The sequence below is a fragment of the Schistocerca cancellata genome, chromosome 3 (genome assembly GCF_023864275.1).
Source record: "Schistocerca cancellata isolate TAMUIC-IGC-003103 chromosome 3, iqSchCanc2.1, whole genome shotgun sequence".
In the NCBI taxonomy this organism is placed as follows: domain Eukaryota; kingdom Metazoa; phylum Arthropoda; class Insecta; order Orthoptera; family Acrididae; genus Schistocerca; species Schistocerca cancellata.
Genome location: NC_064628.1, coordinates 483,133,083 through 483,277,261, shown reverse-complemented (window position 1 = coordinate 483,277,261; position 144,179 = coordinate 483,133,083). Strand labels below are relative to the sequence as shown.

The 144,179-nt window shown below is 42.9% G+C and overlaps 1 protein-coding gene across 1 annotated transcript; it reads right to left on the bottom strand.

Moving 5' to 3' along the window:
• Window positions 1–69,287: 69,287 nt before the first annotated feature.
• LOC126176375 (uncharacterized) lies at window positions 69,288–143,267 on the bottom strand. Its single transcript, XM_049923532.1, has 2 exons — window positions 143,067–143,267; window positions 69,288–69,701 (listed from the first exon to the last, which is right to left on the bottom strand). Exons 1-2 carry the CDS (start codon window positions 143,265–143,267, stop codon window positions 69,288–69,290), a joined length of 615 nt encoding a protein of 204 aa, XP_049779489.1.
• Window positions 143,268–144,179: the final 912 nt, after the last annotated feature.

Below are 144,179 nucleotides of genomic sequence, written 5' to 3'. Positions count from 1 at the left end.
TTTCCTGGACGGTGAGCATCAATTAGAGACTAACGTATTGTCAGATCTGCTCCAGGAAAGTAAAGAAGACGATTCCTGTTCTCTGACGGCACATGTGCGGCAAACAAGCGCTACTAATTTATTCCAAAACGCTGCGCACAAAAATGTGATTTTTTGGGGCTTATCCCTCGGTGATAGAAAGGTAAGGTCCAGAGTTGTTTGTTTTTTTTTGTGGTTTTTAGGCCGCAGAACTTCTATGGTCATTAGCGCCCAGAGGTCCAGAGTTGTGGATAGCCCTTTGGCTAGGGACCGAACAGAAGGATCGTCTTACCTTTACTATCCTACAGTACAGGGTCAATGCATGAATATTACACACTTCCTCCAACTAAGGCAAATCGATTTGTTCTTTTTGCATTAGATGTGGTCTAGAGTGCTCCTGGAGGGGATTAATGAAGCATTATTTAGTTCATGGACGGATCACGAGAACACCTGAAAAACAAAGTTTTTGGGTACAAAACCGAGCAGCGGATACCAGGATAGCTAAGTACAGCAAATGGCTGTAATTTTTACGATATGTTCCTAATATCCATACCTCGAACAGCTACAAAAAGTTTCTTGGTATCTCTATCCGTTTCGTAGCTACAGAGGTTCAAAGTTACGCTATTTGTACGCGTAAATACGCACGTACAATTAGGTGTGAGGAGAAATCTCAATAATAAATAACCGCAACAAATTGCTCAAATTCTAACGATATATTTTAGGCATTTATCTAGACGTGCCCGTCTTACCGTTTTAAAAAAATCTTCTTACATTATAGAGCAACACCCCAAAAACGTGGCTTTTGGATACCAAAACCGAGCCGCAGATTCCAAGACGGCAATGCACAGCAAATGGGTATCATTCTTACGGAGCATTTCTAAGATCCAGATTTCAAATAACCTTGAAAATATTCTTGATATCTTTATCCATTTCCGAAATATAGAAGTTCAAGCTTACCCTCCTTGTACACGTAAAGTAGGCACGTAAAATAAGGTTCGAGGCGAAAACGTAGTTTATAAAGTGACGCAGCACGGAGAAATAAGCTGTAAAGTGTCTCCGTAATGTTCAGAAGTTTTTTCTAAACGTCGTGTTGTAATGATGAAGCACAAGAAAAACTTTTGTGCATGTAAAATTCGATCTGAGGTGCAAAATTTGTTTTGCATTAGTTCAGTTTCATAGAAGTAAACTGTCAAAATTTTACTGGCCCAAAATGTCCTTTTCATATGAGTGACATACCCTGCTGTAGCAGGAAAAAGAAGGGAACTAGCGGAAAAATGCTCCGATTGCCGTACAAAAAAGGGGAATATATTCCTGTTTAAAAGATTCTAACTGAAAAGTGGGGAATCAGACACCTCATTCTACCTTACGCAGCTCTTTTACAAATTTTCCAAATATCTTAGCATGCGAACGTATTTGTGCTTTTTTTATGCTGAGAGAGAGGAGACAGGGGTAATGGGAAAGATACGGAAAAGTAATAAATGCTGGAGGATAACAGAAGTGCTTGTGATGTAGAAGAAGAGAAGCATACAATGGCAATGTGAGAGAAAGAGAGTGGCAATGATACATATTTTGTAGTGACAGAACAGAAAGAGAGTGAAGAAGACGGTGTCAGTGGTAGAGGAATAAAGACAAAGAGAAAGTGGAAGTGGTTGAGAGGTAGTGATAATGAGAGACAGCGTCTATGACCGTGACAAAGAGAAGAGAGACGTAGTCACAGTGAGAAGACAGCAGCAACGGGAAGGAATGAATGAGACAGTAGCAATAAGAGAGAGCAAGAGGAGACAGTATTTTTAGGACAGAACAAAGGAGAACGTGTTAAGTAGGCTGTTTAGGTTTTCATGTTGGTAACGACACGTAGCGCTCTGCATGAAAACCACTGACTGTGCTGTGTGCAGTCTGTGGCTGGTTGGCGTTGTTGGAATATTCGCTATTGTAGTGTTGGGCAGTTGGATGTGAACAGCGCGTAGATTTGCGCAGTTGGACGTGAGCCGCCAGCAATGGTGGATGTGGAGAGAGAGATGGCAGAATTTTGAGAGCGGATGATCTGGACGTGTGTCCATCAGAAAGAGTAAATTTGTAATATTGGATATCATGAAATTATATATATATATATATATATATATATATATATATATATGTGTGTGTGTGTGTGTGTGTGTGTGTGTGTGTAATATATATATATATATATATATATATATATATATATATATATATATATATATATATATATATAAAAAGAATGGCCCTGACTGACAATAACCTATACCTTTCATGAATTACTTACGTCACAAAAATCTTCGTTACTCGAACTACTGCAATACAGCGAGCGCCAATACTGCCAGCTAAATAAAGGATTGTAACTACTGAAGGCACTAACTACTGATAGGCATAGTTAGCAAATTCAGTAGTTAGAATCTTTTATTTAGCTGGCAGTATTGGCGCTCGCTGTATTGCAGTAGTTCGAGTAACGAAGATTTTTGTGAGGTAAGTAATTCATGAAAGGTATAGGTTATTGTCAGTCAGGGCCATTCTTTTCTATGGATTATTGTAAGTCAGATTGCGTTGCGCTAAAAATATTATGTGTTAGTTTAGTGTTGATCAGAATTAGCAAAGAGCGAAATGTCTGAGTACGTTCAGTTCTGCTCAGCTGTTTGAAAATCAAATAACGTAAGGGGTTTACCAGCACAGTCATTCATAAATTATTCTAAGGGGAGGTTTCAAATGTTGCTGTGAGACAGGGAACAGTGATAGAGAGACACATAGATATAGCGACGATGAGTTGTGCTGCGTGAGTGAGTAAGAATGGGCAAGTGGGACTGGATGGGCATGAGCGACTTAGAGCGATGGTCTGCTGGGTGTGAACGAGTTACAGTTAGGGGAGATTGTGCGATTGGGAGGTGAGATGCATGTTAAAAAGAGTGAGTACATGTCCGCAACCCAAAATTTTTTGGGAAAATTTTTAAAGGTGCCGAGGAAAGTCGAACAGGAGACCTGGTATCCCACGTTTCAGTCAGAATCATTTAATGAAAATAAGCATATTCGCCTTTTCATAGCTCCAACTGGGGCATTTTTTCGCTGGTAAACGTTACCTGACAAAAACTGGAGCATGCAGAAGGGGCAGATAAAAAGAAATGAAACTTCACGGACTCAGAGAGTACGTGATGTCATTTCAGTGATTACAAAATCGGGTCAAATTTACAAAGAATCACAACTCATCAGTATGACGTTGCACGCCCTCTGGTCTCAAGGCATGCCCTAATTGCGTTGGGCAAAGTGACGTATCGTAACAGACCTTTGACATCCTTGACACTCGCGCTGAGACGGAGTTGACGTCCGAGCTGTTCCTATATATTTTCTATCGGGGATAAATATGGGGATCTTGCTGGCCACGGGAGTATCTCAACGACACGTAGACAATTATAGACATGCATTCCATGTGTGGATCACCTGTTAAAAAAAGACACAACGGTTGTGTCTCAAGACTGGTAAAAAATGGGCACGCAGGACGTCCATAACGTACCGTTGTGCAATCAGAGCTCCCTCAATCGCTACCAACAGTGCCCCAACGTCATATCCGGTGGCTCCCCACATCGTGACGCCAGGGTTAACACCCCGTGCCTCCCTCCGGCTTGCCACCAAACTCGCCTGTGCTGGCAATCCGGGGTAGTGCAGAACAGCGATTCATAAATGAACACAGAGCGACACCATTCATCAGCTCTCCACGATTCCCGGTCATAACATCACGACAAGAGCAGCCATCTTCGTTGCGGTGTAAACGGCAGTACACGCATGAGACGGTAATTCCCGAATACGACTGCTGCTAGTCTCCGACCAACAGTGCGGGATGAAAAATTATATCGAGGGGAGCCCATTACTTATTCTCGAGGCGCAGATGTGAGAGGATTACGTTTCTCTTACTGCACAATACGGCGATTCTGCCTTGTGGTCGACAGATTTGGTCGTTCGGAAATTTGACGACGGATACGCCTGCTCCCAAGTTCCCACGCAGTTCAACATCGGGCTACTGCCACTTCCAAATGCCCCACAAACCAGGATATTCCACGATTCGACAAGCCGCCGTACAAATGGACAACCACAATGGGGTCTCTTTGAAAATCTGTCAGGTGGCTGATATCGCTGTCCTTCACAGAGATCACACGACGTATGACACTCTTCATGCCTCAAAAATACTCTTCGAGACCTGGTAACAACTCTAAACACAAACAACACTAACGTGCTCTTGTGCTCTTTTTGCGTGTCACAGAGTACTGAAAATCTAATCATTTTCGCTCTCGGCGATGGTGTGTTCGCATACGAAGTTACTTTGTCATCCGACCTTGTCTTCTCTTTATTTGATTTCTTTCGTCAGGCAGTGGACGTAAACGATCTGACGAATAGGAAGGAGAGCAGTCTGCGACTCTTTGCTGGTGACACTGTAGTCTACGGGGTAATATTGTCTTTAAACGACTGTAGCAGAATACAGGATGACTTGGACATAATTTCTTTTTGGTATCATGAATGGTAGCTTTCTCTAAACGCAGAAATTTTTAAGTTAATACGGATGAGTAGGAAAAACAATCCTATAATGTTCGAATACAGCACTAGTGGTGTGCTATGTGTGACAGTCACTCCGAGTAAATATCGAGGCGTAACGTTACAAAGCGACCTGAAGTGGAACGAGCACTAACGTCGGCGAAAGAGAAGACAAATGGTGACTTCACTTTATAAGGAAAAAAAGCTGGGAAATTTTTGCTCATTTATACTATGAGGTGACCAAAGTCATGGGATACCTCCTAATATCATGTCGTATTACACAACGTGACGTGAATGGACTCAACTAGTAGTTGAAAGTCTCCGGCAGAGATATTTAGCCAATCTGCCTCTACGAGGGGGTACCCAAAAACAGAGAACTATTTTTTAAAAGCTATATATTTTCAAATTGTTTGCAAAACAGCCTTATTCCCTTAAAAATACTCTCTATTACAACTAATACATTTGCCCTACCGCTGCTTCCACTGTTCGAAACATTTTTGTAATCATCTTTAAAAACGGCTGACAGCTCCTCCCTCGTTTCTTTCTTGATTTCTTCATTATTGTCAAATCGGTGTCGTTTCATGCCCCTTTTCATGCGTAGAAATAAGAAAAAGTGGCATGGCGCCAGGTCAGGCGAGAAAGCTGCGTGGGGCAGTGGAACCGCGCTATTTTTAGCCAAAAACTGTCTAACAGAGATGGCTGTGTGTGCAGGTGCGTTGTCGTGGTGGAAGAACCAATCTCCTGTCTGACACAAATACCAATTGTCTGTCGACGGGCTGTGAGCACTAGGTCTCCAATTTTTTTTAATAACTTCGTTAATTCTGGCAGTTGATGGACGTCCAAAACGAGATTCGTCATCAATCGACATGTCGTCATTTTTAAATCGAGCAAATCAGTCGTATATATCACATCTTCCCATGGCGTCATTTTGGTAAGCTGATTTCAACATTAAAATAGTTTCAATCGCATTTTTACAGAGTAGAAAACAAAACTTCATAGTTGCACAGTCTTCACTTAAATTTGACACGGTAAAAAACGAAACAAGAACAAAACAGCACTGATAAAAACAATCACTGCAGATGAACAGTACAACCAGAACGACAACAGAGGCGGCACTGAACTGGCAGTGATATTCCGGTTTTTTGGTTACCCCTTGTATAGTCGCCCAGAACTGCGAAAGTGTTGCCGGTGCAGGTTTTTTGCACGAACTGACCTCTCTATTATGTCCTATAAATATTCGGTGAGGTTCATGTCGGACTTGTCCAGAACGCTCTTAAAAGCAGTCGCGAACAATTTTGGTCCCGTAACATGGCACACTGTGATACATACAAATTCTATTGTTGTTTGGGAATGTGAAGTCCATGAATGGCTGCACATGATCTCCAGGTAGCCGAACACAGCCATTTCCAGTCAACGATCGGTTCAGTTGGACCACAGGTTCCAGTCCATTCCATGTAAACACAGCCCACGCCATTATGGAGCCACCACCAGCTTGCACAGTGCCTTATTGACAGCTGGGGTCCATTGCTTCGTGGGGTCTGCGCCATGTTCGAACCCTAACACAATCTGTTACCAACTGAAATCGGCCACGGTTTTCCAGTCGTCTAGGGTCCAACAGATATGGTCACGAGCCTAGGAGAGAGGTGCTAAAGGCAATGTCGTGCTATTACCAGATGCACTTGCATAATCTGCTGCCATAGCCCATTAACGCCCATTTCGCCGCATAGTCCGAAAGGATACATTCGTCGTAATTCACAATTTTATTTCTACTGTTATTTCAGGCAGTGTTGCTTGTCTGTTAGCACTGACAACTCTACGCAAACGTCGCTACTCTCGGTCGTTAAATGAATGCCGTCGGCCACTGCGTTGTTTATGATGAGAGGTAATGCCTCAGATTTGGTATTCTTGGCTCTGTGAATCTCGGAAAATAGAATTCCCTAACGATATCCGAAATAGAATGTTCCATGCTTATAACTGCAACTACCATTTCGCGTTCAAAGTCTGTTAATTCCCGTCCAGCGGCCATAATCGCTTCGAAAACCTATTTACTTGACAGCTCCACCAACGCACTGCCCTTTCATACCTTATGTACACGATACTACCGCTATCTGTACACGTATGTAGCACTATCCCATGACATTTGTCACCTCAGTGTAAAGGAAACCGCGTATAGAACACTAGTGCGATCAATTCGTGAGTACTTCTCGAGTATGTGGGATCCCCACCACTTCAGATTAAAAGAAGAAATCAAAGCAGTATATAGGGACATTATGTTAGATTTGTTACTGGTAGGTTCGATCAGCGTACTAGTATTACGGAAATGCTTCGCGAAATCAACACAGAATACTTGAGGGAAGATGTCTTTGCGGTAAGCAATACTGAGAAAATTGTAGAAGCAGCATTTGCGAGACACTGCAGAAGATGGAACTATCACAACGTACATTTTGCGTAAGGACCGCGAAGACTAAATAAGAGGAATAAGGATTCCTACGGAAGCATACGGACAGTCGTCTCTTCCCCCGTCCGTTTACGGATGAAACATGAAATAGAATGAGTGGTAACGGTAGGGTGAACCTAGCGCAAAGTACCGTATGATGGCTTGGGCAGTGTGTATGCAGATGCAGATGTTCTCCATCAACCCTTGAGACTTGATCTCTACTAACGATCCTTTTTAGCTTGCGCTCGTTGACCGCTTCTGTTGGAACTAACTTCCGGATTCCTAGGTGGTGGTGCCCGCTGAGGAACGGGTATTTAAGATTTAGTATAGGCAGTACAGTGGAGAGTCGCTGGTATGATGAAGTGCTAGTGCGGTGTGTTATAGAGGGTCGTACAAAAGTCACTGGACAGTTGGTTAAAAGGAAACAAAAGTAACAGCAATATATAGTACAAGTTTTAACCCGTTAAGTTGTTATTACCAAATGGTGATAATTACGCCTTGAGTAGTTGGTATACAACGCAGTGACAAACAAAACAAACACAACAATGAAACTACTGAATTGTTGAAAGCGTAATCTGTGAGACGTGTTTACGGCTGTAGTTTTGCGAATTGTCACAATGTTAATGAATGAAGAAAGAATTTTTACATTAAAAATTTTTATAAAATTGGTGAGACTGCAGTTGTTAATGGCGAGGAAGACACTTTAGATCAAAACCACCGCCTAAAAATACGGTTTACGGCATACGAGATAGATTTGAAGAACATGGATTTGTTTCCGATGCACCATGATCTGGCCGCCCAACAACAGTTACAACTGAGAAAAATGAATTCCAGTATGCTTAGCTGTGACCCAAAGTCCTCGAAAATCAAGAGGACTGTTAGCAACTGAGCGGGATTTATCACGAAGGACAGTGCAAATAATGTTACAAAAACAGAAATTTAAAGTTTACGTTCCACGTTTACGACATGGGTTACCTGAAGATAATCTACACTCCTGGAAATGGAAAAAAGAACACATTGACACCGGTGTGTCAGACCCACCATACTTGCTCCGGACACTGCGAGAGGGCTGTACAAGCAATGATCACACGCACGGCACAGCACACACCAGGAACCGCGGTGTTGGCCGTCGAATGGCGCTAGCTGCGCAGCATTTGTGCACCGCCGCCGTCAGTGTCAGCCAGTTTGCCGTGGCATACGGAGCTCCATCGCAGTCTTTAACACTAGTAGCATGCCGCGACAGCGTGGACGTGAACCGTATGTGCAGTTGACGGACTTTGAGCGAGGGCGTATAGTGGGCATGCGGGAGGCCGAGTGGACGTACCGCCGAATTGCTCAACACGTGGGGCGTGAGGTCTCCACAGTACATCGATGTTGTCGCCAGTGGTCGGCGGAAGGTGCACGTGCCCGTCGACCTGGGACCGGACCGCAGCGACGCACGGATGCACGCCAAGACCGTAGGAACCTACGCAGTGCCGTAGGGGACCGCACCGCCACTTCCCAGCAAATTAGGGACACTGTTGCTCCTGGGGTATCGGCGAGGACCATTCGCAACCGTCTCCATGAAGCTGGGCTACGGTCCCGCACACCGTTAGGCCGTCTTCCGCTCACGCCCCAACATCGTGCAGCCCGCCTCCAGTGGTGTCGCGACAGGCGTGAATGGAGGGACGAATGGAGACGTGTCGTCTTCAGCGATGAGAGTCGCTTCTGCCTTGGTGCCAATGATGGTCGTATGCGTGTTTGGCGCCGTGCAGGTGAGCGCCACAATCAGGACTGCATACGACCGAGGCACACAGGGCCAACACCCGGCATCGTGGTGTGGGGAGCGATCTCCTACACTGGCCGTACACCACTGGTGATCGTCGAGGGGACACTGAATAGTGCACGGTACATCCAAACCGTCATCGAACCCATCGTTCTACCATTCCTAGACCGGCACGGGAACTTGCTGTTCCAACAGGACAATGCACGTCCGCATGTATCCCGTGCCACCCAACGTGCTCTAGAAGGTGTAAGTCAACTACCCCGGCCAGCAAGATCTCCGGATCTGTCCCCCATTGAGCATGTTTGGGACTGGATGAAGCGTCGTCTCACGCGGTCTGCACGTCCAGCACGAACGCTGGTCCAACTGAGGCGTCAGGTGGAAATGGCATGGCAAGCCGTTCCACAGGACTACATCCAGCATCTCTACGATCGTCTCCATGGGAGAATAGCAGCCTGCATTGCTGCGAAAGGTGGATATACACTGTACTAGTGCCGACATTGTGCATGCTCTGTTGCCTGTGTCTATGTGCCTGTGGTTCTGTCAGTGTGATCATGTGATGTATCTGACCCCAGGAATGTGTCAATAAAGTTTCCCCTTCCTGGGACAATGAATTCACGGTGTTCTTATTTCAATTTCCAGGAGTGTATATCGACGTCTTGACCAACAGAAATATGACTGTAATCTATTCAATAAAATTGTGTGGTCTGACGAGGCCTATTTTAAGTTAAACGTACTCGTTAACAGACATATCTGCACTTACTGCTATAGTGACAATCAAAATCTTTTGTTAGAACAACCGTTAAATCGACCTGGTGTGAGTGTTTGGCCGACAGCATTATCATTTGGAGTTATCATATTTTTTTGGAGGAACAGTGACAGGAGATAACTATTTGGATTTGCCTCAGAATCACGAGGTGCTAGGGCTTATGATGTGTGCCGAAAGCTTTCAAGAAATTTTCTTTCAACACGATGATGTCCCACCACATTATGCCACGGCCGTCTGTGATTATTTAAACGAAACTTTCCAAAGAAAAGTGAATGACCAAAGTGCAGATATTGACATGCCTTCACTTTTACCAGATATCACGTCCATGTATTTCCTACGGAGTGTAGTGAAGGACTCTGTTTATTCTCAGAAGGCTCAGACCATTGCTGAACTCAAAGACTACAAACACGACGAATTTCATGATTTGGACGGTGATATCACACTATACCATACAGTATGTAACAGTGTTCCAAAAAGTCTTAATGAAGACTGAAAATAATTTGAACATAGGAAATAATCCTAAGTATTGTTTGTACTTGTAATGAAACATAAATTCAGTCTTTTGTTTAAATCAGTACCTAGTGTCCAGTGACTTTTGTGCCACCCTGTAGGGTTTATTATTATTATTATTATTATTATTATTATTATTTTCGATTATTCCCATTTAAGAGAGCGTTTGAACTTGAATTCCTATAAGATGATTGTTTATGTTTTTTCTGAGCCCAAATTTTCTTCATGTGTTCACTGTGTTGTTTCTTTCGCTCCGCTGTCCATTTGCATCCTGGTCTCTTCTGTGTTGTGGTGTCAAATTTACGTTTTTTGATGATGTTCCTGAATTCAGTTCTATTTTCTGCATCGTTTACTGTTACGTGTGCTTGTCTGAGGTCCTCATCAACTTATTTTGTCCATTTTGTTTTTCCCCTGCCTGAGTTGATGACTTTAAGAATTCGCTTTGAAATTCTGTTTTCATTCATCCTGTGGATTCGTCCGTAGAACTGTATTCTTCTTTTCTTTATTGTATCCGTAATCTTGTCTGTGTATTTATTTAATTCTGATGTTGGTCTCTTCTTCCAGATTCCTTGATATTGTATCGGGCCAAAAATTTTCCTGAGGATTTTCCTTTCTTGTTTCTCTATTTCTTTGATTTAGTTTGCCCACCTATTTGTGTTGTTTCAGATGCATACAGTGCCTCCGGAAGCACGACAGTGTTGTAGTGCCTCAATTTTGCGTTAATGGATATGGACTTTTTGTTATAATAGTTCCACGTGAGTTTATATGATATCTCTAGTTTTTTATTCTTTCCTCATTGGCCTTTAGGTTGATCCCTGATGACTGGATAGTTTCTCCCAGGTACTTAAAATGTGGTACTTGTACGATTTTCCCATGGGTTGTCACAATAGGCAATTTGTCTAGTGGCATTCTTTTTATGTACTGGGTTTTCTCATATGAGATCTGCAGGCCAGTTCTTTGTGCAATTTCGTGTAACTTCTCTATGGCGTTAGTGGCTTCTTTTCTATTATTTGTGAAGATTTCAAGGTCATTATTATTATTATTATTATTATTATTATTATTATTATTATTATTATTATTGGTATTCTACCTCGTATTTTGGTTTACGCTCCTGTTTTATTTGTTGCAGGAATATTCTTTTTAGTTATTTGTCGTGTACGTTGCAGTTACTATAAGATTCTGTGTTTCAGCCCTAGTTGGTTTTGTAACTGTGTTGTATAATGTTTAATGTACACTACTGAGTCATTGCTGGTAAATTAGGTAAATGTATCGAACTCAGCAATTACGGCTCCTATTAGCAAATGATTTGTCCATGCTCAGAAGGTGTGGTAAAACTGTTACATGAGTGTTCGTGGTCTTTACACTGCTGTAATATGTCAGACTTAACCAAATTTAATAAACATACTTTAGAGTAACAGAAAAATTATGATAATTTTTGTGATATGCTAATTAAACTATGAAGTCATCAAATTGTCTATTGTGTTAAAATTCCAAGCCAGGTCATACATTTTAAGTTTAAGTTATCAAATATTTTCAGAGCTGCTTAAAGTCTCACCTTCATTACTCATCATGTGTCTTCTCTCGTGTGTCAGTAAAGTTGTCTTTGGATATAAGACTGCATTTTTAACAGTATTGCGCATGCTGTATTTAATGTCTTGTGTGGTTGAGTACTAACTTGATGAGTGGGCCGTGATTAAAAATTATTATTTGTAAAAGATCGTTAACCAAAAGATAGTAAATTTTTAAACAATTGTTAGAACAATAATTTGGAACAGTGCTATTTTCGGTCACACCAAATCTGTTGTTTTCTGTTAACGAAAATTTGCAGTTGTGTACTGTAGTGAACCGAAAATTTTGAGAATTTTTCGTGATATCACATACCATGCAAATTCACAATGAGATCGGCCACCTTGGGCGCCAAAAATGCAGTGGATCTAGGAAAATTATACTCTCTGACGTAAAATATTATGTAGTAGTAGTAGCTTTATTCATCCGTAAATGTCTTTTTACAAGGATATAGGACATTTCAAAGTGTTTAAAAGTTAAGACCAATTTAAAATAAGCTAATTCGTATACAGATGCATTTACAAACTTCTGGTTAGAGACAATCATTAGATTTATTCCTGGTATACAATAATTTTTTTCAAATAATTTATTAAATAATGTAATGCCACACTGTTCATTCATATCTCACTATCATCAGTCCCCTACAACTTAGAACTACTTAAACCTCACTAACCTAAGGACATCACACACATCCATGCCCGAGGCAGGATTCGAACCTGCGACCATAGAAGCGGCGTGGTTCCGGACTGAAGCGCCTAGAACCGCTCGGCCACAGCAGACGGCGCATGGGATGCAAAAACGCTAGGACAGAGAAGTATGTAGCCTACTTTTATTGGAAGAGCCGTAATATAGTTTCCGTCTGACAAACACTCTTGCATGTTGTATGTATTCGTAACTTAGTAACAAATACTCCAAGTGATTCAAAATCTCGTTTCATTACTGTGGAATCCAGCCTAATCGACAAATGTTCAATTCTGCCTAGTCGTCGAATATACGGTGTCTAGGAAACCTCCCTCCCTCGAGATGACTGGGTGTTTGTGTTGTCCTCATCAGTTCATCATCATTCGTGGAAGTGGCAAGATAGGACTGATCAAAGGTTGGGAATTTGTACGGGTGCTGATAACCGCGCAGTTGAGCGCCCAGCAAAGGAAGCATCATTATCATCATCGTCATCATCATCGTCATCATCCTCATCTAGGAAACCTGCGTTACAAACAATTCAAGTAAATCATGCTAATGAGCCGGCTGGAGTGGTCGAGCGGTTCTAGGCGCTACAGTCTGTAACCGCGCGACCGCTACGGTCGCAGGTTCGAATCCTGCCTCGGGCATGGATGTGTGTGATGACCTTAGGTTAGTTAGGTTTAAGTAGTTCTAAGTTCTAGGGGTCTTAAGACCTCAGCAGTTGAGTCCCATACTACTCAGAGTCATTTGAACCATTTTGAACCATGCTAATGAGTTTTATTACGAAATGAACAATGACGAAACTTTGGCAATAACACAGAAGTGTCGCAATCAGAGGGCGACATGCAAATAAGAAATCTCTTCAGGACATACAATTCCTAAGTCGCTGATCTTGAAGTGCCTAATCTTAATGCTGCTGTAGAAGTGGGCCGAGACCAGTTGGGAGTGGCGCTATGTTCTCCTCACATAGAGGGCGCTGCTGTCGCGTTGTCGTCCTGGAGTGGGCGCTGAGAGTGGGGAGGGGGGAAGGAGGGGGGAAGTGTCGGTCAGTGTGCTATTGACTGACGCCTTCTTCACAGCCCTCTCTGCTCTCTCGTTTAGGACTGGCGTGCTGGCGCTCGACTTTTCGCAGTAACAATTACTGCCTGAAACGTTTCATTTCTCGCATTTTCTCTTCCCAGCACACAATTCGTGCCTGATTCGGTAGTTTTCTTATTTCTCCAATTCATTACCCTCAGCAAACGAGTAGTATGTTTCGTTAGTCGCCTGTCTTCATTCCCTCACGTTTTTGATTTCTTGGCAGTTTTCGTATTTCTCCAATATCTTATTCACATTGGGCACCGAATACATTTTGTCACTCGCTGTGTTTCATTTCCCGTATACGATTCGTGTCCTACTCGAGAGGCGTCGTCAGTATTCATAATACTGAAGTTCCTTTGTTTCTCACGCTACGAATAAATGGCGGTTTTAACAGGACTATGGTAAGTGGCGCGAAGGCAGTTACTGCGGCTAGGCAGGCCGCCGTACAGCAGAGTTGCCGTGTCTGACTACAGTGGCCTACAAGGGGTGAACAAAAAACATGGAAACAGAGTGAGAAGTTGTATGCTTGAACATAAAAGCAGGTGCTAACCAACCTAGGTTGCGCTGCTGTACTTGACCACGAATGATATCTGCGCAGTGTCCTCAATATGTTGCAAGTGACAGTCGTGGTCGCCGGCCTCTGTGGCTGAGCGGTTCTAGGTGCTTCAGTCCGGAACCGTGCTGGCGCTACGGTGGTGGATTCGAATCCTCCCTCGGGCGTGGATGTGTGTGATGTCCTTAGGTTAATTAGGTTTAAATAGTTCTAAGGGACTGGTGACCTCACATGTTAAGTCCCATAGTTCTTAGAGCCATTTGAACCATTTGAACTGTCTTGGTCAGAGCAGCACGTGAATTCGAACGTCTGAAAACTGCTGGTACTCGTATGTTGGGCGCTTCCGTAACCAAGGTAGCCGAAGAGGCACCGTATCGTAGGTTTACACAGCATACAAGGAGACCGGAAGAACATTATCCGCTAATTCACAGCGCATACGAAAGTGTGTGTTGAGTTATCGTGACGAATGGGCATTCAAGAGGACTGTGACGAAAAATAAGAGGGTAGCAGTTGCAATAGCTCCATAAGCTGGAACTGCAGGGCGAACCGGATTTCTAAAACCACTCTTTGGTGTTGCAAAAGTCTGTAAAAGGGAAAAAAAGTTGAAGTTATTAAACATAGACAATGGAACAATGGAGCAATGGAAAAAATTCATTTGGTAGGACGAATTGTTTTCCAATGTTTCCAATGTCTGCCGAGTTTACGTCACTAGAGTGAAACACGATTTGGAGGATTCCATGCGCCTCTTCGTTACTCTGCAAGTTCGCGCGACTGCCAAGGGTTACGTGACTATTTTGGCTGATCATCTCTATGCCGTGATACGATGCTTGTTCCTCCACAGTGAAGCTGTATTCCAAAATGACAGGTCCCCTGTTGAGACAGTTAGCATTTACCAGGACTGATTTTGGGAGCACGAGGATGAACTGTCGCATCTCTTCTGACCTCGATATCATCAGATCTCGTCTACTTTGTAGAGAAAGCTGAGTGGTAGCTATCCGCCTCAATCATCGTTACTTTATCTTGCCACCCTTTTGCAAGAAGAATGACAGAAGAATTCCTTGAAAACCGTACCATACCTGTATTTATCTATTCCGAGCCGGCTGGAAGTTTTTTGGATGACAACAACTTCCCTAATAATATTAGACGCAGTAATGTATAGTGTTGTTGTTAATTAAAATATTTGTCTATCCCATGTATGAGAGGCAATGGCGTGTCTATTCACTTTGGAATTATTTTGATATGACAACGAGTTGAACTCCTATAACTTCAAGTGTTGCCCCATTAATGCCAGTGTTGCCATGATGACTTCATCAATATGTAGAAAAGAAACATGTGATCAGGAGAGACAACCCACAATAAAAGAGAATTCAAGGGTACGGTTACGCATACAACACCCTAGGTTAGCAAAAAAGTATTTAACTGTGATTATCACGTCATAATGAATCACAGGTGAGAGTAATGAGTAACGAATATTTCACAACGGGTGTATATTCAATTTCTTCCACGTATTCTGAACCACGAACACTGCAAAGATGATTCTGTACCGAACAACCGACCTCTAGAAGTATCACCGTTTTTGACAAACTCAGAACGGATGTATGAGGTGAAAACACTTTGATGACATCTAACACCATACAATCAGAGGCGTGAGCGCCGCTTTTTCGGCTGGGAACTGGCGACTTAAACGCACAAAACGAATTCTGCTTGGGGATTCGGGCTACGTATTTATGAGCGCAGAGGCGTTGTCATGGTTGAGTAATGTATTAAGTAGAACAGATGTCACTTCTTGGTAATTATTCACAGACTTCGTGTTACAGATGTGTTCTGAGTTTCATTACTGCATTTTTCAGTTTAGCATATTGGTATTTGCAGTGTTTCCAGATTTTTTAGCATGCATTTGTCTATGTTCAGACTTAAGGTTGGTTTCTCCGTGAGATGGTCAGTTCTCTAAGCATCGCACAGAACCGGGTTCACATTAGTACATCCGATTATTAGGTCCGTTGAATTCATCACACCTCCGTCTACTGTTTCAACACTTTCTAATGCGTTTGAGATTACTTTGTTTAAAACTTTCTTTTGTGGTTACCTATTACACCACGTGTTTCATGCTCGGAGCATTCTGTGTTTCATTGTGCTCATGATTACGCTTTAGATGGTATTATGTCTTTTGAATCAAAATTTACGCGGTTTATTCATGATTACCTGTCACAGTTTCAAGGTTCTGAAATCTTTACGATAGACTGCATCGAGCTGTCTCGCGTAATCTTGCTGAGTTTCTGCCTGCAGCAGAGATGCAAATCTTACTGATGCACGATCATCAAACTCGTTTCTTAAACCTGGAGTTAGTGATACACTTCGGCTTCTTCTTTACATGTTTTTCAGGCCAGAACGTAATTCTTGTGCTGGAGATACAGAGAGATACGGCGGTTCATCACTTTATATACGACGTGATTACTTTGTGCCTTTAAATTTCAGATGTTTAAATAGAAAAGTTCAGATTAACAGATAGAGCTAAGGATGTTCATTGCACATAATTTGGCTACAGTCTTTGTTTCACACACCTTTAGAAACCAGGCTATGATCAGAGAATGAATGCATATGTTCATGCCGGCCAGAGTGGCCGAGCTGTTCTAGGCGCTACAGTCTGGAACCACGCGCCCGCCTACCTCGGGTTTGGATGTGTGTGATGTCCTTAGGTTAGTTAGGTTTAAGTAGTTCTAAGTTCTAGGGGACTGATGACCTCAGTAGTTAAGTCCAATAGTGCTCAAAGCCATATGTTCATTTAAGCCCGCTATTATTACTTTGGACAAAGTACGCTACACTTGTTCTTCTCTTGTTCAGTTCATTTAAAACATTTATAGTCAGATAGCGTTACAATATTATTTCTTGGGTCTAAACTCCATGTAGAAGAAAGAATTTTATTCGGAGGATGTTTCAGGGTAAATATTTCCATGTAATCCAAACGTACCAGAAAGACGGGTAGCTTACAATACCTCGAAATACCGAATACATACGGTACATAAATTATTCATTTCTTTAGCAGTCCTACACCTTACGCATCCTTCTCGTAGGACTCAGATGATAGACTTCGGATTTAATCTGGGAGAGAAGTAGGCAATTTTAATGTTGGGCACTTTATATCAATATTACTCCTACTGTAAAAATTAGACACATGAGACTTTCGTCTAAGTTCATGCTCGAAGTAACTACTTGGGATCGAGGTCCATTGTAATTCCTCGACTACATACGACAGATGAGACCTTCGTAAACTTAAAAATCGGAAACAACCCCGGCTAACCAGTTTCACACAGACACTTATATCCCTAGTGAATTCGCACAGGTGTTTTAGGAAGACATTTTTCAGTAACAAATTAACAACTGCGTTCCATTGCTACCTCCGGCGTAGTACTATCCGATGGCTTAAGGTACTTCTAAAATAACGATGTTGTCACAAAATTAAATAATTCACTGCCTAATTTGTAAAGCAACAATAGTGTAGGTTTGTAGTTTCAATTGGAATATGTACTCAGAAATCGGAAGCACCTGTATGTACTAAATAAACCATTTTCAACAACCTCTCAAGAAAAACCAAGATTCACAATGACAAATTCCAGTTGTGTCTCACAAGCAGACTACGATAATTTTTTTGATTTCTATTAGCTATTTACATTTTCAGTAATTCATATTAGGGTGACTTTCATACTCTTGTGTTAAAACTCCATGGTGTATCAATGCACACAGACAAATATTGAAATAGGAGTCAACCAAACTTTCCAGATGGACCTCCCAGTCAATTATCTCTGTGAAATACACTCCAAGATGGCTTAAGACTAAATCATGTAAGCTGCACGAAAGTGGCTGTTGCACTTTTAAACGATTGCCTTTGATTTTTAAATGTCCTGAGTTAATAATAAGTTTTGTTTGGTTGTTGGTTTATGGAACCCTCGTTCGTATATAACATAGCAATTTCTGTATTTCTAAAACATTTTTAAAAAAATTCATGAAATCTTTTCATTCTCTTGATCGTATAAAAATTCATTATTTTGACCTTGATTATTAGTTTCGGTTGTTAAACAACCACTTTCGGATCATTCACGGTAAAGACTCTGCCGACGTGCACCGTAGGCTAGAGCGCCATCGTCTGATAGGGCGCGTTGGTTATAGTGCTAAACTTTAGCTGCTTAAGTCACTGAAGATGGAAAACTATCTACCGTACGGGAACCCAAATTCAGAGGAATGATTTTCAAACTGTGCGCTGCAGGATTTGCGTTGGTAATAGTGTCGTGGCTTGCCGTTAGACGCCTGTAATGGTACGGCGATGTGGGGTTGAAACATAAGCATCACTGTGCTTTACAGCTGCTGACAGTCAACGTGGGTATGGACGAGGTGAGCAGGGCTTTACTCGTACAGCTGTTTCATCAAAACAACAGCAATAGTACTGCTGATCTTCGCGAGTATCGACGCATTAAAGGAATACGGAGAGGTATTGTTTCTGCAGCAGAGTTAAAGATCATGATTTGGAACTTCGAATAAACTAGCAATTTGGGAAATGCTCCTAGAAGAGGCCGAAAGGGGCCTTTGATGAGAATGCTTTCAGCAATGTGGGATTTTCAAGCAGTGTACGGACTTAGTCACGACAGCTGAACGTTCCATGGTGAGCCGTGCGAAAAACTGCTGCGAACAATTGTGAAATGGTATCCCTAGCGCGGTTCCAGGTTTTGTGGACGCAGATGGTCGTCACATTGATTAAAATTCATAATCTGGAATGTAAACGTGGTACGAAATTAACAAATGGTACCCTCTCATGTGGAAATTAAAATGTGGTCCTTTCAGTGGGTTATTCGTTATTTCTCTTCCGTATGTCCTTACAAGTGTTACCAAAAACTTTCATGGTCCTACGATCACTCGTTTTTTCAGCACATGGCAGATTTCCTCGATATGTTATTGGCTGTACTGACGGTGTTACAGAGTGCATTTCTGAATCATGCGTATTAAGTAGTGTAGGTGAGTAAAAAATTTATTTACTATATTTGCCATTTCACATTTTTAATAACTACGAGTTACAGTTCGTAATGACGGTGTGTAAACATTTCTTAATAAGCTTGGTTCAGAATTGCTCTATGTAACTTCATTGGTATAATCAAATTCGTATTGAAACCTGACTCATTAGTGAGCATGTACCGAGATATACTATCGATGATGATGATGATGATGTTTGGTTTGTGGGGCGCTCAACTGCGTGGTTATCAGCGCCCGTACAATTACCCAATCTTTGCTCAGTCCAATTTCGCCACTTTCCTGGATGATGATGAAATGATGAGGACAACACAAACACCCAGTCATCTCGAGGCAGGTGAAAATCCCTGACCCCGCCGGGAATCGAACCCGGGACCCCGTGCTCGGGAGAGATATACTATCTGACGATGGCGTTCTACCCTATAGTGTACGTAGAAAGAGATATCTGAAAATGGTTGTTTAGCAACCGTAGCTAGTAATCAGTCATAAAGTAATGCATTTTTTGCGATCAAGACAATTAAAAGATTTTATGATTTTTTTTAAAATCCCGTTAATGCCTAAGATCGCTTATCTCCATCACATAGTGATGTGAGAGAAGTCTTACTAATTGTTGTATTGTTCTGAACATTGAAGGAAAAGTATAAAAACGAAAACTTCTCATCAAGAAACGACTGAAATAACTATTGAAACAATGAAAATTCCTGTGAAAAATTTCTACATAAATTATTTGAAAACTCTCGAGGATAAGTAGGAAAAATTCAGTAGTGAAATCAGAGGAAGACATATAACCGAAGAAATACGCATCCTGGAAGTGATCCTTGCGATGCTTTTATACGATACTTTTACTCTAATTATCTGATTACTGCCCCTTTTAAATTTATGTTTGAATTTATGTATGCTTGATTCCTTCCAAGTGCTCACGATTCCCAATAAATTACAGACGTAGCTATCGTGGTAAATGGACAACTACCCTTCCTCAGAAGTCTTGGGCAGAATACCTTTGAAAATGCATGACGACTTAAAAAGCGTGTTTTCGCTGAGAGCTAAATCCTTTCAAGTCATCTGAACTGAGGATGTTTAAATTTGTGGAAATTTTGATTAAAACAGTGAAATGGAATAAAGAAAAATTGCGAAAGGTATAACACGTATTTTTTAAACAACTACAAGAAACTCTAATTTCATGACTTGATAATGTCACATACATCAGATTGAATCATTACGATATTGAAATTGAAATAAGAGGCTACATTTGCAATTTATATATGAAAGTAAAACTAAACATACATTATCGACTATTAATAAGTATTTATTTATTCGGAAACATTTACGAGTCGAATAAACCTCTATTCATTGTCTCATAGATTATAAAACGAAGAAGATGCTTTTTACCAGTGAAAGACATTTTCCAAACACTTTTTGTGCTTGCCGTTATCTAGACGAGAGCTTTTCGAAATGCAAGAGACACAAATCGCTAGGTTTTCTTTCCTCCTTTACATACTTTCTAAACATCTACCACATCGAACACAGTTTTTAAAGAGAGGCTATTGGATTATGCGAGAACAAAGATGGCAAGTGACAGCATCATACGGCTACTGAAAAGTAGTTGTGCTGAAGCAGGAATCATGTTGATTAATACAGAGAAGTTCATGTGCATTTGATGTGAGCACAAATAAAAGTCAATCTCAATCTTAGATAAATGTGTACAGGAATACACGATAACTGTATCGCAAATGCTCGATTTATGGATTTCCGATGCATATTTAGCTGAATTTGGTGATACAATGGAACCAAAATTGTTGTTTTAGTGCATTATTCACTATCAATCACGTCGCAGTTAACAAGCGTTGACAAGCACCAGATAACATAAAATACGATGCATAACACCCGTTGCCCGTACTCAGATAACTGAACACAGGGAAGTCATAGTACTTCGCCGAGGTAGAACTGGGTTGTCGCTCTGTAATACGTTTTGTTCTACATAATTGAACCGTAGGTTCGCCCCATTACACATATCACTGATACAACAGGGTAGTCGGGAAGTGGTTTGTACAGCACACATTTCATAGTCTTCATATTTCTACTGCAGGGGTGTGAGGGACGCCATACCGCCTTCAAGTGTCAGCTAGAAAGTGCACGAACGATTGGCTACATGTGCGTTTCTAATTACACATCGGCAAATAACCAGAGTATAAATATCCACTGGTGAAGACGTGCCGTTGTGACAGCAAGTAGAAAGTGGAAGCGCCACTTCGTAACCCACTGAGGTCGCGAATCGAATTCCGCAAGGGAAATTGGCCTTTGTTTCTCATTAAAGTGGCACTTTCTCACCGGCTAACAGCAGCGTCAAGCATTATGAAACACGGCGCACATGGGTAGTTCGTTCCGGGTAGGGACACAGCGAGCGTGGCTGTTGCACGCACTGACCTCCGTGGCCTTTCACACTTTATTCTGTTTTTCGGGACCTTTCTCAACACATTCGCAAAGGAAAGTCGGGTCAGTACAACTCATACAGCCAGTGCCTGCGATTTATCCGATATCTACGCAGAAGAGACTGCGCTAGCACTACACGTGATTACAGAACAAGTCCCGCCAAGAATAAAATACTACACACTAAAAGCAAAACTCCTCTTGAAAGGGGAGAAACATAAATCACAATGACCGGACGGGAAATTAAACCCTCAGTCCTTTCGAATACAAACTTAGCGCCTTAAACATTGTGCTTCCTCATTCGATACTGCTGACGTGACAGCCTTATACTTCTTTTCACATAACTAATAATGCCATTTCAACTACAGATCCTGTAAATGACAAGTTGTACTAAGTTTTAGCAGAGAGGTTCATGCCCGTCTTTAAGCGCTTCGAACAAGAAAACGCCTCATTACGTTTGCTAGAACCTCGACATACCCTTCACAGAGCAATTTACGTTGCAACATCAATAGCGTACAAATAAGACTAGCATGTTGCCGTTTGACATAGCGCCCGTAATTACATCACATTCCTCTTCTTCTTCGTCATATTCACTTGAAGGTTTAGACAATACTCCTGTACGACTAGACATGTTTCAGACAGTCTTTCTCGGCCTTCTAACCTCTCTTTCTCCTGTCGGGTTGTACTTGTTTAAAATGACTAGAATTCTTCTTCGATACGATTAAGATGTTGAATCCATGTCTTTCTATATCCTTCTATTTTGTCGTTCAAATTAAGTACTGATTCTTCTCTTTGAGCAACTTCTGACATATTGTAAAAGTCTCATCCAGCCGGTTATGTGCTACTTTTGTCTTTTTTTTTTTTCAATCAGTAATTGACTGCCACTGAGCAAAACAGGCACAACCATTACTTTGTAAGAAATTAATTTAGGTCTTTCCCTGTTTATTTAGAGTTCCACATAAATGCTGAAATTTAATTATCTTATCCTGTACAGTATTATCGGTAATGAATGTTAATATCACGCCCTAAATATCTAAAACTGGAGACTTGTTCCAGAGCCTTGTCTTCAACAACAATTTTTGATCAGACTGGAGGTTTTCTATAAGGAGCAGTAAGTCTTAGCGGTGGATATTTTCTGAATGTAGCACTGTCTTCCAAGTTCATATACTCTAAATACTGAATGTTGTAAGTTTGTTTCCTTATTCTCTATTAAGACATACATTATTTGCACATGGCATGGCGTTCCGATTACAGCTTCTTTTCATTTATGTATCTTATATGTACTTCATTCTTTCGTTTCCTTTGGGATCCTCATTATAGATGTTAAACAATGTCGAAGACCGGCTACATCTCTGCCTGATGCTTGATTTATTATTATCTCTTCAGTTTTTCAGGTAAGTTTATCATTGTTTTGGAACCTATATACGTATAAGTTTTTCATTGTCTGTACGAGATCTATGGGATATCCTCTTTCTCCCATTATTGTCCATAGCCTGTCCGTCAAAATCATTCTCGAAGTCAAAAAAGGCATAATTCATGTCGTTTTTCTAAAATTGTTTTACTGCTGAAAATATTATTCAGGGAGAGTCCATTCCTCATCAAACTATTTTCTTCTCAGAGGAGTACATCTGTCATTGTTCTCAAGCGATTAGTTAATGTTTTTCAGTGCATTTTATAAACTCCATTAAAAAAGTTTATACCTCTTAAATTGTCGCATATATTTCTTAATCATTAAAAAAAAAATAGAAATTTCTGCTGAGGTCTTCCGGTCAGCAGGGATTTTGTAACTTAACCAAAATTCACTGAATAAATGTAACATCAAATTCTCAATTACAAGGTTGCTATTTATTCCACATCAGCCGAAATCTTTAGGATTTCTGAGGTCCTTAAAACATGTCGGAGATCATCTTATTTTATAGAGTCAATTGTCTTACTGTAATGGTGAATCACGTCTTCCCTGCCTGCTGCAACAGTTGTATTATACCATAGACTTTTTATCATGAATTATCCATTATACTTCATTGATTACGTGTAGCATTGCCTTTTTCTGACAGATTTATATTAACCAAAAATCGAATTACAGAGGTCTCTAAAAATTAGTCGACTTAGATCCCGTCAGACACTAAATCACAACTACACAACGCGCGCCCTGATTTGATGCTTTCACGTAACGAAAGTTCCATTGCGACTCAGTACCGTGTCAGAGGAAAAAGACAATATGACATTTTAGGCTGGGCGAGCTCGATTCGCAATTTCAGTTGAGTGATCGGAGAGGGTTTTCTTGCTCCGAGCACAATGGCCTCTTTCTTGTGGTGTGTGAGAGCTGGGCCTTAAGCGAATGTATTTAGCGTATGTGACTGTGTTGGATGTGCGTATAGAGTGGTGTCACGTTTGTGTCGTATGATGATGAGAGAAGGGAGGGGGTGAAGCCAGGTAACGGCACGTAGCCTACTTCTCTCGTAGCACCATGGGGACAGCCGAGCTTCTTGAAACCATCAGCAGTGCCACATATCCTCACACTGAGGAGAATTTTTAATTTGATCCAGGACATAGGCTCAAAATCTGAAGGAGAACTCTCCTCCGATTTCCAGCCAAATACTACCGATGGAGATTTTTACTCCACTAGGGTTCGACCCGACTCACTACGTGTCGAGCTTCAGCGCATTGAAAAACCAAAGAAACTGGTCACCTGCCTAATCTCGTGTAGGGCCCCCGCGAATACGCAGAATTGCCGCAACAAGACGTGGCATGGACTCGACTAATGTCTGAAGTAGTGCTGGAGGGAGTTGGCACCATGAGTCCTGCAGGGCTGTCCACAAATCCGTAAGAGTACAAGTGGGCGGAGATCTCTTACGAACAGCACGTTGCAAGGCATCCCATATACGCTCAATAATGTTGATATCTGGGGAGTCTGGTGGCCAGCGCAAATGTTTAAACGCAGAAGAGTGTTCCTGGAGCCACCCTATAGCAATTCTGATCGTGTGGGATGTCGCATTGCCCTGCTGGAATTTGTCCAACTCCGTCGGAATGCATGATGGACATGAATGGATGCATATGATCAGACAGGATGCTTGCGTAAGTGTCACCTGTCAGAGTCATCTCTAGACGTATCGGGGGTCTCACGTCACTCCAACTGCACACGCCCCGCACCATTACAGAGCCCTGCAGACTTGCAGAGGCCGTCGATTCATTACGTTACGATTCTCCATACCCGCAACATGTTTCCAGTCATCAACAGTCCTATTTCGGTGTTGACAGGCCCAGGTGAGGCATAAATCTTTTGTCGTGCAGTCATCAAGGTATACGAGTGGGCCATCAGCTCCTAAACCCGTATCGATGATGTTTTGTTGAGTGGTTCGCACGCTCACACTTGTTGATGGCCCAGCATTAAAATCTGCAGCAATTTGCGGAAGGTCGCACTTCTGTGACGTTTAACGATTCTGTTCAGTCGTCGTTGGTTCCGTTCTTGCAGCATCTTTTTCCGTCCACAGCGATGTCAGAAATTTTATGTTTTACCAGATTCCTGATATTCACGGTACACTCGTGAAATGGTCGTAAGGGAAAATCCCCACTTCGTCGCTACCTCGGAAATGCTGTGTCCCACAGCTCGTGCGCCAGCTATAACAGGACATTCAAATTCACTTTAACGTTGATACCCTGCCATTGTAGCGGCAGTAACAGATCTAATAGCTGCGCCAGACTATTGCCTTATATAGCCGTTGCCGACCGCTGCGCCGTATTGTATCTGCTTGCATTATCTCTGTATTTGAATACACATACCTACACAAGTTTCTTTGGTGCTTCAGTTCGAGCACACAATTGAAAATACACTCCATATTTTGAATTTCCGCTGCGCCTGCGGCAACATAGTCATCTGATGACGTCACATGTTCAACCTATGGCATTTGGGGTATTTCCTGACAATTGCGACCCCAGGTGTCTGACATTAAATTGCTTAGGTTAGTTAGGTTTAAGTAGTTCTAAGTTCTACGGGACTGATGACCTCAGATTTAAGTTCCATAGTGCTCAGAGCCATCTGAACCATTTTTGATCGAAAGCCAGGCACGTAGATACAAAGCCACAGCGACGTGAATATTTAACTTGCGTTGGTATGGTAAGATACGACAGACCTATAGCCTCAAAAAGTCATCTGCTGACATCACATGTTCAACGTCTGTCATCCACTTTTGCGTCATTTCCCAACATTTGCAGCCCCAAGTGTATTATGTTAAATTACATATGTCACCGTTATCTATGTCTCTTCGTGTGTTTTTAAACATTGATGGGAATCACCCTAAAAATCAAAAAATGGTTCAAATGGCTCTGAGCACTATGGGACTTAACATCTATGGTCATCAGTCCCCTAGAACTTAGAACTACTTAAACCTAACTAACCTAAGGACATCACACAACACCCAGTCATCACGAGGCAGAGAAAATCCCTGACCCCGCCGGGAATCCAACCCGGGAACTCGGGTGCGGGAAGCGAGAACGCTACCGCACGACCACGAGCTGCGGACACCCTAAAAATCACAAATATTCGTTTTGTTTAACAAATATAATTATAACAATATATGTTTACAGAAACATGTCCTTTCCTTCAGGCTCACGTACAGCTCTTATTGTCACGATTGCATCGATATGCAAAAGCGCAAGTTCAAAACTAGAGTGCCGTGACACAACTTATCATTCAGTGTTTGGATCCCCTTGTCGCAGTGCTACCTATACTTGCATTTTCCATGAAATGAAAGATAAGTAAAAAAAAAATTACAAAAACGAATGGTGAGAGGTGGGCCGGAAAAAAAATTACAAAAACGAATGGTGAGAGGTGGGCCGGCATCAAATCAATGCCCGGCAGCATGCGGCCCTTGGGCCGCTGTCTCTGTATTCATGATCAAATTGTTGCGAAATTCGATCGAAGATAGCTTGCATGTACTGCTAAGGAATCATATTCCCTTTCAGTTTGGAAGCGAACCTGCCAACTAACGGCACTGGTAGCTGGAATGCCGTGGTAGTTTGACATCAAACCATGTTCCAGATATATTTGATAAGCAATGTGTGAAGTGAACATGGAAACCAGGAGATGTATTCATTTCGGCGGGGAAAATGTGCACTAGTAACTTCCGATACGCCATATCCTGCTAAAATTACTCTTTGTAGATTAGGTATTGTAGAGCTATCAAATGAGTGTTATGTTTCATCAAGTGTTCTATATAAACTGAAACGCCAAAGAAACTGGTATAGGCATGCGTATTCAAATGCAGGGATATATAAACAGGAAGAACACGGCACTGCGGTCGGCAACACCTATATAAGACAACAAGTGTCTGGCGCAGTTGTTAGATAGGTTACTGCTGCTATAATGGCAGGTTATCAAGGTTTAAGTCAGTTTGAACGTGGTGTTATAGTCGGCGCATGACCAATGGGACACAGCATCTTCGAGGTAGTGATGAAGTGGGGATTTTCCCATACGACAGTTTCACGAGTGTACCGTGAATATCAGGAATCCGGTAAAACATAAAATCTCTGACATCGCTGCGGCCGGAAAAAGATCCTGCAAGAACGGGACCAACAAAGACTGAAGAGAATCGTTCGACGTGTCAGAAGTGCAACACTTCCGCAGATTTTTGCAGATTTCAACGCTGTGCCATCAACAAGTGTCAGCGTGCGAACCACTCAACGAAACATCATCGATACAGGCTTTCGGAACCGAAGACCCCCTAGTGTACTCTTGATGACTGCACGACACAAATCTTTACGCCTCGATTCGGCCCGTCAACACCGACAATGGACTGTTTATGACTGGAAACATGTTGCCTGGTCGGACGAGTCTCGTTCCAAATTGTGACCGAGCGGATGGACTTGTATAGGTATGGGGACAACCTCATGAATCCATGGAGACAACCTCATGAATCCTTGATGACTGCACGACAAAAGATTTATGCTTCACCTAGACCTGTCAACACCGACATAGGACTGTTGATAACTGGAAACATGTTGCGGGTATGGTGACAACGTAATGAATCGATGGACTCTGCATGTCAGCAGGGGACTGTTCAAGATGGTGGAGGCCCTGTAATGGTGTGGGGCGTGTGCAGTTGCAGTGATATAGGACCCTTGATACGTCTAGATACGACTCCGACAGGTGACACGTATGTAATCATCCTGTCTGATCATGTCCATTGTGCATTCCGACGGACTTGTGTAATTCCAGCAGGACAATGAGACACCCCAAACGTCCAGATGTGCTAGAGAGTGGCTCCAGGAACATTCTTCTGTTTAAACACTTCCGCTGGTCACCAAACCTCCCAGTCATGAACATTATTGAGGATATCTGGGATGCCCTCCAACGTGCTGTTCAGAAGAGATCTCCACCCCCCGTACTCTTACGGGTTTATGGACAGCCCTGCAGGATTCGTGGTGTCAGTTCCCTCCAGGACTACTTCAGATGTTAGTCGAGTCCATGCCACGTATTGTTGTGGCACTTCTGCGAGCTCGCGGGGGTCCTACACGATATTACGCCGGTGTACCAGTTTCTTTGGCGCTTCAGTGTAGTTCCTAACGTTTTGCATAAGATTAAGAACGGGCGAACTAGCTGGCCATTCGGGGAGTGATAGGGTGTCTCACTGTTCGTAAAACCATGAACGTATACCTACAGCCCCGTGATCAAAGCTGATATCGTCTTGATAGTAGATAGGAGTGTCCACAGCTTATGGATCATAAAGAACTTGATGAAAGGACAACAGTTAGTCATCAAGAATGTTGAAATAAATATCCTGGTTCACGTTCACTGTAAATTTAATGAGTACTCCCAAATCAAGGTACGACAAATACATCAGAAACCACAGAGACAAAGCCGGGGGCACCCTTCACACACTGTGGATTAAACTCCTCATTACGTATTTTGCCTCATTTTAAGAGAGGGTAAATCGTGACTCGTCGGACCACAGAGCTCTGAGGCAATCAGGTACTGTCCACTTTCTGGACAGGCTGTGTGTTATGTACCACTATGAATACTGGACTTAAGCGAGGTGTCCGACCAATGTGTGCTATTTCCTTCTTAATGGTCGGTAGGGAGGATGAAATTAGTCTCCTGTCCCTTTCGGTTTGGATCGTTCTATAACAGCTGTTCTAACCCCTTGTTACCTGACTGTATGTGCCACAACTTTCTTTGGAAGCTCATTGGACAATCATCGTTGATACACTAAAAATTCGACCAATTTCATTTCCGGTATTACCGTTGGGAGGTCATAACATAATTATGCCACTTCTCCACGTCTAACCATCTTACTGCGTTGATCGCATATAATCGACTTTATATATACACAGAACACCAAATGTGTCGAAGTCATTACCTTAAAATACTTAATGGTTACTATACACACAAAGGAATTCTCACTTACACATGGATGCAACTCACAAGAAGTTTGAAATGCGTCGTTGGTCACGTAAGAACTAAACAGATCCCATGCATGCAGATTAATGATGCTAGACCGTATAGAGTTGTTACATCTGGTTCAAACCACTACTTCATTAAACGTGAAACAGCATTTCCTTACAAGCATCCAGAGTAGCAAAGTATACGAACAGAGAAAGAAACAGCAGAAATTACATGTAAGTCATACAACATAGGCAGGCTGGTAGCTGATAGCGTAGAAAAATATGTAGTTGAAGTATACCAAAACATAGTAAGTAGTATTCAAATGGCGCCAGAGGGAGCTCCTGGCACAAACGGTTGAAGTAAGAATCTATAGTGAAATAGTGAATACAGGTACCAGTCAGTCAAAGAAAGGTATACTATGAAAAATGGTTAGCTAGTAAAACAGAGGAAGGTAAAGGAAACTACTTGGAATTTGAGAGAGTGGCAAGGCAAGCAATTTCGTCTGCTAAAGTACGAATATGGGATGGATAGTGCACTAAGATTAAAACTCATTTAAGAGGAGCAAGATGTTCGAGGCAATGGAAATTTGTTAAGAGTCAAGGCAAAGGAGAAAGAACACACCAGTATACAGTTACTACCAACAAAACAATTGGTGGGCCATTGCGAGGAATTACTGAGAGAAAACAGGGGTGAGTCTAAAACTATTTCACAGACAGATGTATTAATCGAAGACGAAAAGACAAGTACTGACTTTTCCACATCTGGGACAGTTTTACATAAATTGAATCGCTAGTTTGAAGAAGGGAATCCAAACTTCCTTTCGTGGGAAAATACAGAAATTTTTTCCTGTTTTTACTTTTAATTTTGTTTTAACCAAACTTTTATATGAGATTCTTTACAGTGACCCCCTATCTCAGTAACTTGAACTGGCTGGTCCTGAAGGACACATCACAATATTAAACACCGAGGATTTGTTCCCTTCTTCAAACTGATTGTGAATTAGACATTAAAACTTCTTATTGCAAGAGCAGCAATAGTTATATGTGCAGAAAAAAAATCATAGTAGAACATAATAACGAAACGTCTATACTACTCAAAGGTTTTGAAAGTATTATCTATGAAATTTACTCTGAAAATCATTACTTTCGATCATTTTCGTCATTCTTCGCAGTAGCTGTTGTCAGTCTCATCAACATCTCATAAAATGGTCTGTACTCCTATGGGATGTATGTAATTATCTTGCTTGCGTACATCCTTGATCTTCTTATCTAGTGTTGGAACTTTTCCATTGTACGCCATTTTTGTTGGAATGTGGGGCGTTGTTGTTCTTTTGCAGCAAGAAAATGTTCTTAACCGCACCATCAGTGAACTCGCGTGCGGTTAAATACCTTTAGATAAGAAGTATTCAAAATGTCTGTACTTGGAAGTCGAATATGAGAACACTTACAGGGACTTCGTTGTTGCTTAATATGAATAAGTATTATTAATTTATCTTTAACGATGAATATCTTAACTGAGACGTCAGACATTAAACAGAAAGCAATATTCTGATGCACTGCAAACATGAGGTTTTACCCAACTGAACAGCAAATAGGAACACCAGCTGTTAGAGCGACCACAGCATTGTGGAGAAACGAAGTCGGAACTGCGATTAACGAATGTTTCCTAGTCTGATTAAGCTGGCGGTTCAGAAACTCACAATCAGCACGTTTAGTAAAAAAGAAAACAAAAATCAATTTTTTTGACTTTTTTCCCGTCTTCAAACTACCGATTCAACTAGAAAATGACCGAGCTATAGGTCGAGAAGGAATATGTGCAGTATTCATCAAGTGTGGAACGAGGAAGTTCTGAGCTCTTGTATAGATAAATTCTTCAACGGCGCTGCTGTACCAGATCAGTGGAAGGATGCCTCGGTGTCGCCCACTTACAAAAGAGGAAGTAAACTGGATTGTGGAAATTGTGCAGGCTTTTCAGTAATGTTATTGTGATGTACATACCATTTCACCACCACGACTTACATGGGCGGGTACAGGTTCACACTAACGCCTGGTAACAGTACGACACCATCTGCAGAACTAACAGTGTGCTTTTTTAAGCGGATTATAAATAATTCGTCCGGTGACCTTAAATGAGGCTTTGTAGTATTATCGTACGACTTATCACTCAGAACTCTGTTCTGAGGAACAGACATATAAGAAGAACAACGAAGGAGAGAATTATAAGACTGCAGTACAGAGTGCAGATTTTCATGGAGCAGAAGCCCGGGACTGGGGTGGATTACTTAACATGAAGTTCAAGCTGTAATAGGATGGATAGAATAAGAAATGAAGTAAACCAACAGAGGATACAAATGGATAGGAGTATATGTGACGAAATTCGACAAAAACAGCTGACGTGGTTTGGCCAAGTGATTGGGATGAATAAAGAGAGCATACCAAATAGTATACTACGATGGATACAATCCCGGCGGAATAAAAGGGATCGACCAAGACGCAACTGGCAAAAAGATGTGGAGGAGGCAACGGAAGCGAGGAATATGAAAGTTGAGAAAAGTCAAGACAAAAGAATATGGCGACCGGGTGCGGAAAGTGATGTCAAAAGTAGATAATGCGCAAGAAGAAGAACAAAAAATAAAAAATTACTTTCAGCGGGCACGTTCGAGGCGCGGTCCGACGCACAGCCTTCAATCTTCCAGAAAATCTCAAAATTCTAAATTTTAAATTTAACTTTACTCTTGATTTTAATTATTACATTTGATCCCTGGGGTAACTTCAATATTTGGTAAGACTACTATAGACTTTACCTATTGTACTGTTCATTTATTGCATTCCTTACAATTTTATGGTAGACAAATATGTGTGAACTTGCAGCAGCAACATCTAACGACCTTACGGCACAAACATGTGTTGAGGCTACTGTGCTGTAGTTTGTTACGAGCAGTAGCGCTGTTGACAGTGCGACTCCGCCAGCACTGTGACCTAGTTTGCACGATGCCAGCCGCGCGGGGTAGCCGCGATGTCTCAGGCGTCTTGTCACGGTCCGGGCGGCTCCCCACGTCGGAGGTTCTAGCCCTCCCTCGGGCATGGGTGTGTGTGTTGTTCTTAGCGTAAGTTTGTTTCAGTTAGATGAAGTAGTTCGTAAGCTTAGGGACCGATGACCTCAGCAGTTAAGTCCCGTAAGACCTTACCACAAATTTCCATATTGTAACTAGAGCACTATGGCTTTATTATACTAAGGCATGCTATAAAGCAGCATGCCTCGTCATGTTTTCTGCGAATGTTTCCACATTCATGACAGTAATAATTTTTCGTTACGGCACATTTTATTGTTTTTAAGATGTAATCTGTCCACTAGTTGTTGCCGGAAGGGGTGGCCGAGCGGTTCTAGGCGCTACAGTCTGGAACCGTACGACCGCTACGGTCGCAGGTTCGAATCCTGCCGCGGGCACGGATGTGTGTGACGTCCTTAGGTTAGTTAGGTTTAAGTAGTTCTAAGTTCTAGGGGACTGATAATCTCAGCAGTTAATTCCCATAGTGCTCAGAGCCATTTGTCCACTAGTTGCACTTCATTTCTCATTTTTGTTGCAGATCTGAAGATGATCATTGCTGACCGGAACTGGTAGTCTAAGGACCAAAAGTTTCGTGGTCATTGACGGAAATAAAACCAATTATTCTAAACTTCCTGGATCACTGTTTTAATCAGCAGCTATATCGCAGCTTTTGAAAGACTCAAAATTGCGCACAATAGCCTGCAGAGAAAAAGATCCACTCTCGTACGTTAAAAATGTTTTCCCCTCGAAATGAGTGTGAGCGTGAAATGTACGCATCTCGCTGATATGTGCGCGCTGCGTGGGCGTTAACCTTGTCGCGGCGCTAATCGAACGAGAGCCGTGCCGGTGCGGGCGGAGACTGCCCACGCTGGCTCTCGTCGAGCGGCGGCCGATCGCCGGCGTCCGACAACGCCTCGGCCAGAATTTATAGGGCGTGTTATTTGTCAGGCGGGCGAGTATTACAGCGCGCGATAGCTCAGGGCCCGCCGGTGAACGGTAGCCGCGCGCGCCCCAGGCGGACAGCCCGGCCGCTCTGCACTCGGCCGCGCGCGAGTAAATCACCGATAAACACGGCCGGTAGCCGCACAGCGCCGACCAGATAAACGCGAGCCGAGCGACGGCCGGCGACGGCGCGACGCGGCGCCGCGCCGGATAAATAAGCCCGCCGACCGGTAATGATCGGCGCCGGCCGATCGCGGCCAGCGCCGGCGAATCCGCACGTTCTGCCGCCTACAACTAACGACACCTATCCCGCTCCCATAACTCGCCACGTGTATCAGACAAACCGCGCACGAAGTTCAAGCTCCTGCTCGGCAAGGGGAGCACGAAAACACATATGCTCTTCCTCTCCAACCCAAGCGTTCTCTGATTTGAAACGCGCACTTGTATCTGTTTGTGTGGGTGTGTGGGTGTGTGTGGTATGTGTGTGTGTGTGTGTGTGTGTGGTATGTGTGTGTGTGTGTGTGTGTGTTACCGTCTTTTTAAGTTAAATGGGGCGATTAGTTATTCTTGTTGTTAGTTCTTCAGTCTGAAGACTGGTTTGACACAGCTCTTCACGCTGATCTATCTTGCAAAGTCTCTTTAGCTGTCGATAACTATTGCAACCTGCATACTGTAGTCATCCACTTGTCTTACTCTACAGTTTTTAGCCCCCATCCCCACATTTCCCTCCATTACCAAACTAACTGTTTCTTGATGCATCAGAATGCGTCCTATTAACCAATCCCTTCTGTTAGTCAAGTTGGGCCAAAAATTTCTTTTTTCACTTGTTCGATTCAGTTCCTCCCCCTTGATTACTCTATTTACCTTTCTAATCTTCAGTATACTTCTGTAGCATCATATTTCAAACTATTTTTGTCTACTCTTATCTGAACTGTTTTTCGCCCTCGTTTCACATCTCTACAACGTTACCCTTCATACAAATACATCTACATCTACATGACTACTCTGCAATTCACATTTAAGTGCTTGACAGAGGGTTCATCGAACCACAATCATACTATCTCTCTACCGTTCCACTCCCGAACAGCGCGCGGGAAAAACGAACACCTAAACCTTTCTGTTCGAGCTCTGATTTCTCTTATTTTATTTTGATAATCATTCCTACCTATGTAGATTGGGCTCAACAAAATATTTTCGCATTCGGAAGAGAAAGTTGGTGACTGAAATTTCGTAAATAGATCTCGCCGCGACGAAAAACGTCTTTGCTTTAATGACTTCCATCCCAATTCGTGTATCATATCTGCCACATTCTCTCCTCTATTACGTGATAATACAAAACGAGCTGCCCTTTTTTGCACCCTTTCGATGTCCTCCGTCAATCCCACCTGGTAAGGATCCCACACCGCGCAGCAATATTCTAACAGAGGACGAACGAGTGTAGTATAAGCTGTCTCTTCAGTGGACTTGTTGCATCTTCTAAGTGTCCTGCCAATGAAACGCAACCTTTGGTTCGCCTTCCCCACAATATTATCTATGTGGTCTTTCCAACTGAAGTTGTTCGTAATTTTAACACCCAGGTACTTAGTTGAATTGACATCCTTGAGAATTGTACTATTTATCGAGTAATCGAATTCCAACGGATTTCTTTTGGAACTCATGTGGATCACCTCACACTTTTCGTTATTTAGCGTCAACTGCCACCTGCCACACCACACAGCAATCTTTTCTAAATCGCTTTGCAACTGATACTGGTCTTCGGATGACCTTACTAGACGGTAAATTACAGTATCATCTGCGAACAACCTGAGAGAACTGCTCAGATTGTCACCCAGGTCATTTATATAGATCAGATAGATATTCCTGGGTAACACCTGATATCACTTCAGTTTTACTCGATGATTTGCCGTCTATTACTACGAACTGCGACCTTCCTGACAGGAAATCACGAATCCAGTCGCACAACTGAGACGATACCCCATAGGCCCGCAGCTTGATTAGAAGTCGCTTGTGAGGAACGGTGTCAAAAGCTTTCCGGAAATCTAGAAATACGGAATTAACTTGAGATCCCCTGTCGATAGCGGCCATTACTTCGTGCTAATAAAGAGCTAGCTGCGTTGAACAAGAACGATGTTTTCTGAAACCATGCTGATTACGTATCAATAGATCGAGGTGATTCATAATGTTTGAATACAGTATATGCTCCAAAACCCTACTGCAAACCGACGTCAATGATATAGGTCTGTAGTTCGATGGATTACTCCAAAAATGGCTCTGAGCACTATGAGACTCAAAATCTTAGGTCATAAGTCCCCTAGAACTTAGAACTACTTAAACCTAACTAACCTAAGGACATCACACACACCCATGCCCGAGGCAGGATTCGAACCTGCGACCGTAGCAGTCCCGCGGTTCCGGACTGCAGCGCCAGAACCGCTAGACCACCGCGGCCGGCGATGGATTACTCCTACTACCCTTCTTAAACACTGGTGCGACCTGCGCAATTTTCCAATCTGTAGGTACAAATCTATCGGTGAGCGAGCGGTTGTATATGATTGCTAAATAGGGAGCTATTGTATCAGCGTAATCTGAAAGGAACCTAATCGGTGTACAATCTGGACCTGAAGACTTGCCCGTATCAAGCGATTTGAGTTGCTTCGCAACCCCTAAGGTATCTACTTCTAAGAAACTCATGCTAGCAGCTGTTCGTGTTTCAAATTGTGGAATATTCCATTCGTCTTCCCTGGTGAAGGAATTTCGGGAAACTGCGTTCAATAACTACGCGTCAGCGGCACAGTCGTCGGTAACAGTACCATCGGCACTGTTCAGCGAAGGTATTGACTGCGTCTTGCCGTTTGTGTACTTTACATACGACCAGAATTTCTTCGGATTTTCTTCCAAATTTCGAGACAATGTTTAGTTGTGGAACCTATTAAAGGAATCTCGCATTGAAGTCCGTGCCAAATTTCGCGCGTCTGTAAATTTTAGCCGATCTTCGGGATTTCGCGTTCTTCTGAACTTCGCATGCCTCTGCAACAGCGTTCGGACCTGTTTTGTGTACCACGGGGGATCAGTTCCATCTCTTACCAATTTATGAGGTATGAATCTCTCAACTGATGTTGCTACCATATCTTTGAATTTGAGCCACATCTCATACCTGCAGAAAAGGGTTTCTGACACATAAATTTATGTTAGCCCAGGGAATACCCAACGTTGACCAGATATGTATTTGTAACCAATCTTCTACTGGCCAGTCTCCTCCTTCACGCTCTCTCAGTCCATCTCTTCATCCTCCTCTTCCTGCCCACCTCCTCCCGCCCCTCACTCTGCCCACTTCCTGTTATCCATACTCTCTTGACCATCTCCTCCTGCCTCCCTATCCACCTGCTTCTCGCCCCTCTCTCACCCCCTCTGCTCAATCGCCTCCTCACCCCTCTATCTCCACCTCACCTCATCTATACCATCTCCTCCTTCACCATTTCTCTGTGTACCTTCTCTGTACCCCTCTCTCATCCCATCTGCTCCTCACTCCTCTGTCCATTAGCTCCTTCCCCCTGTATCCATCTCATCTTTCCCAACTAGCTCAGTCTCCACCTCTCTCCTGTACCTCTTCTTCACATTCTCTACACCATCTCCTCCTCCCCCATTTGTCTGTTTCGTCTTCACCCCTCTGTCGGTCTCCTCTTCCACCCTTCTCTATCCAGCTTTCTCCTCTCCCGTCACTCTCTACATCTCCTCCTTCCCGTTCTCTATCTGTCCACCTGCCCATCCTCCTTCTCTCTCCATGTTATCACCCCTCACCCCAAATAGGAAGTTGGTGGATCTTACCATCCCCCCCCTCCCAACCCCCACTATTCCTTTCCAGATAGTATGTAACATGTGCACAATGTTTGGTCGAAATCAGTCCAGGGGACTAGGAGGTGATCCTTACCTGCAGCTTCGCCCACGTACGCACTTCTCACGTATATTTAACATATTTCACTCATATTTGCAGACATTTTTCACCTGTACCACTAGCGAATTTCGCCCGGCAGTTTCGTTTTCACGGAGCTCAATGTTTATGACGTAATATCTCTTAAAATGTGTGTTACACAATGATATAATTTTGCAAGTACATCCAGTGGTATATGCGCATATTGTCTGGGAAATATGTTGTGAGTAGAGTTAATTGTAAAGAGAACGTAATTTAAAACGTCTTGCATGAGTTCTTCATGCATCTCGGTGTTTATGACGTCATATCCCCTGAATTACGTGTCGTACAATCATACATTTTTGCAGGAACATTCAGTGATAAATGTGAGTGCTGTATGCAAAATGTGTTACAAGTAAAGGTAGTAAAAAGAAGTAATAAATTTCAACGTCGTGCCTGATGCGGAAGTCTTACAGCATGAACAGTGAAAATATTATCAGTTATAAACTTTTTTCTGTTCACAATGTTGCGAGGAGAAAAAGTATGGTAAAGGTTTGAAATTATGTGTAAAGTTTGTTACAAGTCACTAAGCACTCCAGTTCTCAAATCGGGATTATCATAGTCTGACCATATCCGCGTTGTGTGTTACTGTACTTTTCACACCCACCCCTTTGAGAGGGTAATGGTTCTTACCCCATATTGCTTCTTATCAGTCAGTCTATGATACGTGTACCAAGTCTGGATGAAATTGGTCCTGTGATGTAGGAGGAGAAGAGCACCATACAGACATACATCCACTTTTATAATATGTATGGATGTTAATGAATTCCTCTTTCTAAAAAACTCTTTTCCTGGTATAGTCAGTCCTCTTTACATCCGTCATCATAAGTTATGTTTCGCCAAAACAGCAAAATTTGTCTACTACTTCTAGTATCTCACTTCCTAATTTACTTCCCTGAGCAACGCTGTGGAACTTCTACATTTAATTCTGAAACTGCTGAATGTAACTGAACCAACAGTCTCTTTGCTTGTTTTTATCATTTCAACACTGACCTACAGAATTATCGTACTCCTCCAATCATCTCAAATGCTCTCTGCTCGTTTCCGTAGTGTCATCTACCTCAAATGTACTTCAGAAGTCATGATCGCATGCAATATACCTCAGTCAAAGCTCTCGTAGTATTACAATGGTCTCGAAAATATATGTTCACAGTTCAAAAAATGCAGACAAAGTACAATTTTCTAAAAGCCAAGTAATCCAACTGTGTAATTATATAGACATATGTCAATGACATAGTGAAATGTTTATTTCTGTCTGTTAAATGACCAGACAGCTGTGTAATTCGGTGTTAGAGAAATATGGTACCAATATATAAAACTGTATAAGCAAATACCATATTAGCTAGGGCTCCTTGCACTTGCCGCACACGTGATACACAAAGTAGCCATGCCCCCATGAGGGATAATGTAATTATACCTCAGATGTGACAGATTAAATCTGTAGAATGAAATGTATCACCAAAAAACTTCTCTGTATCATTGTAGATCAAAAATATTTCTAAAAATGTTCCAAGTATAAAAAGTAATCACTCAGATGCGTGTCGTACAGCGCTAAACTATACTTCTTGCTGTAAGATAATTTCTGTCATCGTTTAACGGTAAAAATGTGACAAGTCTCGTTGTTATCGACTTTCATAAGCCAAGTTCTCCAAAAGTCAATGTACTTACCATGTCATATACAGAAGTAAAGTGCTATGCGTACTGATGTCGTAGTTACTACGTTCATTGATATGATCTTGAATGTACTATTATGTAATGTATTGTGGTGTTATGAAAACAGCTGTCTCATTGTAGCTATGCCACAAAAGTCATTACCAAAACATGTTTTGCTTTTCAGAAGAACGTAGAAAAACTGTGCAGACATAAAACAGATACAGCGTAAAAGCAATAATGAAAATTGTGTCCCTCATCAGTAGCATCGCAGTACAATCACGTAGCTGTCAAACAAACCAAAGGGATCCTCCTCCCCTCCCCCAAAACCATCCCTTGCAGACATTTCAGGAATTCCTCACATCCAGTGTTGCCTCCCAGTCCTTCTTGAAGAACATCTCAACAACCCCCAACATCACCCCAGCTGAATCCTGTGCCATTAAGGAGCTGAAAATAGACCGCTCTATTGTCATCCTCCCGGCGGACAAAGGCTCCACAACTGTCGTACTTGACCGTGTGGAGTATGTGGCAGAAGGACTGCGTCAACTCTCCGACACCTCAACCTACAAAGCTGTTACCCAGGATCCCATTCCCTCCATCCAGACTGAGCTGCAAAAAATCCTAAGAATCCAAGGTCCCTCACAAGGCCTCACAACGGCTTCCCTAGAATTACTCACTCCACCTGAGCCACGTACCCCTACCTTCTACCTATTACCCAAAATCCACAAAGAGAACCATCCTGGCCGTCCCATTGTAGCAGGCTTCAAAGCCCCAACCGAACGTATCTCAGCTCTGGTAGACCAGCACCTCCAACAACACCCGCAGACTCCCATCCTACATCAAAGACACAAACCATTTCCTAGAACGCCTCAAATCCATTCCCACTCCTCTCCCACCTGAAACCTTTCTTGTCACCATAGATGCTACATCCCTTTACACAAACATCCCACATACCCATGGTCTCTCTGCCCTTGAGCACTACCTCTCCCAACGCCCACCCGAAGATCTTCCAAAAACCTCGTTCCTCATCACACTTACCAACTTCATCCTCACCCATAATTACTTCACTTTTGAAGGCCAGACCTACAAACAAATCAGGGGAACGGCCATGGGAACCAGGATGGCTCCGTCCTATGCCAACCTCTTCATGGGCCGCATGGAGGAGGCTTTCCTGAAGACCCAACAGCTGCTTCCCCTGGCCTGGTATAGGTTTATAGATGACATCTTTGTGGTCTGGACTCATGGTGAAGAAACACTTATTAATTTCCTCCATAACCTCAACTCCTTTTCGAATCTGAATTTCACCTGGTCCTTCTCCAAAACCCAAGCCACCTTCCTGGATGTTGACCTTCATCTTGTTGAAGCTCACATCCACACCTCTGTCCATATCAAACCCACAAACAAACAACAGTACCTTCACTTTGATAGCTGCCATCCATTCCACATCAAACGCTCCCTTCCCTACAGCCTAGGTATTCGTGGCAAACGTATCTGCTCCAGTGACGAATCCCTCAACAATTACACCAATAACCTGACCAGTGCTTTCCTCTCCCGCAACTATCCTGCAGACCTTGTCCACAAACAGATCTCTCGAGCAATACATTCCTCCCCATCCAACAACAATGTTCCTACCCCCAGACCACACAGAAGCATCCCCCTTGTCACCCAATATTATCCTGGCCTCGAAAACATCAACAAATTACTCCGCCAGGGATATGATTTTCTCAAGTCAACCCCTGAAATGAGGTCATCCCTTGACAAAATTCTCCCCACACCACCCAGAGTTTCCTTTCGTCGACCCCCTAACCTCCGTAACATCCTTGTTAAACCCTACAATATTCCCAGACTACCTTCTCTACCCAGCGGTTCCTACCCCTGTAACCGACCCCGCTGCAAAACCTGCCCCATGCATCCCCCCACAACCACTTACTCCAGCCCCGCTACTGGTAAAACGTACACAATTCAAGGCAGGGCCACATGTGAAACTACACATGTCATTTATCAACTGACATGCCTGCACTGCACAGCCTTTTACATTGGCATGACAACAACTAAACTGGCTGAGCGCATGAACGGACACAAACGAACTGTCCGCCTAGGAGATGCCCAATACCCAGTAGCGGAGCATGCCCTGCAGCATAATTCTAGGGACCTAGGAACCTGCTACACCGTATGTGCCATTTGGCTTCTCCCACCCAACACCAGTCCCTCTGAACTGCGGAGATGGGAACTTGCACTCCAACACATCCTTTCATCCCGCCATCCCCCTGGACTGAACCTACGTTAAACAACCTCACTCCCATTTACTCTTCAGTCTTCTCCTCTTTCCCTTTCCTCTTTCCCTTTCCTCTTAGCCATTCACGCATCTTTTCATCCTGCATAGTTGTGTTTATCTTTATACTATATACCTCTTTACTTCTGTATGCATCCTCTTTGGCTTGAAGCTGGCACAGTACTTACAGTAGAATATCTTTGGCTTCCCTCTGACAACCATGCCTCCATCCTTGCTACCCTCCCTATTTTCCTTTCCCTGTTGCTTCATAACCTGGGTTGTGAGTAACTGAATCTCCTTTCCCTTCTTCCCTTTCTTTCCCCTCTCTCCTCCCTGATGAAGGAACATTTGTTCCGAAAGCTAGGAACATAAATTTTCGGTTTTGTTTTGTGTGTATCTATCGGCTGTACTGAGCTGAGGTAAGTACTGGCCAGCCCCTCTATCTCTTTGTTAGTATTTGTTAAACCAAACACTGTGACATCTGTGACTTCTCAGAAAGTACATTAAATAAAAAGTGTTTCTTTTGAGTAAACAAAAATGTTGCAGTAAACCTCATTATCCGTATATGTTCTAAGAATGTGAATCCTATAATCGTGACGTAATCGTGCAACTAACAAGCAAAAATGTACACACAATAAGACTTGTGTCGTCCGTTCCCCGTAAAAGTGAACTCGTCAAATTACTGTCTTAAAATGTTCCAAAGGTTCTTGACTAGATAGTTAACATCAAAACATCGCTGCATGCTAAATGTGACAAAGCGTAAGAGTAACGTGAAGTGAAAAATCTAATAGCAACGACTAAACCAGAAAGCGAATTATTTCTCAAAAAACGTTTTCACACGAGAAATGTATAATAGAAATGTGGTATAATCTTGTACTCTAATGACCAATTAGGAGGAATGCAATAAGAAAATTGATGAAGTCAAGACTGAGTATGTAAGTTATTACTAGAATTCTTGAGTGATTTAAATTTACGTATTGTGATGAAGAGCTTATAGTCAAAGTCAACATGACGCCGAGTCGCAAATAGGTCATTCTTTCATCGTGTCGGCGGTTCCATCTCAAAGTTCGGCACACCCTGCCGACTCCCTTCAACATCTCCGAAATACCATGTATTATTGCCGTGTGACTTTATTGTCATAATCGTATCTACTGTTTCCTTACGTGTTTCCCATTTTTTTACAAGTTGCGTAGCCGTATCGGTAGATGCAACTGGGTAAATAATAGCCTGCAAGGTGTCGTGATTTTCATGTACAATAACCTGCAGTACTTTCATGGCAGCTTCATGATTCTGTAATGCGTTTTCATGTCGCGAAAAAATAGGCTGAAAATGCTCACAAATTTGTGTTTTTACATCTTCAGAAACTTTTTGATATTTCGATTCTTTCGGGTGTCTCAGCGGTTAAATCTTCACGTGTTTGTTCAATCGTGTCTAACTTCTGAAGTTGTTTCAGTATTTGTTTCTGATTTTGTTCCATTTGTTGCAGTATTTGTTTCTGATTTTGATCAAATTTTTTAATTAAATACAATAACAATGCATGAGTGACTGAAACATGTTCCATTATGCTTTTCGGCAGTGCATTCGCACCGGCAATACTCATATTTCGAAAAGCAGAATGTATTTCTTGACTAAATTGAGAAAAGGGTAATGACGCAAAACGTAAATCTACGGTATTTGTAAGATTTTGTTCTGTTATTTCGGATTCCTGAGGCGAATGGTTACCGACCGATCGATCGACGCCGGCCGGTGTGGCCGTGCGGTTCTAGGCGCTTCAGTCTGGAACCGCGTGACCGTTACGGTCGCAGGTTCGAATCCTGCCTGGGGCATGGATGTGTGTGATGTCCTTAGGTGAGTTAGGTTTAAATAGTTCTAAGTTCTAGGGGACTGATGACCTCAGATGTTAAGTCCCATAGTGCCCAGAGCCATTTGAACCATTTTTTCATCGATCGACAATAGTTTCCTGTTCACTGATTGTTTCCATTTCTACCCCGTTATTTACTCCCTGATCCAATCCCTATGCACAGTTACTAAATTATTGTCTTGAATATTTATCACTTTGTCACTAAGTGACGCTAACAAGCTACGCTCGTCGTCACTGTCATTTCTCAAGTTCCTATCGGCCTACTGCTACACTTACCAAACGCCATGGTTATTACACTATTTCACATGATAACATACAAATAACAATTTGAAAAACATAAACTAAGAAGACACTTTAAAACAGCACTGAACATTATAAATATCTAATAAGTTGCAAAAGCGACTGCGAGATTCCAATGCAAATCCATATGCATGCCTCAACTGCTTCGCTCATTACAATACAGTATAACCATAAGAAACTACAACTACAAAGGAAATGCCATATACAGTTACGAGCTATCAGTAAACAATAACTAATTTTTAATCATGCACAAATTATTCAAACTACCAGGAAAGCAGAAGATTACCGTGAGGTATCCTCGCTAAGGGTCAACAGGTGAAACTTATACGTTTTAAATTCTGAAACTGCTGAATTCAACTTGTGAAACTTCGGAGATTCTATTTAAACTTCTGAGTGAAACTGAACCTGCTTAAAGTGCTGAATGCATTACTTGTTTTTTATCAGTTCATTTCATTTAACTACAGAATTTTTCCTGACAAATACAGCTCAAACTTATTCAATTCATTTATTGCCCACAACGTACAAGCGCAACGCAATCTGACTGCTAATAACTAACACAAAAATGACTCTGTGTCAGAAAAATTCCTAACAATAACCCACACATTTCATAAGTCAGTTACCTCACAGAAAGTCTTCATGACGTGAACTACAGCAAATACAGCAAGCAGCAACTACAGCCAGCCAAATAAAAGATTCTAACTGCTGTAGGCTCTAAATACTAGGAGGCATATGGTCAGCAAGGGAAAGATTTTGTTACAGAACAAACAATTTATTTAGCAGATTTTACCTTAATCATGTGATATCCAGTTCCAAAATTATATAATCTATATTTCCATTTCCCAAACATTAGCAGATACATCAATCATCATTTTAGAATCCATTTCCAACCAACACTAAATCTCCAAAGCGTTCGCTCACGCTAATACTGCCAACCTCCAACACTGCTAACTATTAACTGCCTACTGCGAGTCCGAGCAGCCACAGAGTCTCTTACAACGGGCGCACAGCGCTGTCAGTGATATTAATGCAGTTTAGCCTGCTGCCAACATACAAACATATAAACTGGCCACTTACGACTGGATGTAATTCCACTACATTCCGTTACCGTTGTTTCACTTTTGCTACTCTTCATCTTTTAAGTTATTTTCAAGACACTATCTATTCCGTTCAGATGACTGACCAAATCCTTTGCAGTCTCTGAAAGAATTTCGATGGCATCAGCTAACCTCTTCTCCCTGAACTATAATTCCCTTTCAAATTTCAGCTTGGTTTCATTTCCGCTTGTTCATTGTATAGACTGAATAAGATATTAAAAATAATTGAAAAACCACGATCGCTTCAATCATTTATTAGACGACCGGTTTCAGCACTCTGAAGGTGCCATCATCAGATCTGAAATTTGGATTAAAATTTATAAAACCATATGGACATCATGGCATATATGGTTTTAGAAATGTTAATCCACGTTTCAGGCCTGATGATGGCACCTTCAGAGTGCTGAAACCGGTCATCTAATAAACAATTGAAGCGATCGTGGCTTTTCAATTATTTTAAATCAGAGTGATCGCCCCACGACACACCATGTGTTCACCGAATAACGTATGATATATTCTCTGTCTCAATCGCTGCTGCCTTCAACGTTCTTCGGATCTTATAATTGCAGTCCAGTTTGAACAAGCTGAAGTTAACCTTTCTTGCCCTGTATTTTATCCCTAGCATATTCAAAGTTTCAAGAAGGTTATTTCAGTCAACAGTGTCGAAAGCTTTCTCTAAATCTACAAGTCTATAAACTTAGGTTAACCTTTCTTTACCCTGTCTCCTTAGATAAGCCGTAAGTTCGGTACTGCTCGCGTATTCCTACATTTCTTCGGGACCCAAACTGATTTTTCCCGACGTCGACTTTTTCTACCTGTTCTTTCATTCTGATAATGACTTATAGCTTTTAAAAAATTTTGAATACTTGCGATTTAGCACAGAATCTGTACGTCACTTTGTTGAAACTACCTGCTTCGATAAACAACAGACCATCCTCAGGCATAAAGCATTGGATGCATGCACTACAATTACGGTTTTTATGCTTGAAGATGGTGTGTTTTTTGACAGAAACAAATAGTTTACAGAATCTGACAGTTATTGCGCCAAATGTCGATAATTTCAAACACTAGTTTTTATATGAATTTAGTCATGTTAATGGTGTTTGAGTTCCGTGCTCATGTACTGAGTGATCTGGAGAAATACAGCAACCAGCCACTTTTTTCTTTAGCTATTCTTTATACATGGCTGCTTTTCGGGCTTTCACCCACCTTCTAAAGCCGTACAACATTACATCATTTCCAGTAAAACTTTCTTATTGACTACATTTTGAATGCTGCGGTTGCCTCTTTTTTGTAATTTGTGGTCCCTTTTCTGGCTGTAGACGTACTGCACAAACACTTTTACGTCCACTGCTGCACTGACTTATCCAGACTGACTTTAGCTGTGACTGCGCCTCCCCCCCCCCGTCTATGTTTGTGAAAAACTGTGATATTCTTTTATCTAATTACTGAGCTGCGCATCGAATCACGATTACCGCTTTCCTCGTGTAAAGTTGTTCTTGTTGTGGCTTTCATATAAAGCTGTTTGTAGCAGTCATACAACTTATTATCGTTGATTACATTTATTACATTTCCGATATCGAACTGTTTAGCACCAAATCGCTTCATCAGTCTGCATATTTCCAAAGGCTTTTGTTAACAGTTTTCTTACAGCAACATATGAAATAAAATGAGTGGCCAAAAGCCTAGGGAAGCGTTTTACCATGATGTCCGAATGTTGAGGCTAGATGTTGCGTACGACGCTAGTGTAGATGCGGGTCCTGAGCAGTCTGTTATAGACAGATGTGTAGAGAACATGCCAGCATGTCGGGTGTTAACCGATTTTTAATGTGGGGTGATAACCGATGTAAGAGGTTACAGTATATCGAAAATTATAGAAGAATTCTAAATTCCAAGCTCGACAGTAGCTACACGATGAAAATATTTTAACACGCATAATCAGCCTGAGAGTAGTGTTTGACAAATGAGCGTCAAGCTGCTCCCGCCGATCCTTCCGAACGAGGCAGCGAAGCTGGGTAGCACACTGGACTACCATTTGGGAGGTCGACGCATCAAATTCGCGTAACGTCATCTGGATTTAGGTTTTTCGTGATTTCTCTAAATCGCTCAAGCGAAATTCCAGAACGGTTCCCTGGAAGGGCACGGCCGATATCTATCCCCATCCTTCAAACAATCTGAGCTTGTGTACCATTTCCCATGATCTCGATGTCGACGTGGCGTTACATTAAGATCTTCCTTCTTGTTCCTTCCGCACAGCCATAGATGACGATCAATGTGCTACTGGCGGTCATACTGCTGTCGATCTGAATTTGGATCGCCAGTTCACCATACCCACCGGACCTCACAGAGACTGCATAAGCTTCAGCATCCGATGACTTGACTAGTGTCACATGCAATTCCTTCCAATGTTTTTTGGCTTTTCATAACTGAAGAAAGTCTGATTGTTTTATTCAACAGCTGTTGTTCCTACTTCAGCTGAGTGTGGCGCAATTCTCTCTGTCCATGCCGGAACGACAACAGAGTAACGGTAGTTTTTCACTATTATTTCCACCTCAACCAGCCATGTGTATAACATCATTATCCTACCTGGGAATCGACTTGTTCTGAAGTAGGAGTTCTTCGAGTTAGTGGTTCTGTTCAAATGTTCTGACCTGACGACAAGTCATTTGAGAAGTGTTATTGTCCGCAATCCATTGCTCACAGGTGCTGCTTTATGACAGGGTGCATTGTCATACTGATACAACCATCGTCTCCGAACTACTCCTCTATTGTTCGCAGTAGACAAAGCTGTAAAATGAGTTATTATCCTTCTGCATTTAGCAGTTTCGTTAGAGCAATAAGGAGACCAACCCGAACCACAAAAAACTTACCCATGCTGTAACGCCCTCTTGCGTACTTGTACTTCACTGTTGACGCTACACAACATGCCCGGTGAAGTTCTCCAGGCATCACCAAACTCTTCTACTGGATTTCCACAATATACAGGGTGGTCCATTGATCGTGACCGGACCAAATATCTCACGAAATAAGCGTCAACCGAAAAAACTACAAAGAACGAAACTTGTTTTGCTTGAAGGGGGAAACCAGATGGCGCTGTGGTTGACCCGCTAGATGGCGCTGCCATAGGTCAAACGGATATCAACTGCGTCTTTTGAAATAGGAATCCCCATTTTTATTACATATTCGTGTAGTACATAATGAAATATGAATGTTTTAGTCGGACCACTTTTTTCGATTTATGATAGATGGCGCTGTAATGGTCACAAACATATGCCTCACAATTTTAGACGAACAGTTGGTAACAGGTAGGTTATTTTAAATTAAAATACAGAACGTAGGTACGTTTGAACATTTTATTTCAGTTGTTCCAATATGATACCAACTGTCAGAGTCTAGTGGAGAGGAATCTCTAGTAGCTGTAGATGTAGGAAGTATGCGGCAGACCTCAGTAGTTACGGTGGCCAGGACAGTTGCAAAGTCTAAGAGAAAGAAGAAGGTTCTGCTGTTAGGTAGGCCAGCAGTTGCAGGAAGTGTTGGAGATTGAGTACCAGGTCACCAGCATTGTGAAGCCTGATGCAGGATTGGCTCAGGTGACTGTTAACATAGGGGGGTTATGTAGGGATTTTACTAAAGAGGATCAGGTAGTGACTGTGGGTGGGGCTGGTAATAGTATTGATAGAGATGGGGAGTATGACATAGATGGTGACCTGGAAAAGATAGCCACACAGACTGGCAACACGAATGTGCATTTCGTGGAACTGTTTCAGCGTCACGATCGGCCTCATCATAATACAGCCGTCAAGCGTAATAACTTAAGACTTGGGGGTGCGCTGATGACAGAAGGCATGAGTCACATTTCAGTGGTGTCGGTGGAGTCTATCAGTAGGACGGGCTTCACTAGACATGGCCTGCATCTCAACAGGTATGGAAAGGGGACGATGGTAAAGCTTATAGGTGACAGCATAGGTGGGGGTGGTGGGATCACTCATGGGAAAATTCCTGTACTACTGGGTGTTAGAGCTGCACCTTTTTTAGATTGAAGTCAGCTGATAGGTATTCCTGCTTAAGGGAAGTCTCTCTAACAAAGAAACCACTTTCGACAAAGCTTAGGTATCCGAGTAATGAGGGAATTAGTATATTTCATCTAAATATACAAGGTATTAGAGATAACGTTAGTGGGCATCTCTGAACACTTCTTAAATAAGGAGATAATTCAGAGGCTTCCTTTACCAGGATACAGGTTGGCTGGCAGCTTTTCTAGGAGCTCTTTGCGGTGTGGGGGAGTAGCCACGTATGTGAAAAACGGTATCCCATATGAGTCAATTGATGTTTCAAAGTACTGCACTGAAAAGGTGTTTGAATGTTGTGCAGGTGTAGTTAAATTTAGTGGAGTTAAACTTCTAACTGTTGTTATTTATAGATCACAAGACTCCGATTTTACAACATTTTAACTAAAGCTAGAGAAGATTCTTGGTTCACTTTATAGGAAATACAAAAAGTTAGTTATATGTGGTGACTTCAATATTACTTGTATAAGTGATTGTGCAAGGAAAAGGATGCTGGTAGAACTCCTTAACTCATATAATCTTATGCAAACCGTATTCCTTCCAACGAGAGTGCAAGGGAACAGGAGAACAACCATAGACAACATTTTTGTTCATTCCTCATTACTAGAAGGGCATTCTGTTAGCAAAAAGGTGAATGGCCTTTCAGATCATGATGCACAAGTTTTAACTCTAAAAGATTTTTGTGCTGCAACATATGTTAAATATAGTTATCAACTTTTTATGAAAGCTGATCCAGTTGCTGTAGAGACCTTTCTAAACCTTAGCAAGGAACAAGAGTGGCAAGATGTTTATAGTGCTGATACAGTAGACGATAAATATAATGCTTTCCTCAAGACTTTTCTCATGCTCTTTGAAAGCTGCTTTCCGTTAGAACGTTCAAAACAGGGTACTAGCACAAACAGGCAGCCTGGGTGGCTGACTAGAGAGATAAGAATATCCTGTAGACCTAAGTGGCAATTATATCAAAACGTTAGAAACAGTCAAAATCTAAATGCAGCAGCCCATTACAAACAGTATTGTAAGGTGCTTAAAAAAGTTATTAGGAAGGCAAAAAGTATGTGGTATGCAGATAGAATAGCTAAGTCTCAGGATAAAATTAAAACCATATGGTCAGTCGTAAAGGAAGTGGCTGGTCTGCAGAGACAGGTCGAGGATATAGAATCAGTGCGTAGTGGGAATGTCCGTGTTACTGATAAGTCGCATATATGTACAGTATTTAATAATCACTTTCTGAATGTAGCAGGTGAACTAAATAGAAACCTAGTCCCAACAGGGAATCATATAGCGCTCGTCGAAAAAAGTGTTTCGAGACTGTTACCTGAAATACTCCTCCATGATACTGACATTGAGTTAATAATTAAATCAATAAAGACCAAGAACTCTCATCGTTACGACGGGGTACTAGCACAATACTGAAGTATTGTTCTATGTATGTTAGCCCAGTACTTAGCCATATCTGTAACTTTTCCTTTAGGAGTAGTCGGTTCCCTGACCGATTAAAGTACTCGGTTGTGAAGCCACTTTATAAAAATGGAGACGGGGATAATGTTGATAATTATAGACCTATTTCTATGCCATCGGTGTTTGCTAAAGTTATCGAGAAGGTTGTATATACAAGGTTACTGGAGCATTTAAATTCACATGATTTGCTGTCAAATGTACCGTTTGGTTTTAGAAATGGTTTAACAACTGATACGCCTCTGTTATAGACGCTATTTTGAAAATTATTATAGCACCGCTAACTTCATAAAACCATAGGAGCTGAAGTGCGAATATTCCACTATGTTCCACAACAAATCCGCATTTTTTAAACTGAATTTGGCCGAGAAATAAAATGTGTCTCATTTCTTACTGAAGGCCCTCGCTTTATTTCTTCATGAGACCCAGAAAATATTAGATACAGGCTCCCAGGTAGATGCCATTATCCTTGACTTCCGGAAGGCGTTCGATACAGTTCCGCACTGTCGCCTGATAAACAAACTAAGAGCCTACGGAATATCAGACCAGCTGTGTGGCTGGATTGAAGAGTTTTTAGCAAACAGAACACAAAATGTTGTTCTCAATGGAGAGTCGTCTACAGACGTTAAAGTAACCTCTGGTGTGCCACAGGCGAGTGTTATGGGACCATTGCTTTTCACAGTATATATAAATAACCTTGTAGATAGTGTCGGAAGTTCCATGCGGCTTTTCGCGGATGATGCAGTAGTATACAGAGATGTTGCAGCATTAGAAAATTGCAGCGGAATGCACGAAGATCTGCAGCGGATAAACACTTGGTGCAGGGAGTGGCAACTGACCCTTAACATAGACAAATGTAATGTATTGCGAATACATAGAAAGAAGGATCCTTTATTGTGGGATTATATGATAGAGGTACAAATACTGGTAGCAGTTACTTCTGTAAAATATCTGGGAGTATGCGTACGGAACGATTTGAAGTTGAATGATCATATAAAATTAATTGTTCGTAAGGAAGGTGCCAGATTGAGATTCATTGCGAGATTCCTTAGAAAATGTAGTCCATCAACAAAGGAAGTGGCATACAAAACACTCGTTCGACCTATATTTGAGTATTGCTCATCAGTGTGGGATCCGTACCGGATCGGGTTGACAGAGGAGATAGAGAAGATCCAAAGAAGAGCGGCGCGTTTCGTCACAGGGTTATTTGGTAAGCGTGACAGCGTTACAGAGATGTTTAGCAAACTCAAGTGGCGGACTCTGCAAGAGAGGCGCTCTGCATCGCTGTGTAGTTTGCTCGCCAGGTTTCGAGAGGGTGCGTTTCTGGATGAGGTATCGAATATATTGCTTACCCCTACTTATACCTCCCGAGGAGATAACGAATGTAAAATTAGAGAGATTCGAGAGCGCCCGGAGACTTTCCTGCAGTCGTTCTTCCCGCAAACCATAGGCGACTGGAACAGGAGAGGGGGGTAATGACAGTGACACGTAAAGTGCCCTCCGCCACGCACCACTGGGTGGCTTGCGGAGTATAAATGTAGATGTAGATGTATCTTGTGTTCGCCTTTAGTCAGTAATCTAGACGTCCAAGTCTTGCATTTCTGTCACGATCTCTTACCGATCTGCTTCATTTTCTTTCGCATGGTCTCACGAAACACCCCGTCATGTGTTTCGTGTTACAGGGTCCGTGACGAAGTACTGTGCGCTGCCTACAAGGTCCTTGCTCATCAGCACCGGCAACATGGGTTGTGCTGCAGGTGCTCAAGCCGCTCCGTCCCAGTTCGTGAGGAGCAGCGCGGCATCCGCCCAGCAGCCGGAGTTCCCGGTTCGCGTCCCAGAGAGTCACCGTGGCCGCTGCATCGTGTGCCACCGCAGTCGCCGCTGCCGTGTCGATGGTATCGGCGCGCGGACATTCCGGGCCGTTCCTCAGCGTGGCAGGTAGGCAGCATCCAGCACCGCCCGTGGTGGGCGACCGCGCCACCAGGCCGGGCCCACACCGCCGCCGCGCCGCCGACCACTTCCCTAACCACTTGCTCTGTACGGACGCAGCGGCGTTCCCAACGAGACACGATTCCTTTTCATTCACATGGCAAGCGTATCAGTTCAAGTTTTATACTGAGAAAACAATCACTGTGTCCAAACCCACTGCTCAGTTTTTTCCACACGAATCCTTACGAGTGGCTCTCTTACTAAGAGGAGGTCTTTGTGAAGATGAAAACACTGGAACCCTAATCGCTTCCATCATTTCTCCGACTATCTATTTTTTCTTCATTTGATTGACCGTATCATGTTTTATTATAGATATTTTTATTAGGCAAGGTTGACCGTTTACAGCTGCTAAGCAATCATCGTCAGAACTAAAATACGGTTTATGTAAAATCTTGTTTTTTTTTTTCTCCCACATCGGCGCAATATCTGCATGGTTATTAATGGTTTTGCCATGGTTATTTAAGAGGTGACGGATCCTCTTACTGTTGACAGCCTGTGTCCCTCCCCGAATGGTGTGTGTGTGTCCCAACTGCCCATGAGTAATGTTACTCATGTAAATGTGAGGCCGGCTGGAGTGGCCGAACGGTTCTAGGCGCTACAGTCTGGAACCGCGCGGCCGCTACGGTCGCAGGTTCGAATCCTGCCTCGGGCTTGGATGTGTGTGATGTCCTTAGGTTAGTTAGGTTTAAGTAGTTCTAAGTTCTATGGGACTGATGACCTCAGAAGTTAAGTCCCATAGTGTTCAGAATCCTGATTAAGTTATGTTATTCACTTGTATTGCTTTTTTATTTTAGTCATAAAATTTTGCTTGAGTATTATCTGCGGTAGCTACAGTAATTTTTGTTCTTTTGATGTTCTGCGGGTGCCTGATTTTATGTTTTCGCTTTGATCTACGGCCTTGTCCTGAAGGTAAAGGTGGCTCTGACCAACAGAAAAGGGTTATCTATTTCCTGGTCCTAGTGTGGATTTGTTTTATTGTTTTGATGTAAACTACTGCCTGGTTCTAAAATGTAGACTTTCACGGCCGGAAATATCATGTCCATTATAATTATCCGGGCTGTTATGCCGTGGTCGGTTGATGAATTTTGTCTTAATTCCCAACGTTTCGTCTCCGACTGCGGGAGACATCTTCAAGGGGCTCCGTAGGTCGATGGAAGATCCAACACACCCACTGGCTCGCTACTGTGCCAGTGGATGTGTTGGACCTTCCATCGACCTACGGAGCCCCTTGAAGATGTCTCCCGCAGTCGGAGACGAAACGTTGGGAATTGAGACAAAATTCATCAACCGACCACGGCATAACAGCCCGGATAATTATAATGGACACACTGCCTGGTTATTGTTTTTTCTCTCTCTCTTTAATATTTGCCATTGCTTAAACAAGAATTGTAGTACACCAGAGTATTTAGTATAGTTAAGCAATTTACAATAATTATGTTCATAAAACATCAAGATAAATTATGTTCAGTTAAACCGTCTTTGCCAGTTCTTCCATGAATCCTACTTCTCAGTCACAACCATAACTGGTTCGTGGTGAGGTGTTAATTACTATTGTTGTATGTTTTGGTTTGCATGACTCTCTAGGAAAGCTGTATCAGTGGGCTTCGGAGGCTTGTGTGCTCGGTAAAGCCGGATAGACGGTGGCTCGTGGCACCTCTGCCGAGAGAGCACGATGCTGCTGCAGACACAAATGCTTCGGAGCAGACTGTTCATCAAACATTGTTGAACGTGAGCTCCGCAGCAGACCGCCCCTACGTGTTCAAAGGTTGACCGACATCTTTACTAGATTATTTCTGATTATGCTGTAAACAGTAATGGTCCTCTCACAGCTTCATGGTGTTCTGCTGCAATTTCCTAAGTAAATGTGTTTTATTCTGTTAGGTGCGAAGTGTCGAGTTCTGTCTCCGAGTAAGTTTTCAGTGCAGTCACAATTCGTATGCGACGTTGGGAAGCTAGTATTTTATCACTGAACAGCAGTGTGCGACTGTGTCAAGGGCCGTCCTGAAGTCAAGGAACACGGTATTTGCCAGAGCTTCGTTGTCTACACCACTGTGGATCTCACGGAGGAACAGAGCGAGTCGAGTGTCGCACGATCTCTGTTTGCGGAATCCATGTTAATTTTTATAGAGGAAATTTGCGTTCCCCAAACAGTGCTCAGAACCATTTCAACCATTTTTGTGAATGTGGGGGAAAGTTTTCTAAATGTTTGTGAATCGTGTAAATGAGATGGAACTTGGGTGCCAACTCGGTATTCACTTAGTGGGATACGCGAAACTGCTTCAAAACCTCATCCAGGATGGTTGACCCCTACGGCTTCGCCAATTACAATTACGACTGCAGTGGACACGGGACGCCACGCTCGTGGGAGCAGCATTATGCTATGGGAGACATTCTCCTGCGCTTTCATAGGGTCTCGCCTTTTTACCTACTAGAACCGCTCGGCCACTCCGGCCGGCTAGCGGTAGGGAGTACTATATTATGAGAGAACTGGTAAAAATAAATATTTCAGTATCTACTTAGCGTATGATAAGATCTAGAGCGCTACGAATTAAGAAAAATTGTGTAGGAGTACTGCTCAGAAAAAAGAGGGGAAAAAAAGGAAACAGCAGAAGCCGAAAAAATTGTAACGACAGCTCATTGTCTAACGATTTGTGTAATTATCTTGACCGTAAAAGTTAGTAACAAGGTTGACCGGTCTCAGCTAATAAACACTCTTCAGAACTAAAATATGGTTATGTAAAATCTTCTTTTTTTTTGTAAATTTCTCATCGGCGCAATATCTGCATGGTTATTAATGGTTGTGGCATGGTTATTTAAGAGGTGACGGATCCCCTTACTGTTGACAGCCTGTGTCCCTCCCCGAATGGTGTGTGTGTGCCCCAACTGTCGATGGGTAATGTTACTCGTATGAATGTGGGGCCGGCTGGAGTGGCCGAGCGGTTCTAGGCGCTACAGTCTGGAACCGCGCGACCGCTACGGTCGCAGGTTCGAATCCTGCCTCGGGCATGGATGTGTGTGATGTCTTGAGGTTAGTTAGGTTTAAGTAGTTCTGAGTTCTAGGGGACTGATGACCTCAGATGTTAAGTCCCATAGTGCTCAGAGTCATTTGAACCATTTTTGTGAATGTGGGGGAAACACTCTTCGCCAGAGCTAAAGAAGATCAGTAAACATCGGTTGGAAATAGTGACTCTAAGACATGAGATAAAAAGTGCGTGTATGTTAGAAGAAACATAATGGGGACGTTTTCAATTTTTTATCTCATTTACATATACTACCCGCCCGAACAGCCGTGCATGTTAAAGCGTCGTGTGCCGACCATCCTGGATGGGGTTTTGAGGCAGTTTCGCATATCCCACTAAGTGAATACCGAGTCGGCACCCAAGTTCCATCTCAATTACACGATTCACAAACATTTAGAAAACTTTGATCGGCGACCAAATTCGCACGTGGAATCCATCTGGGTTCTATCGGACGCCATCACCACGTACATAAATCAGCGGCCCGTTATTTACGCAAATTACACGACCTGTGCGTAGACATGTAATGCCACATACCTCCACAAACCTACCAACGAACTGTAGCATCCGTGATACGCAGAATCAGTGATGTATTTCGTTACAAAGATGGACGAGCAAGCTATCTAGCAGGTGATCATAATTTTTTGACTCATCAGTGAATTTCACAAGGAATGGGACGGTTGTTTCATAAACTACACACGCCGGCCGGTGTGGCCAAGCTGTTCTAGGCGCGTCAGTCTGGAACCGCGAGACCGCTACGGTCGCAGGTTCGAATCCTGCCTCGGGCATGGATGTGTGTCATGTCTTGAGGTTAGTTAGGTTTAAGTAGTTCTGAGTTCTAGGGGACTGATGACCTCAGATGTTAAGTCCCATAGTGCTCAGAGTCATTTGAACCATTTGAACCATGAACTACACCTAGAAGTACGAAAGAGGTAATTTTCGCTTTTATGGACCCAATTACGATCGTCATATGTCAAAATATGCTGTCCTGCTATTCTGCTATGTCTGTCTCATTCCATTTCCCTGTTAAGCGATAGAAAAACGAAATTTTGTGCCCCTCTTTACGCAAGCTAATGTCTTTAGTCTCATTCTCAAGACTCATGTGCAATATATACGATTGTTGCGTCAGATCTGTTGCAGAGTCTTTTTCGAATACAGCGTCTCTAAATATGCGCAACCGTATTTTACCAAAACTTCTTCCTTCGAAGAATTGTCACGTAGTTTCCCTAACACTTCTGTCGCAGCCTCCTAAGGGCTACACTGACCAGTGACGATCGTAGTAGCGCATCTCTAAATTTTTGGAAATTCAACCTCTAAGGAGATAAAATAGTGGATGAACTTTGTTTTCAAAATAAATTATTATTAAAGAACTACTAAAGCAACTTTAAAGCTACATCTGTGAAAATTGATATTTGCTTCTCTGTTGAAAATAAAAAGTATGCTTGTTTCAGTATTTTTGGAAGTTCAGCCCCTAAGGGGTTGAAAAGTTTCATTACGAAAACATTTTTGAAGCTAAATGTATGGAAATTTGTATTTGGCTTCTCGGTTAGAAATAAAGAAATATGTGTTAGTTGAAGAGAGTTTCTACGGAAGGACTCAAAAGGCAGGATTTAAAAAAAAAAGCTGACCCAGCTACCAGAATCGCATTTTGGACAAAAGCACGTTCGGAGAAGAGAACGCTTCTATGGCTTTCATTAGCGTGAAAAGTTTAGAAAGTGTTGCAATTTGTGAACTAAAACGAAAAACGATGTTCCACAGTCACCACGACGAACTGGCTTTGTCAGAACTGCAAAGGAAAAGATACGGTTCTTTAATATAGTAATTTTTCTGAAGGCCTAATATGTGTTTACAAAATTATTTTTGTTGTAATTACTCCGAAAACGTGAGTAAAGCAGCGGGCGCTAAGCTAGTTTCAAGAGTTCTCTTAAGTTAGCAAAATTTTAATTTCAAATTTTCGCTGAGTGATGGGGGAACGGCAAAAAGTGGGGAAAGATTGTTTTAAATTTAATAATTTGTGAAAAAAATTATTACATATCATCGACAAAGTACTTCCGAGCCACCACCAGGCTTGGAGTTAGAGGAAGTCCAGTACCCACAGAGCTGATGTGTATGAGATAGAGTTATCGACCAGTCACCTAGGAGACACGGCATCAAAACCCCGCCACTGACATGAGTAAAAGGAAGCTAATTAAACCATTGGGTGGTGCAGATTACAGTAGCCCGTATAAAGTGTAAAGGAAATTCAATGCAATTACAGAAACGGAGAGCTGAAATGGACTCACCAGATTTTTACACTGAAAAATACATGCATTGAAGATGTTGAAAGTGGTCCGCTGTAACATCAATACACAGCTGTGCACCTCTAAGCATTTTCAGATACACCCGGCGTAAATGTCGGATATCGATGGCGGCAGCTTGACAGCTCATGTTGTCCTTCAGTTCCCATATTGTATGTGGATTTGTTTCATAGACCTTGCTCTTTAAGTGTCTCCACAGGAAAAAATCACTCGTTTTTAGAGCTGGCGAACGTGGTGTCAGTAAGTGTTTGCCGTCAGTTCGTTCCTCAGTGAACTCAGTGAAGACATCATGGACTCGTTCTAGAGAGACCTTAGACGTGTGGCATGTTGCCCCATCTCGCTGGAAGAAGCGATACTGACTTTCATATTCAGCGACTTGAGTACAAAATGTATCGAAAATTTCCGTACACGCAACCGTCTTTATGGTAGTTTCAAAGAATATCGGTCCGATGATGCGCGTTGCTGTTACACCGCACCAAACGGCGATTTTTTCATCAAGGAATGGTTGCTGACACACAATGCCAGGGTTCTCCGTTGTCCAGTGCCTCGTGTTCAGCGAGTTCACACGAGCGCAAAGACGAAACCATGGTGTAATGGAAGGGGTCTAACAAACCGTCGTTGATGTTATTCAGAAGCCATCAGCAGTAATCTAAATGTTACTGACTGTCATCCTCACGTAACTGTTGCACAACCGTCACACGACGATGCTTCAAATGAAGACTTTTCAATATCCGCTGGCAACTCCTCCTACTTACATGTGCTTGCTGGGCCGGTTTACGTGTAGACTTCTTTGGGCTTTGAATAATTCATCGGCGAATGCTGTGCAACAACTTGTGGTGTGCGAACAGAAGTATTTCCTTGTCGTTTTACATTTTGCCCAGATCCGTTGGTACGCCAATTTTTATGCAGACTCTGTATTGCCCTCTTCACTGATAGTCCTCTATCCGGATACTTGACCACAAAAATTTCGCAAGTTTCCTTAATCGAACCTGTTTTCAAATAATCTTTAAAAATTTCAGTTCTTTCTTCTATAGGGGAAGTCATTTTACAAACCGCAAAGAGAAACGTCTAAATTCATTTATCAAATGAAATGAAATGCCGACAGAAAAACGCTAACAACCGACGACTGCACAAAACTTTCCACTGTTGTGGCTGTTTACTCCATTTCAGAAGTCGAATTATCGCATTCGCTTTCGAAGGGGAGGCGGGCTACTTTTAACCGCGGCACCTGTGCGTGTTTATCAGTGTTTGCTTTGTGTCGAGTCTAGTCTGATGTGTGTGTATATGCGGCAAGCAACGACTACTGCAATTACACTATCTGATGAAAATCATCTGGACACCTATTATAGACATTAATATGAGGTGTGTCCACACCCGCCCGTACGGAGGTGCGTGTTAAAGCGCCACTTCTCACACGAGTAGGTGAGCCGGTGCTGGATGTAATCTGCCTGGCGGATTAACAAGGGTCGGTACGCCGGTCGGCCTGGATGTGGTTTTTAGGCGGTTTCCCACATACGACTAAGTTAATACTGGGCTGGTACCGAAATCCGACAAAAAATTGTAACACACAGACGTATATCGTCCGGAGGGTAACCGGATGGTGACAGGAAGCGCACAGGGCCACCCTTTAATTTAACCATGCCAACTCCGTTAATAACCATGACGACCCTACACCAATGCGGAACAAAGAAACATGAAAAGAAGAAGTATGTGAGGTATGTCCACCTTTCCCCTTTATGACGGCTTGAACTATAATGGTGACACTATGTATGATATATCTGAATGTCTACATAGCAATGGCAGCCTATTCTTCCTCAGGAGCCGAAACTGTAGGGCCTAGAGAGAAGGCTGCGTTCTGACTCATCCCAAAAGTGTTCCTCTGGGTTCAGTCAATACCGTGCGCAGGCCACTTCATTTTAGGAATGTTGTTGTCCACAAACAACTGCCTCATAACTGTTTTTTTATGACGGGGTGCACTATCATACTAATGTAGTCAGTCACTGCCCACGAACTGTTCCTCCAGTGTACGCGGTACTAATCGACCACAATATTATTGCACCTCGGAGTGCGGGCGTTTCGGTTAGCTTCTCGTGAGTCAGCATGTAATCTGGATTGACAGTATGGGGGGCGATCAAAACAGTTTCCATTCGCAGACCGTGTAGTCCACAACAGGCATGCCAAACAGGCGAAATCACTGTGAGCAGTGAGACAATTATTCGACCGGAGCACCAGGTCGAAGATATTCATTTGGTAAAACACCGTGTCTTATTGCGTCAAGATGTCTGTAACTGTCCGCCGCACGTCCTCGTCCGACGGAGATTGTTGGCCCTTCAGGGCATTTTTAGGTGACCGAAAGCGTGATGATCGCATAGGGAGAAATCGGGACTACAGGGCGGCTACGAGTGTCTCCCACTGAGTTGGTGTTGCTTCTGCGTTACGACATTTGCGATATGGAGACGCGCGTTATCATGAAGCAGCCGCACCCCTTGGCACACATTCGACAACGGTGGTTGTCGACAGACATGCAGCGCCATAGACTTTCTTCTTTCTCCGATGGATGTCTACCGTGTTTGGCCTTCAGCAGCCAAGAAAAGAAATACACTACGTTGGTCCTGTTTGTATGCATTTGATAACAACGTCGCCGTAGACCACGTTTCCGCATTTACCGCACGCAAGTCGGAAAGACACGAATGCCTCTCTAATCTCTTGAATACACTGAGGTGACAAAAGTCATGGGATACCTCTTAATTTCGTGTCGAACCTTCTTTTCCCAGTGTAGTGCAGCAATACGACGTTGCGTGAACTCCACAAGTCGTTGTAAGTCCACTGCAAAAATTTCGAGCCATGCTGCCTCTACAGCCGTCCATAATTGCGAAACTGTTGTCGGTGGAGGATCTAGTACACGCAGAGACCTCTCGATTACGTCCCATAAATGTTCGATGCGGTTCGTGTCGGGCGATCTGGATGGCCAAATGATTCGCCCAAATTGTCCGAAATGTTCTTTTAAACCAGTTGCGAAAAATTGGGGCCCAGTGCCATCGTGCATTGTCATCCATAAAAATTCCATCGTTTTTTGGGAACATCCAGTCCATGAGCTGCAAACGGTCTCCAAGTAGCCGAACACAACCATTTTCAGTTAACGATCGGTTCAATTTGACCAGAGGGCCCAGTCCATTATCGTCATCATCATCGTCTATATCAAGGAGTAGACCCTTTGGTCCATTCCATCTCCTTCAAAATTGGTCAAGCCATCTCTTCACTGGCCTTCCTAAAGATCTCTTGCCTCTTCTCAGTTTATATTATTCTATGGCTTTAGCGATTCTTGCATCTGGCATACGGTATGTATGTTCTTTCCAGCTTAACCAATATCGTCTTATTATGTGAATTACGTTTTGCGTATTCAGTTCAGCTCAGATGTCATCACTTCTCTTTTTCGTCCACCAAAATATGTCCAGCCAAGTATCTAAGGAAATTCATTTCACATGCTCTTATGCTCTGTTCATCTCTCCCCTTAAGAGCCAAGGTTCCGCATCTATAGAGCAGTGCTGGTATAGCCATAAACTTATAGAACTTTAGTAGAGTGTCTCTGTGTACTTTCTTTCGCAATGTTCTGCGTAAAGTTTCACAGAAATAATTAAACAGGTCTAACTTATTTTGTATTTCATTCTTTACCCTGTATGTAATATTGCACCACAAATATTTAAAAGCTCTATTATCTGCTTGTCAATTTCAATCTAAACTTGCAGTGGTTGTTATCCTAAAAATGCTATTGATTTTGACTTTGTGACGGAGAAGTTCATATTGTATTCTGTGGCTGTTTTACTTAAATTAAAGACAGCTTCTTGAAAGTCATTTTCATTCTGACTGATAATTACTTGGTCGTCAGAAAAAAGTTGTGTACTAACATACCCATCGTTAATCTTATGTTTTATTGTCTGTGACCAAGTTCTGGTTACATCTTCGACATATACATTAAAAAGAGTGGGTGAGAGGGGACACTCTTGTCTAACTCCTTGGTTTATGTCAGCCATATTATGTCTGCTGCCTGCTATTTTTATTTTTATTTTGTTATTCATTCACAAAACGTGTACAGCTCTTATAAGATGAGATGGTGTCCCTCTGTTTCTTAAAACTTGCACAGTTTGTTTCGATTTACTTCTTTTCGTAGTCAATGAAGGCAAGAAACGTTGGTAAACTGAATTCACGATGTTTTCCTATTAATTGTGTCACGGTGAAGATTCAGCAGGTGCATGATTTGCTTTCTCGAAAACCATTTTGGGCATCAGATAGTATTGTTTCAGCGACTGGTGGTAGTCGCTTTGTTAAAATTCTAGCACACAATTTATAACAAGAATTCAGAAGGCTAATCCTTCTGTAGTTCCGACCTTTATGTCTGTTTCCTTTATTATAAACTGGGCATAGCTAGGCTATATCCCGCTCTTCCGATATATAACCATTATGCCAGCACATATTTATAAAATCGAGTATTCTTGTTTTTTAAATATTTGATGCATATTTTATCAGTTCTGTATTAATTTTGTCACACCCTGGAGTTTTCTTGTCTTGCTAGATGTTATTGCATCCTGTAGCTCCTCCAACATTATGAAGTCTGCCATCCTGGCTGGTTCAGACAGAACCACTTGTGTGTCTCGCCCATCCGTCCAGAGTGTTTCACAGCATTGCAGCCAATTAGACTCAGATGTTGTGTTTATTTGCAGATTGTCCTTATCTTCTTTTTTTTACTGTTTTATTATTTTGTATGCTTTGTATTGTCTTCCTTTTACATCATTATCAGTCTCTACAATATATTTTTCCCAACTAAGGTTTTAACTTGCGTGTATTTTCTTTTGGCTATAGCTGATTTCCTTTAAGATCTACTCCCAGACCTTTATCTGTGGAAAATTCAACATTTTTAAGTAGGCGTGTTCCTTATCTTAATTAGACTACGTACACTGAAGCGGGAAAGAAACTGGTGTAGGCATGTGTATTCAAACACAGAGATGTGCAAGCAGGTAGAATACGGTGCTGCGGTCGGCAACTCCTGTATAAGACAAGTGTCTGGTGCAATTGTTATATCGGTTAGTGCTGCTGCAATCGCAGGTTATCAAGATTTCAGTGAGCATGAACGTAGTGTTATAGTCGGCGCACGAGCGATGGAACACAGCGTCTCCGAGGTAGCGATGAAGAGGGGATTTTCGCGTACAATCATTTCACGAGTGTACCGTGAATATCAGGAATCGGGTAAAACGTGAGATCTCCGACAACACAGCAACAAGAAAAAGATCCTGCAAGAACGGGACCAACGACGACTGAAGAGAATCGTTCAACGTGCCAGGTTTGCAACCCTTCCGCAAATTGCTGCAGATTTCACTGCTGGGACATCAAGTTTCAGCCTGCGAATCATTCAACGAAACATCATCGAGTTAGGCTTTCGGAGCCAAAGACCTACTCGTGTATCCTTGATGACTGCACGACACAAAGCTTTACGCCTCGCCTGCGCCTGTCAGCACCGACATTGGACGATGACTGGCAACATGTTGCCTGTCGAGGAGCCTCGTTTCTAATTGTATCGAGAGGATGGACGTGTACGGGTATGGAAACGACCTCATGAATCCGTGGAGCCTGCATGTTAGCAGGATACTGTTCAAGTTGGTCGAGGCTCTGTAATGGTCTGGGACGTGTGAGTTGGAGTGAAATTGGATGCCTAATACGTAAAGATATGACTCTGACAGATGACATGTACGTAAGCATCCTGTCTGATCATCTGCATCCATTCATGTCCATTGTGCATTCCGACGGACTTGGGCAACTCCAGCAGGACAATGCGACACCCCACACGACCAGAATTGCTACAGAGTGGCTCCAGGAACACTTCTGAGTTTAAACACTTCCGCTGGCCACCAAACTCTCGAAATATGAACATTTTTTAGTATATCTGTGGTGCCTTGTAACGTGCTGTTCAGAAGAGATCGTCACCCCTCGTACTATTACGGATTTATGGGCAGCCCTGTAGGATTCATGGTGTCAGTTCCCCACAACTCTACTTCAGACATTAGTCTAGTCCATGCCACGTAACGTTGCGGCGTTTCTCGTGTTCGCAGTGGCACTACACGATATTAGGCAGATGTACCATTTTCTTTGCCCGTTCAGTGTATTTCATCAGCCAGAATCGCAGGTCCCTTTACAAAAAACTTTTCTTTCTTGTGACAAGTGCTTCTGTTGCTGCTATAATTAGCACTTCGTTTATATTATTCCGTTTCTGGTTGATGTTATCCACTTTTTATATTTAAAATTATGTATTTGTAAAGTCTTTTCTGACATAGTAACCGGATGCTATGTTCTTGAAAAGAATGTATTTAAAATGTTGCATCACCATTGTCTTGTTTCTGTTTGGAAGAACTCCCACCAACTGAAATCAGGACTCATCTGATGAGACCACGGTTTTCTAGTAGTCTAGGGTCCAACTGATATGGCTACGAGTTGCACGAGATGTCGTGCTGTTAACAATGGCACTAGCGTCGGTTGTCTGCTCCCATAGTCCGCCTGTTTTGCTAGGTGGTAACGTGCTCGCTTCCCATGCAAGCGGGCCCGGGTTCGATTCCCGTACTGGTTAGAGATTTTCTCCGCTCGGAGACTGGGTTTTGTGTTGTCCTCATCATCATTTCATCCTCATCACCGGCGCGCAAGTCGCCCAGTGTGGTGTCGACTGAAATAAGACTTGCACTTGGCGGCCGCACGATGCCTACGATGCTATACTTTTATTTCCATTTCTTCTGCTCCAACGGCTTGTTAATGTTGCCGCACTGTCCTAACGGATAAGTTCGTCTTACGTCTCACATTGATTCCTGTGTTTATTTCACACATGTTTCTGGTCTGTTAGCACTGATGACGCTACGCAAACGTAGCTGCTATAGGTCGTGAAGTGAAGGCCGTCTGCCACTGCACTATCCGTTGTGAAAGGCAGTACCTGAAATGTGGTATTCTTGGCACATTCTTGACACTGTGGATCTCGGGATATTACAGTCCCTGACGATTACCGAAAAGGCATGTCCCATACTTCTAGCTCCAACTATCATTCCGCGATCAAAGCCTGCTGATTCCATACCATAATCACGTCGGAAAACTTTTCACCTGAGCGTCTATGTCGGTGCTTAAATACCGTCATCGGAGTCGGACTACGTTGTATATACACTAAAGCAGCGCCCTCAAAAGGAAATTTTTTGATCGCCCCCTTACACACGCACGCACAACTAACCTGAAGGCATCCACAGTGCTATGCGTATTCTGTAGCCATAGCTGTGCTTGTTAACTGAAACGGCACCGCGTATTTGCGATAGTGGACAAGCAATAATAACGCGGTTGAGTAACACAGCCAGCCGCTGTGGACGGGGGGTTCTAGGCGCTTCAGTCCGGGACCGCACTGCTGCTACGGTCGCAGGTTCGAATCAAGCCTCGGGCATGGATGTGTGTGTTGTCCTTAGGTTAGTTATGTTATGTTTAAGTAGTTCTAAGTCTACGGGACTGATGACCTCAGATGTTAAGTCCCATAGTGCTGAGAGTCATTTGAACCATTTTTGAGTAACACATAATTGCTATAAAATTTGATCTTTCCGCTATTTCGTAGGCACAATGAGGGGCTCATATCTTAGTACGACTCCTCTGCACTTTGCTGTTGGCTCTGTAGATGATGGCAGATAACGTTTTCCAGGGATTCCCTAAGCCCAAAGCCTTCCACTGGATAGCTCGACGGTTTGTCTGCTCTTAGCTGTGTTTCTTCCTTCGTGTTACCAGTTCACAGTAACACCAAGGGACGACTTGCAAGGGTTGAAATGTTCGTGATTGGTTTAATTACTGAGATGAGATCTAACGAGAAGTCACTGAGCTCTCCTGAACGACTCGTATCACTCACTGTGTCTGGTCTGCTCGTTTTCACGCTGTGTTACCGCGCGATACTTCGTAGTTTTGTCTATCGGATATATCCCGATCACCATACATACAGTCTGCATCTACTTGGGACCATAAGCCTCTGATAGCTGCAGGGGCACCCTCTTCTACATCTACATCTACATCTACATTTATACTTCGCAAGCCACCCAACGGTGTGTGGCGGAGGGCAATTTACGTGCCACTGTCATTACCTCCCTTTCCTGTTCCAGTCGCATATTGTTCGCGGGAAGAACGACTGCCGGAAAGCCTCCGTGCGCGCTCGAATCTCTCTAATTTTACATTCGTGATCTCCTCGGGAGGTATAAGTAGGGGGAAGCAATATATTCGATACCTCATCCCGAAACGCACCCTCTCGAAACCTGGACAGCAAGCTACACCGCGATGAGGAGTGCCTCTCTTGCAGAGTCTGCCACCTGAGTTTGCTAAACATCTCCGTAACGCTATCACGCTTACCAAATAACCCTGTGACGAAATACGCCGCTCTTCTTTGGATCTTCTCTATCTCCTCTGTCAACCCGACTTGGTACGGATCCCACACTGATGAGCAATACTCAAGTATAGGTCGAACGAGTGTTTTGTAAGCCCCTTACCACCATGGTATGGTCTGCGATACAAAGCCGATGCACTGACGACCAAATATATTGTTGACGAGAAGAGAGCGCAGTGGTATGTTCTTATAGTCATGAGTCTGTAGTTCACTTCATTGATCCCGACAAGTTCATGCAGCAACTCTCATGTCCTTTCTGCAGTTATTTCGATACATTTATGAAAGCTTAATTTCAGTAGTGAGGTCGTATTCTAGAGCCCCAGTCACAAATTCCATATTGGTAAATTAATATTTCCAGTGGCTCTTGTAGCGGCGAATCACCCGAGACAGACTATACACACTTGAACTTTAGAACTCGAGAGCCAATCACTTTCACTCCTTATCTATAAAGGATGACCAAAAAGCTTCCGTTCGAAGGCTGTACAGTCCTAAATGGGTGTTCCACCAGGCAAAATGACGTGAGCATTGAGGCGACCATTCCACTGACGCACCAGGTCTAAGAGACCCATTTGGTAAAACACCGTGTCCTGCATATCCTCGTCCGACAAGAATCGATGGACGTCTACTAGTGTTTGTCCTTCGGCAGCCAAGAAAAGAATAACAACACGTTGTTCCTGTTTGGACGCATTTGGAATAACGTCGCCATAGTTCATGCTTCCGCTATTACCACACGGTCGCCGGTGCTTGTATACCGGCATCAAAGTCGCGCTACGTTGTACAATGTGGAGGAGCAGTCCTTGTACTCCTGTAACCCCTGTTTAGTATCAAATGTTATTATCCAGGTTTGTAGCTATGTTCCTTCTTATCAAGTGTTGGAATTCACGTTTTCATGTTTCCACGGTCTCAGTCGAGTTTTAAATTATAGCTATGGCAGATGCGAGTGGTCGTAGTTACAGTATTGAGGAGCGCTTAGTGACAAGTGTGTAGGTGAACGAACGACAATACACAGGCAGGCAATGAAACATATTATGGTAGCATTCCTGGAAAGATTTTAAAAGCTCCATCCGGGAAGGTAACACTTCTGGATTGCGAAAGACGTGCTTTTTTTGGTAGTGTTAAAGACGGATTGCGGAATGAAAGGAAGAAGATGCGAGGAGAGACGTGTACTGGATTCCGTGCTTCGATTTAACAATATGCTATGAAGTCGTCAAGTAAACGAGCTTCCGAACTCGGTATACCGACGACAACAATGCGAGACCACATGGAAAAAGACCTTACAGTCAGACGATTTCGACCGGCGTTCGTAAACAAGGAATCGGATACAGACCTGAATCGGCGCGTTTTACCATACCGTACCTTGTTAACTCGAATTCCAAATGCACTGAACAGTACCAAAGTAACGCTTTCAGGTATATGTGCCATTTATCGCAGCTCACGTGCACGAAATATTGTCGTTTGAGCCAAACGAAATCCTCATTACACCGTCGATTTAGAAAGAAACTTGCCTCACTTAATTATTTGAACGGCGATGATATCATAACATCTGCTTGGACCGACTTTTTTTGAAGAGACTGTGAACAGCACAAATTATTTGTAAAAATTACGAACATGGTTAATACCTCAACCTCAGGACATGGGCCTCACAGAACGCGTATAGTTGCAGCAAGACGGAGCACTTCTTCACTACGCTCTTGGAGTGCGGAAGTACCTGAATTAACATTTTCCAGTACGGTGGATAGCTCGTGGTTCATCAGCACTACCATTTACTTCGGAATGTCCACCAATGGTTCCCAGCTAGATGCCGTGTTTCTTGACTTCCGCAAGGCGTTTGATACAGCTCCCCACAGTCGTTTAATGAACAAAGTAAGAGCATATGGACTATCAGACAAATTGTGTGATTGGAGAAGAGTTCCTAGATAACAGAAGGCAGCATGTCATTCTCAATGGAGAGAAGTCTTCCGAAGTAAGAGTGATTTCAGGTGTGCCGCAGGGGAGTGTCGTAGGACCGTTGCTATTCATAATATATATAAATGACCTTGTGGATAACATCGGAAGTTCACTGAGGCTATTTGCGGATGATGCTGTTGTATATCTGGAGGTTGTAACAACGGAAAATTGTTCTGAAATGCAGGAGGATCTGCTACGAATTGACGCATGGTGCATGGAATGGCAATTGAATCTCAATGTAGACAAGTTGAAACGTCCCCTTAGAAAAATTATACAAGACTATGCTGAAACTGACACACAATATTTTTAGCGCAACGCAATCTGACTTTCAAGAATCCCTACAAAAGAATGGCCCTGACTAACATTAACCTATACCTTTCACAAATCACTTACCTCACCAAAAATCTTCGTTACTCGAACTACTGCAATACAGCGAGCGCCACTACTGCCAGTTAAATAAAAGATTCAAACTACTGAAGGCACTAACTACTGATAGCCGTAGTTAGCAAATAAAAGATTTTAATAGAGAACAAACAATGTATTTACCTTAATAATCATAATATATATAGCAGTTCATGCCATCCAGTCTCACAAATTTCAAATCTGCGCCATTTCTCTCCCCACACCCACCACTGCTGGCGGCTCACCTTCAACTGCGCAACGCTACGCACTGTTCACATCCATCTGCCCGACACTACAATGGCAGACAACAATGCAAACTAGCCACAGACTGCACACAGCACAGCCAGTGATCTTTCATACAGAGCGCTACGTGGCGTTACCAATAAGAAAACAGCCTACTTACAAAGTGTAATGTGCTGCGAATACATAGAAAGAAAGATCCTTTATCATTTAGCTACAATATAACAGGTCAGCAACGGGAAGCAGTTAATTCTATAAATTATCTGGGAGTAGGCATTAGGAGTGATTTAAAATGGAATGACCATATAAAATTAATCGTCGGCAAAGCTGATGCCAGACAGAGATTCATTGGAAAAATCATAAGGAAATGCAATCCGAAAACAAAGGAAGCAGGTTACAGTGCACTTGTTTGCCCACTGCTTGAATACTGCTCACCGGTGTGGGATCCGTTCCAGATAGGGTTGATAGAAGAGATAGAGAAGATCCAACGGAGAGCAGCGCACTTCGTTACAGGACCATTTAGTAATCGCGAAAGCGTTACGGAGATGATAAACTCCAGTGGAAGACTCTGCGAGAGAGACGCTCAGTAGCTCGGTACGGGCTTCTGTTGAAGTTCCGAGAACATACCTTCACCGAGGAGTCAAGCAGTATATTGCTCTCTCCTACGTATATCACGCGAAGAGACCATGAGGATAAAATCAGAGAGATTAGAGCCCACACAGGGCCGTACCGACAATCTTTCTTTGCACGAACAATACGAGACTGGAATAGAAGGGAGAACCGATAGAGGTACTCAAAGTACCCTCCGCCAGACACCGCCAGGTGGCTTGCGGAGTATGGATGGGCGTCCATAACCTGCCAAGTACAGCGTCCCAGTCCCCCAGTAACTGCAACACTTCTTTTGGCAAACCTTTAGGATCAACACACGTGACTGTCCATTGTCATTCTGAAAAAGAACCACACCTTTCTGTACAGCGAGGCTAGGCCGACGGGCAAAGTATCGGCGCAGTACAGAGTTCTTAATGCTATGCAAGGAACGAGACCAAGATGTGCGAATGTATTTTAGCAAAATGTTCAAATCTGAATCAGCTTCCGAGACCTGCGCAATTTTATTGTAGGTCAGTGGAAAAGATTGAAGCAATTCAGTTTCCTGGCGCTGTAACACCGGACGTGCTCAAAAATATGTCAAGAAAAACTTGAAGGTGTATGGGAATGTGTGTACAGCACGATGGGAAACATACCGATATGCTGGGGACTTAATACTCCGGTAAGTACTTACGTTAAAACAAATCAAATACCATTCGAGACAAGGGAGTATGGGGACGCTGTAGATTATCACCAGCGACGCCCTCAAAGGAAATTTTTTGTCGCCTCTTATAATTCTCTAGAACAGCGAACCGCCACACAAGGAAGACGAGTCTTTTCCATTTGTGTCGTGGTGAAGCACACACGCTGGATCATACAGCGCAGAAATTGCCACTCGGACGGTACAGTACGTCACGAGGAGCGCGCCAAAATCGCGAGTGTCCCCTCTCGGCGCGGCGCATTCCAGCGGCGCTCTCAGAGCCTCAAATATCCTTGTCCTGCCCGGCACGTGAAATCAAATATGGATGAGCCGCCGGGGAGAGAAGTGCGCCCGAAACGGCCGGATGCGCGCTAACGTGAAGGAACTGCGCTATAGGCGGCGGCGGGAGCGGCGGTGGCGGAGGCGGCGGCTGCGGGGGCGGGCCCTCAGCCGTTGACCCCGCACGCAGTGCTCTACTGCGGATGTGAGTGTCGATGGTATCTGCAGGGGGTGAGGAGGGGGCAGGAGGGGGGGGGAAGGGACGCTCGTAGATGGCAGTCGCCAGATTAGCGGCCGTCCAGACGCCCCCACAGGCGATGTCCGTGATACGGCCGCAGTGGTCCGAGCGGCTGAGGGGTGCGGCGTGCGACGCCGTGCGACGCGGCACGCCCCTCCTTCCTCTCTCTGCGCCCGCCAGCTGCCGCGCAGAAGCCGCACGTAATTGGTCCGGCGTAACTGTGCGCGAGCTCGGCCGATCTTGCCTAACTGTGCTCGGCACTTGCTTTACGAGCCATTTCGCGACGACGAGAAAAGGATTTATATCTACGAAACGGAATTTTAACCGAAGGCAGGGGAAAGTTCCTCCGTCTGAAAGGATTTTATTACGGAGGCAGTAAAATGCCGAGCCTTTTCTCTGGAGGTGAGAAAAATAAGGAGAGGTATGCCCCGCGCCAGCGAATAGCCTGACACATATTTTGAGCTTCTGGAGCCGCGTAACTATCCATCATTAAATGAAAGATGTGAGGACACTTACAGGTAGGAATGGCCCTGGTGCAGAATGGTTCCTACCTTACTCGAGGGTGACTCATGAAAAAATAAAAAAAAAATGCTCCCATCACCCGATTTTAGGGATAACAGAAGAAGAACGTTTGTCTTCTGAACGGTGACGGAAATGGCCATTAGAAGCGACGAATCCATAGGTACAAATACCCTATTTCCAATTATTCTAGAAGTAGACGCCCAAAAATGTCTATAATCACTATCAATTTGTATATACAGGGTGTTCGGAAATTCCAGTTACAAACTTCTAGGACTTCACTAGGGGAGTGAGTACACAATATTTTGAATTGGAACTCATGTCAGGAAATGTACCATTTCCTTGTTACAGCCGTTTGACAACATATTTGACAGGTACACTACTGGCTATTAAAATTGCTACACCACGAAGATGACGTGCTACAGACGCGAAATTTAACCGACAGGAAGAAGATGCTGTGATATGCAAATGATTGGCTTTTCAGAGCATTGACACAAGTTTGGCGCCGGTCGTGACAGCTACAACGTGCTGACATTGCGATGTGCCGAGGCTAGCAGTGTATTTAACACTAAATTCTTCTAGAATCTACCTATGTAAATGATGCTCTAAGCCCCCCCCCTATTCTAACTCCTACTTTTGCTGTTGCACATGGATTAAAAAGATACGCAAACTGATTGTAATCAACCCTGCAAGTGGAGTAGAAAAGAGTTTGGCACCTGCAATAATTTAATTTGATAAATTAGTGAGAAATGATAGGGTTGCTCTACCGATTAACAGAATGAAAGTTCTGTCCAAAATAACAATGTGATTTATTAAGACTAAACACAAAATAATAAACAAAAACACATGAAACATTTACAATACATCAAATTGGCTCAAATTGGATACTCAAATAAACGCTGTGAAGGTGAAGTTGTACCTAAACTAGATTATGACGTTTATGACGAAGTGGTATGTGGAGCCAATTCCTTGCAACTCAAATCTTAAGAGAGACACACAGCTAACCCAACATTAATTGCTGCTACATTAGTGAGAACTCAGACAATGAACACCCAAGATAGAACAAAGTTATAAAAGATGAACAGGCGCGCTCTGCTGAGCTCTGATTATCGCCTAGCAAAAATGCCTGCTTTGCCGGTGCTGCGGACGTACATTACCAAGCTGTTTTCTTAGCTGCAAGGACACGATCTGGCGTACTGGAAGTGATGGCTGGTTGCTTCGACGTCCCGTCGTGGTGATGATAATGTCGCGAGTATAGCCCGAAACATATTGTCCTGGTCTGGTTGTTCCAGACTAAAGACTTCCTATCAATACAAATGCGCCTCTGAGGGAGACGAAGAAGGCTCGCCACACAATCACTGACGGTACAGTGATTGATTTTCACAAGCGAAATCAAACAGTAACTCCGATACAGTCAACTTTAGCCAAAACTGCCCAAGACAGACAACATAGGCCGCTTGTACGCAGAACGCTCAATTGCCAACTGTACTCGGAAAGTTACGTTGAATTCGTAACTTCAGCAGCTTCGTTAAACAGTTACAATCAAATAAAAGTATATTAGACAGCCAACGGAAGGCAGGCTGTCCAGAGCAGCGATAGCTCAGTGTTGTAACCTACTCCGACTGAAAGGCGAGAGCCGACTACCCCACAAGAGCACCCGTACAAAACCGAACACAGAACATTCCCGCCCCCACAACAGTGGCCGTGGTTAACCGTTCCAATCAGCAACTCGAAAACCGGCGGAAAATTCCACTCCAATGCCGGAGCACTACCATTCCACCAATGGAGATTCTTGGCGCCAATTTCTGCGCCGATTTTGCTACGTCACGGAGCTATGCCCTGAGCAAGCCAATCACAGTTACGATTTTGCAGAAAGCGCTGGAATTTGCCCACCACAACTGCCTGGGTACACAAGTCATTCCCACGCCTCGCTGGTAGCCCGCCAGAAAGTGTTTTCGCTAAGTTTCTGCGAAGTAACAGAACCTCTAGCCCATCCACTACTTCAGGCCCCTGCGGGCGTGTCTCTTGACAATGTCGGCGTCTGGAAAGCATTCACTCGACTCCCTCACACCCTTTCAAAATCAGCAGAGCCCGCCTGTCACCGGACCACCCAGGTGACGAGAGACACTGCGTGGGAAGTCCGCGTGTGAAGGAATAGCAACTTTCCACCGCATGCAATTAGAGAGGAGAATCGTAAGATAGACATATGAGAGGGGGCTCATGCCACCTCTCAACATCAGGAACGTTTCCAAACGTTGTCTGGTGAAACGTTGTTGTGTTGCCTCGTGTAAGGATAAATGCGTACCATCATGTTTCCGACTTCGTTAAAGGTCGCATTGTAGCCTATCGCGATTGCGGTTTATAGTATCGCGACATTGTTGCTCGCGTTGGTCGAGATCCAATGACTGCTAGCAGAATATGGAATCGGTGGGTTCAGGAGGGTAATACGGAACGCCGTGCTGAATCCCAACGGCCTCGTATCACTAGCAGTCGAGATGACAGGCATCTTATCCGCATGGCTGTAACGGATGGTGCAGCCACGTCTCGATCCCTGAGTCAACAGATGGGGATGTTTGCAAGACAACAACCATCTGCACGAACAGTTCGATGACGTTTGCAGCAGCATGGACTATCGGCTCGGAAATCATGGCTGCGGTTACCCTTAATGCTGCATCACAGACAGGAGCGCTTGCGATGGTGTACTCAACGACGGTCGAGATCCAATGACTGCTAGCAGAATATGGAATCGGTGGGTTCAGGAGGGTAATACGGAACGCCGTGCTGAATCCCAACGGCCTCGTATCACTAGCAGTCGAGATGACAGGCATCTTATCCGCATGGCTGTAACGGATGGTGCAGCCACGTCTCGATCCCTGAGTCAACAGATGGGGATGTTTGCAAGACAACAACCATCTGCACGAACAGTTCGATGACGTTTGCAGCAGCATGGACTATCGGCTCGGAAATCATGGCTGCGGTTACCCTTAATGCTGCATCACAGACAGGAGCGCTTGCGATGGTGTACTCAACGACGGACCTGGGTGCGCGAATGGCAAAACGTCATTTTTTAGGATGAATCCAGGTTCTGTTTACAGCATCATGATGGTCGCATCCGTGTTTGGCGACATCGCGGTGAACGCACATTGGAAGCGTGTATTCGTCATCGCCACACTGGCGTATCACCCGGCTTGATGGTATAGGGTGCCACTGGTTACACGTCTCGGTCACCTCTTGTTCGCATTGACGGCACTTTGAACAGTGGACGCTACATTTCAGATGTTTTACGACCCGTGGCTCTACCCTTCATTCGATCCTTGCTAAACCCTACATTTCAGCAGGATAATGCACGAGCGCATGTTGCAGGTCCCGTACAGGCCTCTCTGGATACAGAAAATTTCAACTGCTGCCCTGGCCAGCACATTCTCTAATTGAAAACATCTGGTCAATGGTGGCAGAGCAGTTGGCTCGTCACAATACGCCAGTCACTACTCTTGATGAACTGTGCTATCGTGTTGAAGCTCCATGGGCAGCTGTACCTGTGCACCCCATCCAAGCTCTGTTTGACTCAATGCCCAGGCGTATCAAGGCTGTTATTACGACCAGAGGTGGTTGTTCTGGGTACTGTTTTCTCAGGATCTATGCACCCAAATTCCGTAAAAATGTTATCACATGTCAGTTCTAGTATAATATATTAGTCCACTGAATACCCGTTTATCATCTGCATTTCTTCTTGGTGTAGCAATTTTAATGACCAGTAGTGTAGATATGCACACTGTAATCATTGCACGGGATGCTTACGTAGTGTCGGCTGTTGTCATTTGACGTCTGTCCTCCCTATCTGACTGGTTCAAGCGTCTTTCGCGTGTTAGAGCAACGTGGCTGAGTAAACGTTTGCAGAATACATCGACATGATCCTTCTTTATGCCGAAACTCACACCTTTATCAATATCGTTATCCACAACATCCGACTCCATAGCATTCTATTTTCTCCGTAGTTAAGGAACAGATTCGAGACAGGCGTACCTTCAACGACAGCAGGCGTGACTGTAGTGCTCCAAGGAGACGCCGCACGCCCGAATTTGAGGGGGCCGTACTGCATCGCGCTGAAGAGAATTCGTCAACGAGTACACGAGCAAGTACGCATGTTTCTTTTGTTATTAATGAGAGGAATGGTAACTCAAGTGATGTACTGTGTCATGCCTAATAAATTACTTGTAAATGTGGTCGCATTACCAACATGTTTTCAAACGGCTGTAGTACGGAAACGGTACGTTGTAGACCATTGGTTCCAGCTCAAAATATTACACACTCCCTCCCCTCTGCAAGTCAAGAAGTCTGTAACGGGAATTTCTGAATACCCTGCACAATTGTGAAACTACCGTAGTCTAAAGTATGCTTCTTTAAGGGGCGATATACGCAAAATTGGTCAAAATGTTGACATATTTTTTGACATCAGATATTTCTGTAGCATGTTAGAAATACAATCTACAATTTTCACCGTTTAATTCGTGCTACAAAGCCATCTTGTTTCAACCAATGTATAGCGCCGAGCTCCTTTTCTAGGTGACTCTCTTGTTGTTTGCAGTAGTTTATTGTTTCCTACCATCAGAGAAGACATCTGTAGAGTATAGAGGGCAATGAGTCCATTTACTATGCGATTAATGATAATTTATTAAAGAAATGCACACCTCGTCGAACACAAAACCCAAACAGAAGCTTTAATAACCTCATTTAAAAGAGACACTAAAAAAAAATCATTTTTCTCATATGCTATATTTTTTTTTAAATTTGCTCTTATGGTACTTGTGTGGGGTTCAATAATGGTGACACAGGAAGAATCAGTATCATTATGAGATTAGGATTTGCCGCCACTTGCTTTACTGAAACGCTATTGAAGAAGACTTATGATGTGTTTATTGCTGGTTCTGAAATGTCATGAAGGATATTGCCAGAAGGGCACGACAGGAGCATCAGACTAGAAGACAAGAGCTATGTGAAAACCAAAAGACCAAATCTGTGGTTATGGTCAACATAAAGATACTGTTTCCGATAGAAGTGCCAGCAAAATCTTTTTTATGCACTTCCTGCAACTTTCATGTTTCAGTCTATGAACATTTGCTGCTGAACCACCGCAGTAGCTACTGACTTTGTACATACCATAACACAACTTCCTGTGGCACAAAATTCCTCAAAGTGTATTTAAATTTTTGTGAAATAAAAATTGCTGCGCATGTACACATAAGTTAACAAAACTGTTGTGAGAGTTCTAAGACTAATATTGAAAAATTGGTACAAAAATTTCTTTATCTAATTACTAAGAACTGTGATAATTAGAGTTATCTTTGAGAAAATGTTCATCATTTGATAGTATGTGTTCTAAAAGTATCCAGCAACGGCCTGATCAAATTATTTGACAAAAAAATTGAAAAAATCCAGACTATAGCTAATAACATAATGAAAACATGTCTAAAATTTGTTTCAATTATCTCTCCAACAGTAGAAATTACATTATCTTGTACACATCCGCGTATTTTCTCATATGCAAACCCCCCCCCCCTTTTAAGTAAGCGTAAACTACGGTAGCTTTCCTAACAGCTTTCCCTCGTTGAAGGTTCGAGTCCTCCCTCGGGTATGGGTGTGTGTGTCGTCCTTAGCGTAAGTTAGTTTAAATTAGATTAAGTACTGTGTAAACTTAGGAACCGATAGCAGTTTGGTCCCATAAGACCTTACCATAAATTTCCTAACAGCTTTGGCCAGTAAAAGTCTTAAGCACATTACCTGTGTGTTACATGAGTTGCATATCTATCAGGCGTTATCGCATATGTATGCGATCAGTCTCTTACTAGATTCTTTTAAAAATGGGAAGCTATGAAATGAATGAGGGTGTATAAACGACAGGGTAGTCTAATGAACATTTTTGTTTTTCATAGTTACTCTGTTGCTAAAGAATAAACAGTATTTATAGCAAAACCGCAACTTTCAACGCTTAAATCAGATTCTATTCGAAAGTTGTTGATCGGAAATGTGAAAAACCGCAACTTTCAACGCTTAAATCAGATTCTATTCGAAAGTTGTTGATCGGTAATGTGAAACATTTGGAGAAAAGAGAACCACTTGTATAATAATCAATAGCTCATGTGAAAAACTAGTTGTAAGCAAAGAAGAGGTACAAGGAGAATATAGAGAGTCTACATAAGGGCGATGTACCTGAGGGCAATATTATGGAAATGAAAGAGGACGTAGATGAAGATGAAACGGGAGATATGTTACTACGTGAAGAATTTGACAGAGCACTTAAAGACCTAAGTCAAAACAAGGCCCCGGTAGTAGACAATGTTCCATTAGATCTACTGATGGCCTTTGGACAGCCCACCCTGACAAAACTTTACCATCTGGTGGGCAAGACGTTTGAGACAGGCGAAATACCCTCAGCCTTCAGGAAGACTATAATAATTCCATTCCCAAAGAAAGCAGATATTGGCAGGTGTGAAAGTTACCGAACTATCAGTTCAATAAGTCACGGCTGCAAAATATTAACACGAATTCTTTACAGACGAATGGAAAAACTGGTAGAAGATGTTGGAACACACGAGGCAATCTTGACCCTACGACTAATCTTAGAAGATAGATTAACGGAAAGTAAACCTACGTTTCTAGCATTTGTAGACTTAGAGAAAGCTTTTGACAATGAAGATTGGAACACTCTCTTTCAAATTCTGAAGGGATAAAATACAGGGCGCGAAGGGCTATTTACAACTTGTACAAAAACCAGATGGCAATTATAAGAGTCGAGGGGCATGAAAGGGACATAGTGGTTGGGAAGGGAGTGAGACAGGGTTGTAGCCTATCCCCGATGTTATCCAATCTGTATATTGAGCAAGCAGTAAAGGAAACAAAAGAAAATTTCGGAGTAGGAATTAAAATCCATAGAGAAGAAAAAAAAAGAAAAACTTTCCGTTTTGCCGACGACACTGTAATTCTATCAGAGACAGCAAAGGACTTGGAACAGCAGTTGAACGGAATGGACAGTATCTTGAAAGGAGGATATAACATAAACATTAACAAAAGTTAAACAAAGATAATGGAATGTAGTCGACTTAAATCAGGTGATGTTGAGGGAATTAGATTAGGAAATGAGACACGTAAATTAGCAGATGAGTTTTGCTACTTGGGAAGCTGATGTTGGTCGAAGTAGAAAGAATATAAAGTGCAGACTGCAATAGCAAGGTAAGCGTTTCTAAAGAAGAGAAATTTGTTAACATCGACTGTAGATTTAAGTGTCAGAAAATCTTTTGTGAAAGTATTTGTATGGAATGTAGCTATGAATGGAAGTGAAACATCGACGATAAATAGTTAGTCAAGAAGAGAATATAAGCTTTCGAAATGTGGTGCTACAGAAGAATGCTGAAGATTAAAGGGGTAGATCACGTAACTAATGAGCAGGTACTGAAAAGAATTGGGGAGAAGACGAATTTGTGGCACAACTTGACTAGAAGAAAGGGTCGGTTGGTAGGGCATATTCTGAGGCTTCAAGGGATCACCAATTTAGGGTTGGAGGGCAGCGGGGAGTCTAAAAATCATAGGGGGGAGACCAAGAGATGAATACACTGAGCAGATCCAGAAGGATGTAGACTGCAGTAGAGATGAAAAAGCTTGCACACGATAGAGTACCTCGGAGAACTGTATCAAACGAGTCTCTGGACTTTAGACCACAACGACAACTACAATAGTGTGAAACAGGAGGTTGATAGACAAAAATAAATATTACAATACAGATTTATCATGTAGTGCTAGAAAACGCAATTTTCTCAACCAAAAAAGGAAAATTATAAAACATAATACAAAAATATAACAAACATCGAATCAATACTTCTTCGATCTCATATAAAAGTTACCTGTTATTCATAACCAACTTTTGTATTTATCAGTGTTAAAAGGAAACTCTTGCCTTTGATCATAATGAAGAACGCTCTACTGAGTACAAAACAACAGAAAGTTACACAATGAAGAACCAAAGAAATTCGTACACCTGCCTAATACTTTGTAGGTCCCCCGCAAGCACGCATAAAATGTCGCAATACGACATACCATGGACTCTACTAATGTCTGAAGTCGTGCTGGAGGGAAATGACACCGTGAATCCTGCAGGTCTCTCCATAAATCCGTAAGAGTACGAGGGGGTGGAGATCTCTTCTGAACAGCACGTTGCAAGGCATCCCATATATGCTGAATAATGTTCATGTCTGGGGATTTTAGTGTCCAGCGGAAGTGTGTAGACCTGGATGAGCCACTCTGTAGCAATTCTGATCGTGTCGGGTGTCGCATTGTCCTGCTGAAATTACCCAAGTCCGCCTGAATGCACAATGAACATGAATGGATACAGGTGATCAGATAGGATACTTACGTACGTGTCGCCTGTAAGAGTCTATCAGGGGTCTCATATCACTCCAGCTGCACACGCCCCAGACCATTACGGGTCCTGGCGGGGCGTAAAGCTTTGTGTCGTGCAGTTATCAAGGGTACACGAGTAGGCGTTCGGGTCCGAAAGCCCATGCTGTTGATGTTTAGTTAAATGGTTCGTAGGCTTTTGTTGATGGCCCAGCATTGAAATCTGCAGAAATTTGCGGAAGTGTTGCACTCCTGTCATGTCGAACGATTCTCTTCAGCCGTCGTTGGTCCCGTTCTTGCAGGATCTTTTCCCGGCTGCAGGGATGTCAGAGATGTGATGTTTTACCGGATTCCTGATATTAACGGTACACTCATGAAATGGTCGTATGGGAAAATCCCCACTTCATCGTTACCTCGGAGATGCAGTGTCCTATAGTTCGTGCGCCGACTATAACACCACATTCAAACTCACTTAAGTCTTGATTGCCTGCTATTGTAGCGGCAGTAACCGTTCTAACAACTGCGCGAGACACTTGTTGTCTTATACAGGCGTAGCCGGCCACAGCGCCGTGTTCTGCCTGTTAATATACATCTGTATTTGAATACGCATGCCTATACCAGTTTCTCTGGCGCTTCTGTGTATATGTACTTTATGTTTACGCATATAAACTGTACATGCATCAAAAGTAGTTGCTTTGATAACATAGAAGAGCAGAAATTCCACGTCCAACTAATTTTAATTACTTGCAAAATGTAATTTATATTCCGTAAGGACATAAAATACATAATGGACTACTACCACAGAATGATGTGCGGATCTATGTGCAAAACAAACAGCGGAAGAAAAAACCAAACAAAGAGAATTCTTCGGCTCCCGGTTTGTCTATTACACATTCGTTTATGCTTCTTTCCTCACCAACGTTGCCAGAATTACCGGTAATCACTCTTACTACATCATTAATATATTGTGTGAGAGAACTACCGAACTGTAATTTTGGTAGTGTGCAACTCTAGTTGTATACGAATATAAATCTCAAGGGAAAAGAGCTTTTGAGTGTCCTGAGAAGAGCTGAAAACGTTAGCTGCATTCTATTTGAAACTGGAACAGACAAGGACGCCTAAGGCAAAATTGAATACGATGATGATACAGTTGTGTCTTTTCGTTATTTAGTCTTACGTGAGAATTACTGTCTTTTTTTCTAATTTTACAGTTTTACAAGCGCCCCAGATTGATTTTCAGTGGTTCACTATGGATACGGAATAAACCATACTTTTTCGGCCATCCACAAAGAATTTTATACAGTTCACAATAAGTTCTGTAACATTCCATCGCAGATAACAAAGCATCGTTGCACTCTCTGCAAGAAATGAGCCCGGCGTTGCTTGTTTTAGTGTGCTTCCACGTTTCATTCTTAGAGCAGCAGTGATCGTCTCGGGCAGGGCTGTTCAAGGGTCTGCTCGTGTGAGCTGGCTCACGCTCACGCCACGGCTGTGAGCAATCGACTGCGTCACGGTGACATACGGTGGGGAAAGGAGTGGTGAGAGGAAGTTACGGGAGGGGAAGATCAGAACAAGATAGTTCGCAACGAGTCTTAATTCTACGACCGATAATGCCATGTTATGCGGAGATGCATAGCTTCACTGTGTCTCATTAATGAGTTTCTAGACAAATTTATTTTTCAAGTCTGTTATATTAAAAAGCTCCCCCCATGAACCATGGACCTTGCCGTTGGTGGGGAGGCTTGCGTGCCTCAACGACACAGATAGCCGTACCGTAGGTGCAACCACAACGGAGGGGTATCTGTTGAGAGGCCAGACAAACGTGTGGTTCCTGAAGAGGGGCAGTAGCCTTTTCAGTAGTTGCAGGGGCAACAGTCTGGATGATTGACTGATCTGGCCTTGTAACACTAACCAAAACGGCCTTGCTGTGCTGGTACTGCGAACGGCTGAAAGCAAGGGGAAACTACAGCCGTAATTTTTCCCGAGGGCATGCAGTTTTACTGTATGCTTAAATGTTGATGGCGTCCTCTTGGGTAAAATATTCCGGAAGTAAAATAGTCCCCCATTCGGATCTCCGGGCGGGGACTACTCAGGAGGATGTCGTTATCAGGAGAAAGAAAACTGGCGGTCTACTGATCGGAGCGTGGAATGTCAGATCCCTTAATCGGGCAAGTAGGTTAGAAAATTTAAAAAGGGAATTGGATAGGTTAAAGTTAGATATAGTAGGAATCAGTTAAGTTCGGTGGCAGGAGGAACAAGACTTTTGGTCAGGTTAATACAGGGTTATAAATACAAAATCAAATAGGGGTAATGCAGGAGTAGGTTTAATAATAATGAATAAAAGAATAGGAGTGCGAGTAAGCTACTACAAACAGCATAGTGAACGCATTATTGTGGCCAACATAACCACGAATCCCACGCCTACTACAGTAGTACAAGTTTATATGCCAACTAGCTCTGCAGATGATGAAGAAATTGATGAAATGTATGACGAGATAATAGAAATTATGCAGGTAGTGAAGGGAGACGAAAATTTAATAGTCATAGGTGACTAGAATTCGACAGTAGGAAAAGGAAGGGAAGGAAACGTAGTAGGTGAATATGGATTGGTGCTAAGGAATGAAAGAGGAAGCCGCCTGGTAGAATTTTGCACAGAGCATAACTTAATCATAGCTAACACTTGGTTCAAGAATCATGAAAGAAGGTTGTATACATGGAAGAACCCTGGAGATACTGACAGGTTTCAGATAGATTATATAATGGTAAGACAGAGATTTAGGAACCAGGTTTTAAATTGTAAGACATTTCCCGGGGCAGATGTGGACTCTGATCACAATCTATTGGTTATGAACTGTAGATTAAAACTGAAGAAACTGCAAAAAGGTGGGAATTTAAGGAGATGGGACCAGGATAAACTGAAAGAACCAGAGGTTGTACAGAGTTTCAGGGAGAGCATAAGGGAGCAATTGACAGGAATGGGGGAAAGAAATACAGTAGAAGAAGAATGGGTAGCTTTCAGGAATGAAATAGTGAAGGCAGCAAAGGATCAAGTAGGTAAAAAGACGAGGGCTAGTAGAAATCCTTGGATAACTGAAGAGATACTGAATTTGAAAGGAGAAAATACAAAAATGCAGTAAGTGAAGCAGGCAAAAAGGAACAAAAACGTCTCAAAAATGAGATCGACAGGAAGTGCAAAACGGCTAAGCAGGGATGGCTAGAGGAGAAATGTCAGGATGTAGAGGCTTATCTCACGAGGGTAAGATAGAGACTGCCTACAGGAAAATTAAAGAGACCTTTGGAGAAAAGAGAACCACTTGCATGAATATCAAGAGCTCAGATGGAAACCCACTTTGCTTCTAAGCAAAGAAGGAAAAGCAGAAAGGTGGAAGGAGTATGTAGAGGATCTATACAAGGGCGACGTTCTTGAGGACAATATTATGGAAATGGAAGAGGATGTAGATGAAGATGAAATGGGAGATATGATACTGCATGAAGAGTTCGACAGAGCACTGAAAGACCTAAGTCGGAACTAGGCCCCAGGAGTAGACAACATTCCATTAGAAGTACTGACAGCCTTGGGAGAGCCGGTCCTGACAAAACTCTGCCATCTGGTGAGCAAGATGTATGAGACGGGCGAAATTCCCTCAGACTTCAAGAAGAATATAATAATTCCAATCCCAAAGAAAGCAGATGTTGACAGATGTGAAAATTAGCGAACTATCAGTTGCATAAGTCACTGTTGCAAAATACTAACACGAATTCTTCAAAGACGAATGGTCTAAAGTCCAGAGACTGGTCTCATGCAGATCTCCGTGCTACTCTATCCTATGCAAGCTTCTTCATCTCCAAGTAACTACTGCAACCTACATCCTTCTGGATCTGCTTAGTGTATTCATCTCTTGATCTCCCTCTACGATTTTTAGACTCCACACTGCCCTCCAACAATAATTCGTGATCCCTTGATGCCTCAGAACATGCCCTACCAACCGCTCCCTTCCTCTAGTCAAGCTGTGCCACAAATTCGTCTTCTCCACAATTCTTTTCAGTACCTCCTCATTAGTTACTTGATCTACTCATTTAATCTTCAGCATTCTTCTGCAGATCCACATTTCGAAAGCTTCTATTCCCTTATTGACTAACTATTTATCGTCGATGTTTCACCTCCATACGTGGCTACACTCCATACAAATACTATCACAAAAGATTTTCTGACTCTTAAATCTACACTCGATGTTAACGAATTTCTCATCTTCAGAAACACTTTCCTTGCCATTGCGTCTACTTTTTATATCCTCTCTACATCGACCAACATCAGTCATTATGCTTCCCAAATAGCAAAACTTACCTACTAATTTAAGTGTCTCATTTCCTAATCTAACTCCCTCAGTATCATCTGATATAAGTCGACTACTTTCCAGTATCCTCGTTTAGCTTTTGTCTTAGACATGAGCAGTGCTCAAAGTGGAGAGTAGCTCTTTTTAAATCGATGAAAAGTAGCATGATAGCCGGATTAGGAACTTCAAAGCGAACTTCAGACACACCAGTATCAATTCACAACACGTCAGTGCAGGATGCTTATATATTCGTGCTATGCTATGGTATATAGGTATGCTTAGTGTGCTTCAAAGCTTTGAATACAACAAAAACATTGAATTTACAATATTACGATACTTCCGCCAAATGATTATGGACAATTTGCAGGTGAACAGCGGGAAAAGGAGGTGCAAAAATTAAAGGAACCACTGTTAAGTGATGTGACTGAAGGAAGTCTGTGTCATATGGGAGCAGACAAATAAACGTCTGTATAATTTCCTCAATATTTTCACTATTAAAATACAGTCGAGTTTTCATGAGGAACACTGAAAAAATGTACAAAATATTTTATCGTTCTGCCCAGTCGGGCGCTGTGGTTGCTGGTCCCACGCCACCGCATATACGTTTTTGTGACGTCGGTGTGATCCCCCGTGACTGACTAGCCCGGCAGTCACACATTTATCTTCCCATAAGTATTTAGTGGCAACTAAAAATGAAGCTTTAAGCTTCGACACCGGTTGTGGGAGAAATTAACAGTACTGGCAACTGAAGCCGATTTTTAAACTATAAATCTGTAAACACTCAATAAATGAATCTGCTAGTTAACATACTGCTTTTCATATTGTCAAAGTGTTGCACAGTTTCACTGATTTTCGGGTTGTTGACAATGTGGAAACTGACCTACAGTTAGAACTTACAGAGATACTGAGTGGCAGCTGCGTGCTAAGTTTCTTAAGAAAGTTAATATCGCAGACTTTTACCGGAATTTCCTCAACATAAATTTACACGCTGCTAGAAGCCTGCAGATACTGAGGTTTGTGTGAAAAACTTTTTTCCGTGATGAAGAGAACGAAATCTACCCGCAGAAGCTCAGTAAAAAACTCGACTTCAAGACGTGTCTTCGCATTATAGTGCTCAAAAAGTGACATCAACATTGATGCTTTAGCGAAAAGCAAAATAAATAATACTCATTGATATCCCATGTTTCTGCGTTTAATGTTTAAATAAAATGGTAACAAAACAATGGAAATGAGGGTATGGCATAGAGGCCCCATTCTGGGAAGATCGGCCGCCAAGTGGAAGTCTTATTTCATTCGACGCCACATTGGGCGGCTTGAACGTCGGTGATGACGAGGAAAGGTAACGAAATAAAAGTTTGTCAAATTAAATTTCATCCTAAAACGATTTTCAACATAACATTCCATCAGTCGTCAGAAAAATGATCCTTCGTTCTTAGCCGTCCCATGTTCTTTGCGAAGCACTTGGAACAGCAGTTGAACGGAATGGACAGCATCTTGAAAGGAGGATATAAGATGAACATTAACAAAATGTTCGCTCATGTCTAAGACTACGCCGGATGTGTGATCGTTCCTCTGAAGGGAGCGCGTTGGATGCATCTACCCTGCGTAGTATTGTATTGTATTGTATTGTATGTTAACCGGGGCCCTGGAAGCGACGGAGAAGCTGCGTCCCCGCCGAAGCCTTAGTGGTCCATAATCCCACGTCGACTACCGCAGTCCACGTCACCCCTCCGCCGCCCCATACCGAACTACTCTTTCAGGGTTATTGTGCGGTTCGGCCCCGGTGGACCCCCAGGGAACGTCTCACACCAGACGAGTGTAACCCCTATGTTTGAGTGGTGGTGTATGCGTGCGTGGATAACTTGTTTGCGCAGCAATCGCCGACATAGTGTAGCTGAGGCGAAATAAGAGGAACCAGCCCTCATCCGCCGAGGCAGATGGAAAACCGCCGAAAAACCATCCACAGACTGGCTGGCTCACCGAACCTCGACACAAGTCCGCCGGGCGGATTCGTGCCGGGGACGAGGCACTCCTTCATAATCCGGAAAGCCGTGCGTTAGACCGCACGGCCAACCGGGCGGGCCTGCCTCACATTACCAGATCCAAAAACAGAAAAGCTGGTCTGTGTTGTATAAAGTCGGACATTTCGCCCTAAAACAGAGACTACCTATTTCAAATTTCAGTTAGAAACAGTAATTAATAATTAGTTATAATCAGTTCTTTCCGATACCAACCTTAAAGTTGCTTAAATCTAAAAAAAAAAAAAAAAAAAAAAAAAACCAGGAAACAGCTTTACAGTGTTGCAGTTATGATACAAAACTAAGTGCTCAGTCACCTTAACTGCTGTCTTCTTCCTAAGATAACATTATGTCAAAGTCAGCTAAAAGTTGTACCTGTAGGACGAAAGATGATAAGATATTCAATAATTTTAGACACTTCAGTTAGATTTATAATGAAATAACAATAATCTGTAGTTACGTATTAAGATTTCTCTTTTTATAAAACATTCTCGGACTTCTTGCCGCGTCAGTTCAGTGTAAAACATCAACTTTCGACGATTGCCTCCATCGACTTCATCAGGGGCAAATGACTGTCACAACTACTGTTGTAGTGCCCACAGAAGGCTTCTGATTGGTGGGTAATTACGTCATGCTGCCGCAGATGGTGTCAAAGTCCGCGCTGGTGGTGCCACCGCTCCAGTCGTAGGGTAAACATTGCGACGAATATCTCTGGGTCTTCTCTGCATCGAGAGCTCGCCTCCATGCACCGTTAAGATTATATCCACTGTCACGGTTGAATACTTCCTCACAAATTATTAATTCTACAACCTCTTTACTTATAGAGTCCCAGTATGCAGGGGCCTGGAACGAAACTTTTATTATTGGAACAGTACTTTATGTTTGTTTGTGAGGCTCGCTCAGCAAGTGCAGATTCCTGAAGTACTCGGTGTTCTGCACAGCGGTCGGAAACTGTGCAGATGGACCGCCCGATGTAAATGCTTCAGCACTCACAAGAGATGTTGTAAATCTCAGCAATCCTGAGACCGAGCCTCTCCGTAACAGGGGTTAGCGTTTCTTTTATGTTTTAGGAGGACGGAAAATATCTGATACGTCACCTACCCAGGACTGCTTGTTTCGTTGGATGTAGCGCCGCAGAAGGGAAGGGATGCAACCGGTGGCTCTTCTCGTGAATGTTCAACATTTTCACGTTTAATTTTCTTTGAGAAAGCTAACTTCATTTCACGTTAGACGTTCTTTCGGTAAACGTACTTGAGGTGATTAATTTCGGAATCCACGTGATCCTCGTCAGAAAATTTTTGCACCCTGTACCAGGGTATTTAAAGCTGTTCTCTTCTAGACTCGATGGTGGAAACTCTGGGCGCTGAGACATCAGTCAGTGTGCGTCGGCTTCTGGCGCACAGAGTGGCCGAAGCCACCACCCGACTTCCGTTGTACCAAAACACCTAAAAATGGGACCCTTCCCTCTTTCTCTGTCTCGACGGTGAACTGGATGTTTGGGTACATACCGTTCATATGTTCCTGGAAGTGCTCAAGAGCTTCTACTCCGTGTGGCCACACCATAAACGTGAAGACAGCATAACGATAAAATGAAGGTGGACGAAGAGGAGTCAAATTTAACGCACGCTCCTCACAATGTTCCTTACAAAAGTTGGCCATTGCTGGAGATGACGGAGTACCCGTAACCATTCCGTCCGTCATTTCGTAAGATTTACCGTCTTACAAGAAGTAGGTCTTCGTCATAACAAGTCGGATCAATTTTATTGTTTCAGCAGGAAAATGCTCTGTCAGCAGTTTCAATTTGTCCTCAACAGGAACCTCAGTAAATAGTGAGACCAAATCCAGGCTGAGTAAAACATCGTTTGGGCCAACACTAATCTGTTTAATTTTCATCAATGAATATCTGAGAGTTTTTGACGTGATGTTTACAGCGGCTAACTATCGGAGTCATCAATTTAGTTAAGTACTTGACCAGGCTGTAGGTAGGAGAACCAATAGTGCTAACAATAGCCTCAGTAGAATACTGTCCTTGTGAACTGTAGGTAATCCGTTCAGCCTAGGAGGTCTAGAAGCTCGTGCACTGATGGCATCCTTCCTCTGGTAGAACAGAATTCTTCAGGAGCTAGTTTCTCTGCTGCGTAACGGAGATGGGTCACTTATTACCTATTTGTACCCGCTATCTTCCAATAAAGAGGCCACTTTGCTGTGCTATTCTGTGGTATTAGGAACAACCATACGAAATTCAATCCTCTGTTAATTGCCATGGCGGCTCATTCGCCCAAGTTCTTTTCCGACATATAAGGTATGAACTGGATACTAGTGCACACAGTTTACAAAACTGCCATCCCTTTTCATCTGCAATTCTCTCATCTCTCAACTGATAGTGGGTCCATATGTCGACCGCAGCTTATATCAAAGAGCTCACCATAGCAATACAACGACGGAACAAACAAAGAAAATTGAGCGGCTTGCAACCACGGAAAGATCAGTGTCATCTCAGGGAACGGCACGCACTGTCATCAACCTGTCGGATAAGAATCTAGACGAAGGAGGCATCTCGTCCACAATGAAGGATTGAATTTCGCTCCTGCATCACGGACACTGCCTATCGCGGAGTTCATTAGTGGAGTGGAACAGGTGGTGTGGTGTCTCTCACAACACGACGAGGACGTAAGACTTACTACCAGTCACATTTTAGCTTCAGCCAAGCCTCTTAAATCTAAAAAAATCCGCAGAACAGAGAGAGAGAGAGAGAGAGAGGGGGGGGGTGGTCCGTGCATTGCAGAATGATGAAGATCTTGTGATACTTCCGGCTGACATGAGAACTGCTATGGTTGTTCTTAATACCACAAAATATCACATGAAAGTGGCATCCTCGTCCGAAGATAGCAAGCACAAATGCCTAATGCGTGACCCAACTCTGTCATACAGCAGAGAATCGATGGAGCTCCTGAATAATCATAATCTACCAGATGATGTTATCAAAATCTTAGGGCACGAGCTCCCAGTCGTTCTGGGCTGTAAGGATTACCTAAAGTTCACAAGGAAGGTATTACATTGAGGCCTATTGTTAGCGCTATTGATACTCCTACCTGTAGGCTGGCCAACCATCTAAGTTGATGATTCCGATACTCGTCCGCTGTGAACATCACATTAAAAACTCTCAGATATTCATTGAGAAAATTGAACAGATTAGCGTTGGCCCAAACAATGTTTTAGTCAGCCTGGATGTTATCTCACGAATTAATGTGGATGCATTGAAACTGTTCACAGAGCATTTTCCTCCTGAAACAATAAACATAAAGCACTGTTTGATGAAACAAAAGTTTTGTCCCAGGCTCCTACATACAGGGACTCTGTAATTAAAGAGGCTGTAGAAATAAGAATGTGTGAGAAAATCTTCAGCCGTAACAGTGGATATAATCTTAGCAGTGCATGTAAGCGAGCTCTCGACGCAGAGAAGAGTCAGAGATATTCGTCCCAATGTTTACGCTACGGTGAGAGCTGTTGCGCGACCATCTGCGGCAGCATGACGTAATTACCGATCTATTAAAAGCCGCCTTTGGGATCTACAAGGCTGCCACAAAACAGTTAGTTGCTATTGATGAAGACGGTGGAGGTAATCGTTGAAAGTTTGAGGTTTTACCGTGAACTGATGCAACAAGAAGATCGAGAATATTCTATACAACAGTGCCATCACGGCAAACTGTGTTCTCATATTAAGATTTCTCATTTGCATACACTTTATCAAGAAACGTCTTTTCTTGGAAATCATTTCGTGGAACTCTTGACAGTATAATTTTAAATTGCACAGCCACATCATCTTTGAGACTGTGTCGGTGTGCAACTTACAGCTTTCGTCCATCCACTGGGTGTGTGTGAAATAAAACACCCTTTCGAGGTAGGTAGAATGTCCTTAAATAGTAAAGTAATATTCTGCCAGTTTTAATAATTCCAAATTAAATTTTTCATTATGTTGTGATTTTAAATGAAGTGTCCACTTTTCGTGTGCCAATAGGTTTATAAAGACAGAGTCGTCTTTCTTTGCACCATCAGTTTCGTTTAATTGTGCCCCTGATCAAGAATTTACTGTCACCCAACTTAACTTTTTTCTCGACATACTCTATAGTTTCTGCATCTTGTTACAAGACTGGAGCATCAGATAATGTCATCCACTGAAACTGTTCTAAATGAGTGCTAAATTCACATGCCCAGGACGTTAAGCAGTCTTTGGCTGTAATGTACATATTATTAATGTTTGATGTAAATTCTTCCACGTGATTTGGCGTCTGTTGATCGGCATATTCTACTTTGCCTCGGTCGCTCTGCTTGTAACGTGGTTGTGTCATCGTGTGCTAGGCTCGTTTGGCCTTTAAAGAATAGCACTGGGTGGTATAAGTGTATGGTATATCTGTATACAGGGTGATTTTTTCCACCGTGTACAAACTCCAGAGATTGATCGATGAGAGGATACTGAAAAAAAGGTGTGATAAGCTTGTGTACGGAAATGCATGGTTTCCATGCTAGAGACCATTTATTCAATCATACGTTGTTACAAAGACTGTGGTCGAATACGCGCTGTACCATGCAGCCACAGTTACAGTATGTGCCGAAAATGGTTTCCATGTGCCTCAATGCATGCGGGTACGCACCGTAGCGTGTTCTGTCTCACACGTTCACTTCGGCCAGCCTGCATCCGAACAGTGTCAAAGACAGCATTAATACGCTGCTCCGGTGTCTCCACATTTGGAATGAGCTCTGCGTACACGATACTTTTGAGATGACTCCCGTAACCAGAAATCGCACTGGCTGGTATACGGTGAAAGAGCAGGCCATGCAACTGGACCCACTCGTCCGATCCATCGGCCAGGGAAGACACGACTGAGATGCGTCTGCACGTTAGCGGCGAAATGGGCTGGAGCACCATCATGGAGCAGCCACACAACCCTTCGAATCATCAGTGGCAGTTCTTGCAGCAGCAGAGTCAAAGTCGCCCGCAAGAAACGCCGATAGTTCCGGCCTGTTGGGCGACGTAGAATGAAGATTTGGTCCCAAAATACGGTCGCAGCCCACACATTCTGCCTGCACCGATTCTGATGACTCGCTGTCAGCACACCATGGCGGTTCTGCATATTATCCCACTGGTGACTTCTGAAAGTTGAACATACCACATCCCGCAAAGGTGGCCTCATCTGTGAATAGGATGGATGACACAAATCCCGGAATCGTGGTTGTCTGCACGCGTTGTAAGTCATAAGGGTAGTAATAATAGTCAGGGATAATGTTCCACACGGTCTTATGGTTTATCCTGTACTGGCGGGCCAACTATGTGGTACTGATACAGCGGTCGCCTTCCTGGTACCCGAACGTTTCGGGTACGTCCTTCATGATATCCTACTTGCTGAAACGACCTTGTCTCAGACAAACGACGAAACACTGTCGCAGACATTGAATGCTGTGGTTGTTGTTGACGGGGAAAGGTATCCTGATACATCTTGCTGCCCACCGCCCTTTGGCATTTGCCTTTCCGTAAGTAAACACCATGTCGGCAAGCTCTCGATTCGGATACGGGACCATTGTGTACAACGCTGTACCACATCCACTACAAGATGAGTTAGCAAGAGAAGTGAATCTGAAACAACATTATCAATGACTAATGCAGGAGAGTGAGCTAGGGAATGACGTACGAGGATCAGTACCACCCTCTAGGAGGAAATCATGCGTACTCTAATTGTGGTTGTATGGTACAGTGCGCATTAGACTGCAGTCTCTGTAACATAATATTGTTGAATGAATGGCCTATAACATGGAAACCATGCATTTCCAGACATAAGTTCATTAGACACTTTCTGCTCCATATCCTCTCATCGATCAATTCCTAGAGTTTGTACACGGTGGAAAAAATCTCGCTGTATACATATGGTTTATCTCTTAATTCCTCCTTGAATTTATTCTTTGCACTTACGGCATTAGCTTGGATCGGGCCTTAGTTGAGCGTCCTGTATTACATCGCTAAAAAGCCTTCCAAAGGTAATATAGGCCGGACTTTCGTGTATTTGGTCGGACACGACAGTAAAAAGCCGGACACCTGGTAATCCTGTCCCTTCGCTACATACGAGGGTTGTTTGATGCCTCCGGTTAATATCCATGAAAGACGGGAACATTTTTTTTGTGCCTTCTTTGTTGGTAAGTTTGATTATCCCAGGGAGTTTGAGTAATGTACAGCGTAGATTTCATCGTTTTCGTTTGAGGAGTTGGATTGCCGCACAGATCAAAAGAGAAGTGGGTGAAGTTCCCATGGACTCCGCAACCATCATTGAAGACCATTTACTCTTTGATTAAAGAATATAAACGTCGTTGAGCAAGCACTGAAATCCACGCCCACTCCGGCCGTCCAGCTGAGATCGCAACAAAGGAAACCATTGCAAACTCCATAATATAGTACTGCAAGACTGTCGAAAAACACTTCATGACATTGCCGAGACTGTAGGAATTGTCTATGAATAAATTGCGCGCGAAGTGGGTGTCGCGATCGCTCAGCCGACCAAAAGCGCATCCGGCACAACATTTCAACACAATGTCTGGCGATGGTTAATCGCAATCGGCAAGTTTATTTGCGGCGATTTGTGACTGTTGATGAAACGTAGACCCTTTGTTACACACAATAGTGAAAGCGGCAGTCAAAACAATGAGCAAAGGCTGGTGAATGTGTACCGAAGAAGGCAAAGAACATTTTGTCAGCTGGTAAGGTGACAGCCACTTTTTTTGCAAGTGATCTTCATAGATCACTTGCAAAAAAGCAGAACCATAACTGAACCATATTCTGCCTCACTGCTGGATAGTTTGAAACTTTCGGCTGAAAAACGATCAAGGCAAGGCATGCAAAAAAATGGTCTTTCACGAAGATAATGTATCATCCCACACACCTGTGATAGCAATGACGAAAATGCACGAATAAATCTTTGAGTTGTTTCCTCATCTACCATTTTCCCCAGACTTCTTCCTGCTCCCTATCTTGAAACTTTATCCTCCTGGGAAGAAATCTTCATCAAACAAGGAAGTAATACTTGGGGTCAACGACTATTTTGTAGAGTCTGAGAGAACGTATTTTTCCTTTGGGATGAGAAAGCTGGAGAATCGTTGGGCCAAGTGTAAACTCCTCAAAGGAGACTATGTTGAGACGTAAGGTGAGTAACTTAAAAAAACTTTTTTTCTTGCTTTCTTACCAGACTTATCAAACCTCCCCTCGTAATGACTTCTGGCCGTTCGATTCACCGCGAATACTGGGTCCCGAGGCGAAGAGGGAGCGCGTGTGCGCTTGCTCGCCCGGCCGCACCCTGAACAGGTTTCGTCTCAGCTATTCATCTCTCTTCTAAATACTTCTGTTTTAATGCAACCCTGCAATCAACCATCCAAATGGTGTTATTTTGGAGAAGTCCAGAAGTTTGGATGGTACTCTTACGGCCAGATCCATAGTTTAGGGAAAGTGTAATTGCGATGTGGCCTTACACGTCTGGTAGGACGTGCAGGAGCTGCACCACGTTGGAAGTATACTGAAACGGCAAGTGAGCTTAGCATATAGACTATTAGTTACCCAGTTACAAGAAGACGCTGTCACTTTGGGGCGCCACAGATGGTGAAGAACTGGTCCCAGCCGGCCACCTGGCTCCCCACCGCTGACGTAATTCACGGGAGTAAATTGGCAAGCACCAGTACAATTAGTCGGCGTGGAGTTGTGACACATGTTAGAAAGAGCTATCTTGTTTGGACGCGTCATAGCGTTTATGGTACTGTGTGTTGTAAGGAATGGTGTAACACTAGCAGCCATGTAACACGGCTTGAGGGCAGCACTCATAAAACGATCATAACTGGCAGGGACCGCAGACGAGTGTCAATCGGTCACGCTTTCTCAATGACAGCCGGCGATGAACACATGTTCATGTCATCCAACTCGGTAATGCGCCTGTGGACTCGTACTGAGAAAAGAACTGCTTGCACTACGGCACGTCGTTTGTCATTTGTCTTCCAATTGTTCTTACATAGATGTTGTTCTAGACTGGCCGATTACTGGAGCGTTTCACACTGCGGCTGCGACCTTGATACTGGTCGCAAAGAAACAACTATAAATTAATAAAATAAAAAACTGAAGTGTATTTATTGAACTTCTATTAGGTTGGTGCACAAGTTCCTGGCGTTTTTTTTCCGCATATTGGTATTCCGGTTGCTATGACTCTATTTACCGATGGCCATTTTTTATTTGTTGTTCACTGTTGCTTTTCGAGCTTATATGTTGTCATTTTGTCATTTGGGGATAGTGACCGGAGATGTGGACGCTAGAAAATGGAGTGCCAAGTGAAGAAATTGAGAAACTGGAACATTTACGACTTATTCTTCTGTTTGTGTTCAGTAGAGGTGTGACAGCAACGGAAGCAGCCAGAAACATTTGCGCCGTGTTTGGGAACAATGCAGTACTGCCAGAAAATGGTTTTCCCGTTTTAAGGTGGATCGTTTTTACAGTAGTGACTCTCCACGTTCAAGGAGACCTTCGGGGCTTGATGAAGGCTGTTTAAACGGATTAATCCGCAATGATTCACGTCAGTGTACTCGAGAACTGGCAGATGTGATGAACTGTGATAATTCCATCATAGTGCGATATCTGCGTGATATTCGGAAGGTTCAAAAATGAAGCGTATGGTTACCGCAGGTCCTAAGCCAAAATCAAACAAATAAGCGATTGGCCACATTTGCCTCTTTGCTTCCTCGTCGTCAGCTGGCTTGTGAACAGCACCGACCATTCCTGTCCTGTATGGTCTCTTTATGCTAACGTAAGGAAAATAAAGGAGTGGTTGAGCTCAAACAAGCCAGCAGCTCCCTGCACAAAGACGTGGGTGCGTCTACAAAAGATAATGTTATGCGTCTGGTGGAACGGCGACGGTGTGCTGTACTACGAATTGCTTCCCAAGACTGCGTGAAGTGATGCTGTTCCACAATATCGCCCGCCCGCATTCTGGTAGACTGACAGAGAGCCCTATACAGGAGGTGGGTTAGGAAGTTATTTCGCCCTCAACGGATCCATCACATCTTGCGCCCTCAGATTTTCACCTTTTCTGCCCTCTATCGAACAACCTTGAAGGAACTTTTTCGTATGAAAATTCGCTCCTAATATGGCTCGACGATTTCTTCGCCCAAAGCCACGTGATTTCTGCAGTCACGTCATCGAAAAGTTACCCCAGCGTTGGCACACTGTTGCAAATTTTGAAGACGATTATATTGTTGTTGACTAAAGTCTGTTTTGTGTGCCTGTTGTATTTATTGAATTTATGGAAAAACGCTACGAACTTAAGCACCAACGTAATATTTGCGCATAAATACTTCGTGAGTTATGGAGCTACAAATAAAATTCCCTTTTTAAATAGTATCACAGACTATTATGAAGAAGTTATTGATATAATTCCCCATAAATGTCGTTCGTTTAGTTAACAACATTAATAAAACCACATTACGACTGACATTCAATCACTGACAAAATTTAAGCCGCACAGTATTATTGTGACGAAATTTTCTTTGGTTAATTATTTCTTTCTTTCTTTCTTTCTTTCTTTCACCTAAGCCCTCTATTTCATGGAACGTAAGTAAACTTATAAATAAAATACTACATACGGATATTTCTGTTGTGTAAGTACAAAAGTACTTTGCTCAGAGAAATTTAAACGTGTGTAAAATCGGAGCACAGAGAGACAATGAGAGTTGATGAGGAAGAAGTAATGGCCTGGCTGTTGGCAGGATGTCTGAGACACACTACTTTATAGCAAAGGACGTTAATAATTAAATCATCGATGTGGAAAGTGGTGTAAAATGAGTGCGACTGTTGGAGCTCTAACGTAATGTTTAATTACTTTGGAATGTCAATGCGTAAATGAAGTCGGCATGACAGATGAACTGTAATACGACAGCTATGGTTTGAATTGCATATAACATCATTCGTACTGTTCAATGTGCATGATTGCAAAATTTTGAGTCAACAGTTGTAGCTCTGTTAAGTTGGGTAAGTTCATCCACCACAGTAGGATTGTACCACGCCGGGTGGGAAAAGTCGGTTTTTAACTGTTCTGAGACCAAAACCCGCATAAAAAGCGAAAATTACATCGGTTTACAATTCTCCCGGGGTCAAAAACTGCATAAAAAGCAAAATTACATCGGTTTACACTTCTCCTGGGGTCAAAAAACGCATAAAAATCAAAATTACATCAGTTTTTAATTGTCCTGGAGCCAAAAACCGCATAAAATGCAAAAAAATCGGTTTAGAATTGTCGAGAGACTGGCGCAAGACAAGTTCAATACGCTTTCCAGTCATTTTCTATAGCAACTTGAAATGGAGAGAAACAGCATGTTTCACAACAGATCGGAGTGTCTTGGGGTTGGGGCGGTCACGTTCAGAATGCGTTGCACAGTGCGTGCCTTCAGTTTACCTATGTTCGTAATTGGAGCACTGTACACAACATCTTTCAGATAACTGCACAACCAGAAGTCGCACCGATTAAGATCAGGTGATCTGGCCAGCTAGGTTGTAGAGAAATGGCGGCATTTGAAATGACGGTTGATAATTCTGAAATTTCCGAAATGTCTCTGCAGCAGTCCCGTCCCTGGATGTGCAATGTGCAGAGGAGCGCCATCTTGCATAAAAATGATCCCACCCACATTTCCACGCTGTTGAAAGGTTGTAATGAAGCGGCTGCGCAAAAGACTCTCACAGCGTTTACCAGTGACGGTACAGGTAACAGGACGCCCAGGACTCTTCTCCTCGAAAAAATACGGCTCTGCAACAAACGATGCCGTCAGTCCGCACCTTTGCAGGATGAAATGATAAAGGTTGATGTGCGTGTGGATATTCCGTTTGCTATATTCTGCGTAATGACATGTCTTTGGAGATGGAAATGGGCTTCGTTTGCGCATAGGATGTTCCGTGGGCATTCACTTTCTTCATTACTTGCCTTGACGGTGGGTCATCAGGAAGCAACTTCTGCATATGAGTGATTCTATGTGGATAGCAATGTTTAGCAGGATTTCCTGCTTCGAGCTCTCAGGTATGTACAACGTTCGGGCAATTCCCTGTGCACTTGTATGGTTGCACACCACCTCTCGATCACTCCTGCAGTGCTGTGGCCACATCTTCAACAGACATCGGATCAATTATTTTCCTCCCTCTGCCACACTGCTCTTCGAAAGAATCTGTCTTTTCGAATTTTTAAATCATTTTTTCCAGACTCTTAGCAAACCATAGACTGTCCACTTCTTCTGTAGGGCTACTGGAGCATAGCCACCGTCCTAAAAGAACCAGCAACGCGTTATCCTTTATGGAGTCAGTCATGTTGAGCTTCTCGGACGCAAACTGAGGAACAGGTGTGTGCCACGAGTTTGCTGGTGTTTTCTTTTTGTTCTTTCATGACGTTTCCCCCGGCTTTAATAATATGCTGTTCCCATTTTACGTCACTGTAAGCAGTGGTTCTCTTTCTACAGCGTTTTAAAACATGAACTTTAGTTATAGGCACTCTGTATTTTGAACCAATTTACAGAGTAAAGGCTTCCCTTTCATATTTAGTGAAAGAAATCATTTTAGAAGCATTCTCACAGGAAAAATTACCTGAACAGTTTTTATATTTACCTAGTGGTACAATGTAGCATGTGTTAAAAATTTTAAAATTCATAACTGTCAAAAACTGCTAATAACTTGGTAACTAACTGTATGTTTATGACAAACATTTTGAAGGCAGTAATGGCATAAAAAATTAACCGATTTCGTCTTTGTGTAACTGCATGAAATTTAATATGTGCCTTGTGAATGCAATTTTGTCACCCAGCAAAGACAAGTAGCGGCTCATTTGTAAAGAATCAAAGTAAAAAGGTGGATACAGTTCTGCTATGTCCAATGCGAAAATATTACACACACAAAAGGTGAGAAGGATACAAGCTTTTCGTTATGCATACGTATTGGGACATGCAGATAACTGTCGGACAGTATTCTTACGATCATGCTGAACCAGTGGCGGCTGTTGTGTAACAGCATTTGAGCACCCTAACTTTCGACACCTTGCGGATTTATTGGCTATTTTTCCTTTAATGTTGTTAAGCGTAACATAGATGCTGCAATTTGGAAGATACGGTACTAAAATCTACTGCGCTACTGCTCCTCTAGACTCTGTGAAATGTGGCATCAGAGTCGCGAGCACACCTTCAGTTGTGCACGTTTTAAGGAGCGTTTGCGCATGCGCAACTCGCGTGACGTGACCGTCTTACAGGCCAAATACACACCGACTTGATAAACAAAGTGCAAGTCCACGATGCGCACAGCTAGCCCCTGCCATAAATTAGAAGTTTACGTCAGTGCCATCAGGTGATAGCACACTGCAGCACACTCCTCAAAAAATGCTAATTCACTCACTATATACTGCAGTAAAATTAGACCTGATGTCAGTATATGTCAAAGTTGTACTGAGGGTAAACCTATTTTTTGCGTTTCTGGATGACTTATAGTATTTTAAGTTAGAAGTTTACCATACAGTAATCCATTTCAGTCGCTGATAAGGGAAACTCCACTTCACACACACCCTCAGATTTATTGGTAAGATGGTCCAGCAGGTAGCCCGTCAAAAACTGATAACATGAAAACAAGAAGAAGTTGCACTGAACTGTGAAAAAAAAGCAAAATAGAAACAGCGAAAGGTGCAAGTACAACAGCGAGCGTACGTCCCTATAAACGTCGTCGTGGTTAAGTGATCACGGTGTTGGACTGCGAAGTGGATGAGCAGTGTTCAGAACTCTCTCATGCCTTGTTTTTTATTTATTTTTTTCACAAAATTATCAACTGCTCGTTCGGTCATTCAAATGTTTGTTCTCTTTCTGTAGTTTTGGCAATTGTCATACTACACATTGGTTATACGAGAATGAGAGTCATGTGGTAAGAATACCTTACTTCGCAAGTAAATGTAATTAATAATGAGAGCAGGCACATCTCACAGAAATGTAAAAAACAAATAAACGAGTGTGAACAATATTACAACAGCGGAATTCAAGAATCAAAACTTCCAAAATGGAACACAACTTCAAAAACATTAAAACCATATGTTTTGATAGAGAACAGGGAAAACTGTGTGATTACGAAACTGCTGCGTTCGTTTGTTGCAGCTTATGTGATAAACTATTATATTTTCATCATTTACTTGGGAATGATCACATTCACATGAATACCTAAGTCGCTCATCAGGAGTGCAAGTTAGGTGCGTCGATACGAGATTCCCACCATATGAAACACATACTGTCACTAATGCCGTGTGTGACGCGCCAGACGTGTTTTCCGGTGGAGGAATCAGTTCAATTGTCGCCTTGTCATCAAATGTTTGCGGTTCCCATTCGAAAGCCACTTTCTCTCGGCAACTATTAGAGTAGTTCTGCAGAATCAGTTGTCATCATAGGTCTCTTCCTCACACCTCGCCATTTCAAACGGACATTACACCACGACACATTTTGTGAGAAAAAAAACTGGCACGATGGAGCTTAGAACACTGGCTCGTCCGCTTTGTTGTCCAACTCTGTCACCACTGGACCACGAAGCCGTTGCCTTTCGCCTCTGCTCAGTCATGTAGTCCTCTAGCTTGGACCGCTCACTGTTTCTATTTTGCTTTCTTTTTCACTGTTGAATGCAACTTCTTCCTGTTTTCATGCTTGATCTGTGTTCAGTTTCTGACAGGCTATCCACTGGGCTCTCTTACCACGAAATCTGAGCGGGCTGCAATGGGTAGATTCCCTTGTGAGAATCACAAGGGGCTAAAACACATCAGCATCAATTGTGTGATTGTAGTATTTATTCATGCTTCTGAAATCTGTTGATCTCGTAATGAGTCAGGTTTATGTGTGCTGTAGGCCCACATTCTGTATATGAAAATTCACGGAAAGTTGTGTCACTGGTTTTTCTGATATTCACTCAAATGTGGGGATCGACTGTGGTGTGCTTTAGGCCCGTATGGATCTCAGCGCCTAATTTGTACTCTAGTCAAGTGACCATGTTGGTAGGCATTACTACTTGAGTTTAATTATTTCCACATACGGCACTTTGTGTTTGGAGTTGGTAGTTTTTACTGCGGGAATCGGCTTTCATGTGCAGTGTAAACGCTAACTATATTGAATCTACTTTAAACGCTAACAGAAAAGTAAAGCTGTGAGGACGGGTCGTGAGTAGCGCTTGGGTAGCTCAGTCGTTACAGCAATTGCCCGTGAAAGGCAGAAGTCGAGACTTCGAGTCTCGGTCCAGCACACAGCTTTAATCTGCCACGGAGTTTCATATCAGCGCACACTCCGCTGCAGAGTGAGAAATCTCATTCTGGGAATAAAAAGTTAGCCGCAAAGGAACCAGGTCCTCCGAGAGCAGATCCTTTGATTGAGAGGGTGACGAAATCAAATAAGCATGACTACAAGCCAACATCTAACAGGGAAGTGTACAGTTAGCACAAGCTGTTGTGTGGGTGCAGCGTATCTGATTTTCAGCCCGGAAGTAAATTCGTGAACTAACACATATGTTAGGGATCTTGCACAATTGTCAGCAAAAATGAGAAGAACGAAAACTCCCACTTATACAAAAATGCGTAATCGACAGTTGCGAAATCTTCTACATTATTTCTTTATTGTCCTAAACTGTTCTCAGTTATGTACAAAACAATAAAATTCCACAAAAACAATTCTTTCTTTTGTCAGATAAGCTATGCATCTCTTTATTATTATTGTTGTTATTATTATTGGCAGTGGCTGTAGTTGTATAAACTTATTGAAAAGCATAACTGCCATACAGCTGATGCTATTAACTTCACACTCTCGAGTTTTTCTGAATCTAAAAATTTGCGAACACCCAGAGTGTATACTCGCGAGCCGCCACTGTGCTGAACGATGTTGATGACTTGGCATTGTTCCAGCACATTTCGTTGATCCCTTTGTTTGGATTAAATATGCAGTTCAGCAATCGACAGTTTTCAAGACATACTGCGTCGGAACGTAACTAGACTATTTAGAAAACGCCGTCGTTATGCTCCAACAGCAATATTAGCAGTGCCACTGCAGAAAAATTTACCATACAGCCTATCAGAAAATTCTTTATTAGTTGAAATATACTGATGGAGAAAAAAATCACAATACCAAGAACAAGTTGTACGACATAAACGAAAGTTGGTAGGCGTGTTTCTACATCTGGAAGATGATGTCTGCTGACATTTCGCGCCAGTAGCATAACGTTTGCTTTAAATACACGCTATAACGGTAGTGAGCCTCAGTTACCTTTGACATTTAACGTAGTGGGCTGTTAGTCAGAATGCCATTAAGGTGACAAAGATGCTGTCATCGAAACCTCACTAATTTTGAACGAGGTCGTATAATACAGCTACGACATCTGCGTCTACATCTACATGATACTTGGCTATAATTTCTCGAATGTAGGGGGAAGTAATATGTCTCCCGACTCTTCCCGGAAGGTGCTCTCTCGACGTTTCAGTACCAACATCTCCGTGATGCACAACGCCTCTCTTGTAACGTCTGTCGATGGATTTTGTTGAGCACTTCCGTAAGCTCTCGTGCTAACTAAACGATCCCGTGACGAAACTTGCCGGTCTTCGTTGCATCTTCTCTCCCTCTTCTATCACTCTTATCTGGTAGGGACCTCAGACAGATGGATAATACTCAAAATGGCTCGAAAAAACGTCTTATAAGCCACTTCGTTCGTGGATGAGTCACATTTCCTTGAAATTCCTCCTATGAATCTGAGTCTGGCATTGCTTTTCCCACTATTCCACTTAAAGACACTCCGGATATTCTTCCTAAATATTTGACGGCACATACTGTTTCCAGCGGTTTGTTAACAACAGCGTAGTTGCACAGTAGGGGTTTTACACTCCTGGAAATTGAAATAAGAACACCGTGAATTCATTGTCCCAGGAAGGGGAAACTTTATTGACACATTCCTGGGGTCAGATACATCACATGATCACACTGACAGAACCACAGGCACATAGACACAGGCAACAGAGCATGCACAATGTCGGCACTAGTACAGTGTATATCCACCTTTCGCAGCAATGCAGGCTGCTATGCTCCCATGGAGACGTTCGTAGAGATGCTGGATGTAGTCCTGTGGAACGGCTTGCCATGCCATTTCCACCTGGCGCCTCAGTTGGACCAGCGTTCGTGCTGGACGTGCAGACCGCGTGAGACGACGCTTCATCCAGTCCCAAACATGCTCAATGGGGGACAGATCCGGAGATCTTGCTGGCCAGGGTAGTTGACTTACACCTTCTAGAGCACGCTGGGTGGCACGGGATACATGCGGACGTGCATTGTCCTGTTGGAACAGCAAGTTCCCTTGCCGGTCTAGGAATGGTATAACGATGGGTTCGATGACGGTTTGGATGTACCGTGCACTATTCAGTGTCCCCTCGACGATCACCAGTGGTGTACAGCCAGTGTAGGAGATCGCTCCCCACACCATGATGCCGGGTGTTGGCCCTGTGTGCCTCGGTCGTATGCAGTCCTGATTGTGGCGCTCACCTGCACGGCGCCAAACACGCATACGACCATCATTGGCACCAAGGCAGAAGCGACTCTCATCGCTGAAGACGACACGTCTCCATTCGTCCCTCCATTCACGCCTGTCGCGACACCACTGGAGGCGGGCTGCACGATGTTGGGGCGTGAGCGGAAGACGGCGTAACGGTGTGCGGGACCGTAGCCCAGCTTCATGGAGACGGTTGCGAATGGTCTTTGCCAATACCTCAGGAGCAACAGTGTCCCTAATTTTCTGGGAAGTGGCGGTGCGGTCCCCTACGGCACTGCTTAGGATCCTACGGTCTTGGCGTGCATCCGTGCGTCGCTGCGGTCCGGTCCCAAGTCGACGGGCACGTGCACCTTCCGCCGACCACTGGCGACAACATCGATGTACTGTGGAGACCTCACGCACCACGTGTTGAGCAATTCGGCGGTACGTCCACCCGGCCTCCCGCATGCCCACTATACGCCCTCGCTCAAAGTCCGTCAACTGCACATACGGTTCACGTCCACGCTGTCGCGGCATGCTACCAGTGTTAAAGACTGCGACGGAGCTCCGTATGCCACGGCAAACTGGCTGACACTGACGGCGGCGGTGCACAAATGCTGCGCAGCTAGCGCCATTCGACGGCCAACACCGCGGTTCCTGGTGTGTCCGCTATGCCGTGCGTGTGATCATTGCTTGTACAGCCCTCTCGCAGTGTCCGGAGCAAGTATGGTGGGTCTGACACACCGGTGTCAATGTGTTCTTTTTTCCATTTCCAGGAGTGTATTTTCCCATGTATGCACAGTATGTTACACTTATTTACGTTCATTGTCAAATGCCAGAACCTGCACCATTCACCAGTCCTCTGCAGGGTCATTTTGCAAATCGTTATTACCTTCTGGCGTTGCTACTTTCTTACAGAGAACCGCATCATCTGCGAAGAGCCTTAGAGAGCATCCGATCCTTTCTTCTTTATGATTTATATATATTGTAAACAGTAACGGTCCTATCACACGTCCTTGGGGTACACCGGAAATTACATCTGTCGATTTTGTTCCGCTAAAAGCGACATGTTGAGTTCTGTCTGCAAGGAAGTCTTGAATTCAGACGCAAATCTGCTCCGATACTCGATAAGCTCGTATTTTTTTCACTAAACTACAGTGCGAGACGGTGCCAAATGTCTTCCTGAAGTCAAGTAACACAGCATCTATCTGAGTGCCATTGTCTACGGGACTGTGGATCTCATGGAGGAACAGAGCGAGCTCAGTTTCACAGGATCTCTGTTTGCGGAATCCATGTTGATTTTTATAGAGGGAATCTTTCTTGTCCAGGAACTTCATAATTCTTCAGTAGCTGGATGTCCCTTCTGCGATACTGCAGAAAAACCTGGCAGGAATGTGGCCACGGTTAATGACTGCTGGCAGCAGCGGTCACGGGAGTATACGGCGCCGGACGTCCACGTGGCACCACGGAGAGGGAAGACCATCTGTTCGGTGTATGGCTCCGGCGCATCGGACTGCATGTGCAATAGCAATCTGAGCACCAGTTGTCGCCATAGTGAGATTTCGAACTGTTACATATTGGTTGCTTGAAAGACAGCTCCGATCCAGACGCCCTGTAGCGTGTATTCCACGAACTCCACCGTCATTTGCTTCTTCCTTGGGGTCAAGCGAGAGCTCATTGAAGAGCAGTGTGGAGACCTGTTGTGTTTTCTGATGAAAGCTGGTTCTGGCTCGTGGTGACGGTCGTGTGCTGGATAGGTGGAGGCCAGTTGAGGACCTGCAGCCGACCTGTCTGCGTGCTGGACACAATGGACCTACACCTGGAGCTATGGTCTGTGTTGCAGTTCGTATGAAAACAGAAGCACTCTCGTGGCCATCCCACACACCCTGACTGCAAAACTGTACATCTGTCTGGTGATAACAAATGGCTCTGAGCACTATGGGACTTAAAATCTGTGGTCATCAGTCCCCTAGAACTTAGAACTACTTCAACCTAACTAAGGACATCACACACATCCATGCCCGAGGCAGGATTCGAACCTGAGACCATAGCGGTCACGCGGTTCCAGACTGAAACGCCTAGAACCGCATGGCCACACCGGCCGGCTGGTGATAACACACGCACGACTCTAACGAAATACAAAGCACTAGCCGAATAACACTGTATCCTTCAGCACAAGACGCGATTCAGAGTCATTTGTACAGTTATTATAACCATAGAGATCAGCTTACATTAGATTAGCTTCACATGACACTGTGTGAATTTTTGAAGGCAGTCAGTTAGTCGTTGTGACTGGGTCACCAGGGTTATAAACACAGCAGTAGTTTGCAACGAAATGGCCTTTCGCAGTGGTTAGAATAAAAACCTCACGTGTTGGAGGTAAAAAAGATTCGAATTGAGATCTCAGTGGACGGCCAAGGACATGACAACAACTTAATAGGCGGGTGGAAGATGCAGGCTGAGTTTACAGAAAGCCATTTGTTGCTTCACAATAGTTGGTTCAAAAGTGGTTCAAATGGCTCTCAGCACTATGGGACTTAACTTCTGAGGTCATCAGTCCCTAGAACTTAGAACTACTTAAACTAACTAACCTAAGGACATCACACACATCCATGCCCGAGGCAGGATTCGAACCTGCGACCGTAGCGGTCACGCGGTTCCAGACTGTAGCGCCTACAACCGCTCGGCCACCCCGGCCGGCTTCAATAGTTGGTAATCCGTTACTTAACAAGATATGCTTAAAACATTAGTGACATACAAATCAATAGTAACTGTTTTAAGGTTGATTTCAGGGCGACAAATCAGAGGTAACAAACTTGAAATAAAGTAGCCTTGACAGAACAGAAGTTTAAGGCAAGTTAACACAAGTTACACAAGGTGGTTTAAATACCTCTTTTAGAAGTTGCATTTTTTTTTTTACAGTAAAAGTAATACCTCTTTAGAATACCAAGTTCAACATTGGTAAAAATACAACTCGTGAGCCCTTTAGGCACTCGTAAAATTCGATCCAGGCAAATATGACTTTTCTACAATAACAAAAAGAGCATTATCGTAACAATTTGAGAACCACTCATTAGATATTAAACTTAAAACAAGGAAGCTGGTCCTTATTTATAAAAAATTTATAAGTACAGTGCTACGATTACAAACAACTTTAGACAGAAGGTTAAATTTTTTTTTTTTTTTTTTTTTTTTTTTTACATGTTGAGCATTTCACAAGACAGGAGGAGCTCTTTCACGTTAGGAACCTTTCAAACACGAAGGTAACAAGATTCAAAATTTTACAAGTTCAACATTTGCCAATCTGAAGCCCGTTAGGCATTAGCACTACCTCAGACGGGATCAGTAACAAAATTTTTAAGATACACATGTTCAATATTTCACCAAGTTGGAGAGTCTCTTTTCCGCAAGCAGTTTTTCAAACAGGAAAGGTAACAGTATTTTAAAATTTAAAGGTTGAGGATTACGAGAAAAATATTTCGAAATTTTGGAAAAGAAAGGTAAAAACGATTTGAGAATTTACGGGTTCAGCAATGAATCCACAATTACCGGATTGAAAGTTCTTCAAATCAAAGCAATTTTTAAGGCAGCAGTAATAAGGCCGGGCTGGCGGAGGAAAGTCTTGGCTAGGATGGCTGATGGTAGTGGACACTTTGTTTTAAACTGAAAGTCCGAATGCCATACATATTAGAAAGCGAGGAGGCCGCGCCGCCTCAGTGGCTACGGCAAGACAGGAGGCGGGGCAGCACGCCGCACACAAGTTCTCAGCCGAAGTGGACTAGCCACGCCCGGTGGATCGACGGGTAGTGGATAACACACCGGAGACAACGGCACCAACGCTACGAACAACTTGAGAAGCCGAAGGCAAAGAAGCAGCCATATAGCTCATGTAAGACTGAGCATCATAAATAAGTAAATTCCCAAGGCCCGACACAGAAATAACAAATCAAAACACCACCCCAGTCACCGACCAAACATGAAGTGTTACAGTGACTGCGTGATTAAAACAAAGGTGATAACTTGTTAATCGTTTAACAGTACTGATCAAACGTGACAATTAATTTGATTAAGCAGCAAACTGTTAACAAAAAAAACCCAAAGCAAATTTACTTAAGTAAACTTAAGAAGTAGCAAGAAATGCTTGAGTGCTAATACCTAAGCATGAAATCACAGTTGTGATAAAGTGCAACAGTAAAAAACTAATTCCTTCTTTGAAGAGAAGTGCTGGATCTCACCAAGACCTTCCAACGTGAATACAGGAAACAAGCCAACACTCGTCGAGTCGCTGGCCTTTGCTTACCACAACCATACCCGATGTTACAATTCGTGCACAAGTCGAGCAAGTGACAACTTGCCGCCTTAATGGTCAGGCTCGCTATTCGACGTCAGTGGTCGCTAATATGTGTGATACCATACAACATATTACAGCAAATTAATTTCACACCCAAGCAATAAAAACAAGGATCACCGAAACGCTGAACAAATTGCAATAAAAAGGAAATCACAGTTTAATACCCTTCACACAGAGAAGGGAGGTGAATTTAATAGCTTGAGTACGGAGTGATAGCGAACAGCTGGAAAACCAACTTAACGGGAGCTAGTTCAACACAGGATCACATGTGCCAAAATCCATAAACAGAAGTACCTGACCCAAAAATAAGGTAGGGAGGACGGTTACCAGAGAAAATAAACGCCACCACGGTGCGCACATCAGCAGACAGTCACTCCCGAATCTAGATAGTTAATCGGGCGCCACGGCGTAGAGCCCAACACTCCACACCAACACGTCCCTGTACAAATAGCCGGCCCTGTACAAACAGCCGGCCCTTCTCTCTCTCACTGCTCCTCCGTCTGTCAACAACCTGCTTCAACTCCCTATGACCAAAGAGCCAACCATAAGAAGCCCGAAGCGTCAACCGGTGGCGTAACAGGAAAATGAAATGCGCCCATAAGCAAACATATAACATTACAATGAAATGAATACCCTTAGCTGCATACAGTCGTTGATATAAGCCAATAGGGACAGTTGAAAATGTGTGCCCCGACCGGGAGTCGAACCCGGGGTCTCCTGCTTACATGGCAGACGCTCTTTCTATCTGAGACCGAGGAAACAGAGGGTAAGGTGACTGCAGGGACTTAGCTCTAGTATGCCCGTGAGACCCACATTCGCAACTTACTGTCCCGCACTATATTCAGAGTGCTCTTAACAATTATACTCATTACTCGTGGCTTTTTGCCGATTCCCGTTAAGAGTTCGGGCACTGTTTGTGCATCCGCGCAGAACAAGATGGTCGAATGGCCGGTGAGTCTTAACTCATATAACAGCTCGGAAAACTAGCCGACACGGCTCACGAATCTCGTCAAATGCGGCGATATCTTGTTATTTTTCTAAATCTAATCGGATGACTGGTTATCATTTCTGTTCAATTTTTGGTTTAAATGTATATTTTTATTTGTAATACTTTGCCACGACGTTTTTAATATCGTATTGACTTTTTTATTGACTCTTATTTGTCTCCTGTCATTTTGTCTTCGTTTGGAATCCGCTTGTGCCGCTTATAATCTGCAACCAGGTGCCAACCGGGACTGCTCATCGGTTATAAACGCAGCATCCCATGTAGCCAACATGAGGATAGTTTCTGGAAACCAATTAGAGTTCCTTTTTTTTTACCGTTAACCGAAATTTGGCTGCAGTAGACGGCTATGCAAACAAACATATCATGAAATTATTCTGTCTTGATTTTACTCGTAGCGGCTACGCTCAAAAGCTGTGAACAACGTGAATGTGATTTTAGTTCCGCTGCAGATTGTCGATCGCCGTTTTCTCGGATACATTACACATCACGAGGTTGTGGTTAGGTTAGGACGCGAGTTTAAATTCTGGTCCACAAAACCTGTCGTCTGCCGCAGTTCATTCCCTGGTCACTTAAAATCAGTTGTCTAGAGAGAATCTACCATTTGAGTCATATCTCCCGGAGGCCTCTTCCAACAATGCTACACTTTAACAGCATTTGCGAAGTGACCCACCGTGTTTGAGAGTTGCCTACAACCGAGCGGAGGCCGACAGCGGATGTAACGACACTGTAGCGGCAAGTGACAGGCGTCAACTGTCCAGTAATTTTAATCGGTCTGTAGACGGACCGAGCGGATATACATGCAACACTTGCGTAGTAGAGAATGTCCCAGATCCATGTTTTGTAGCTGTGGGTGATGGTGGAGGAGTGTAACCTTAAAGTTCCCCCAGTTTGTAGTTTTAGTCTATTGTGCACTTTCTGCTTGGTGGTAGCTGCCACTCGAAATTTGGTCCAAAATATTTTATCGTACTGATTAACTGGATAGAACCATAATAAAATGGTGAGGTACAAGTGATGGAGGCAATAGCTGCAGGTGTTCGTTCTATAAGTATTGCCTGAATTTTGGATAACTATACATTAATGAATGTTATTGGTTATACCAGGAGATAAACTGAGGATGTGGATTTTGATGGACCGTCGGAATCTCTGGTGTAGAGCAGAGAGGCTAGGAAAAGTGTATCATCGGCGTACTGAAGGAGGTGGACCTGTGGAAATGGTGTGGACATATCGGCAGTGTAGTGCCTGGGGGCAAGCGTGCATTAGGAGAGTACACAGGGGTGGCAGGGGTTTGAAGTGCGACAAACTGAACCTGGCACGTCCACGTGCAGTACTACAGTGGTAGGTATGTAACGCAGTCCAAGCAACGTCGGTGAGCACTAATTCAGGACAGCCCGGGGTGGTCGGTGGCGGCTCTGGTGGCGGCGTCTACGACGTTAAGCGCGACTGGCGACGCAGCTGAGCACACGGTACGAGTGCAGGGAGAGCGCGCTACCGCCCCGTAGTTTACGGGCGCAGAGGGGGGCCGTGCTGGGACAGACTCTGTATGCAAATCGGCTCGCCGGCGCGGGACTCTGGGAAAGTGAAAACGCCGATGACCGTGCGCCGGCCGACATTAATTCCGCGCGCATATTCCGATAAGGCGACGCGCGAGCGGCTGATCTATTGAACCCAGGCACCTGTTGCCAGCCGGCACTATCCGTGTCACGTCGCTGCACCACTGTTGGCCAACACCGCAGGGACAGACCACACGTCACGTCCAGTGAGCCGATCCAGATGGCGAGGGATATGTCCGACACTTCCCAGTGGTCAAGCCTAGCAAGGCTAGGCAATGCTTAAGGAACGGATTTGCGATAGCGACGAGCAAGTTCCTCATCCCCGTCCGGCCAAACAGAGGTACACTGATGAGCCGAAACGTTATGACCACACGCTTAATAACGCTGCTCTGTGTGTTCAGATACAGTTGTACTCTGCCCAACATTAAAGTCCGATGTTATTTCCGCCACAGTTCGCCTAGTGACCTGTTTTACCAGTCTGCCCACTCTACGACGCCCGATATCTGTAGCGAGGGGAGGCCGCCCAATCTCACGGCTTCTGGACGTGGTTTCACCTTGTCTTCGCCAAGTGTTGAAGACGCTCACCACAACACTCCTCGAAAACCCGATAACCGTGCAGTGTCCGAAATGCTCGTACCGACCATCCTGGCCATCACCCTGTCCTCTGTCAAATTCAGAAAAAATAGCACACCTTTCCCATTCTACAAAAGGACAGCACGCTCACTGACACTACACGCACCTGTATGTGTCTGACAATCCGTCATTCGTAGCCAGGTGGCGCTGCAATCATCTGGACGGGTTTATATCGATACTAGGTCGGTGGCCATATTACTCTGGATGATCAGTGTATTTGTTTACATTAATATAACGCTTGAATGATGAACAACATTTCACCAAGTTTTGAACTCACATACACACTGTGATCAAAAGTAATCCGACACCTGGCTGGAAATGACTTATGAGTTCGTGGCGCCCTCCATCGGTAACGCTGGAATTCCGTATGGTATTAGCCCATCCTTATCCTTGATGACAGCTTCCACTCTCGCAAGGTGCTGGTCGGTTCCTTGGATAGCGGCAGCCCATTCTTCACGGGCTGCTGCACTGAGGAGAGGTATCGATGTCGGTCGGTGAGGCCTGGCACGAAGTTGGCGTTCCAAAACAACCCAGAGGTGTACTACATGATTCAGGTCAGGACTCTGCGCACGCCATTCCATTACAGGAATGTTGTTGTCGTGTAACCACTCCTCCGTAGGCCGTGCATTATGAACAGGTGCTCCATCGTTTTGAAAGATGCAATCACCATCTCCGAATTGCTCTTCAACAATGGGAAGCAACAAGGTGCTTAAGACATCAATGTAGACCCGTTCTGTGATAGTGCCACGCAAAACAACAAGGGGTGCAAGACCCATCCATGAAAAACACGACCACACCGTAACACCACCGCCTACGAATTTTACTGTTGGCACTACACAAGCTGGCAGATGACGTTCACCGGGCATTCACCATACCCACACCCTGCCATCGGATCGCCACATTGTGAACCGTGATTCGACACTCCACACAGAATTTTTCCACTGTTAAATCGTCCAATGTTTACGCTCCTTACACCAAGCGAGGCGTCGTTTGCCATTTACTGGCGTGATGCGTGGCTTATGAGTAGCCACTCGACTATGAAATCCAAGTTTTATCACCTCCCGCCTAACTGTCATAGTAATTACAGTGGATCCTGATGCAGTTTGGAATTCCTGTGTGGTGGTCTGGATAGATGTCTGCCTATTACACATTGCGGCCGTCTTGAACTGTCGGGGCCGCAGCTCGTGGTCGTGCGGTAGCGTTCTCGCATCCCACGCCCGGGTTCCCTGGTTCGATTCCCGGCGGGTCAGGTATTTTCTGTGCCTCGTGATGCCTGGGTGTTGTGTGATGTCCTTAGGTTAGTTAGGTTTAAGTAGTTCTAAGTTCTAGGGAACTGATGACCATAGCTGTTAAGTCCCATAGTGCTCAGAGCCATTTGAACCATTTTTTGAACTGTCGGCGGTCTTTGTCAGTCAACAGACGAGGTCGGCCTGTACGCTTTTGTGCTGTACATGTCCCTTCACGTTTCCACTTCACATCGGAAACTGTGGACCTATAGATGTTTAGGATTGTGGAAATCTCGAGTACAGACGTATGACACATGTGACACCCAATCACCTGACCTCGTTCAAAGTCCGTGAGTTTCGCAGAGCACCCCATCCTGCTCTCTCACGATGTCTAATGACTACTGAGGTCGCTGATATGGAGTACCTGGCAGTAGGTGGCAGCACAATGCACCTAATATGAAAAACGTTTGTTTAGGGGTGTCCGGATACTTTTGATCACATAGTGTACGTCCAATACCATCGCTGCGACGCTACAGTCGGTAAGTCAACAAAGTAACCTATACATCGCTGGTCACTAGAAATAACGAACCAACGGTCTGTGTCTGATTACCTGTTGCCCAGAAAGTGCAACTCTTAAAACAGTATTCACGAAAGAATGTAATTAGATTTTAGTTACGGACCAGAACATCGTTTTGACTTGTATTTAATCATATGCAGAACCGATACATTACGACATAAAAAGTGTTAACCACTTAGCGGGAAGAATTCATTGCGACCGAAAACCGTACAAGATTACAACTGGAAAGGGTGTGTGACAATTCATGGTGTTGCGAGGTTATAAGAAGAAGAATCTGAAACAGAAGGAAGTTACACAGTAATACAGTGGCTTGCCGCCAGAAGGGGGCAGTAGGATGAAGAAGGATGACATGGGGACGTTGTACTGAAAAGATGAAGCTGGGGCTGCGGAAACGTGAGTCCTGTGTTTGAATTGATGATTTTTCTTTAGCTATAACAAGCAAAAATGTACGTGAATTTACTTCCGAAAATATTGTCATGATATGATGTGACAGCTAAAACAAATACCACTGATTGAAATAATATTCCTGTTATCATTTAGCTTAATAATGTGACCAAAACAACTTAAAATATAAACTTGCATTTTTTGTAGCAATTAATGATTCAATTTTCACAATCTGCTGAAATGTGAGCAGGAGTTCTGTTTTGGAATCAGAAGGCACCCACGAAGTAAAGAGCTAAACTCAGGCAAAATTCAGATAGTGAAGTTCCTTGAATCAACTTGTCACAGGTCACCCCTTTAGATGCAGCAAAGCGTTAGTATTGAAACCGATGACTGCGTTTCTGTATTTGGTGGAGCACGGCGAAAATATGTGATGGTTAGTCAGTGACACAATCAGTTAATTTTGGAAGCACATATTTTCAGTATGGTTGAGCAAAAGATGGGCTGCCAGTATGCAAATGAATACTTCAAAATGGATTTATCCCCTCGCTTAGAAAAAGGCAATTATCAAAGCGCCTCATCTGTGAAATTACATTTTCAAACATTTTATTGAGACCTAGTGGATAAACCTATTTAATTTTTCCAAACCTTAAAACCTACGTTTAAGAAAATAGACGAAATACGATATATTTTGGCTAATTTATCATAGCCGACATCTTTCGCTTTTTTCGGTCATTGAGATTCATAAAATTACGTGCTCTTTATGCAGTAAATTTATTATCATCTGCATTGTCATTATTATACGATGGAGTGTTTTCACTGTGGTCCCCATTCTGGAAATTCACTTTTTAAGATTTCATTATTGTGATACTTTTCTTCAAAATTTTTCTGCATTATGGCGCATTTTGTGACACTGTATCGGTGATACTAGAGGTTCAATTGAATATAATAAGTAAGTCTTTTTGAAGAGCCCGTTTGACGCAGGCTTTCTGTGTGCCCCTATATTGCTTCTTTTTAAATTTTCATCATTTCTGTATTGTGTTTTTTCTTTAAATTATGTATTTTTTGTGTTGTGATGATTTTGTGTACTGCATATCTGAATATTTTACATGTATATGTGATTTCATTGTGAGTCTGCACCTCGGCTCGATAAGTAAATTAATATCAGTGCTAAATGTTAATAACACAGAGAGAGAAAGAGAGAGGCAGTTGAAGGGTGGTGTAGGGAAGCTCAACCAAGGATTAGGACGAAATTATATTATGGAAAAAGGTCACCAATTTTACTGAAAATAGAACTGTTTATCGGTAAGAGAAGAAGGGAGGACTTTGATCAATATGATTTGTTGAAGATATAAGACGAGGACAGTGTTACTGAGAGATAAAGCGACATTTGTATTTCCGATATGTTTATTCTGTGGCTTGTAATAACCAATAATAAGACAAAAGAGGAGAAGAACGTAAGAGAAGCAATAAGCAGAAGAATGAAGATTTTGAAGAGAGAAGAGATTGGGGAAGATTCATCATAGAAGACGACACTACATACTTTGAACAGCTAAGCCAAAAATCATCCCGGAGTATACAGAATCAGATATATGAGTGTAATTCACATTCGAAAAAAGATCGTGAGCTGTGTTATGCCTCCGTAACATGTACAACGAACTACTGTCGCTGTAGTAGTACGCTGTACTGCATGGTTACATGCAGCCAAGATTGGAATTGTATCTACGGGCCGAGCGTCGAATACTGTTTGACGCTGAGAAGCAAACTACCTGGGGTTAATACTGAGCGATCGGTTGCTTGTCACGTTTTACGGTGAGGCAGTGGAAATTTGTTCCTTTTTTAAGTGTTTTTTAACAGTGTGACTTTTCGCAGCAGGTGTCGCAGTATTATTAGGTTCTGGAGTCGCTCCACATGATTTATGGAACTTAGCATCGCCCTGTTTGCTCCAGTCCAGCGATCAACGACACAACGAAGCGTTTGCACAAAATATTTCGCAGTAGTCATCCCAGGTAGCGAGCAACTAAAAACACATCTATGCAATCGTACCGTCAGATGTTAAACGGAATCTGTCAACACAAAATACCACAGTATTTAAGGGGTGTCACAAAGGGGTCACATCAGCTTTCGATTTATCTCTTTTCTCATATCTCGCAATAACTCAGCAGATTAAAATTACATGTGTGCTATGAATAACCAGTTCAAAAGCAAGCATTTTTCATAATTTTTTAGGTAACAAAGCACGTTCATATAGCGATTTTACATGGAAAATACTAGTTTTGCTACTTTATTACTCTGCATATATTACAAAACTGAAATGTAAAGAATAGTTTTTACAAAGTAATTGGAGGTAGACTGCTTCCTCGCTTCATTGATACTTTGGAGCACTGCCTACCTACATTCCCAGGGACATTTATTATCACATCGACACTTAGGGCCTACTCTCAAGTATTAGCATATCATTTATCTAATTGTATCAATAAATTATATGTGTTCATTTTGTATGTGGTATTTGTGTTTTGTGTTCGCGAACTCTGTCAAACGAGTTAAAGTGTAGAGAAATGACAGATGTTCGTTTGCCTGCAGGCCTCCGTAGAACAGAATGCGTAGCTGGGTTATAGCAATATTAACTATTCATGTTGTTGTGGTCTTCAGTCCTGAGACTGTTTTGATGCAGCTTTCTCCATGCTACTCTAACCTGTGCAAGCTTCTTCATCTCCCAGTACCTACTGCAACCTACATCCTTCTGAATCTGTTTAGTGTATTCATCTCTTGGTCTCCCTCTACGATTTTTACCCTCCACGCTGCCCTCCAATACTAAATTGGTGATCCCTTGATGCCTCAGAACATGTCCTACCAACCGATCCCTTCTTCTAGTCAAGTTGTGGCACAAACTCCTCTTCTCCCCAATTCTGTTCAATACCTCCTCGTTAGTTATGTGATCTACCCATCTAATCTGTACTCGATGTTAACAAATTTTTCTTCTTCAGAAACGCTTTCCTTGCCATTTCCAGTCTACATTTTACATCCTCTCTACTTCGACCATCATCAGTTATTTTGCTCCCCAAATAGCAAAACTCCTTTACTATTTTAAGTGTCTCATTTCCTAATCTAATTCCCTCAGCATCACCTTACTTAATTCGACTACATTCCATTATCCTCGATTTGCTTTTGTTGATGATCATCTTATACCCTCCTTTCAAGACACTGTCCATTCTACTCAACTGCTCTTCCAAGTCCTTTGCTGTCCCTGACAGAATTATAATGTCATCGGCAAACCTCAAAGTTTTTATTTCTTCTCCATGGATTTTAATACCTACTCCGAACTTTTCTTTTGTTTCCTTTACTGCTTGCTCAATATACAGATTGAATAACATCTGGGAGAGACTACAACCCTGTCTCACTCCCTTCCCCACCACTTCTTCCTTTTCATGCCCCTCGACTCTTATAACTGCCATCTGGTTTTTGTAGAAATTGTAAATAGCCTTTTGCTCCCTGTATTCTACCCCTGCCACCTTCAGCATTTGAAAGAGAGTATTCCAGTCAACTTTGTCAAAAGTTTTCTCTAAGTCTACAAATGCTAGAAACGTTGGTTTGCCTTTCCTTAATCTTCGTTCAAAGATAAATCGTAGGGTCAGTATTTCCTCATGTGTTCCAACATTTCTACGGAATCCAAACTGATCTTCCCCGAGGTTGGCTTCTACCAGTTTTTCCATTCGTCTGTAAAGAATTCGCGTTAGTATTTTGCAGCTGTGACTTATTAAACTGATAGTTCGGTAAATTTCACATCTGTCAGCACCTGCTTTCTTTGGGATTGGAATTATTATATTCTTCTTGAAGTCTGAGGGTATTTCGCCTGTCTCATACATCTTGCTCACCAGATGGTAGAGTTTTGTCAGGACTGACTCTCCCAAGACCGTCAGTAGTTCTAATAGAATGTTGTCTACTCCCGGTGCCTTGTTTCGACTTAGGTCTTTCAGTGCTCTGTCAAACTCTTCACGCAGTATCATATCTCCCATTTCATCTTCATCTACCTCCTCTTCCATTTCCATAATATTGTCCTCAAGAACATCGCCCCTGTATAGACCCTCAACATACTACTCCTTCCACCTTTCTGGTTTCCCTTCTTTGCTTAGAACTGGGTTTCCATCTGAGCTCTTGATATTCATGCAAGGTCTGTTTTCATATAACAGTCTTAACCTAACAGTAACAGCGATAGTAACGAGTTCAAGGAAAATAGAAGCAGTTAAGACCCTTATATGTCCTGGAGACGGCTTTACGGATGGATACTATTAACACCCACTAGAGAAAGCAAGCCCAGAAAAAAGTAAGGGTGAAAGACATGAAAAACAGAGACAGTAGTCGAAGCGAATAGATTTTACAATGCTGGATAGCTACGAAAAGAAAGAAGTGTAAAGTACAGGGATTCGAGCAGAATAAGCTCGGGCACCAACCCACGTCATTGTGAGATTTGTGGACTATTTTTTCAGTCGACTGGAATTCGACAAAACAATTCTCGCGCAGTGAACTTGTTCGTAGCCATTGTCAGTGTCGCATCCTGCGTTCTGAGATACATGTAATGTGAAAACGGTATAGAATATGTAAAATGTTGTGGACTCTAAAATTATTCTGTCTTTCTATTGACTAAACTTGCCCTGAGAGTATACATTTCAATAACCCACAACACTGCAGTTAACGAGTGAATTTTACTCGACTCTCATCCTCATACCATCCTGATCAAATGACGTTTTATTAATGCTTCTATAAAAGATTCCGATAAAAAATGAACATCATATACTAAATCAGCGATTAAGAAAGGTAACCTGCAGCGACATTCCAGTCACACTGATAACCGAATATATTTGCTTAAATCACCTCTTCCACATGTTCAGGAAAATAATGTGATAGTACATCTCATCATCACAGTAATTTGATGAATGTCATGATCCTTTTATTGATATTAATGGATGAACTTTATAAATGTTGTTATGAATTCCCTAACTGATAAAATTAACCTCGTGAAGGTAATTAGACTATCACGAAAGATGTGTAAGTGAATTAAGCGTAGTATTCATTTCATAAAGAAACACAAACAACCACAACCCTAAAAAATAGTAAGTAATTCCTTATTTCGATGGCTGCTTTCTTCCGTGAATGAATGCAACAAGCACATGTATAAATGCCGCTGTTTGACAGCAGATACTGTACAGACTTCCTTACTCTAAGATACCGACAGCAAACTAACAACCAGTAATCCTGTACTGACGTGAGTACATGCTGTTGCTGTTGTGAATGCAGTTTAAAGGAGTCCAAGTAAAAGGAGCCGTTGCAGTGAAGGGGAATATCGTTCTCACCGGCAGTAAAAGCTAAATTGACGATGTAGGCAATAAATTATTAGTGTCGGCAAAAGTGTTGAGTTTCACTTATATTCTTGTAACTTTACGATGATACCTGGTTCACAATGCGGAACGTATAGTGTGCTGCATGTAACACGCTAAAAATTTCGTAAGCGGTTAAAGCATTCGAAAAGTGATAGTACGTGACAGGTCGAATGTTTTGCTCTACTTTTAATCTCCCATTATTTTATCGGAGGAGATACTAGTTTAGCAACATTTTTAAACAGAACGTTGTACATTTGTTGGTCCGTCGGTACATTATGGAAAGAGGAGTCCATGCGTATAACGCATTTCGATAATTAGATGGAAATATTTTGCATAAAAAGCGGTGGGTGTAACAAAAACAAAAAGGGTTGCGTATGTTAGCACAGGGCAATTTCATCCCGACTGCAGTGTAAATATTACTTAATTTCACTTCGGCCTAACTTCAAAAATGGTTCAAATGGCTCTAAACACTATGGGATTTAACATCTGAGGTCACCAGTCCCCTAGACTTAGAACTACTTAAACATAAATAACCTAAGGACATCACACACATCCATGCCCAAGGCAGGATTCGAACCTGCGACCGTAGTAGCCGCGTGGTTCCGGACTGAAGTGCCTAGAACCGCTCGGCCACAGCGGCCGGCTCGGCCTAAGTTTACGCACAATTTTTTCGTAACATATTCTTCTTTCGTAACATATTACTGCGAATATAATATTAAAAAAAAGAGTTCAGAGTTTCGTTCAATAAACACGTATGTTACGTCTTAACTGTTATGACCACATATGCGGAACTCTAAATCTTTAATATCGTATAGAATACCAGGCTAGCATACATGTTCTAACTTGACTCGTGTTAACGACTATCGGTGCTGTTAGATTATTTTGGCTCCGTCTAACACGCTTTTCTTAGTAGATGTCGAAGTGATCTCCCTTTCTACTTTCTTATATGGTTGATTCCATTTTCCAATCTTCCTGTGCCTACTTGTGTATTTTTGAAATAAGCTTCCCACATGGAAGTCAAGTTCCTCTGAATTTGTCTTTTGCAATGCTCTCTTTAGCAATTACGGTATTTATTTCATTGTCTGTGATACCCTTACGTCCCTCAACCCACACTAGATTGATAACGCCAGTGTTGATATTTCTTACGTTATTAGTTGAATTCAGAACATATACTGGGAAAAAATGTTCTGAAGTAGATCTGAACACGTTTGCCGAAAACCGTCTCGAGAAGCTAGTTCGACAAGCCACACGCAATGGAAATATGTTAGACCGTGTAGCTACTAACAGGTCTGACTTTATAGACAGTGTCAGTATAGCAATTAATGATCATGACGCCTTCAAAGCGACGATGGTTAGTAAAGTGAATAAATCGATCAAGAAACCTCGGAGAGTATTCATGCTGGAAAGAGCAGATAAGCAGTTATTAGCATCCTACTTAGGCACTTAATGGACATCGTTTAATATCAGTATGATGGACGTAGAGCAATTACAGGCGAAGTTTAAGCTGATCGTAAATCGCGCTGTGGTGAAGTTGACACTTCTTTATTTAAATGAATGTGTCTCTACTTAAATTGCAGAGTGACTGAGAAGAGGAAACTTCTACATTATTTGATTCTGAAACAGCTGAGTAAAACTGAACGTACTGAGCCTAGTTTCTCTTTACTTTTTCTTATCATGTCAACACTGACCCACAATATTCTAGCGCAACACAATCTGACTGCTCAAAAAAATTGCAACCTGACTTCAGATAATTAATTCAAAAGAATGGCCCTGACTAAAAAGAAATCTTTACAGTAACCTATACATTTCATTAAGCACTTACCTCATAAATATCTTCATTGCGCGAACTACTGCAATACAGCGAGCGTCAATACTGTCAGCTAAATAAGATTCTAACTACTAAAGCCACTAACTACTAATAGGCATGTGGTTAGCAAAGTAAATATTTTGTTGCAAACCAAATAATGTATTTTTTACCTTAATAATGTGACATCCGGTTCAAACACGAATAAATCTTCATTGACATCTAGTACAAAGCAATATAATCATGAATAATATTCAATCTCCAAGTCAAACATGTACAGATCGTTAGCCAAGGCAAACACTTCAGACCTCTACCCTGCATCAAAGCTAACTTCTCACATCTGACATCCATCACTGCTGGCTGTTCACCTCCAACTGCCTAACAGTTCTTCCATCACTGCTGGCGACTAACTTCCAACTGCCCAACAGTACCGGCGATTAACCTCCAACAACGAGTCCGACCAGCCACAGAGACTCTTAGAAAGAAAGCGCAGTCAGAGATCTAATGCAAAGCGCTACACAGCGCTGCAAACACAGGAGCAGCCCACTTACAAAGTATGTGGCGAGTACGTGAGCTACGGACGGAAAAGGCCCATCGTCGTTTAGTAACAAAATTCGTAAAATGCGTTCTCACATTGTTACATTTTCGGTTCAAACAAAGAACGTGGAAATGTCGACGGACGAAAGTTTGTAAAAAATCATTCTTGTATAAAAAGATCGGTGGGCGAATCGTACAACTCCTGCCATCGTACCTTAGCGAAAGATCTTGTCGAATGCTGACGCTAAGCTGGTCGAAAGCTTCTGCCTAGTCACTAGTCGACCAGTCTGGTGTGGCAACAGAGGACAGCAAAGCAAAAGCTGAGGTTGGAAGTTCACGATATTAGGAGCAAAAAAGTCTGATAAAGATGGGCTCATTCACAAAGGAGGATCGTACAGTCATACCGTCGTTTGACCGACGCACAGACTCCTGTATGGAGTACATAGTAATAGGCAACCCTGGCGTGAAAAAGCAGCTGGAAGTGTTCACAACAGATAAGTTACCAGGTCCGTATACAATACCAATTCCGTTTTACAAAGAGTATTATACGGCAATGACCCTTCACTTAGCTGGCATTTACCGCGGAACTCTCGCCCAGCGCGAAGTCCCAAGCAGCTAGGGGAAAAGAGAAGCTGACTCGTGTATACAGCATGTATCATAACTAATGGCGTAATCGCATACAGCTGGAAGTACACGATATAAGGAGCAAAAAAGTCTAATAAACATGGGCTCTGAAATGCATTGCCAAAGAGCAAGGGGCACTTCATCTTCGATAGTGTGGAATCAATCTCTTCTAATGCAAGCTCTTTGTTTTCCATAATTTGAGAGATGAGAGTATGGATCCAAACAAGAAAAGCTGTGTAGTAAAAATAGGCTCTAAAGTGCATACCTTAAGAGCTATGCGCACTTGTTTAACAGAAGAAATGTGTTTCACTGCAGCGAAGGTGATCAAGTGCTCATACCTCTTGAGTTATGCACTTTAAAGGCCATGTTTGCTGGAGATTTTTCCTTGTTTCGATCCATATTACCGCTCCTCAAAATATAGAAAGCAAAGAGCTTGCAGAAGAAGAGCTTTGTTCCATTTTATCGAAGATCAAGAAGTGCCCTTAGCTATTCAGACATGCATTTTACAACCCATGTTTACTAGACTATTTTGCTTCTAGTACCGTGTACTTTCAGTTACATGCGCTTACTTCGTAAATCACGATATACAATGCATAAGAAGGGTAAAAGAATACACTCGCAAAATTACAGACCAGTATGCCTAACATCCATCGGTTCTTGAGCATACATATAAATAAATTTCCTTGAGGCAGAAAAGCTTCTGTTCACAAATCAGCACTGATTTCGAAAGCATCGCTCGTGCGAAACTCAACTTGCTCTTTCGCTACATGATATCCTGAGAACCGTGGATGGAGGATAACCGACTGGTTCCCAGATTTCCGAAAGCGATCGACACAGTGTCCCACTGCAGACAGTTAACGAAGGTCCGAGCGTAACGAATAGGTTCCCAGATAAGTGAGTGGGTCGGAGATTTCAAGTTATCCTAGACAGTGAGTGTTCACCAGAGACAGGGGTATCGTCAGGAGTGCCCCAGAGAATGTAAAAATACCGTTTCTATTACCTGTATACATTAATGATCTGATGGATAGGGTGAGCAGCATTCTGCGAGTGTCTACTGAGTAGTTGTAGAAGGATACATGATCTCTTAGACAGAATTTCTGTTTTGTGTGATTAACAGCAGCTTGCTCTAAATGTAGAAACGTGTAAATTAAGCAGATGACAAGGAAAAACAACCATGTAATTTTAGTGGTGTGATGCTTGACAGAGTCAAATCGATTAAATAGCTAGGCGCAACGCTGTTACTCGACATGAGATGAAACGACCGTGATGACAGTAGTACAGAAGGCGAATAGTCGATTGTAGTTTATTTAAAGAATACACTTATAGAACACACTGGTGCGACCCTTTCTTCAGTACTGCTCAAACTTTTGGGAGACCCACCAGATCGAATTGAAGGATGACATCGTAGCAACAAAGAGGAGTACTGCTCCATTTGTTGCCGGTAGATTCGATCAACACTGAGTGTTACCGAGATGGTTCATGAAAAGGGAAATGATGGTCTTTTCGCGAAACACTAATGAGAAACTTCAGAGAGCTGGAGTTTGCAGCTCACTGCAGAACCATTCTTCTGCCGCTATCGTAAGCTTCTCGTAAGGACCGCGAAGACTAAATAAGATAAATTAGAACTTGCGCGGAGGTATACGCCCGCCTCCGTAAATGAGTGTTCAGCACGGCTGATTTCCATGCGGATGGCCCGGGTTCGATTCCCGGTACCGCCAGCGATTTTCCCTTGACGGGAAGACTGGAACGGGTAGCACTCAGTCTCGTGATGCCTAATGATGACCTACTTGACCGAACAGAAGCGCGACCAGCTTACTATATCTATAGCATTCACTCCTTCCCACTGCTGCTGTCTCTTCTCTCTGTCAAAATCACTCTCTTCCTCGTTGTCATTGTCATAGACTCTATTATAATTATTACGGGCTCTCATCCACTTCCACCTTCTACTTCTCTTTATTCCTCTCCCACCGGCACTGTCTCCTTCACTCTTTTCCTAGTACTATTCTGTCACTGTCAGTTATGTCCCCCTGCCACTGCGTACTTCTCTTTCTCCCACTATGCCACTGTATCATTCGCTCTGTCTATACCACATCCATTGCCTACCGTCTTTCAGCGGGTATTACTTTTCCGCTTCTTTCCCACTGCAACTATCTCCTTCTCCCACAGCACAAAAAGTGAGAATATATTCGCACGCCGCAATTTATGGGAAAATTCTGAAAGGTGCTAATGGAGGTTGAGAATTTGGTACCCCACGTTTCAGTCAGTATTTTAAAAAAGGAGCGTATTAGGTACTCCTGTGGTCCGATAGGTGTGTATTTCCACTAGTTCCCTTCTTTTTCCCTGCTACAGTAAGGCATGTCATTCATATGAAAAGAACTTTATGAGTCAGTAAAATTTTGATTGTTTGCTTACGTGAAATTGAAACAACGCAAAACTAATTTTACACCTCACACAGGATTTTACATGCACAAAAATTTTGTATGTGCTTCAGTGCTACAACATGGGATCTCAGAGCCCTTCTAATGATAATGCAGGCACTTTACAGCATATTCCTCCGTGCTGCGTCACTTTAGAAATTACGTTTTCACCTCACACCGGATATTACGTGCGTATTTTATGTTTACAACAAAGGTAACTTTGAACTTCTGTTACACGCAAACGGATAAAGATATCATGAAAAATTTTCAAGGTTGTTCGTGATCAGGAACTTAGAAATATATTGTAAGAATTACAGCCATTTGCTGTGCGTAGCGGTGTCGTGGCTCGGGTTTGGTACCCAAAAACCACAGTTAGCCGGTTTTCTCAGGAGCCGCCTATGAACTAAATGGTGCCTCCATTAGTCCCTTAAGGCGTACCATAGACCATATACAGAATAATGCAAAAAGACCAACCGATTTGTTCTGTTCTGTCTAAGCTGGAAACATTGATCCTGTACTAGAGTTACAATACTTACAGTAAGAAGATCCTTCTGTTGGCTGTACAAACGCCCTCTAAGCCAAGGGCTCACCAAAAAGCTTGACGCTATCCTTGTAGTAAGTACCAATAGAACACTAGACGCAAGTCCCGAAAAAATGTCTTTTTATGTGCGGCGCTTTGGAACATGAAATGTGGAATGACTACACATACAAATCAATACATCAAGCGGTTCTGAGGGACCATGTATGGACGTATTCTGAAACAGCCATATTAGCACACACACAAATAAATGAAATGATAGTGTGGCACTGATGGCGGGGAGGCCCCATTTAGGGAAATTCGGTCGCCGGTTTGCAAGTTTTATTTCAGGTGAGGCCACATTGGGCGACTTGCGTATCGTTGATGATGAGTGATGATGAGGACAACACAACACTCAGTCCATGAGCAGAGAAAATCAAGCCGACTGGGAATCGAACCCAGGCCCGCTGCATCGTAGGCAAACACGTTACCACTCAGCTAAGCAGGTGGACATTAGCACGCACTCTCTCCTCCAGGGGTAGCAAAGCATGCACTGACTCTGGCATGCAGCCGATAGTAAAGGTGACGAATAGTGTCTTCGGATACGTTATTCCACACCTACTCGATCCGTTCGCATTGTTCTGTAAGAGTTGTGGGTGGACTCGTCACATAAGCCACTTGTCGTCCTATTATGTCCCATACGTGTTCGACTGGAGACGAATCCGAAGACCGTGCTGGTCAGGGAAGCTGCTGGAAGTCTTCCAGAGCACGGTTCTTACGGGCAGTGTGCGGCGGGCGTTATCCTGTTGGAACAGCATATCACCCTCATGCTGCAAGAAAGGCAGAACAACTGGTAGAAGAACACATACACGTATCGAGCGCTGGCCAGCGTTCTTTCCACTTGGATCAAACGTGAACGAGAGCTGTAGCTTATCGCACTCCAGACAGTTCAGTCTAGCGTAGGACCAATGTGCCTTGGACGAATGTGCTGTTCAAGACAGCGATATCCAAGCGCAGTCAGAATCTGCTTTCAACATCGAAGACCATGCCGCGCTATTCCATCCTACAGCCGATCTTCTGACGGTACCAGTCGAACCATTGACGTCGATGCTACGGTGTGAGTGGAAGAAGAGCTAGGGATGTGTGGTCTGTAGTCTCACCGCTAGTGGCAAGTACTGATACTTGTTGGATTACAGTTCCCTCTTATATGGGCTATAGAAATTGTAAAATTTGCCACTGTTGACCTTACAATACGACGGTATCAGCAGGAGACTGTGATTTGTGGATATCCAGAACCTTGCCTACGAGTATGAGAATGCTCACGTGGCCACTGTTGCCATCATCGCTGCACATCTGATGTGGCACGCCTAACTTGTGTGACAATTCTCTGAAACGACCATCCTGCAGCTAGAAAGGCCACAGTTTGACCCCTTTCAAAGTCATTAAATTAGCTGTACGAAGCTAGAGTGCATCTTTGTCGCACGGTGCATTTTTGTTCCATATGTCCATACGCACTGATCAGCATAACCATAGACATTCCCTTATTCATTTTTAAACATTGGACGCAAATAGCATTTTGATAGCTATTTACTGCACCATCTGCTGGAGGATGACCTTGAAACCATTATCAATACATCTGCCACGAACCAAGTAGTATATTATGTCATCTAACCAAATGGTTCAAATGGCTCTCAGCACTGTGGGACTTAACATCTGAGGTCATCAGTTCCCTAGAACTTAGAACTACTTAAACCTAACTAACCTAAGGACATCACACACATCCATGCCCGAGGCAGCATTCGAACTAGCGACCGTAGCGGTCGCACGGTTACAGACTAAAGCGACGAGAACCACTCGGCCACAACAGCCGGCCATCTGATCAAAATCGACATCGTCTTTCAAGGTGCTCCAATTTTGTTACGGCAATGTATATCATGGATGGTCTATTTCCGATTAGCTTATGTCGTCTGCAGATAATTTTTTGAGTATACTTTGGGAACTACTCATTATGCCGAAAGAAGCCCCCTTCGCAAATTTCTAATACTTTAGCTGAATAGCCGGCCGGGGTGGCCGAGCGGTTCTAGGCGCTACAGTCTGGAACCGCGCCACAGCTACGGTCGCAGGTTCGAATCCTGCCCCGGGCATGGATGTGTATGATGTCCTTAGGTTAGTTAGGTTTAAGTAGTTCTAAGTTCTAGGGAACTGATGACCTCAGAAATTAAGTCCCATAGCCCTCAGAGCCATTTGAAACCATTTAGCTGAAGAATTCGTTGCTTCCTCCAGTAAAATGTATCTTTCTACAGCCTTAGTTAGTAAGAAGGATATGTTATTCCTTTAAGCATCTTATAACTATCTGTGTAGATCTCGACGTAATAAAATGATTGCCCTTTGCATTGTTTGTCGCCGAGGGTGTGCAAGAGACAGTCTTTCCAAATCTCTTAGGGATGGTGTTATTGTACCACGCCGTTTTCTTGTATCATTAATGGTAGTATTGTTCGGACTTCTATATGATTTCTCCTTTTGTGCTGGCATAGCTTATATGACTGCCAGATCTTCCTGGCTGTCGCGTTACTGGTTGTTCTTGTGTTTACGTAATAACATTTTCCTGTATGGTATCTGTCGTTGAAAGTAAAGTGACATTCTTTTCCTTCTACAAGAAAGGCATTAGTTGGTGATGTTGACAATGCGGCCGAATAAGTTTTCATTCGTCTGTATTGTGGCTTTTTCAGTTCCCTTGACAAATATTTTGGAGCTTTGCACGAGAATACGCTCCCACAATACAGAGAGCAGAACAGTCACTGGTTTAGCTCCAAATAGCTCCAAATAGTGAATCAAAGTGTACTTAGTATTTTTCTATGTTACGTGTTCGATACGAAAATGATTGTTTTCTGTCAACATATGATTCTACGACTCTGGAGAAAGCTTTGCTGCGAAAATATATTAGTCACGACGTATAGTATCCATTGGCGTTGTCTGCTTATTTCTAGCGCGATTGTAACCATACTTTATTTACTGCTAATATGAGTATAGTTTCAGGTGACCACAATAACAGTTATTGCGTTGTTAGACTACAGACTATTAACCCATAACATAAATAAGCATAACACACGGAGCATTTAGATATAGAAATCTTTCGTCAGAAAATGTTAAAATTATATGACATCAAGAGATGAATACACTGCGGATTTGCTTTGTGTATTGTTCTTAGTATTAATTTTTTTGTATGTTCATTCAAATTTGTGTATGTATAAACGTGTTTGTACCATATAACATGGAAAAATGCCGTGCATAAACGTGTGATCAGATTATAACTGAAAGTTAAGAGCATTGAATATGCAGAGAAATACTGTCTCACGTGTATTTTTTCTTGTCGAATAGCTTTTCACGGTTTCCGAAGTGTTTATAAAATACTTTCAGGGAATCAGCATCTTTTCCTCCCTCATTTCTCTGCCCATGTCCTCCTCCTCCCTCTCTCTGTCCATCTCTTCCTCCACCTCCCTACGTCCATCTATTGACAGCTCTTTCTGTCCATCTCCTATACTCTCTCAATATTCACCTCCCAACTCCATCTCTTCCTCCCCTATCTCTCCACCAATCTCGTCCTCTACCTCTCTCTGTCCATCCCGCCTGTCTCTTTATTTAAAATAAGAGAAAGGCAATCACTCGACTATAGCGAATTGGGGCGTGGAGCCAAAAACACAAAACAGAAACCGGTATTCACACTAGCTGTACACACACACACACACACACACACACACACACACACACACACACACACGTGTCGCTCTTTCCACGTCTTCTCCCCCTCTTTCTGCCCATCTCCTCCTCTCTGTCCTTCCCCTCCGCCCCTCTGTCGTTCATCTCCTCCCCCTTATCCATCCAACTCCTCCTCCTCCCCCTCCCCTCTCTCTCTGTCCATCTCCTCCTCTGTTTGTCCATCTCCCCATCCCCCCTCTTGCCCACCTCACCCTCTTCTCCCTTAGTTATTACCCCCACGCCACCCCAATGAGAGGTTGCTGGGTTTTACACCCAAAGAATTCCTTTGCAGATATTAAGTAGTAAGTGATCCAAATTTCATTGAAATCGATCGGGACTTACATATCGTAGCCCTATGTTACATATATTGCACACGTATATGTCCATTTCTCTGCTGTTTTACACCGTACAACTTCAGAGAGGTGATTAAATTTATCTTTGGTATTCATTTACGTAGCTTGAATTTAGGTTCCGAAAAAAAAAATTGACAAAATTATTGGGTCGTTGCAGTGCTAATTCTTGCGACCCGGTTGACACAGTGAACAGCACATATTTTTCAAGATTTCCAAGTCAATTAAATACAGGAAGTAAATAGTATCAGGTCGTTTTCGAACATTTTTATGTCACCACTTCTCATTCACACCCCCCCACTCACACTGTTTTTATACAAAAAGTAAGTAAAGTATCTAGAAAATTTGGTAGAAATTCCTCCCATCCCTATGGGTTGTGGGTGGTTCTCATAGCGCTTCTTTTCAGATAGTAAGTAACCAGTAAACCCACGATTGTTTAAAGAATCGAACTTCCGTGTATAAAAACAGCTTCAGACTCGTGATTATTTGATAACTGAGTTAATGTAATATTTGACGTTAATCATGTAAGCGAGAGAAAGTTGAGAAAAGTCTTGAAACTATGTTTAAAGGTTATTGGAAGTAGTTAAGTGCTCTAATTACCAAATACTGAGTGAGTACAGGGCGCGTAATTAGCGCTTCGTTTTAATAAAACATAATTTTACCCGCAGCTCAGTGTTTATAACGTCATATCTCCTGAACTGTTATACAATGATATAACTGCGCAGGCTACACACATGTGGATACTGTCAGTAAAATCTTTCATAAATAGATCCAGCAGTAGAAAAATTATAAATTTAAACATCAAGCCTCATGCGGCAGTTTTACTGCATGAACAGCGAAATGTAGTAAGCGATAAGTTTTTTTCCTTTCATCATTTATGGCCGGCCGCGGTGGTCTAGCGGTTCTGGCGCTGCAGTCCGGAACCGCGGGACTGCTACGGTCGCAGGTTCGAATCCTGCCTCGGGCATGGGTGTGTGTGATGTCCTTAGGTTAGTTAGGTTTAAGTAGTTCTAAGTTCTAGGGGACTTATGACTTAAGATGTTGAGTCCCATAGTGCTCAGAGCCATTTGAACCATTTTTTTCATCATTTATTGGAGGTGTCAACCAGAAATTATGTGTACAGTTTCTTGCAAATCTCTAAATGCTCGTCGGCCGTTGTGGCCGAGCGGTTCTAGGCACTTTAGTTCGGAACCGCGCGACCACTACGGTCGCAGGTTCGAATCCTGCCTGGGGCATGGATGTGTGTGATGTCCTTAGGTTAGTTAGGTTTAACTATGGGATTGATGACCTCAGATGTTAAGTCCCATAGTGCTCAGAGCCATTTGTTTTTTCTAAATGCTCACCTTCTCAAATTCTGGATGAATATCGTCTGGGTATTTGTTACGTTTTTGACCCTCACCACCATCCCTTTGAGAGGTAGGTAGTGCTTACTTTCTCACTTTTCAGATAGCAAGTAGTACGTGTACCATTTCTGGATGAAATCGATCCAGTAGTTTAGCAAGAGATGTTGAATTTAGCAAGAGATGTTGAACGTACCTACAAACATACTTTTTTTTACATCCTTTAGAGACTTCCATATGTAGTTGTCTGTTTCATCGTCTTTATGAGGTTTCAGAAGGATCAATCCGTTGTTCCAAACAAGTCTACGACACACCATAAAATTTGGGGCTAACTTAAATTCACTCTTTCGTGCGTTTAACTCATTCTGTGAAGTTAGTCTAAATATTATTTGAAGTAATAATTTTGATAGAAGTAGAATAAAATGACGGTGCACATCAACCTAGACTTGTTTGTAACAATTTTCTCTTGTCTGCAGCAGAAAAAATAACTAGCAAGTACTGATTTTGAGACAATAAAGCATGCCATGTTTCCCACATATAATAAATAGAAGCATGGGAAAAGATTTTCATTTTAATACAAATCTTGTCCAAAAACAAAATCACATATAAATATTTATATTATACAAACTACAATCTGAATGCTGTAATGGTACCTGCGCTCAATAAAAAACTAATCCTCGGCGATTGCCCCGAAAGATTCACAATGCCGACGGAATAACTTGCTATTCATGTATCCAAGCACGTCAAATGTTACGAAAACATGCATTCTCCAATAATATCTAAAGTAAAACAACAGAAATCAATCGAGCACATCACGGTTCCGATGCTTTTTTTGTTGTACCTTGTAACTAGTAATCGAATTTTCCGTTGCTCTATGTACGATTATTGCTGCTCCGTTGTCATGGAACATGTCTACAATATGTGACGATTTCATCACTTGGATACAAAGTTTTATCGACTATACGGTCAAAAACAGCGAACTTTATCATGTTGCTGTTAATGGGAACCTCGGAACCGAACGAATTACTTGATATCAGGAGACGAAGGTGTTTACAGGAAACAGTGTGCTCGTATCTCGATACCACGACACAGGCCTATTGTGAAACTACGTGAGTACCAGCGTCGTCAGCGCGTTATAGCCTCGGGACTCAAACCCATTTCCTTGTCGACACAATATTTTCATTTGTGGTAGAAGCAGTCGATTGGTGGAAAAGTTTAGTGGTCTCATGGAAGGTCTTCCAGACTGCTGCGTTGACGGGCCACTAATTACTCAAGCCCTGGGGCTATAGAAAAGATCCGAGCTGAGTCCGGCTTTTGTCTGGGACGTTTCGTCACCACTTCATATTTACAACCACTAAATGACCGTCGGGCGAAACATACGATAATACATGTAACTTTGCACTAATCTTTCGTTAAACATAGTTTTACACCAATTTTATTTATCTGCTTACTTTTATTTATTTATAGTGGTAAGATCAGTGTCATCAGGCCCTGCCTCCCATTTAACCAGGCATTCAATATATTTCACATTATGTTCACGGAGCAACACAAAAGTTATAAAAAAGACAAATTTAATGTGGCATACAACGCTTAAAATTAGCTACAAGACAACAAGTAGGAAACAGTAGTACCTACAGAGTTAGTTCATGGGAAGTAGAGCAGCAAAGACAGATTACAATTAGGTAGACTTAAACTCAGATCACTGGCAGCTATTGGGGGCGGGGGGGGGGGGGAGGAGGGGGAGGAAGGGAGGAAAGGCGGGAAGAGTGAGATCAACGAAGATGATAAAACACAAGTAATGAAGAAAGAGAGAAAGTAACTGCCGTGGTTGAGAAACGAAAAGAAAAAAGAAGCATAACTGGAAGAAGATGGACGTTTTCCCTTTAATTTTTAGCAGAGAGTATACTAGCCATATGTTTTAAGCTTTAAGGTAAGTTATAATTTTTACAGACGGAAGTGCTTCAACTTTTTCTTAAATACAACAGGGCAATGTGTCCAGAGTGTAGCCTGTTCCAAAGATGGACAGCAACAAAATACACTGATCAGCCAGAACATTATGGCCACCGACATACTATCGATATGAGCCCGTCCAGACGATAGCAGCTTCACCTGGCGAGGAATGACTGCTAGTCAGACACTCGCACCGTGCATGTGGTATCACTGAGCGTGTTGTCCGTATGTAGAATGGGGAAGGCGCGTACTCTATTTGAGTTTGACCGAGGGCAGATAGCGATCTAAGGCGCTGCAGTCATGTACTGTGCGGCTGGTCCGGGCGGAGGTTCGAGTCCTCCCTCGGGCATGGGTGTGTGTGTTTGTCCTTAGGATAATTTAGGTTAAGTAATGTGTAAGCTTAGGGACTGATGACCTTAGCAGTTAAGTCCCATAAGATTTCACACACATTTGAACATTTTCCGTGGGCAGATAGCGGTAGTCGGGAGACTCGGCACGAACATTTCGAAAACTGCAGGACTCGTCAGTTATTCGAGGATTCTGTGGTCAATGTCACGGAACCAAGGCAAAACCGTGCCAGACGATGTGGGGGTTAGGCGGCCACCCCTCATTAGAGATGTCGGACGTCGTAGGCTGGGCTGACTGGTAAAGTAGGACAGGCGGCGAACTGTGGCAGAAGTAGCATCAGAGTTTGGTGCATTTTTTATCAAGACAATGCGCCATGTCACAAGGCCAGGAGTGTGATGGAATGGATCGAGGAACACAGTGCCGAGCTCCAGTTGATGTGCTGGCCCCCAGTCCGCCAGATCTGAAAATGATAGATGCCATCTGGGGTATTATTGAACACGGCGTCAGAGCTCATCGACCCTTCCCCGGAATTTACGGGAATTAAGTGACTTGCGTGTGTCGATGTGGTGCCATCTCGCTCCGGCGAACTACCAAGGCCTCGTTTTTATCCATGCCGCGACGCGTCGGCGCTGTTATCTGTGCCAAAGGCGAACATACGGGCTGTTAGGTAGGTGGTCATAATGTTCTGGCTGATCAGTGTAGAAGCAGTTTGCGAATGTTTTTGTTTAATACACAGGAGCAAAGAAAATACTGGGTAGCTGAGAGCTTCTGTATAAATTATGATGAGCTGACAGCTACTTGACTCTGATATAGGGCAGTGAGGTGCATGTACACTAAGGAGCCGATGAAGTGCATACAGCAACCATCGTAACTGAGCGTATGAGGCACTAACTTTATCAAATAATTTTTCTATTTAATTGTCTCGATTGCACAGCTTTTTGAACATAATTGTTGGTTTAGGCTATAGAATAGCCATCTTCAGACTCTACAGAAGTAAAATAAATTTCATTACTAGTTACTACATTAAGAGATTAAAAAGAAATTTCGGAAGTTATATAAAAAACACATTATACCTCTCATTCTACTGCACTGCGAGAAGTTATAACATGATGTATATACGCAAATTTTCATTCGTCGGTTCAGTACTAAGATATACATCATAGATGTTTACACTTGAAAAGAACTCTGGAACCATATAATTTCATTTGATTAAAATTAAGACATGTCAAAGTAAAACGACTCAAAACTGCCATGTATAACGTACAAATAAGCGTAAAAAGTAATTAAAAGGATTTTCATTTGAATGTGCAGCTTTAAATTATTCTCAATAGTCTACAAGAAATCAAGACTTTTTAAAAATATGTAACCATATAGAAAAGGTCTTTTGACAGTCTGAAACAGGCCATAATTTAACAAAATGTTCAAAAAAATTTAACAATAAAAATGTGTTACAAAAACCATTCTAAAACTGCACACATTGTAAGGGCTCTACAGTTAGTCATATAAAAGAAAAAGAATGAACTTCTAGAAAATTATATTGTCGTGTTTATCATAGTCCAGTTTATATTTTTGATTAGGACAGTAAGCAATAAACGAGAAAAAACAATGTACGTGAAGTAACGAAAAGAGTTAAATATTATGAAAGTATTTCAGTCAAATAAGTAACAAATAACACAATTTATAGTAAGACGGTAGTGAAAAGCAGTGGTCGTCGCAATGTAGCGCAGTTACTCGTAGTTGCATGTTACTTTATCATCGCTACAGTTCTTGTTATACTACTCAAGATAGCTGACGTTCTTACATGGAGTGACACACTGCCGTGCGTCCACAGCTCTTTAGTTGATGGAGGCACTACAGATCTCTGCACGCCTTCAACGGTGCAGCATAACACTTCCCACTAGAAATACAAATGTCAGGAAATAACTCTTCAAAGATTTCGTAATAAAAGTTTTGGTTGAAGACACTTTTCTGGTGAAGAACACAATCAGGATGCTGTCTCTTACTGCTCTTACTTACCAAATCTCACTAAAGTTGTTCCATTGGGTTCATTTGGGACACGGGACAGATAAGTCCATTTCAGGAATGGTACTGTCCACAAAACATTGCATCACAGATGCTACTCTATGACAATATACATTGTCAAGCCGAACAGTCATCGTTTACGTACTGTTCTCCAGCTGTACTCCTTAATGAAATTTATCCTAAATAATATATCTCTTTTCCCAACAAGCAGCTCAGTTCATACATACAATACCAGGAACAAAAATAATCTGCACAAGGACTTAAAAGCACTTATTTTAGTTCAAAAAGGGTTCCACTACTCAGGAACACTCATCTTCAATAATTTGCCAGCAAACATAAAGAATTTAGTTGCAAATAAAGATCAGTTTAAAAGGAGCCTGTAAGACTTACTAGTGGCTAACTCCTTCTACTGCATTGACGATTTTTTTAATAGAAACAAATGATGTATATATTCATACTATTAGTATTGTTATTTCAGCTTAAAGAAAAAGACATGTTCCACATCCACGAGGATCTCCTCAGCACGGATCTATGGAACGCAAAACTAATCTAATCTAATCTAAGCTGTGCGCGGTACATAATACTGTAAAATTTGTTCATATCTTCCCGTATTTAGTGTTACTGTAAGCGCAATACAGGAACTACACTACAACCACGAGAAACAACCCCATACCATGACACCATCTCTTCCATACTTAACTGATCGCCCTACACGTGATGGCCGGTAACGTTTCCCAGGCACATATCCTTCCATCCAGTTGCAAAAGACGTAGCGTGCTTCATGACTCCAAATCACTCGTTTCCTGTCACCCATTCTCCAATGACGTCGCTCTGAACAACACTTAAAGCGTGGCTTAACATTGACTACAGAAATATCTGGCTTACGAGGAGCTCCTCGACCACTGGACGGCATTCTTTTCACTCCCTAAACATATAGTGCTAACGGAGTGATGGTAGCTTTTGGACCTCATGCGAATTTTTACGTCCAATCTCCGCAATGCTCGATTATTCCTGACATGAAGTCTGCCTAGTCTTTTGGTTTAGCTGTGGTTGTTACTTTACGTTTCCACTTCACAGTCACATCACAAACAGTCGAGTTAGGCAGCTTTAGAAGTGTTGGAATGTCCCTATAGGATTTGTTGCTCAGGTGATATCCGACGACTAGTCCATGTACGGAGTCACTGCCTGACCAGCCCACTGTGCCGTTACTGATTCTCTGCTGTCTACACGGTACTACCTGCCTTCCTTTTGCACTATCTTCGTGACATCTAGTCGCCATTTGCGCATTACATAGGGGCGTCCGAATACTTTTGATCGGACTGTCTATAGTCTGGTACATAACGTCGAAATTCCGAGAGGCTGTTTGCGAATTATAGTTTGGAATAAAGATTCGTGGGGAAAATTGTCTGGTCAAATGGGTCACATTTTGAGTCCAATGAAATAGAAAATTACCCGGTTGTGTGTGTAACCGTAAACGACAATCCAAATTTTGTATTGTAAATGATGAACTTCAGTTTACCAAGGATTACTGTCTCGTGACTTTCCAGTATTACAGGTCTAACTGATCCATACTTTGTTGAAGGTAATGTAGAGGCAAGGTCATTCTGACAGTGCTACCTACATATCTGGCCAACTGAATGAGAGTAAGGAATTTTGTTTCCAACAAGATGATTTACCATCACATTACCATCTAGAACGCTGTATTTACCTTCATCAACATTCTCAAGCTCTCTGAAAGAACGAGCTGTGCTGTCAAGTTCCCTTGCATCCTACAGCTTCGCGTGAAGAACTGTACAGGATCATGTGTAACGCGTAAAAGAAGCTACAACGCAAGATCTTTGAAAATGACCCAGCACGTACGTCAAAGACAGTGAGCACTTAATAAATCATTTTTCTAACCGTATTTCTTAGCGCGAGAAGTCTTTGGATGCTTGTAGAAACTGGGGTAGCTTTGTAATTCGGAGGTGATTAGTGTCGGTTTAGTATTGCTTCATTTACACAATTCGCAATTGTATTTTCTTGACGCCTTCATTGCATTGTTCTGGAAGATCGGACTGCTAGCTGACTGCTGAGACTTAAGATTTTGATGGGTTTTCCAGTAGTGGTGTTCTTGAGTTCTCTGTTTTCTTTATCTTAATTTAGCTGTGTTTCTCTTCCAGTATTTATAATTTATCTACCAGTTGTGATAATACGGTATTCATATGTCGTAATCTTAGCGATTAAGTGTAGGAGCGATCTGATATCTGATTTGTTCTACTGCTATCAATAATTTTTTACACATTTCTACTCATTAGAATGTAAGGCCGCTCCTTAAATAGTTTTTTTTAGAAAGAGCACAAATTAACATCTCATGTTGTACATTAATATTAGTTGTAATTGTTACCTTGCATGTGTCGTACGTCGCTTGAGAAAGAGGTGCAGAGAGAGAGAGAGAGATGTGTCACTGCAGAGCTGCCGGGCGCCAACACCCTGACTCAGAGACGAAACGGCCGAGTCGAAGTGCCGCTCCTTTGCCCGTAGTAAATGGTCTATGTAAGTTTCATCGAGTGTATGCAGTCTGAACCAGCCAATGAAACACAGTCACGCGTAATATTCTATGCGTTATTTTAATACGCTGGAAGACAGTAAAAGAAGGATGTTTTGATTCTAAATCGGTGACTCAGTGTTAGATTATAATTTAAAGAATATTTTGTAGTGTGAGAATGGGAGATTTTAATGCAGAGTAGAAGGCAAACGCCTGAAAAGGTGAAAAGTTTGTTTTCTTTTAGCAGATGGAGAAGTGACAGTGCCATGTAGGGCTAGTTGTGACTTTTTGTGTAGTAATAAGCACAGGTTGTAAATATTAGAGAATTAATGAGATTATCAGGGTCTTTTTAACTCAACACCACATCAGCCAGTGTATTAAGTTTTCATGAATAAAACTCTCATTGTTCATGACATCGTGTTCCACAGGCCTATTTACTTATGGGACAAGTAATAACCCAGGCCAAATTTGCAGTTTTAAAGTCACTGAACTTAACTGAATGTGGCAATAAAATTTAACTGTGCATAGAGTCAAACATCATTAAAAGTTAGATGCGTGATAGTTTCCTGCTAACCACATTTCATCTACGTAAGGGGAAATGGAGTACAGTACTGCATTTATAACGGGATAGGAATTTAGCACAGAGTGTAATTTAAGCATAACTAATACTTGGTTTAAGAATCATGAAAGAAGGTTATATACGTGGAAGAGACCTGGAGGCACCGGAAGATTTCAGATTGATTATATAATGGTAAGACAGATATTACTGAAGCAAGTTTTAAATTGTAAGACATTTCCAGGGACAGATGTGAACTCTGACCACAATTGGTTCTGATCTGCAAATTAAAACTGAAGAAACTGCAACAAGGCAGGACTTTAAGGAGATGGAACCTGGATAAAAGAAAGAACCAGAGTTTGTAGACAGTTTCAGAGGGAGCATTATGGAACGATTGACAAGGACAGGGAAAACGAGTACAGTTGTAGAAGAATTGGTAGCTTTGAGGGATGAAATGGTGAAGGTAGCAGAGGATCAAGCAGCTAAAAAGAAGAGGGCCAGTAGCAATCCTTGCAAAACACAAAAAATGTTGAATTTAATCGATGAAAGGAGAAAATATAAAAATGCAGTAAATGAAGCAGGCGAAAGGGAATGTAAACGTTTAAAAAATGAGATCGATAGGAAGTGCTAAATGGCTAAGCAGGGATGGCTAGAGGACAAATTTAAGAATGTAGAGGCATATATCACTAGGAGTATGATAGATGCTGCCTACGGGATAATTAAAGAGACCTTTGGAGAAAAGATAACCACTTGTATGAATAGCAAGAGCTCAGATGGAAAACCAGTCCCAAGCAGAGAAGGGAAAGCAGGAAGATGGAAGAAATATATAGAGGTCCATGCAAGGGAAATATACTTGAGGGCAGTATTATGGAAATGTAAGAGGACGTAAATGAAGATGAAAGGGGAGATATGATACTGCGCGAAGAATTTAACAAAGCACTGAAAGACCTAAGTCGAAAAAAGGCCCCGGGAGTGGACAACATTCCGTTAGAGCTACTAGTAGCTTTGGGAGAACCAGCCATGACAAAACTCTTCCATCTGATGAGCAAGATGTATGAGACAGGCGAAATGCCCTCAAACCTCACGAAGAATTTAATAATTTCAATTCCAAAGGAAACAGATATTGATAGATGTGAAAATTACCGAACTATCAATTTAATAAGCCACGGTTACAAAATACTAAGACGAATTCTTTAGAGACGAATGGAGAAGCTGGTAGAAGCCGGCCTCAGGGAAGATCAGTTCGGATTCAGGAGAAATTTACGAACACATGAGGCAATACTGACCCTACGCCTTCTCATAGAAGATAGATTAAGGAAAGGCAGACCTACATTTCTACCATTTGTAGACTTATAGAAACCTTTTGACAGTGCTGACTGAAATACTCTCCTGCAAATTCTAAAGGTGGCATGAATAAAGTACAGGGAGCGAAGGACTATTTACAATTTGTACAGAAACCAGATGGCAGTTATAAGAGTCGAGGCGCACGAAAGAGAAGCAGCGGTTGGGAAGGGAGTGAGACAGGGTTGTAGCCTGTCCCAGCTGTCATTCAATCTGCGTTTTGAGCAAGCAGTAAAGGAAACAAAAGAAATATTTGGAGCAGGAATTGTAGTCCAGGGTGAAGAAATAAAAATTTTGATGTTTGCTGATGACATTGTAATTATGTCACAGACAGCCAAGGACTTGAAAGAGCAGCTGAACGGAATGGACAGTGTCTTGAAAAGATGATGTAAGATGAACATCAACAAAATCAAAACGAATATAATGGAATGTATTCGAATTAAATCAAATAATGCTGAGAGAATCAGATTAGGGAACGAGACACTTAAAGTAGTAGATGACTTTTGCTATTTGGGAAGCAAAATAACTGATGATGATCGAAGTATGGAGGATGTAAAATGTAGACTGGCAATGACAAGAAAAGCGTTTGTAAAGAAGAGAAATTTGTTAACATCGAGTATAGATTTAAGTGTCAGGAAGTCGTTTCTGAAAGTATTTGTATGGAGCGTAGCCATGTGTGGAAGTGAAACATGGACGATAAACAGTTTAGACAAGAAGAGAACGGGACCATTTGAAATGTGGTGCTACAGAAAAATACTCAACATTATATGGGAGGATCATGTAACTAATGAGGAGGTACTGAATAGAATTGGGGAGAAGAGAAATTTGTGGCACAACGTGACTAAAAGAAGGAACTGATTGGTAGGTCTCATTCTGAAGCATCAAGGGATCACGAATTTAGTACTGGAGGGAAAGGTTGGGGGGGGGGGGGGGAGGGGGTTAAAACCAAGTAAAGGGAGGACGAGAGATGAATACAGTAAGCAGATTCAGAAGAATGTAGACCGCAGCAGTTATTCGGAGATGAAAAAGCTTGCACAGGAAAGGGTAGCGTGGAGTGCTGCTTCAAACCAGTTTTTGGACTGAAGGCGACAACAGCAACGGGACATAAACAATTAGAATCGTAAGGAGTGACACTCCAGTGGTTGCAGGGGCAGTACTGACACTCTGTGCCTTTTCTTTTCTGTTGGGAATTCGTGTAGCGGTGGACACTGTGCCGTTTGGGGCCGGCGCGCGCTAGGGAGCGAGGAACCGCTGTAGGCGCTGGCGGTGAAGTCCTTTCGCAAGCTGAGCAGTGAACTTGTGACAGAAGGAAAACAGGAGAACTGGCTTTACGTGGACAGACGGACAGTCGACAAGCCGGCGCCATGCCGCAGACCACCAGAGCCTACGACCTTATGGCAGGACGTAATTCCGGTACTAAAAATGCAACCCCCTACTGTCATCCCTCCCGCACCTCCTCCCCCCCCCCCCCCCGCCCTAGTGCAATGCGCCCTGAGATGACGCTTCTGTAAGGGATTTCAGAGAAATGCTATTCTTAGCATGCAAAGACGTAGACTACCGCCGTAGATAACATCTTTAGAAAACGTAACGCTACGTAATCATTAATCAACCCTTTTACTTAAAAATTCCATTTCACAAGTAACAACAACTTCTATTCTCGCAACACATCCTCTATTCTTGTCACTGGTTTAAATTAATAATGTAGATATGTGTTACAGTGGAAATGTAAATGTCGTGTGACTAGGGCCTCCCGTCAGATAGACGGTGCGCCGGGTGCAAGTCTTTCGATTTGACGCTACTTCGGTGACTTGTGCGTCGATGGGGATGAAAGGATGATGATTAGGACAACACAACACCCCAGCCTCTGAGCGGAGAAAATCTCCGACCCAGCCGGGAATCGAACCCGGGCACGTAGGATTGACATTCTGTCACGCTGGCCACTCAGCTACCGGGGGTGGACTGTGTTACAGTTGCAGAACATATATTAATTATTTAACAATCATGACGTTTCATACTGAAATAAATGGTGAAACTGTATAGAGACGACACATGCGAAAAAACGTTTATACAATATGTAGCAACTATTTACTTACATGAAAAATAAGTAAAATCTTTTAAATCGTAACTGTAGCATGTTTTACGCTTTGCGAATGAGATGTAATTATTTACTTATTGCTCATACCCACGGCAGGTTGTCTAATACAAATTGCAATTGTGACAAATATTAAAGCAATGCATTCAGAATATTATTGTACAATGTTGGGCACACCTATTACAGCCAGAATACTCTATCGGAAGAACACAACACCTAACCTCTTAAAACCAAATATCAGGATTTTGTTATGACATTTTAAGTAGACTCTACACTTTATATTGATGTTATGATCTGTTACGCTGGAGTCACTAGTGCTCTGAGACGCTCAGAATCCATACTTAACTACTCAAGAAAACCAAAAAGTAACTACACACACTATTTCTATAATGAGACTATAATTATTTACTCTGCACTGTGTTCCATTAAACATTCCACTGGAAGACTTTCTCACGCGAATTTTTTTCTTTCTTTGAACGTGAGATGACCACAGTGTCATCGACATAGTTCTCCCGATAACATACCGGTGTCCCTACACCCTCAGAGAGTTGCTGTGCCAGCATCCTACACCGCATCCCCACAGGGCTCGTCGGGAGCAATTTCCCCTGATATGTCCTGGGACTACATGGCACATGATGTCCGATACTGGCCCCTCGGTTATACTCACAAAAAGCGTCTCGTAGCTGTTTTTTTTTCATATATCTTCTGGGGTCTATTGCCTACTCGAATATCTGGGAAGATCACCGTTTTGAGTAACTTAGTAGTAAATATCCTCGATGAAGCGAAGCAGTTTAAATCACTTAATAACGACAAGACCTCCGGTCCAGATTATATACCAATCACTTTCCTTTCATAGTATGCTGATACAATAGTTCTTTACTTAGCAATCACGTACAATGGCTCCTCATCGAAAGAAGCGTACCTAACGACTAGAAAGTTTCACAGGTCACCCAGTACCAAAGAAAGGAAATAGGAGTAATCCGATGAATTAAGAGACCCATATCACTAACGTCGATTTGCAGTAGGACTTTAGAAAGTATACGGTGCTCCAAATTCATCAGTTATTTCGAAGCAAACGATTTATTGACAAAAAGTCAACACGGATTCAGAAAATATCATTTTTGTGAAACACAACTAGCTCATTATTCTCACGAAGTAATGAGAGCTATCGGCCGGGAATGTCAAACATTCCAGACTTTCAGAAAGCTTTCGACACAGTTCCTCAACAACGACTTAAAATCAAATTTAAACTTCCTGACAGATTAAAACTGTGTGCCGGACCAAGACTCGAACTCGGGACCTTTGCCTTTCGCGGGCAAGTGCTCTACCGTCTGAGCAACCCAAGCACAACTCACGACCCGTCCTCACAACTTCAATTCTGCCAGTACCTCGTCTCCTACCTCCCAAACCTCACAGAAGCTCTTCTGCGAACCTTGCAGAACTAGCACTCCTGGAAGAAAGGATATTGCAGAGACATGGCTTAGCCACAGCCTAGGGGATGTTTCCAGAATGAGAAAAAGGTCCCGAGTTCGAGTCTCGGTCCGGCATACAGTTTTAATCTGTCAGGAAGTTTCATATCAGCGCACACTCCGCTGCAGAGTAAAAATCTCATTCTAGTAAAATCAAATTGTTTGCCTACGGAATGTCGTCTCGGTTGTCTGAGTGGATACGTTATTTCCTGTCAGAAAGATCACATTTCGCAGTATCCGCGGAAAGTCATAGAGTAAAACAGAAGTGATATCTGGCGTTACCCAAGGAAGGTCTCTGCTGTTCCTATACTTAGGGTTCCTCTCTGTTCCTAATCTCTGTAAATGATTTAGGTGACAATCTGAGCAGTCCACTTAGACTGTTTTCAGACGGTGCTGTCGATTACCGTCTATTACATTCATCAGATGACCAAAACCAATCGCAAAATGGTTCAGACAAGATATACGTATGTTGCGAATACTTGGAAACTGATCGTAAGTGATGAAAAGTATGATATCATACTAAAAGGAATCGCCGGCCGCGGTGGTCTAGCGGTTCTGGCGCTGCAGTCCGGAACCGCGGGACTGCTACGGTCGCAGGTTCGAATCCTGCCTCGGGCATGGGTGTGTGTGATGTCCTTAGGTTAGGTAGGTTTAAGTAGTTCTAAGTTCTAGGGGACTTATGACCTAAGATGTTGAGTCCCATAGTGCTCAGAGCCATTTGAACTAAAAGGAATCCGCTAAATTTCTGTTACATGATAAATCAGACAAATCGAAAGGCTGTAAATTAAAATAAATACTTAGGGTTTATAATTGCGAATAACTTAAAATGGAACGCTTACATAGATAAAGTTGTGGGGAAGGCACGCCAAAGACTGCGATTTATTGGCAGAACACCTAAAATGCAACAGGTCTATCTAAAGAGGCTCCCTATGCTACACTTGTCCCATCCCATGCTAGAGTACTACTGTGCGGTATAGGATCCTTATAAGATAGGATTGACGGAGGATATCGAAAAAGTTCAAAGAAGGGAATCGCGTTTGCACTATCACGAAATACGGGAGAGTGCAAGGTATACGATACGCGAGTTGGGGTGGCAATTGTTAAAGCAATAACGTTTAACGTTCCTGCAGGACCTTCTCATGAAATTTTAGTTATCAACTTTCTGCTCTGACTGAGAAAATATTTTGTTGGCGCTCACCAACGTTGGAAGAAATAATCATCATAACAAAATAAAAGAAATCAGAGCTAGCACTGGAAGATTTAAATGTTCATTTAGATTGATGGTAGCCAACCAGGCCGTTGCACACGCAAATTCAAGCGTCCCACCATGTACAATTAGTGTCAGTTGTTCCTGTACCGTATATGATAGAGCACAAGACTTCTCAGCCTTCGCCTCGGGTTAGATCCTTACTGCCGTCCAATGACCAATTTTTGTATCGCCCTTTTGTTTGGTTTTAGGAAACCAAACGAAGAACAAGTTTGCCGACGACGTCTCTAGAGAGCACCTTGAATTTGCCCTCTCAACGGCCTGATTGGCTAACTTCAATGCTAATTGACTAGGAAACGGTGCAACGTATCGAATATTTTTCTTATCAATTATTTCTCAGCACAACCTACCCTGCAAGGCCCTTAGAAGCTTTTCAGACTCTTTTGACCACCCTACATAAATGACTTAGTGTATGATATCGGCAGTTCCATGAAGGTTTTTGTGGATGACGCTACAGTATGCTGAGAAGTTGAAACGCCAGAAAATTGTAGCGAAATACAGGAAAATCTGCAGAGAATCGGTGCTTGGTACAGGGGTCGGTACGTGACCTTCAGGTTAAACAAAAGTAGCGTGTTGTTGTTAAATACACAGAAAGATCCATAATTGTCTGATTACACGCTTACAGAACAATAAATGGTTAGCAGTCACATCCATATTTAAGAGTAAGCGTACGTGGCGATTTGAAGTAGAATGACTACATAAAACTAGTTAAAGGTAAAGCCGATACCAAAGTGATATTCGCTGGAGGAATCCTCAGGAAGTGTAGTCCACCCACAAAGACGGTGGCTTACCAACTCTGTTCGGTCATTACTCGAATATTGTTCGTCAGCCTGCGATAGGTAACAGATTGGAGTGACAGAGAAAATACGAAAGATCCAAACAAGAGCAGCACATTTCTTCACAGGTTCATTTAATAAGAGCAAAAGCGTCACGGTGATAGTCAAGTTTAGTGGCAGACGCTACGAGAGAAGCATTGTAAATCCCAGTGATGTACACTGATAAAATTGAGATTGCGTACATTTCTAAAAGAAGTAACAAATATAATGCTTCCTCTTACGTATGTCTCGCGAAAAGACAATGAAGGTAAACTTAGAGATATTCCAGCTAACGCGTGGGTTATCGACAATCGTTCTTCAAAAAAATTGGTTCAAATGGCCCTGAGCACTATGGGGCTTAACTTCTGAGGTCATCAGTCCCCTAGAACTTAGAACTACTTAAACCTAACTAACCTAAGGACATCACACACATCCAAGCCCGAGGCAGGATTCGAACCTGCGACCATAGTGGTCGCGTGGTTCCAGACTGTAGCGCCTAGAACGGCTCGGCTACCCCGGCCGGCAATCGTTCTTCCCGCAAATCGTTCGAAAAGGGAACGGGAAAAGATTGGCAGAGTACCCACAGTCACACACCATAATACGGCTTGCAGAGAATGGATGTAGATGCAGAAGTGAAGTTTTGATATTTGCTGTCATTTCTGGTGTTCAGTTGCTCTGGCAAGCAGTGTACTTAAAAAAAACTGTGTGGTTTTAGAGGGCATTTCGCTCGACTGAGAACGAGTATAGAGAGGGGGAGACGGAACCGTGAGAGGAACAGAAATGAAGAAGACAAGTAATGGGATGAGGTGACCACGATAATGAGCGAAACGTCGGCAGCGCTGGGTGAGCCAGAAATTGCGGGGACCGTAGCCAGTGGTGAAGGGTTACCTGTGACAGGGGCAGCGGCAGGCGACCTCGCGCCTGCCACGCCACGCACTGGGTCACGGGCCGGCGCGGCGGCGGCGGCGGTGGCGGAGTATTAGCGGGCCTGGTGGGAACCGAAACGGCAAACGGCGCCGCGTCATCTCGCCGCCGGCCCGCAGCCTGGCATCCACTGTGCGCGCTCGCGGCCGCTGGGCCGCCTTTCATTTCTCTCCGAGGGTGACGACTCTCGGCAAAACTCTTCCACTCCAGCCAGCTCTTTCATTTCGTTCTCCTCGCCTTCGTCGACGGCGAAACTGCGTTGTGGGGCGGAGACCTGTACGAAGCAGTCTGCAGACAGCAGGCAAGTCGGAAATCACAAAATAGCGTCCGCCGCTTTCGAGACGTATGTTTCAATTTTTTTCCCTTACCTCAAGCAGAGACAATACAGAAAGGCACCTGACAGCGTATTTTAGTAACAGAAATAAAATCTCGTATTCCGTTACCACGAGAGACGTTCCGAAAGTAAGTTTCGTCACTGATTTTGAAAGAGACGGTTGTACACCAGATGATACTAACGACATACTATAAGGTGTGTCAAAAGTTTTGGGACAGCGATATGTACGTATACAGATGGTGCAAGTATCGCGTAGGCAATGTATAAAAGGGCAGTGCATTGGAAGAACTGTCATTTGTACTCAGGTGATCCATGTGAAACGATTTCCGACGTGATTATGGCCGCTCGATGGGAATTAACAGACTTTGGTTGCCGAATGGCTGCTGGAGCTAGACTCCCTAGGGCGTGAGTCGCGCTTGGGTAGCTAAGATGGCAAAGCACTTGCCCGCGAAAGGCAAAGGTCCCGAGTTCGAGTCTCGGTCCGGCACACAGTATTAGTCCGCCAGGAAGTTTCATATCAGCGCACACTCCACTGCAGAGTGAAAATCTCATTCTGGAAAGTCCCTCTGACTGTTCAGAAATGTCACTAAACCCGCCCAAAGATGTAAACAACCATGCATGAGCAGCGCCTGTTAGACGGAGGGGTTCAGACAGCCGATTAGTTCCAGTCATTCCACCGAGAAGGAGGTGCACAGCTCCTGTCGTCTATAGCTCAACCGTGCCTAGACTGTCAATACTGCGGT

Coding starts and splice junctions, on each gene's coding strand:
- LOC126176375 (XM_049923532.1), bottom strand. CDS start 143,267: ATGAAAGGCGGCCCAGCGGCCGCGAGCGCGCACAGTGGATGCCAGGCT. Junction 69,702..143,066: donor TGCCGCTGCCCCTGTCACAG/GTAACCCTTCAC, acceptor TCTGCGCGGCAG/CTGGCGGGCGCAGAGAGAGG.